Source organism: Brachyistius frenatus, unplaced genomic scaffold (genome assembly GCF_029030835.1).
Source record: "Brachyistius frenatus isolate BFR_SWC_R1_liver_20210118 unplaced genomic scaffold, ASM2903083v1 Contig_5, whole genome shotgun sequence".
Lineage (NCBI taxonomy): Eukaryota > Metazoa > Chordata > Actinopteri > Embiotocidae > Brachyistius > Brachyistius frenatus.
Window position 1 is genome coordinate 4,266,530 of NW_027210604.1, and position 144,179 is coordinate 4,410,708.

General features: G+C 40.5%; 4 protein-coding genes across 6 annotated transcripts; 2 read left to right on the forward strand and 2 right to left on the reverse strand.

Moving 5' to 3' along the window:
- The first annotated feature begins 661 nt into the window (after positions 1–661).
- Positions 662–2,924, forward strand: LOC138635050 (cytokine-like protein 1). The gene is made up of 4 exons (XM_069722360.1): positions 662–873; positions 1,240–1,284; positions 1,563–1,709; positions 2,502–2,924. Exons 1-4 carry the CDS (start codon positions 721–723, stop codon positions 2,544–2,546), a joined length of 390 nt encoding a protein of 129 aa, XP_069578461.1. The 5' UTR covers positions 662–720; the 3' UTR covers positions 2,547–2,924.
- A 2,779-nt stretch (positions 2,925–5,703) lies between these two features.
- stk10 (serine/threonine kinase 10) lies at positions 5,704–44,746 on the forward strand. The gene is made up of 20 exons (XM_069717825.1): positions 5,704–6,022; positions 16,979–17,143; positions 23,513–23,561; positions 24,315–24,464; positions 26,740–26,812; positions 27,787–27,981; positions 28,688–28,769; positions 32,976–33,110; positions 35,704–36,063; positions 36,187–36,609; positions 39,173–39,297; positions 39,993–40,116; positions 40,418–40,597; positions 40,821–40,913; positions 41,107–41,236; positions 41,370–41,494; positions 41,646–41,834; positions 41,924–42,049; positions 42,273–42,386; positions 42,918–44,746. Exons 1-20 carry the CDS (start codon positions 5,864–5,866, stop codon positions 43,056–43,058), a joined length of 3,138 nt encoding a protein of 1,045 aa, XP_069573926.1. The 5' UTR covers positions 5,704–5,863; the 3' UTR covers positions 43,059–44,746.
- Positions 44,747–45,834: 1,088 nt separating this feature from the next.
- Positions 45,835–83,620, reverse strand: sh3pxd2b (SH3 and PX domains 2B). Of its 2 annotated transcripts, XM_069717836.1 has the most exons (14): positions 83,295–83,620; positions 80,378–80,458; positions 72,064–72,139; positions 66,640–66,716; positions 61,156–61,247; positions 56,522–56,547; positions 54,394–54,525; positions 54,087–54,188; positions 52,851–52,934; positions 51,898–52,015; positions 50,000–50,211; positions 49,643–49,689; positions 49,405–49,530; positions 45,835–49,252 (listed from the first exon to the last, which is right to left on the reverse strand). In XM_069717836.1, exons 1-14 carry the CDS (start codon positions 83,364–83,366, stop codon positions 47,708–47,710), a joined length of 2,790 nt encoding a protein of 929 aa, XP_069573937.1. In that variant the 5' UTR covers positions 83,367–83,620; the 3' UTR covers positions 45,835–47,707. The 2 variants fall into 2 exon arrangements, with proteins under 2 accessions (XP_069573937.1, XP_069573943.1); XM_069717842.1 differs by lacking the exon at positions 52,851–52,934 and having other exon boundaries at positions 83,295–83,619.
- A 1,193-nt stretch (positions 83,621–84,813) lies between these two features.
- Positions 84,814–91,297, reverse strand: LOC138635058 (leukocyte cell-derived chemotaxin-2-like). Of its 2 annotated transcripts, XM_069722372.1 has the most exons (6): positions 91,194–91,297; positions 90,887–90,956; positions 88,590–88,895; positions 88,076–88,166; positions 87,537–87,682; positions 84,814–85,649 (listed from the first exon to the last, which is right to left on the reverse strand). In XM_069722372.1, the coding sequence occupies exons 2-6, from the start codon at positions 90,936–90,938 to the stop codon at positions 85,483–85,485; spliced, it is 762 nt and encodes a 253-aa protein (XP_069578473.1). In that variant the 5' UTR covers positions 90,939–90,956; positions 91,194–91,297; the 3' UTR covers positions 84,814–85,482. The 2 variants fall into 2 exon arrangements, with proteins under 2 accessions (XP_069578473.1, XP_069578479.1); XM_069722378.1 differs by lacking the exons at positions 90,887–90,956; positions 91,194–91,297 and adding an exon at positions 89,167–89,627.
- Between the last annotated feature and the right edge of the window lie 52,882 nt (positions 91,298–144,179).

Consider the following 144,179-nt stretch of genomic DNA (forward strand, 5'->3'; position numbering starts at 1 on the left):
ATAAGTTAAAATGAGACAAAATAAGATAAGACCATTGATCCCATGGGGAAATGTACAAATTACCCAGCAGTGAATAAAATCCTCTAGCTGCAAAATTGAACTCATATGTATATGTTATTATATGCATTATTCTAAAGTGGTCAATTGTGCATTGAAGAAGTTTTCCTTTTGGGACTTTAAGTATTTTGGTACTGTCTCTTAACTTGCTTTCTTTTATTTTGAAATTAGGTCTTTTGAATGAGCAGAGTAACTGTAATATGAATGTGACAGATGACCCTCCATACGACACATGACGTTATTTCAAAACCTCCGACTCTGAACTCAAGGTCAATCACAAACAAATGTTCTCTGTGTTCATTTCAGGATTTTATACATTATATTAGTTCTTGCTTTGTCTCGTAATTTTTCTACAATAACTGAGGTTCATGTATGTCTTCACTGTGATATCTCTATATTTAGCCTAAGTTCAAGACCTGAGCACTTCTTCTGCAAATCTGATTTCAGAGATGCTGAGTCTATATCTGTCCTGCTGAGCTGCCCTATGAGGCAAAATAAGTGCTGCCTTATCTTACACAAAGGCTCTTCCCGCCATCCTCCCACTGTTCCATAATTGTTTTGGAGTAAACAAAGGGTGTGTTAAAATCTGTCCACATGCATACGTGGCCACATTTGCTAACAAACAAACGAAGGCTCTGCTCGGGCAGAAGGTGTCAGTGGGTCATGGTGCTCTTTAGCCACTTGTTGCTTGTTTTCTCTTTGGTGCCACTGGTACTGAGCTACCCCTTCTACCCACCAACATGCTACACTAAGGTACTGAAAATGGCCCGAGAGATCACCCAGTGGGCAGCAGACTTGAAGAGGGACCCCGAAACTGTAAGTCAGCTGCTGTGTTGTTTTACTATTGTAGATTTTTGCTGCACGTAAAGTTTATTTTACAGTCACTTTACACTTAAGTTGTCCTTTTAACTTTTCTTGTTGTCTGCTCTCTTTATACACATCCCATGGTAGATATACGTGACATAGTAACTGTCTAAGTCTCTTATTAGCTAGAAATAAATATGTATTGTTAATTTAGTTTAATCCTATGAGATCAAATCACAGCAGGCTACATCTGAACATATTTCAGCTGGGACACCTGTGATTTTGCAGGGCAGGGATTGTTATAAAAAAAAAAAAAAGTACATTAAATCAATCTGACATTTTTGAAATTTAACTGTTCATATTATTCTTTTCATCCAGAGTCACTGCATGGCACACATGCCAGATCTCTACATCGATGTCCATGTAAGTATGACTTCAAATTATTTGTGATTGTAAAAACCTGTTTATTGTGAATCAACTTTACACATATGAAAGGTAACAAAAGTTAAAATCTAAGACATTGTTCATACTGAACTTAAACCTGTAAGTTTTAAGAGGCATTGCAAAAGAAAATTTATTTTTTTAGCTTTTAGTTGATGTTTTGAGTAATTTGGCCGTGACACTAACTTCTGTGGTGTTTTGAGTGCAAACCTCAGTTGCAGTAAATCATGCACAGGGACACTAATTGTTACTCATGACAGAATGCTTGTGTGATGTACAAAATGAGGACCTACATCTCCTTGGTGGAAGGCCTGCGAGAGCGACGCTGTGCTTACACCAGAGACGTGAGGAAGGTGGGCGTCACGCTGAGACAGCTCTTCATCATCATGTCAGAGAAATGTCACGGGGTAAGACAAGACAGGCTCTGAAAATAAGTGTAAATCGTACCACAAGTGTATGTTAGTTAATGCCATCAGATCTGGTGGGACTTACAGTCAAGTGCAGTGCATTTGTGCATGGGAAAGTATACCAGTGTCTTTAGATAAATTACAATTTAAAAAGTCAGTCTTATAGCTCATCTAACTAAAGAGCTATTCATCAAATGATAAGTTAATTAGTATTTACTTTGAAAATAACCTTTTCATTTAGCACGTATCTGAATCCGTTGAGCATAACTGTGAGTCACAGCAGCCTGATGTGAAACAAAAAACAAAAAAAAGGGAAAAACACACTGATGAAATGCATTCAAACTGACTGGGTCACTCAGTGTGTGATTTCACAGGATTAAGCAGGGTTTATCATGCAGATTATGAAAAAAAAAAAAACGTTCCGTGCTCTGGACACATCTGGGTCTGCGATGGGTTTACTCTCACAGACTGCCATGACCTGTCTGTGCAGACCAGGCCGGAAAGTCTCGACAGAACGTCACAGTTAATTCACTTTCATGACGGTCGTTTCAGTGCGCAGAGAAGGGTGTGATTTAGAGTATTTATGCTCAATTGTAGACTGGAAATATACTGTAGTAAATATAATGTGAGTGTACATGTGTCATATGGGTAACCTTCTGTCGTGGCTTACATACAGTGTGTATATTTATCACAGGAAAATGTGTTTAATGTAAAAACAGGTTGCTGCTGCAGAGATGCAGAGAGTCCACACAACACTCACAAATGTCTGTTGGTATCTTTTCCTTTTTATAGGACTTGGTGTTCACAATCTATAACTGTGCTGCACTGGAGCGCTAACATATGGGATGCTGAAAAGACAGTATTTCTGCCAGCTCAAGGAGAGTGGAGAGAGAGAGACAGTCTGAGTAAACATTTCTTCAAGCCTCCGTAATGACAGGACTGTGGTAAATTGGAAGACACAAGACTTAAGTGAGTTAAGCTGATTAAACTGTGTGGTTGTTTTGCATTAATATCAAAAATCATCTTGTCTGTCTCTAATGGGGTTAATTACCATGTAATGTAACAAACACCATTAAAACCTCTTTTGTTCATCTCATTTCCAACAGTGAGGTGGCAAAAACTAGAAGTACACAATCGTCGTAGAGAGAGTTATATTGGTTTATTAGTTTATTTACAAATATCAGATGAATAATTTATAGAAAAAAATAAGTTACAAATAGCATTAAACAATATTGATTGCAACAAATAAGTGCACATGTCAGTGCTAGTCATGCTGTTTTCTTTGTCAGGGATCACCGAAACCAGCTAGAGAAGAGATGTGGAAAAGCATGTCCTTTCATGCGTTCATTGTTTCAGAAGCTATGAGGTAATAGAAGAGAGAAAAAAACAAAACAACTGTTAGTGCTGTCACAAGGATTCAAACCCTGATGAAATAGACTGAAACCAATGTGCAGAGGTTGTTTGGAGTCCAATAAAATTACCTGAGCTTTCTGACTTGATACATCTGATAAAGATAATTTAGATTTATTTCTAGTGACTTTACGGTACACTTTAGCAACCATCCCCTGTAGGTTTGTGTCTCAGTGAGCCTGCCAAATTGCATCCAAACTCACTCTAAAACATTAAGAGCTTTTATAGAGAACTTTAAAGAGCGAGTTGAGGCCCGCTTTCTTTGAGATGAGATTGTTCTGCCTACAGCTGTTTTTAAGGTCAAAAGTGGACTTTGAAGCACGGAATTAGGACATAGGTTTCAGGGTGATCCCCAAATAACCTTTACAACGCCATCCTCATCTCTCTCCTCTTCTTCCCATCTTCATCAAATACAGGATGGACATGGTGTTCAATCTTATGAAACTCACTCAGTTTTTAACATCGGCGAACTTTTGTCTCCATAACCCCTTGGAACAACATAAACGATATCCCATACAAGATATAACACAACATCATAATCAATACTTAATCTTACTATTAGTAATTATTTAGAATAAGTGAGATAAACAGAAAAATGAATGGACCTGGTGAACCCAGGTAACGTCTGCTGTAGTACAATCCATTTGGGACATTTTTACACCTGTGACTTGTCACAATGTGACAAAGATCTGCTTTTGGGTCTTGAGACATTTCCGGGTATTTCATCTCTCATCATCCCTTGTTATGAGAATTGATGACCTAAAGTCAACAGGCACCTTGAACTATTTAGAGTACAGGATCGTGCATCAGGTTATCGGGCAGGAGCTTTCAGTCTGAGTTGGACAGTTTTGTAGTCATAGAAGCTACGTGTACAAACACACGTACACAATGGTGATGAGTCAGAGTGTGTTGAAACTTTGATGGGCTTGCATGGACTTGCATGAGCTTGCCACTTTACTGTAGGTTACATTGTCTTTGGGGGACTTACAGGAGGTTTGATTAACCTCTTAACAACGTATCATGAATGTAAAGTATTAATAGAGAACATCCAACCATGTGGAAGCTGTCAACCAAGATGCCCTTACAGGGCTAAAACAAGATAAGTAAAACAACAGTCCAAAACAGCAGTTTAAATTTAATTTTCCAACCCATTTAAACATCTCAGTGCTTAAACTGATGAGCAGCCAAAGCAGAACATCACCCAATTAACACCAATCTTCATGCCCGTAATTCATATTTCAGCAGTTAATTGTTTGACTAATCTTCACATGGGGAGACAACACAAGGGTAAAATTAGTTGCAGAAACGAGGTTGTAAATGAAGCCCACAGAGGGAAATATTACCTGGAGTTCACTCCCTAATAATTCAAAATTAGTCATAAAATTACTCAAATTGAGATCTGAGATTTATTTTAAGGACAACAATCATTTATACAGTAAACAATCAGTCTTAGTAAAAATTCTCAGAGCAGATCTTACTCTGCCTTTAGTTTTTTTTTTTTTTTTTTTTACTTTATTTATGCACACAATGAAAACATCAGGATAAAAGTTGAATACAATAATATTGCATTAAAGATATTCAGTTAAAACTGATTAGATCTAATCAAATCCTGCCATCTGGAAAGCCATAAGCAGATGTTTACTGACACATGACTTAAAAAAAAAAAAAAAAAAAAAAAGAGTTTCTGATCGGTTATTGACAACTCATATCAGCACATAAGATAATCACCACCCGCAGTACTTCTCCCTCTCACGTTGCTCAATGCGTGTTCCTTTCCAACATTGCTCTACATTTGCCACTAGGGCGCGCTGTAACACTGCCCGTACATGTGGAGGAGTGAGTTAAACCATCACAGCTTTAAGTAAAAGACTAATAAAAAAAAAAAAAAAACTAGTAACAAAAGTGCAGTCCGTCATTTTAAAACGATTTGGTAAATTAATTCGAGATCTTCTCTAAACTTAACTGTAAACGAAGTATAAAAGCAAAGTCTTAATTTTTGTTGCCGTTTAATTCAAACCAAAACCGTATTAAACATTGTAGTTGAGGCGGTAGGTTTAAAGAAAAGAGAACTGCAAATAAGTGTCATAATAACGCCCGAGGCTTGCGCAGCTGCGTTCCGCACAGTTCCCGGAGGTTAAACTGTTTTTTTTTTGGATAATGGCACAGCTTTTTAAGACGCCGCCGCTGTCAGAGGACCCGCCCAGCGACCAACCCGGACATGAAGTCCTTTTTTACCTCGTCAAGCGCTGGAATGACGACGACTTGCTCTGGTCTACGGGACTACATTTCCATAACGGCAGCGATAGGGCTGTTTTAGTAGCAAGGTGGGGCTTTCTCCCGCAGTTTCAATCAACAAGTTGCCCGGACGGACGCGGACGGACGGACGGGCGCAGGCGGCGGACTCCCATCGTCTCTCCGCAGCAGCAGGTGGTCACCGCGCGTCCCGGCACTTAAACCGCAGCTTGTCAATTGGATTTACGGCATGTTTTCACCTGAGAACCCGCAGAGCCTCGAGTTGAAATGGACGGAGTAGAGTAACTTGTTTGGAAGCACCTTAGTTCTCTTTTCTCGAGGACGCAGACTGTTAATTGGTAGATACAAGTTTTGTTTTTTTGTTTTTTAAACGGGCTGCGCGTCTCTGCCTGCGCAATGCTCTCTGTGTAGACATCCAAGCCTGTTGATCGTTTTATTTATTCTTTTACTATTTTTTATTTTTTTAAGTCGAAGTAGCTGCATTTAAAATCATGGCATTCGCTAAATTCAGCAAAATTCTCCGTCTGCCGTCTCTGGAAATTAAAAAGAAGCTCAAACAGTACGAGCACGTCCACCGGGACATCAATCCGAACGATTTATGGGAAATAATTGGCGAGCTGGGCGACGGCGCTTTTGGAAAGGTCTACAAGGTGAGTGGACACGAGGACACCTGCAGACTAACCACACTTTGTGCAGGCTACTTCTTAAATCCTCTACTCAAAGGTCTCGGATCATCTCGAACTCCTCTGATAAGTTGCCCACATGTTCCCTTGTCAGTTCTCCGTCGTTCATGTTACGAGACGTTTCTTGAGTACTAAAATTCAAAGACCCTCCTCTTCTTCCACACAAAAAAAAAAAAAAGATTAGGCCTAATCGTTTTTCAATTCTACTTAATGATGAAAGATCGTATTTTGTATATCGATTTCCGTTTACTTTTTTTTTTTTTTTCTGTGTTTTATTTTGATGTATAAATATTCTCTGGAGATAACCCTCATGCTCGGGGTGTGGTACACCTCTAAATTGCTTGAGGATGCTTCACCTTCCCAACATTGCTGAGATGATGACAAATATCTGAACTGTGTTGTCGGTTCAGAGTTTCACTGTAAAACAAAAACAAACAAAAAAAAAAAAAACATGTCGTGACTCTACTCTTAACTTCGGGTATCACGAAAGAGTTTTGCTCCATCCAACGCAAGTGCACGTTTGTTGGAGTCGAGGAAGGAAAAAAAAAAAAAAAAAAAACTTTCAGTTTAGGCTACTTGTGTTTCGCTATTATTTGCTTCCACTTCCGTTATCCATTTTATCTGCAGTTTTATCCCTTATTCCTGGCTTGTTGATGCAACTCTCTTTTGTTTCCTCGAGCTCGACAGTTATGAGTGATCACAGTTTTGCTGAGGTCCTTGTAAAAAAAAAAAAAAAAAAAAAAAAAAAAAGACAAGACAAGACCGTCCACATCTTGTGTGAGTGTCTTCAGGTATCTGCTGTACAGAGGGGTTTGGGAAAAGTCATTATTCTTCCTCCTGACCCCCCTCCCACCCGGTCCTTGCTGTGAATCCAGTGTGAAGTCGGCCCCGCGGGGGGGCGGGGGGGGGAACAGACGGACGGTGAAAGGACTTTTCATTAGCTCTGCCTGCTCCTCCCAAACCGCAGCAGCAGAACTTTTAGCTCAGAGGAGGTATTTAATCTGGATCTGTTAGCTGGTCAGTCGCCCCCCCCCCCACCCCCACCCCTCCCACCCCCTCTGCATAGCAGTGCACAGGCCCTCTGTGTCTGCACAACCCAGTGGAGCACAGTGAAGGTCTTTGACACATCGGGGCCCTCAGTGGAAGAAGTGATGCTTCAGCAGAATCCTGCACTGAACAGAAAATGCAGTGTTTTTTTGTGTTCTCTCTCTCTCTCTTTCTCTCTCTCTCTCTCTCTCTCTCTCTCTCTCTCTCTCGGACTCCACCTTTTTGGGATATTTAGTTTTTGCTGGACAGTGCACACACGGTAGGGGACGTGGCTGAAAGTTCACCGTTCCGACTTCACGCCTATAATCTTACCTTCACATGTAAAGGTTCAGCGGGGGTGGAGGGGGGGGTTAAATGTCGGTAACTTTGCAGCAGGTCTGAATTAAAGTTATGTAAACGCTCCTACAATGTATGTTTTGAGCAGAGCCAGCATGTGAGATGTTCTGTGGGAAGTCTCTTGATAATACAGATAAAATGGCACAAAACACGAGTGAAGCAACTAGTATACCATGAAAAAAAAAAAAAAAAAATGTACCCAGTTTGCTTTTTAAGAAGCTGAGGGACTGACTGAACATGAGGTGTTTTACGTTTGAAAGAGCCTTTAAAAGTTGAAAGCCTTTCCTGTGCTGAAGCAAACTTGAAGTCAACTTCACATCCAAATATATATATTTTTTTTAAAGAAAACTAAAGGCACAAATGTAGCTGATGCGTTTAGCATGATTTAGTGCCACTTGGATGACTGGCACGCTTTCTGAAATGTAACGTGTCCCCACTATAGTTGCCTTTTTCCTATCCAGATATCAAGCTGGTGCCTTTAGCTTCTGTTTCCTCTCCTTGAGTGGGTTGGAGGAGGACTGCTCCGCACCTGCAGCTGTCAGATTGGAGGGGAGGGACGCAGAGTGGGGGCAAGATGATGGCCAAGAGAGGAAATCGTGGGACTGCATCAGGGGGACGACTTCCTCTCGCGGCTCCCGAACCTCAGAATAAGCGGCTCGTCTGTGGGAGGGAGGGAAGGGGCCTCAGGTGGAGAATCGCACAAGTTTTCCGTTGTTAAAGAAACTTTGGTAGAGCAGGCGTTGGGGGAGTGCTGTCTGTCGCAAGTGAAATCGGCCGCTTATCAGACTGTCGGCGGCAGGAGTCAAATGCAAAAGCTGGTTGTGGATGTGTGACGGGCAACAGGGGGGTAATACAGATTGTCTCGTTTATAAAAAAAAAAGACAGTTTTAATCCTCGTCATCACTGCTTATGCTTCTGAGGCTTCTTCAGTTTATGTCCTGCAGATAAAGCGCAGACCTCCTTCGTGCAGTGTTGGTATAAATACAGACTCGGAGTGCGGCTGTCTCTAAAGGTTAATGTCACCATTAGGAGAATACAACCTCCCTGGCTTCGCGGTAGCGTTAAGGACAAATCAAGCTGTGTGTGTGTGTGTGTGTGTGTGTGTGTGTGTGTGTGTGTGTGTGTGTGTGTGTGTGTGTTTTTATATCACGGGAACAGAACAGTGAGAGAAGGAGCTCATAAAATGCAATATACTTTCTCAGTTATTAAAATATCTTCTGCTGTATTTCTGGAGTCTTAACATGTCAGTGCAACTGTCTATTATTGACAGTCTGCTGCAGCTGAGGCCCCCCCCCCCCCCCAAGATGAGTTTGAGGGGAACATAATGGGAAAGTAGGCTCTAGTTTGTGAATTAGCTCTCTCTTTTTATTATATTTTTGGGGCTATTTTGTAAAATATTGCATAGTTCTGTCTCCTCAGAGTTCTAAAATGTGTTCTTATGAATGTAAAATAACTCGGGTTAAAGTCCTGTATGTTATTTATTTATTTATTTATTTTTTAATGGTCCCTGGCCAAAAAGTGTATGATATTTTCACATCCTAAAGACTTCTAACAGATTGTTTCATAGTTTGAGAATTCACAAGGAATTCAAATGAAACCTTTATTTTATTGATAGTTGATAACAGTGATTTAAAAAATATACTACAAAGATTTTTTTTATTTAACACTTTAGCACATAAAATGACAAGAAAAAAAAAGTTAATGCAGAATATTCATTTTTACCAATGTGTACGTGATCACAGAGGGAAATACAAACCGGCTGTTGCTTACACCTCAAGTTTTGTGTTTCACCGGGTTTAAGTGTCAGTGTCAGCAGGTTAACAGTGCTGTTCAGTAATTAAACAGAAAGACATTAAGCCAGTGTTTGCAGTCTATTTGTATGCTGATGTTTACTAAAGGAAAGGAACTACTTTGAGAAATGTGGCTTCACCTTCACAACCAGTTTAATGAAAATATTTCAAACTCTCGTCATTGATTTTTAGTTCTGACCACAAACAAATGGCCAAACAACTTCTTAACTTTACTATGGCCTGCTGTTGTTTGGCTTATGTATAGAATTGCTTTTGAAGAGCAACCCTAGCCACTTTAAGATTCAGACGACAGCTTGATTTAATTGCTTTTGTCATGTTTAATACCTCATTGGTGCATGTTGTAAATCCCTCACTGCTCAAAGTTGCACCATGCTGTGCGCACACACACTCACAGAGATTTATACCACAATACTGTGACCTTTCTGTCTCCCTGACAGCTTTTCTCCCTCACTATAACCACTCTCTCTGTCTCACCCCGAGCATGTAGTCTCTCATACTTTGAGTCACAACAGCAGAATGTGTCACTTCCTGCAAATCTAGTGTGTCAAAGGGAGTTTTATTCGTGGGTTGTTTTTTTTTTTTCTTTCAATGCATGCTTCCACTTGCTGGAAAGAGTCTGCATGTGTGTGACGGTGTGTGGCTGCAGCTGAAGCATGAAACAAAGGAGTTGTGTGGTTCCTCTCGCTAATTAATGAGGCACGTGGCGCTGGGGGCATTGCCCTGCTGCTGCTGCTGAATTGTTTCCATAGACACGAGCAGGCTGTAAGGTTACGCTCTGTCAAATTCCCATTGTGTGATGAAAGCCACAGTGAATCTTGTCTGAAGTGTAAAACACAGTCTGCTAAACCTGGACGTTAACTGTGATGGACGGAGTTTGGGTAGTTAGCCAGACACAAAAGTTTATTCAGACACAGTGTGGTTTCATGGGAAAACAAAGTTAACCAACATAGTTTCTTTTGATTTTTAAGTATTTGAAGTAAAAGAAAACACATGGCATGTGCTTGTAAAAGGAAAAACCGCTGGGTTAAATAGCAGAGACATTGTACGTCAGTATGTTTAGAGCAAAGTCTTTAATTCTTGTAACAGGTTTTATCATTCATCAGGAGTACTGAATGGGTCTAAACGTCCTCCATCCATTGTCAGAAAAGGTCTCATTGTCCCTGGTTCCATTTTACAGAGGGTGCCTTAGAAACACTTTTTGAAAATATTAGGTTTTAGGTTTGATGAAAGTCTTATCTAAGCATGAGACCTTATGGAAAAATCCCTTCATATATGATCATCTTCTGAAGGCAAGTGAAAGAGAAACACACTGGGTGCGTGGGAGGTGGCATGGGTTGCTGCATCCTCTTTGTGAAGGCAAGCCACAGGGTTTGTGTGAAATGCAATACTCATGGTAAGTTAGAATATGGCAGCACCTCAAAGACGTGCGTTAAAATGCCTTCAGTTGGTCTGCCGTCACTGCTCCTGAAAGTCTGGGTTTCTCTGGGTCTAATCTCAGGCAGCAGCTGGGCTGTCAGTGTCTGATAAGAGCCCAGCTAGATGGGTGGAGGCTAAGCATGGTGGGAGTCCCTGTCGTCCTTGTGATGACACTTTTACTGGCACTCAGTCAGCTTTATGATCAATGCAAGATGTAGGATTGCACACTTAGATCAGCCATGTGCCTCTACTTAATGTCAGAGATGCACCTACAGGATGTTTTTTTTTCTTGTTTGTTTTTTTTTAGTTGTGACACTTTTTTTTCTTTCTTAGATTTCCTCTCCTTTTAATTTTTTTTTTTTTTTTTTTTAACATTAAAGCACATTGTAACTAGTGGACTGTTAAATCAGTTCTAGAAAGAGTTATAATCTGGCATCTTGCACAACCTGTCTGAGCTCAGCTTTAGTTACATGCTTCAATCTGTTGTTACTTGCTTTGTGTAGGCTGCACTCAGGAAGTGTATCTCATCTGTCATAAGATTTATGGTTTTGAAGGCAGCTCTTGTATGTATGATTGATGAAACAAATTAGGGTTATATTCATTTCAGGCTGTCTGTGGTAAATCATAATGTCCTACCTCATTGACCTGCTTTGCTTCTGAAACTTTGTTACTTCAAGGTTGAATTCTTCTTTGACGTTCTTGCAATGCTGATCAAAACTTTCACATCCTGAAAAGACTCATTGCTTCACTGTGTGTGTGTGTGTGTGTGTGTGTGGAAGGTTGAGTGTCACTCTGAAATGTGCTTCACACCCAGTTATAGGCTGTAAATGCATAAATGTAGTGCTTTTATGCAATCAGTGTGTTGAGTAAGAGAGGAAGGACCTTGTTCTGTTGTTAGTAGGAAATCGGCCAAGTCATTTTCATTCCTTGCAGTTGCATTCAGCTGTAAGAGTTTTAAGTTGAAGGCTTTTTCAGAAAGAGCCAATGCATCATGCATGATTTTGTCTTTGTCTCTTTTTAAGGTTGGGTTTAGCTGTAAGATCAGGTGTAAAGTTTGTGTTTCTGCAGCCTTGAAACAACATTTTATTCACGCTCCTTCACAATCGTTTTTTACGTAAACAGAGATCGTTCTCAATCGTGAAAAAACTTAACTTTTTTACTTCCTTGGTATTGACATTTACAACCCTGACCCCTCAATAACAGATCACTGATCAGGCCGTGTGTAAGGATCGAATTAATAGTGATTGCTCAGTCCAAACAACTTTAGGCCGACTCTTCTGACATGGTGCTGCTCCAATCTACCTGCTTATTCCCTTATAATGTGTTGTCAGTAACCTGACACTTAAAGCAGGAGGTATTTTAACATGTTTATCAACTCAAATCTTGTCCAATGTGCATTTTGGTGGACTATAAAGCCAAGTTAAGATGACTTGTTTCAGTAGACATCTACTGAATGACTCAAACTAAAACTGCGTAGGTAAGAGATACAAAAAATAGGACTTTGAAAAGTAAGTTGCCCCATTCCCGGCAGAAATGACACCTTTTAAGTATTAATAATGGAACTTGACAAGCATTTACTCTTAAAAAATAAATGTCTATGGCTTTTTGTTCCCTCAAACGTGAGCCTTGACATTTGACATGAATCGAACAAGACAAAAAGTTTTTTAGAGGCGCTGTGCAGTTTTTGCTATAAAACTAATAAATCACCCAAAGGTAGCTGTTTTGAAAGGCTCTGCTTGTGAACCCTGTTCATCTGAATGAGAGGTCACCACTTCCTCCGACGCCTGCTGTGCTGTCAGAGGATATATAGGAGCTGAGAACAACATTCCTACTCGCAGACACGTGGGGACAGCCCACGGAGGAGTTTATGATGGGCCAGAGGTCTAACGCGCACACATTCCCCTGACTGGAGATGCGTGTGCTTTGTAGATAGTATGACACACTGATCAAGCCGAATATACACGTCAGCTTGTGGCAGGCTCATTCAACCTGGAGGCGACTGACCCGAGAGAAAGTTCTCTGCATTATCGGTCACATGAGGTCATCTGGTCCCCCGACACTATGATTATTTCTCTTTTAATTCTGCTCAAAGTTTAAGTGGAAAAAGATAAGTTAATAAAAGTAAATTACGTTAAAAAAAAGCTGCTGATAAAAGCACTTTGGCTCTCGTGATATTTCAGGTACTCTTGAGGTTTGATGTCTAAACTGGAGCGTGATCCAGCAGTGTGCTACAGAGCCACACACCCACTGTAATCATTAATACCTTAGTCAACAGTGACAAAGACAATATTGAACATTATTATTTCTCCGCTTGATTCATTTTGAAAAGACTGCGCACGCCTGTGTGTGCATCTGAATAGTCAATGGTACGCACACTGGAGACTAGGAGTGTGTGCTTTTGTGCGTGTTTACTTAGTCTATCATCTACAGTATGTTTGTATGCTGACAAATTGGCCAGTAACATCTGCTTTTGCAGCTCTAAAGGTTTTGTTGAGCAGCAGCTTCAGACAGTTGCTGAAAACCGATTGATAAATATACGTCACAAATGGAGAATGTGATATGATGACGTACATTTTTTTGTTTGTTTCCCTCAGCTTAATTTGTCTAAGATAATGAGGAGGGTAGAGGGGTATACTGTACATGTGAAGCAGTAAAAGGATTAAAAATGAGATCCAAGATGTTAAAACTCTTGAATTATACTCGGGAAGATGGATATAAAAGACATTTAGATACAGGACTGACGGGTGATTGACAGAAAGGCATCATGTAAAAGGACAGAAAAAAACAGGAAGCAGACAGAAATATATTTTTGATGGCGAAAGGTTTTGAGTAGCTTCTGGTTTTAGACTGTAGATATGACATTTAAAGATTTTAATAAGACGTTTAATTGAAGGTTTAATAGACCGGAGGATTTAATGATGAAAGTAATTGTTGTAGCCCACTTTTAATCGTCTATAATCTGGGTTGAACTCAGTGTTCAGTGTCAGTCAGCATGGGGTTTTAACAAATATATGCAGAATGAACCACAGGCAGGTTAAAACTGAACACATGCTTGAAATGTACACTATCAATAAAAACCAATTTCAAACAATTTGTTCAAACCGTGATACAGCCCAAGTTTCTCTGTTTATTGCTAATTTGGTCATTTTAGTTTACAGCAAAACACCCAGACAGAGAGACAAGAACCACAAGAAGGAGAAGAAACGAGTCTTTCTGATGGAAACCGTAGAAACCAGACCCAAACACAGCCAGAGACTGTTGTTCTCCTCTGAAGTAAAGTGAAGAGTCGGTGGGTTTGAGACAGTGAAGCGTTGTTTTCTCTCGGGATAGCTGCAGCAGCTACAGTGGTTATTCTGCTCCCTCAGGACTGTGCATGTGTTCTGTCATTATGCAGTGATTTACAGTTTTTCCTATATAAATCTGACATCTGTGTGTTTTTTTCTCTTTTTGTTTTCTTGTCCCTCGGTTTTGTTGCATGTAAACACGTTTACAATGATGTAGGTGGCCAGCTGCTAACAACATGTGCCAATTACTCTATAACTTTAGGAGTTTGGGTTGTTTGGAAGTTTTTCTAAATTAAAGCATTCTGGTAACGGCACAAAATACACATTATCCCTTCCATCTATTGTTAAAATGCGATGTATGTCGGGTGAGGTATCTTATTTAGGTGCAAAAATGTAATGAATTAATTACTTTTAATACCTTTTTTAGTCACCATCAAAGAATTGACCACTTCATACCTCCAAAGTGCAATAAGCTGTGGAGAGTATATTCGGACATGAATTAAGGTCGGCCTCCTGTTGTTATTTAATTGTTTCTCTGCTGTGTACATACCGACGCATGCGCAAACATCCAAATCCACTTGTGCATTAATGTCATGCTAATTTGCAGGAAGTCAGGGGGTCCCATGTGAGAAGCAATGAGGTGTTTCAGTGTTATTTCCTCTCTGTGAAGTGTGTACAGTCGAGAAGGTGCGCGTATAAACAAACACGTGTTTATGTACCCGAGGACCCTCATTGACGTCATGCATTCCCCACCACACACAAAAAAAAGCACCACATGAACTCGTGAGGCCCGGTTTTCTCAGTCTACCCACTTTGACCCCCCTCAACCATCTGAAGGCCAGAGGCACATTCCTCAGCTGTGTTCCCACTGAGATGGAAAGGTGTGTTAGTTTGTGTTTGTGTGTGTGAGAGAGAAAGAGAAGTCCCTTTTGAAGCTGGGTCAGGAGTTTGAAAACTTAAAGACAACACAACCTGGGTTGAAGTCTGAAACCCGAGTTCAATATGTTCAAAAATGAAAAATATCTCAAATTATGTGAGTTAACCAGACCTCAGTAGCTCGTTCTTCATCTCTGCTTGATGCTGCAGAAGTATCTTAAGGTTACATTACAGACTACTGGCATAAGATCCCAATCTCCGACTAAAGTGTTGGCAGTTAAGTTGCATTGTGGTCGATGACGAAGCCACTTTCTGACGAGGAAGAATGCTTGGAAGAAACAAACACGTACGGTTTATCTAGTTTTGGCAATATCACAGATGTGAATCGATAAATTGGTTGGCCCCTCAACAAGTTTGGTTTCTGCTGCATTTTTGCCAAGATGAGCATGTTGGCTGTTCAATGTTTGCTGTGTTAGAATTGGAGATTATTATTTCTCTCGACTTGTGTTTGCGTGGATTAGTTTGTGTTTTTCTGCAACAGCACTTTTAGGGCAAAAAAACAACAAGAATTCGGTTGGTTACTGGTGTTGTGCGTGTTTTTCATGTGGTGCTCTGTGAATTGTAGTCTAAATTGTGTACTTGTCTGAAACCATGTCCTTTTGTAGTTATTGTTAAACATGGCAGTAATGTATACTAAATTGATGCCAGCAGTCAAATAATGTACAGAGCTTGTACAGATGGAGCGGGATGGCAGAACACCAACAATCACAGGACACTATATCCCAGCAAGTCTGGTACTGAAATCACACCCAAGACGATGAGTTTGTTGAGGCTGACGGCGTTGTTGCGGAGAGCCGAGATGTTAGTACAGGAGTGAAAGTGTCTCGGTATTTACTGTCGAGGCTTGTTAGCTGACTGACTGATTGGTTTGATGGCAGGAGGAGACGTCCTGTTGACTCTCACTGTAGGTTACTCTGGGGAAGTTGGCCTCTCAGAGACTGTTTGCCAAACCCCCGCACACACACACGCACGCACGCACACACAATCATGGCAAACTGCCTGACCTGTTTATTCAGATGTTTTCCCACAGCCCCTCTAAAGCGGGGAGGCATCATACCCCACCAGGCTGTTTAGTCTGCCGTGTTTCTGAAGGTCACTGGATGGACACCAAAAATACACACAATGGTCCATTTCTCACCAGGATATTGTTTTCAGGAAAGGGAACAAATTAGAAAATTTACCTCAAAATGACCTAATAGTTTTGTGTCATGTCCAAGGCACAGATTTCTAACACTGCAGCCTCCTTTTCTTTTTTTTTTTTTTTTTTTTTTTTTTAACTCTGAACGGGGCTCATATTAACGTTGCCACAAAATCCTATCGGTCAGCATTCGCAGCATCTTACACAAGGATCAGCATCCTGTGTTCGGTGTCGTCTCAGTCACTTAATGGTTTGGGTGTTTAGTTGTTTACCAGCAAGCATATGTTTACGTTCGCTTCTCCTTTAGAACTACCAGGAATTCTCTGTGTGTCTTAGTTTAGTTATTCAGACACTTCTGTTTTTTGGGTTTTTTTTTGGTTCCTCCCAGATACTCCGGGAGGGCGTGGAGCCTCCTTTCCTGTTTTGCCTTTAAATGTTAGTCAGCATTTTAATTACTGTTTTGTGGATCTTCCCTTTGGTTACAAGTGACACAGAAAACTCCTATACATAGTGCAAGTAGCACAATAAATCTAGCTTTAGGGGAAACTGGATATTTACTAAGCTGAGTCTCATAAAATCTTAGCACTGATCATCGTCTGTATTTTTTGTTTTATTTACGGTCTTTCTTGCATATTGATGTTTTTCATTTGATTTTGATGTTTTTCACCTTTTAATCTGGCACATAATAAAATAAATAATACAAAAGAAATCTTCACACCCCTTTTATATCACACCGACACACCCTGTACCTCCTCGACTGCTGATGTTTTCTGTGTTTAAGTGACAATAATAGCTCTCTTTGGAGAAGTGAAACTGAAAAATAATGTCTTTACATTTACTTTTGTTATGAAAGAGTTTTGGCCTAAAATAGATTAATTCAAATTTAAGAATCCATTCAAAACAACCTGCCGTTACTCATGCATGTTGAATTTACTGTTGCGTTTCTCTCTCTCAGGCCAGGAGCAAAGAGACGGGAGCTCTGGCTGCAGCCAAAGTGATCGAGACAAAATGTGAGGACGAACTGGAGGACTACATTGTGGAGATCGACATCCTGGCTAAATGTGATCACCGCTACATTGTCAAGCTGCTAGATGCATTTTACCATGACAACAAACTCTGGGTAGGTAACACGGGAGTCTGGCTCAGCCAAACCGACATAATTGTAAACCACAACTTGTCACATCTTTTTTGTTTCCGTTTCATTTGCTTCTTTGCTCTCATAAACAAGTTTGCCAAAAATACAGTGTCTGCAAACTTGAGCTCTTTAAACAGACAGATAAATAAAATATAATGCAAAATAATCAAGTAGAAAATCACAAAATCCACAAATTTACTTACTGAGTTTAGGCAGAAGTTATAAATATTGAAACAGATTTTATGCAGCGGTCTCGGTTAATTTAAACAAACAAAGTATGTTTCTGCAAAGGAACACTGTGGTCAGGTTTGATTGCTGCGTAAGAGACCTCATCTGCTCTCTACACTGTTGCCTTTCTCACAAGATATTTTGTTTTCACTATCTTGAAAAGTTCCTGTGTTCCTCAAATGAGTTTTCTTTGCAACCTTTTCAAACGGAGATCAACGCACAAAAACCTGAAGAAAGTAGAAAAACAAACCTTATAACCATGTATGTCGGCAGGCTCGTGAAATGTTCTGTTTCACTCCATCACAGCCTTGTTGTTTTATTGCAACAGTATCTCATCTCGAGTACATTTCTCCTACATGGTAAAGCTCTGTTGAAAAGTAATGATAAGGAAAAGTGGATTGCCTAAATGGGAATGACAGAATATCCCCAGGATGACACGATGCATCAGAAATGACCTCGTCCTCACCCCGATGTTACAGCAAGAATGAAGATCAATTTCAGTTCAGCGATTTTAGCTCATGAGTTATTTTTCCTCTCCACACTCGCACACTGGGTCAAGTGTAAATATCTCAACTCCTTCAGTAATCTCCTGCTCTATCTGGCCAAGACAAATAGTAGTGACTTCATGCTGGGGCAGGACCTCAAATATCTGAGGAGTTACAAAGCAGCGTTAAGGCTAAAGATAGTTGTCCAGTGTTCCTTCTGTCATCAGTTATCAAAGCCATAGAAATTGATTTTGTGTCCTGGTTGATTTGGTTACCGTAGGAACAACCAGTATAATTTTAATACAACACCACACGCTTGTTGAGCAGCTGTTTTGTCAGAAATGCAAGAGAAGAGCAGCCGGTCCATCAGTTCACGCCCAAACAACCTTATGTTGCTTTTAAGAATTCAGTCGGTAATAATTGCAACGACTCGGTTCATGCTGCACATGTTGTAAGTAGATCTCCATAGAAGAGCATAAGAAAGATTCCACCAAAGGTCACCCACACGCCGTTCAGTTATCCTCGTGCAAAATTGTAACTCCACTAACAAATAAATTGCCAGTGTTTTGATTCAAAGGCACATTTTTGATATTCGATCGCAGTCGGGATTTAATCGCAGTGAAAAACACGTTTCTTTTCCTGTTACCGCTTCACAGTACATGCCAGTTTTTATAGTGAATAGGAGGGATCAGGTTAAGCAGCTCCTTAATACAGCTCTGACATCGTACAGAGAGCAAACCGTAAACAGTGAAGCCGTTACAGTGGATTAAAACTGTATTAATTATTCAGTCCGAGTCTAGTCTGGTGGATTCATCCCCAATAAAGACTATTGTGTGATAATTATTAGATGTAAACACACTGACTGACTATTGCAGAAGAAGTTCGGACTTTAAAATGCTGTAAAAAATGGGGTCACAGCTTATAAAACTCCACAATCATTAACAACGAATGGTTAAACCTCTTGAGTACAGCACCAACCACACCTGGAACCGGATAGATAACTAGATATTTCCCCACGTTAGTTTATGCTGATAAGTCAAATTTACAAACATCCCACCCTGTTGCACTCAAACCACATACTTCCTGTGGGTTTGTGTGTGTGCGTGGCTTGGAGTAGCAGCTTTTACTTCACTACACGTCTTCAGGCACTAATGTGTCTCTTCTTTTAGTTCTTATTTACATGGATTCTCTTCATAATCATAATTATCCAGCATGTTTTTTTTTTTTCATTCTGGTTCGGTGTAAAAACTTTCCACCACATGGACCTATGAGCATTTGCCCAGAAGTACAATACATATTTACGACATGACAAAGTGAACAATGCTCTGCACCTCATTGCTCAAGTGTGCGTCTGTTAGCCTCAGGATCTCAACAATTAGCCCAGTGGTTGGTGGTCAGGCCTCGATGACCTCGGTTTGGTGGACTGGGCAGGGTGAGCTAACGCTTTCCGGTGCCGACCCACCCGTTCTGCTTTCTGCTGAGTGCAAGATGAATAGAGGAAGACAGAAGAGAGCAAGAGACAGTGAGAGAAAGACTGTTTGTTCCACTTGAGAAACAATGTGGTCTTGAGGCAGCCAGGCCCTACAATGTGAGAAAAAGAGGCCCTTTAACATGGGGGACAGGACTGCCGACATCAGCACAAGAATGAACAGAGAGAGACAGCGAAAGAGACAAGAGGGGTGGGCAGTTAAACAGATGGGCAACAATGCAATAGACAGAAAAGAAGACATCATATAGTAGCCTATAAGCCTGTCTGTTTAAAGTGCTGCTTCATCCAAATTACATAAAACATGTATTCTCACTTACCAGCAATATCTAGCCATTGAGTTTTTAAAAAAACAAAACATTAACAGATCCCACCCTGAAACGTCGGCTTAATACCACAATATTTTTCCAGTGAAAGTGTTCTTTGAACTTTACAAACAAAATTACATATGCCCCTAATGTATTGGGGAGGAAGTTGAAATCTAAGAGACCTATCATATATCATAATCTGTTAAAAAAAAAAAAACTGTCTGCATGGCGAGGTACTGCATAGAATAATGGAAACAAATTGTTTGAGATTATGAAGGCTGATGAACCTTTTTTTTAAGGGTACCATAAAAGCCTTAAATCAGTGTCTGTGGAACTTATTTGTGTACCCTGAGTCTCTTTATTATTTCTAAGAGCTTTATAGTTTGATAGAGAAGGAAGAAGTGATTGGGCTACCACTGCAAACTTATGTTTATTATTTGAAATTTTACATGCATTAAGACCAATAAAATTTTTTTTAAATTATTATTCTATGGTTGTATTTTTATTCGCCACTATTTACATACAGTGAGGTTGAGATGATGTCACCCTCTCTGGTTGCTAGGAGATTTTTGATGACACTGGTAAGCCTCAATACTAGTTGTTGGGTGAAGTCTTTGTTGGCACCACCTTGTGCACTTTCAGACACCCTTTAAGTACACACTTCGGAGAAGACACAGATCACTGAAACAATTGTCATGTTAATAGAGGTACAACGTGTGTCTGTGTGATTCTGGTTTTAGAACGTACAGTCGTATATCTCTCTTTATTCTTCCTTGCCGTTGTGAAGCGGGTCTTTGTTGGCGAATAGCCTTTTACTCTCCTTTGGCTTCGGACAAAATGAGGTGGCAAATCACTGTGAAAGTACCGAACAGTGAATTGGAGGAACACTGCAGTGTCAGCGAAGCCTGCTCCATTTATTTTAAAGCTTTCTGTCGAGGTAGTCCAGCTTTACTTCAAAGAAAAAAAGGCACACTAATAAATGGTTGTATCTGTTGTAAGACAATGGACAACATCAGCTTGGCTTAGTTTCATATTTCTCCAGAAGAAATATAATAAATCCTTAAAATATAAAAATGATGACACATAACTGTAATCAGGAGATTCGAGCTCCGTTTCTGCTTCTCCAGAAAGGTTGCATGCAAAGCACCACCAGTGTGTTTGGTTGATTTTTAAGTCTTCCTGTGTGTCTTAGACAGCGAAGCTCAAGTCCACATGCGCGCTCAGCCCACTGTGGGTATGCTTTTCATACAGCTCGACTGGTCGGAGCACATTCTTCACCGCAGCGCAACTCGTCACCCAGAATTCCTCCAGGCGGGGAGAACGAATCCCATCTGCAGAGACACCGATGACAACACAAACCGGTTGCCTCTGACACAGTCGAGTAATGTACAGCTGTTTAGGTTGGCCAGTACAGCGTGTTACTACTGAAGTGCAGTTCATTTAATTTAGGAGGGTGTTTTTTTTTTTTAAAAGAACTGAAATGAAAATAAGGTCTGTTTGGTTTGCAGGGAGCAGGAATAAGGAAGTGGTTCGTACGTGTGATTACCCTCCCTCTGTATTGTTAGCAACATATATAAACTGGGTGTGCTTCAAACTACAGTATTATTCTATCTGTATTTACGTAGTTCTGCTTGGAAATATGGTTGAAAAGACATTTTTATCTATGGGACATTTCAACTTTTATCTGTCTGGTTTGTCCATCTTTGTAAGAATCCAAACGATTCTTGGGACCAGGAAATGTTTATTTCAAAGGCCTTGAAACCTGGTTTTCGTAATTAGCTTGTTACTCTGTGCCAGGTGATTTATCCGACTTATAATGGATCTTTGCGCAGATAATTTATCAGCCAGTTTTATTGGATTTTAAACATGAACACACGACATAAACAACCAATTTCCATACAAACCCATTTGATTTTTACATGGACATACCTAGCAGGCATTTTACAATTGAAATATAAACTTGAGTCCTCTTCAGAAAGCCAACTTTGTAATGGTGACACTATAAAGGACCTCAAATTGTGTCAACCATGTGCGTCTCCATCTGCACGACACAGGCCGATGTTTTGGTTTGGCCAATTTTTTAGTTTTTCCTCTTACACTTCCTTTATTTTTTCTCATTTAGACACAAATATCCTCATTTGTGTTTGTGCTTTGATGGGACACAAACAGGTGTAAAAAAATTAGGCGTATGGTAGTATTGAGGTATAAAAGCAGTAGCTTATGTGACACACAGACCAAACCGTCCTCCTGCTGTCCGTCACAGTCTGTTTTAAAAGACAGTTTCATGTCTCCTCTTCTTATGACAAAGTGAATCATCCTTGACAACACATGACAAAACCTTAAACTGATGGGGTTTGTCAAACTAAACCTCACAATAAGTACATTGTTCTGCCTGAAGTTGCATGCCGAAATCGACATTCAGGTTTTCCCGCAAAGTGCGTGTCTTCATGTAACTGCGTGTCCTCGTAAGGTATGCATAGTTTCGCACATTCCGATGAGCCGCGTACGTGTGCACCTTTTGTACTTGTACTTCTCTGTACGTCTTTGTCTAGACTAAAACGCCACGCCTCGTCCAGCGCCCGGCTGATGCTTTGACACGGTTGTCATGGCAAGCATAATTATAATAATTATAATAACTATAAAGAATGAGATCATGTAGCAGGTGTGCTGCACATCATCTGGGCGTTGATGTTTGACTATTGAATCAATAGATAATTAGTAATTAATCAGGTGTGTGTCAGAGTGCTATATTAACACGATGCATGAGCCGCTTCGAACGCGTGTGCACGCAGTTTGGTGAATACAGCTCAACTCACCGCGCAGGGTCATGAAATCCTCTGATCTTTTTGTTTGCTTCCACTTTTCATGGGTATTTAAAGTTTTTATTTGATTTAAAAAAATTTTTTTTTTCTGATATCTGTGTGGGTGTGTCAGTGAGAACCAGACTATGTAAGGAGAGGATATCAAAGGTGATGACTGAAAGTTCAAAATAAAAAGATCATGGTGTGACAGATAATGATTCTTTTTGCGAGCGTCAATCTGCCCGTAAACTGATCCGTGTTCTTTCCTACGAACTTACTTGGCAAACCCGCCAAGGTGCAAGCACACCTGTTTCTTAAAAGTAATGATGGACGACACCTATGATTAGTTTATTTCATGTTGCGCCCAAAACACGGCTATGATGAATTGGAGCGCCAGAACCTCTTTGAACTGTGCGTCTTACTTTGTGCTCCGATTATCCGCTGTTAAATGATCAAAAGTGCATTTGGACATGCCTTAAATGCACGTTGACCATTACAATATAGCCCACTGTATTCTTTTCTCCCTTCACCTTGCGCTGCTTTACTACAAATAAGAGACGAATATAGATTTTACAGTTTCTTTGCTGGATGACAAAATAGTAGTGATTGGGAACCTCACGAGTGAATTGTTGCTTTTACCTTTTTACATTCTTCATCATTGTGTAAACTGTGCTATTAATAAACCTAAGCTCATTTTACTGTCACACTTCATGCTAGGTTTTCCTAAATTACCCTCCAGCTGAACTCCCAAATCCAAATGTTTCATGTCAGAAACTCAAATACAATTCAAATCAGTATTGCATAGCATTAATAACTTCTATGCTAGTGAAAGTAATGCCTTCTGTTATGTGAGAATAGTGAAAATATATAAAAGGTGCACATGTGAAAAATGTATAAATACTGTTTGTGCACGTGCTCCTTGTGAAGTGATCGGTCCTTTCTGTTGATCCGTTCAGACATTTCTGCAGCTGTCAGTTGGGTGTTTCTACTTTATTGTCTCACAGCTGGGTCAAGTTAAAGCTCGCCTCTTCTCTCCTCTCCCACAGATCATGATTGAGTTCTGCCCTGGAGGTGCTGTGGATGCCACAATGCTAGGTATGCCCTTTCACTTCCCTGTAGCTCTCTGTGCATCTTCATCAGCTCTCCACCTTTCTCACCGTCTCGAGAGTCTTGGTTCCACCCCTGCGGCGGTGCTCTGACTGCACCGGCAACTGAGGAAGTGTTGAGATGCGATAAAAGGTCAAAACTGTCCTGTGCTGCTGAGCTCAAGTACATACAATATAGAATCACAATATTACGAGAGAAAAAAAAACAATCTAGAAATCCATCATTTTACTGTTTGTTGCTCTGGCCATTATCGTGTGCTGCAGCTTCACTTATCTGGCCTTGAGTGTCTTGAAGCAGTCAGACATAGTGGAGTCCTCCGGTGTGGGAAATCCCCCTGGTGTGTTTTCACTGGGTAATCCACATCCTCATAACTGCCTGTACCCCTCTGCAGCTAACCAAACACAGACAAAGTAGAATAAAGTCTACAGGGCAGGGCTACCTTGGGTGTGTAAAAGTTTTTTTTCTGATCTCGGATTACTTGTCCAGCCTTACTATCAGATCTGATATCACAGGTTTATCTTGTAGTGTTTCCTCGTATGAAACTCGCACCGTAGTTCAGTTCAGGACTTTGTTCTATGTAGACTAAATGTGCAGTGTGCCATAATACTCTGTGGTCCCTCTTTGCTCGTTTTTTTTTTTTTTTTAACTCCACCTTCATTCTACTCTTGTTCTCGCACCCATTTTTTTTTACTCCACATTAACCCTCTCCATCTCGTCCTCTGCCTCCCCCACCCTTATCAGAGTTGGATCGTGGACTGACAGAGCCGCAGATTAAGGTGGTTTGTCGCCAGATGTTGGAGGCTTTGGAGTACCTGCACAAAATGAAGATCATCCACAGAGACCTGAAGGCCGGGAACATCCTCCTCATGCTGGATGGAGACATCAAACTGGGTGAGTGTTTGGTTTAAGGGGCTGTGGTGAGATTTAAGCATTGACCCCATATTCATTATGTAGGCGTCATGATGGTGCCATTTTGTCCATGCAAACGCATGTAGATATACGCAATGTCAAAAATACTGAGTATCTCTCCTTGCAGAGTTTAATACAACGTAGGTTGTGTTTTGGGGTTTAAACAGACTTCACAATATGTATTTGTAGACCTCTCAAAAAATTCAACAGGTGATGGTGTATAAATTCAGGTCATACTTTTATAAACGCATTGTTTGAAGTTGGTCACGAAAGACATCTCTGTAATGGTGATTTAATGTACGTCAAAGAAGCACTCAAGACCTCCCAAAAGTGTGCACTGAATGAAAACCAAAGGTAATCAATTCTCCTCAAAATGAGGAAAGGCAGATCATTGTAGAACAGACTATGAAGAGGTTAAACGTATTTAATCTTTCACAGAGAAAAACATTTTACTGCCAAAAAGATGCGAGTGGAACTATTTCTGAGATAAACCCCACATTCTCGCAGCACATTGAAGGTTATCTCTGGTTCGTTGTTTCTCTGGGATACATGCATGCCACACATATACACACAGTCAGAGGCCCTGCGCCCCTCCTGTGGCGCTGTCGGAAGATCATAAGGGAACGTTGTGTGGGAAAACAGCATTCGGAGAATGTTGCATATTTTCATTTATTGGATTTTTGGAGACTTCTCCACATTCTTCACATTACACAAGTCTGAAGTCGTGGATCCAACCCAGAGGCCAGTATGTTTTAGGGAGAAAAAAAAAAAGTGTAGCTTTCCAGAAAAGGGGAACTTAACATGTTTTATGTAGGTGTCGGCTAAGGAAGTGTTGAAATTGTTGCCCAACGTTTGGATCCCCTAATTTTGCATGCACTCTGTGAAGCCCTGTTAGTTTGTACTCAGTCATGACCAATAAACCAAAAACACTTATTTACTTTATCAAAAAGTTTACTATTTCATGGTTTTGTTACACTTACTCTCTGTTTTGCTTAGTTGCAAGTGATGCACTTTGCTCACTGAGCATGTCTCGTGCTTCTTATTAAGAATCTTTTCTCCTGCATTTACATTCTTCGCCAACACACAGCAGTTGGATTTAATCACTGGGAGTTGCCTCTTTTAAAGTCAGTGTCATGACACAGACTCATTTACAGTCTTTAAACTTATCTAACTGCATGTTAATTCAAACAAGATGGCAATTAACTGTCTTTGATGTCTGTCAAAAAGCAAAACAAAAATCAATCAATCTGACTATGATAGATGGCGTTAAAAATGTTCCTCAGGCAGAACTCATAATTGCGGTTCTTCAACTTTTTAGGTCCTATTGGTCATTATTGATCTTTATTTAAACCAGTTTCAGGAATTTTAAAGGCAACGACTAACAACAAAAGCAAATCAATACAGAACAGGCAACACTAATGGTGATATTCATGCTGAAGTTTTTGAACATTATTAGTATTTTTCCACTTGAAAAGATAAAAAAAAAAAACAGAAGTCATAACTGTAACTTTATTTCTATTTGTGGAGTCTGTTAGGCTTTTCTGCTGACACACCAAATTCTTGAAGGGAACATTGTTAAACCCAAGTGGTACAGAAAATGTACTGAACTGTATTGGTATGATTTTACCAGAATATGTTTACACACCAATATTGGTTTGTAAACTCCTACTTAATGTAGAACAAAAGCACTAGATCCTTTTATTGTCTCTACAGGATGCAAAAATCCTTTCTGCAAAAGTTTAGTCTACAACAGTTCAAATGATCTGTTTGCCTGAGAAGTCAAAGATATTTGAATTGTTACTCTGCAAAACCAAGAGAGCCATTTAAGTCCCCGTAATGGTACATGCCAGTTTGTAATTGAAGCAGTGAGCCCGCTGGGTTGTGTGCAAAATCTTGGGTCCTCTGCCAAACACGTCTCTACCCCGGCCATGCCACACATAATATTCTTACTTGGAGAAAATGCAAAAACGTGTTGAGCCAAAGTGAAAATAACACCCCTGTAATCTGAGGGTTATGTCAGGGAATTCGGGCGACTTGTTTGGGAAACAGGACTGCTATAAATCCACTGATTCTGGTTTTGTGTCTCCGCCCATCACAAAGTTAGGAAAGCTTTACGAGCTACGAACTACAGTATTTGTCTACTCCAAACCTAAGGGGGAAAAACAGATTGGATTCTTTGAGAAATACTTCGGGAGATATCCTTTCAACTATTTCAAGGCCTTTTTTTTTTTTTTTGTCTCTCTTTGTGTTCTTGCAGCTGATTTCGGCGTGTCTGCGAAAAACACCAAAACCTTACAAAGAAGAGATTCTTTCATTGGAACGCCGTACTGGTGAGTACAATATTGACTGTACACTATGACATGTTTTGGTAATCTAAGAATCCACATTTTTTTCCTCTCTAGATTTTCAATTAAGAAATCATTAGAGATAAAATTGCCAGATGGGAATGTCTGCTTTGATTGATACATTATATACCTGACAAATGACACATTTCATTTCCTTGATGCGACATTCTTTAAATCACATATTACCATATAACAGTCCTGTGACATTGCCTGTATATGTGCTATCTGTATATTGTATCCCAATACAACCTGACCTATATTTTGTTCTTTGGTATTACACAATTTCCTACTCAAAGCACTTTGATAACGCTTGCAAGAGCATGATGTTGCGTATGCGTACACTCAACCCTGCACCTCAACTCAGTGCTTTAAACTGCCATTGTTGTCACAACAGTGCAGTTCTTTCACCATAACTGAACAAACCGGAAAGTTTCTCAGTGAACCTTGTTCCATAGAGTTATCCCCTATATAAACATAGTTGGGGGCAGTTTAACCATTGACTAGAACAGGTTATCATCCATCAGCACCCTCCCAGCACAATGAAAACATGACCGCGACCCCATGTTGCACAATACTGATTAGTTCTGGAAAGTGTATTAACAAGAGTTTTGGTGTTTGCCTTTCCTTTGATGATTGATAGCAAAGTCAACGAGAAAAAAGGGAGTGAATATTAGTTTCTTTGCACTCGAGTATTTATTGGATCTTAATGTTGTAAAATGATTTCAGACTGTCAAGATTATGTTGTGTTCAGTTTTATTTACCTTTCTCGTGCAAAAAAAAAAAAAGAATAATTTTTACACATGGTGATCAGATTTATTGGAAAGCCACATTTTGATACATTCAGTATAAAATAGTTAATTAAATGATAAAAGACACAATGCTTTCATTGAGGACTTTGTGTCCCACACTATGTAATGGTCCCTAAAAATGTGTACCCTTTCGTTATGTCTCCGTCTCAGGATGGCTCCAGAGGTGGTAATGTGTGAGACCATGAAGGATGCGCCGTACGACTACAAAGCGGACATCTGGTCTCTGGGAATCACTCTGATCGAGCTCGCGCAGATTGAACCCCCACACCACGAGCTCAACCCCATGAGGGTGCTGTTGAAGATCGCCAAGTCGGAGCCTCCTGCTCTGGAGCAGCCGCATAAATGGTTAGGATGCCTTCAAAGTCAATCTGAATTCAGCCGTTGCACATCAGCCAACAACTCCGTAGTATAATTTGTGCCCGTTTGGAAGAAAAAGCAGGGACATGATACCCAGGAGTAAGTGGAAATTAAAAGCCTAGTATATGTAACTTCTTTGCTCGATCAATGATTTATTAGTTATAGCATAAAATATGACGGGAGGAGTCAACAGGGTCTTGCGTCTTCCTGTCTAGATTTCACCAGGTCATTTAATGTCAGATTTCTGCACACTCGGAGTAAAATAATTTACTGTAGACACTCCATGTATCCGATTGTCCTCCCCCTCTCCGCTTGTAGTCCATTTTGTAAAATTACAGTAACAACTCAGCAGAGAGGAAAGGAGGGCCAAACTATAGCTTTTCTTCCCCTATCGTTTTATGAGTCTGAATGTTCCATCACAGCAAATTTATTCCCGCAACAGCGAAGTTATCAGGTGCTGAAAGGAGATTCGGGGATGGGGTGCTGACTCATCACTCCTGCCGAAAGCTTTGTTTTATAAAACACAGCTGTGTGCAAAAATGATCCACATGAGCCAGCAACACATATCTCGAAATGTTGATTTATGTTATATTGTAACTTCCTTTATCCCCGTTTCCCACTGTCTTCTTTTTTTTTTTTTTTTTTTTTTTTCCTCTTGTGTTTGTTTAATGCTGTTTTCTTGTATTTACCCAAGGTCGCAGGAGTTTAAAGATTTCCTGAAGAAAGCTTTGGATAAACACCCAGAGCAGCGTCCAACTGCAGTGCAACTCATGGAGGTGATGTAATGTGCGCATTTATAATCTAGAGAACATTATACAATGCTGTACATGGACATATGATGAAGCTCTTTCCTTTCTCCATCTTTATCTTGCACTGGCACACACACACGCACAGGCAGAGCAATTTAATTTTCTATTTTAAGACCTGAACGTAGTGATGTATGCCAGGGAAGGGAGCGGTGCTCTGTGAAGGACACGGGCGTGTGAGTGGGAAAGGAATAGAAGGTGTACAAGAGTGGGCAAGAAATTAAGCACTTTTGAAGTATCGTCTGATCAAAACAATTTGACGAAGGACAGCAGAGATTTTCGTCCGAGAATTAAAAAAAAAAAAAAAAATGTACTTATTGTTTCTGCCCATTAAAATCCACCTAAATTCAGTGTAGTGATAGTGAAGGGCAACTCAAATGTTTACATAGTAGTGCGCCTGGGATATTGCTAGGATGAAGCTGATGACAATTTGTCCGGCAATAAAACACTAACATGTGTGAGGATGAGCTTTGAAAAATGTTCCTTGAACTCAAGAATCCCGAGCATGAAGAATGGGAGAGAAACAGTCAGCGGGGTGTGGAATAAAGAACAAGACCAGCATCTATATCACAATTCAGAGACACGGTTTCCTGTCTGTATCCCACAGCTGAGGGAATGCCAGCTATTTACATTCCCTCCCCCTCAGCCAATCGTGTGCCTGGATCATCCTGAGCTCACCACCTCTGGCCAATTAGATAGAAGCAGAGATGAAAATCCTAGACCCGGGCCCGTTGGGAATTCTGCATGTGCTCTCCAGTGGGGGGAAAGAGACGGGCGCGGTCCATTTTTTGGTGGACGTTTTGGATGTTTATCGTGCCTGCTGCTCCTAAACGGCTGTGGATACTTGTGCGGTGATGGCGTTATAATCTGCTTTGCAGTGGATGTTGAATGATGTCAGTTTCCTAGAAGTAATTATCAGTGTATGTGACAAGTTTTAGGTCAGACTTTGCAATGCAGTCACTTACTGGAGTGAATGGATATGGGAAAATGGATGCATTAAGTGAACGGGGAGATTACGATGATTCATGGATAGGAGTGCCGGGCGTATCGGCTAAACTATGAGGCGTGTGACTGCATCAAAAGAGGAAATGAAAGCAAAAAAGTGTCATCGAGTTGTTGTTGTCATCAAGCTTTTCATAGAAAACAGGAAGTAGTTATTGGCTTCAAGCACCTTTTTTAACCTTGTTCGCTTTGTCTTTCTATCCTGCCTTACGTCCCACATGTGTGCATGTAAGGAATGTATACAAAACAACATGACGCAGTATCAGTTGCTGTGGTTGTGCGGCTGGCGGGAAACCATCTGGATGACTAGTATTCATTATGCTGAATGTAGCTTCTAGCATCTCCTCCCACATAGTTTCTCATGGAAGGGATTTTTATGTTTTCATAGCTTTCATTATGAGTTCCAAAGTATCCCTGTGATGGTCCAAACTAGTTCCCGGGAGGTCTGCAGATTATATGGAGTTAAAGGGCTTTTTGGGCTTTTTTTTTCTGCAAATAAATGAATGTAACTTTCCAATTCTGTGAGCGCCTCCTGTTAGACAGGAATCACACTGTTATTTCAAATTTTTTTGTATATTAAAGTCAAGTTTTTCTTATTTATGTCGACCAAAATTACGACTTGCTCAGCCCACAGTCCTTAAACCAAACCTAATTACAACCTCAACCCTAAAAACTAGACGTAACCTCTGAACCAACCATCAAAGATGTGACAACTGACCAATGTGTCCTCACTTTCTAAAACCCTAATCTATCCTCATAAAGACAGAAACACACACACACACACACACACACACACACACACACACACACACACACACACACACACACACACACACACACACACACACACACACACACACACTCTCTCTCACTCCACAGGTAACTCTGCCCTGATGCAGCGTCCTGCTCTGATAACCCACTGGGCCATGTTGTTCACATTTAACCTTTTCACGCTCAGCCATGCATGCCAGATCTTCAGCTTCTCTGGGTCTAAAGCAACGTGAAACCTAAGAGAGGACGTAATCTCCACTGATCCACATCTTAATCCATAGTGTCAGTAAAAACAACATGGCTAGATTTAGCAAGGCAGCAGTACTGCCAGGTTTGATTTTTTTTTTCTTTTTCCCCCCTCCTCCCTTTTAATAGTTGCCTCAGGGAAGCTGTGTTTAAGGAGCTCCGATTTAATTTGTTACAATAAACACTTTGAAGCAAATGTTCACTTCTGTAGGTATTATGCTGATACCTGAGGGGGAAAGAGAAGAGATGGTATTTTGTTTCAATCCTGTTAATTAAGTTTAACTAACAGTGCAGGTTCAGCTTAGAAGTGATAACTCGCCAAATAATCTTCCTTAATTTGGGAACATTACAGTTATAGGGCTTTTATATTAAATCAAGGATAGGGAGAGAGCTGCAATTATTATCTAATTAGGCAATTAACTGATAATGAATTGCTGACTATGTTATTAATCAATTATTGAAGCCATTTTTTTGTCCAAACATGTCAAACAGAATCTGTGGCTTGTCATTGTCTTAACAAGTAGTGAATTCAATATTTTGGGGGTCTTTAGACTCTCGGTTGGACAAAAGAAAGACATTTCAGGACTTCTCTTTTGGCTCCAGGGACAATTAACCAATAATCAATATATTATTCTATGATGCAAAATCTGAGCTTTGAGAATGTCCAAATGATGTCATTTTCTCATTGAGATAGTTAAAGAATAGACAGCATATGCACAGGAGGTGGATTTTTACTTATTTTTTCCCTTAAATTCTTGTGTCAATCTTTAAGTCCCATCATTTGTTCATCTCACTCACAGTAACACAGGTTTGTAAGGCTTCAACAGCCTGACGACTGATCACTCAGGAAGTGGTAATGTGGCTGCTTAAGTTGCTGAGCAGCTACAGATTGTGTTAATATACTCAAAATGATATAATACCCCTGCTGTATCAGATAAGGAAGGCTGAGCAGGATAAGATAATCTCGTTAACAGTTATAACTGATCATTGATGGCAGTAGTGATTGTGCAAAAATTCAAATCTATGAGTTGAATGGACGAAGAACTTAATCTGATGCCATAAAATAAAATGGGATGGTATGGACAATAACAAGACATCCAAATGTCAACAGAATACCTCAACAAAATGAAGACTTTATATTTTAAGTTATTTTTGTTATAGACAATTGCATGTGGATACAGTATACACCAGTTTAAAACTCTAATATTTTTTTTTATTCTGTTATCCATGCATTCTTTCTTTCCCCCTGTGGTCTCACACATAGTTAAATGGCACTCAGCATATACATTACTCATTAGGCAATAGCTGGCTGTTGTTTGTCACTGGAGAAGCTAAATACTTATGCAGTTCTCAAGGACAAGCCCCTGCATGTAAAACAAATATGATCTCTCACACACACACACACACACACACTCTTCATGGTCCAGCACCACTTGCAGCCTTTTCCCTTTGTCAGCTGTTCCAATTAAATTACACAGTAGTGCAAAGCATCTGAATAATAGATGATCAGCCTTTTATCCCCGGAGCACTCAACTTTTAATGTAGCTTTTTATTTCCCTTGCACTCACTCAACCTATTATTGCCTCGTTTGCACTGTGGCTAAACACACATTTTCTCTTTGGATGCTGCAAAGCTAAATATGGCAGGTTTACTTTAAGAGTATGATGCTATATTTAACAATTACATCTGGTGGGGAGGGGGTGGGGGGGTTTGTATTGTGAAGTTGCCATTGTTGTAGCGCTGCAGGAACTGGCAGGGAAAGTTTCTTAACTCTTGTTTCTTGCAGCCCTGTAGGAAAAAAAAATATGGTGTAATGAAATGCAATTAATATATTTTTTGTTTGTGTTTACAGCTCATGCTCTAACTTTTTCATGGACAGCCTTTACAGCGTCCCTCAATAGTCTCATGGTACTACTCAGACCCAGGGATAATTTGTTGCGTTGCTTATAAGGTTTCTCTTCCTTTTTTATGGCCATTAACCGAATGCTGTGTGGTGTTTAAAAGCTTATGTACGCTCAGAAAATGAAGTGTAGAATTAAAAAGTTTGTCTTTTTTTTTTGTTGAGAAACCTGTCTTGGTTTTTGACCACCAGTCATTTTGCAAATACTGTTTGAATGATAATAATAATAATCTCTTTTCTGTCTCTTGTGCCTGCAGCACCCTTTTGTGAAATCGGTGACGTCCAACCGTCCGCTGAGAGAGCTGGTGGCCGAGGCCAAGGCTGAGGTCATGGAGGAAATAGAAGACAATAGAGAGGAAGGAGAGGAGGACGATGCCTTGGAGCTCACTGTGGTACCTGCACATTTCTTTTTTTCCTTTTTTTCTGTTTTTTTAATTTTTGTCATTGTTTGTTTCTAAAAAAAAGAAAAAGAAAAAAAAGAGTCCATGTTCTTCCAACAGATTTTCTGAAAAGTCTGGTGGCTTTAATGCGTTGGGTTGTTAGACTAAACAGGATTTGAATTCACAACATGATAGTTGGACAATAAATGCTGTGATTTAAGGACTGATGAAACCCACTGAGACACAACTGACGTTTTCTTTACTAACACATGTGGATGTACTTTTCCCTCTCACTGTGTGGCCCAAAGAAGAAACGGTAGAAATAAGTATCCATTTTAGTGTCACCAGAATGTGTAATTAAATTGGAACTCGCACACATAATCACACAAAGGCATGCACTTACCTACGCATGTACCCATTCCCCCCCAAAAAAGCACACGGGCTCTGCCTATAACCATGTACACTTCCCTCACATATGTAATCCTCGCTAGTTGACCCCGCCGAACAGCATTTTTTTTTTTTGTGTGTGTTAAACATAGCCTTCCTGTCGAAGGATTGATGGTCCTTTCTGCGGAGGCCATTCACAAATCCACAGAGGACACCAGATTAGAAAGTAACATGGTATGAGAGTGAAGTTTGACAACAAGAACAAAGAAACAGAAACCGGAATACTGGCATTCACCCACACCCACACCGGGATAAATATAGGAGCTGCTTTCGGGCTTGTTCCTGTATAGGGACGACTGCTGCCTCACAACCTTTGATGGAGTCAATTATTTAAGGTCTCTCATTGTTCTGCTGCTCCATACTCGGACCCTTAAATAAAAACAGATGTTTTATGAACAGCTATAGAGGATCTGTAAAGGATCCTTCAAAACAAAGTTGCTAACGGGAAAACTGGAATGAGACAAATGTGTTGATCATGGATGGTTTTCTCCATGAAGATGAAGGTTTGCTCGCTTATCTCTTTTCTCTTCTAATGTCAAGAGTTAGCGCGACGACTTCCATATTTAGTGAGGTGAATGACTTCACTCCAGTATGAAGTTCATACATCCTCAAATCTTGGCCACATCTTAAGTGCTAAGTGGCCACTGCTGTTGTCATCTTGTTAAGGATGGATTGTAAGTCTTTAAATCATGTTTCTGTGGGTGCTGCTCTTTTTTCCATATATAGTACTCTGTAAAAAAAAAAAAAAAAAAAAGTTAAAGGCACTAAAAGCAAAGCCAGGCTGGCTTAAGAAGTAGTGTCATTAATTGCTTTTATTTATTCATTTACTTAATTAAAGTTTAGTACTTTGTAGTTAGGTTGTTCCAAGCATGTTAGGAGAACTTGTCACAGTTCTTTTGAATTTGGAGTTAGTCTCCAAATGCTTTTGTCTCTTCATGTAACTTGCTGACTCTAATGTTGAGTGCAGGGGTGGGGGGGGGGGGGGGGGGGCATACTATACTATAGGACTCCTTGTTCAATGAAGATAGTTCTTTATGAGTCTGTATGCTTGGGGTCTTTGTCATGCTGCAGGGGGAATGTGGTATTGCAAAATGAATAAGACTCTACACATTTAAACATCTAAAACCTTTGTAGAGCACTGGACCGTGTGTGTCCAATTTGCAAAGAAGAAGGCTCCGTTGCTGCTTTAAGAAGACTTTAAACTCATAATGTTAAAAATTTTTTTTTTTTTTTTTCACGAACTGTGTTAATATGCTGCTTTAGAAAGGATGTAAGGGTGGCAACATGTTAAATGAATGTAAATACCTCGCATTCTCTACAGTAATGGTTTGTTTAAAAAAAAAAAAAAAAAACGTCAACGGCCAAACAGATCAGATTTCTCTGCTAACTATGATTTCACTCCGGTTGTTTTCTCGTCTCTTTCGGCCTGGGTGCCCTCGCTTCCACAAACATAAACTCCCGCTTGTTCGGCACACGGCAACATTTTTGACACATACGGTTACAAAGTACTGAAAGCCAGCCAAGCAGTTGGCCGAATGTTTATCTCTTCCTGTACATCATGCACAGCCAGACGGAAAGTGTTTGCAGAGACATTAGAGAGGCTGAGCCTGATTGTAAAGATGCCTGATGGCATTGTTTACCTCCAGTGGAAGTGGTATTTCAAGATATAGAGTTGTGGGACAGATAAGCTGTGAATCTAATTAACAAATGGCATCTTGAGTGTTTTTTTTTTTTTTTTTTTTTATAATTACAGACCATCAGATTCTAGATTACACACGCGATTAGATTCAAAGTTGTAAAAAAAAAAAAAAAACTTCTGTTTTGTACTGTGCACTGCTTCATTTGTTAGGTGTTCATCAATAACCACACACATTGGTGGGTAATTGTGCCATTTAGAGCTCTGATCAACACGGGCTTTTCGCCTCTGTAATCATTAACGTACTTATTTCAGTCTAAAGCAGGAATGGCTGCATTCCTACCAAACCGAAGGTTAAAATAACTTCACTGAAGGTGGGAGGGCCTGAGTGACTTTATCCGTTAGCATTTGGACTAAAAGCAAAGGTTGAAAACATTACCATTTGGGAGTGCACCAACGTCTTTACAGCCTCTGATGTTTTTGTCACTTCAGTGCATAACAACACCTCTCTGTTCTTTTAAGCCTCCAGAGTCTCCGGGTAAGGAGCTGTGCCAGATGAGTCAGACCAGTTTGGAAAGGGACCCGTCTCCGGACACCCCGAGCCCCACCACACCCCCTCCGACCGCACTGGTACCTTTACCAAGCAAGGAGGCCGAGCCGGAGGTACCAACAGAGGAGCAGCCGGGCCCCGTCAAGGTGGTCCCTGTTCCCCTGCCGCGGCAGCATCGCCCTCCAAAGGATCCAGAGGAGGTGGGAGACAAACTGGCTGATGAGGTCATTCTTGAGTCTGAGAAATCTGAGAGCGAGGCCTCAACCAAGACTTCCAGCTCAGACTCTGGCATTGAGGATGGGAAGAGCTCTCCCACTCTGGAGGAGGATAAGGTGCTCTTTTGAAATTTTAGACTTACGAAATATTACCGCGTCTGCTGATAGATATTCTTAAAGCTTTTAACTGTGGCGTATTTAAAGATGTTTTTAGTGATGATACTGAAATTCCTTTTTAAGGTTGTTGTGGAGACCCCCGAAGCAGCGCAGCCACCGTCTCACCCCCAACCCGAGGCCTCTGAGGAACAAATAGACATCATCATGGACTCGGCAGAGCCAGAGGTGCCAAAGATCCAGGTGACGGAGAAAGAGAGCAACACTGTCGCTAACGGAGACTTGCCAAGCCCCAGTCCTACCGTCACCCCTACACCCGCCCCCGCGCCCTCTCTGGCTCCCACCCCAGTGCCTGCACCCCATTCTGGCCCAAACGGCAGCCTAACCGAGGGCACTGCAGAGCGGACATCGATAGGAGGAAGCGCCGAGACCGTCTCGCCCTATATCAACGGAGGGATTATCAACAAACGGTACTCTTTTTCAGGCAGCATGGCGTCCGAGAGCATGGACCTATCGTTCCACAAGGAGAACATCTCCATGGGTGCCAGGGTGAGTAAACACAAAGCCAACTTGTATCTCCTTGAAGAACTGTATGTCACCCTCTTTTTTGTTTTGATCAACTTGATCTGTTTTGTATTAATATTTCATCAGTCTTCTTATTTAAATGCCAAGTAGGAGCCTCATAACGGTTTGTTGAGGCATAAAAGATGAATGACCTCAGACATATCCCTCATTCACTAAAGTGTTTCAGTAGGACATGTTTTTACAGTGAAACGGGCCGGTTTATAGGCGTTTAAAGACGTACACGGGCAGCTCCCTGCCTCTGCAGAAAAACCCCTCCTTGGAAAAACTATTTTTCTGCAGCCATAGAGGAACTGAACGTGCATTGTGTTGTGTTTTGGGGTGTGGGCGTTAAGCATCAGAAACAGACGGGCCGCCTGTCTCCCGTTTGGCCGCACATCGCGTTTGCAGAGAATGCACAGAATGATGCAAATTATTGTTCTTAAATACCGATTTTTTTTATTTTTTTAACCGATTACTATTTGTTGTGTGTGTGTGTGTGTGTGTGGATTATTTTTGTAAGTCTGGGCTGAATTTGGGAGTAAATGGAAATGTGTTTTTAAATTCTATCAGCCTAAAAAAAATTCAAAGTGTTTTTTTTCTGAACCCACAAAGGGCAGTTTATCTCAACTTAACAATCGTGAAATTTGTGCTGACAGTCCTAGTGATGGAGGGATTTTGGAAAGCTAGACGCTGGAGAGGAGAAGCCAAACATGCAACACTTTCCATTCATCAGGACTAGCGGTGCCCTTTTGTGTGGGCACAGTTTAGCATTCACTATTGTGAATGGAAGTTTCTATGCAGCTCCATTGTCACCGAGTCGCTTCTGGAGCCTTATGGACTGAAATCCCACTGACTGTGCGCACGGAGCCGTGTCTGTTCGTGGCATGTTAAGTTTTTCCAGAACCGATTATTCAGCGGGCGAGTCCTGCCTGCAGCCGGCGGTGACGGAGAATGGACCGTCTTTGTTTTAGGGTGGGAGAAGAGGGTCCGTTTGTGCACAAGGGCGAACGATTGAGAACATCAGTGTGTGCGTGTGCTCGCGAATTCGTGTGACCGAAGAGTTGACGTATTGCCTCGGAACGCAGCGAATATGTCGACCGTCCTTTCGGTCACCTGACGATAGGGCCGGTGTGTAGCTACTAACTTATCGCGCAAGTGCGAAGATTGATTGCTGCTGTAAATGTGCAAGTTTAGTAGAAAGTGAATCGGCGCAAAAGAAGCGTCCAGTAGCTGTCGTCCGTGACTGGAGCCTCATACGGACTGAGTGTATTTGCTCAGCTGGGCTGACTTCGTGAGGAAGTTTTATTAGAGAGGGCAGCAACTCTCTCAAACCAAAATGACTCCCTCTCCGCATGGAGAGAAGCTTCCTTGGTTCTTTCTTTCTGTCCTTGCTCACTTACTTTGATAATCCCTTTCCTTTCCCCTTTAGTCATTTACTCCCTCCAGTATTCTCCTCTCCTCTCCTCTCCTCTCCTTATATATATAAACTATTTATAAAACAGGAAATGACGACATCCTGGACTTCAACTGCCCAGTGTTTGCCGAGTAAACTCCACCATATCAGTTTAGTAAATAGTGTCGGCGGAGGCCGATTTTAGATTGGGAACACTGGAAATGTAACAACACATACATTCTCAGTTAATCATGACATTTGTTTTTGCCTGATCAATTACAAGGTTAAGCGACGCATGTTTTACCATTTGTTATGATTTAAAGGTCAGAAAGATATCGCTAGACATGGTTTTATTTACCTGTAGTGCATCTCTAATAGAGCTTTTAAAACTTTGAAGAGGCCCATGACCAGAAAGAACCTTGAAACCATTCCAGGTACTGGCATAATCTTTTTAGATCGGACATTTCACAATGTGAAAAGCTCCCAGTTCAGATAAATACGCCTTCTGCCCTGTATTGTTGTAAAGAGTTGAGGAAGGTTGTAGCCAAGTCACATTGTCATTCTTGGCAGATCATACCATGTTGTTGTGATTTACTTCCTGCTTGGCGCTCCCCTTTGCAGTAGAACCTGATGGACAGGAATAGTATTGCATTCGTCAACACAAACACACATTTGCCTTTCCCACCACCAGATAAAAACGATACAGATACTTAAAAGGAAAGTTGTTTCAGATGGAGCTGTGTGAAATCTGTTTATCTCCGCGTCATTAGGTTTGAAGATTGAAAAAAATGATCTGGGGGTTTGGAGCCTTATCAGACCTCTGGAGGCATCTCCGTAACTGCTTGAGGCTAGCATAGCTTGAAGCCTCAAGCCAGAACAAACTTTTCAGCGGATAGTTTGCATTGTGGGTAATGTAGGTGGCAGATTTGATCAATGAAGAAAAATGATCTCTACTTGAGTTCGGCATTTCTTTTGAAAACTCACTAATGTCTGATGACTTCAGTCTAAATTGGTGGAACTTTTGAACTATTATCCAAACTACAAAAAAAAAATAACCTGCATGTGCACAAGTATTACACTTCCTGTTCAAATCAGTCAAATGTGATTCTTTTTTTCTTTTTTTTTAATCTTTGACACACTCTGTGTGCCCATCAGGACTTTTCGAGTAAAACTCTAAAGCGAACCAGGAAGTTTCTTGTTGACGGTGTGGAGGTGAGCGTGACCACCTCCAAGATCATCAGGGACGATGAGAAGAAAGACGAGGAGATGAGATTCTTGAGGTATGTGGAGGACTCGGCACAAAACACGCAGTCAGTACACGAACCTAAATATATATATATCTAGTACTAACCATTTAGATGAACAGTGTTTCCATCTAGTTTTTTTTATTCATCTTGAAATGAGAACCATCCTCTGTAAATGAAGGCTGTGGACTCTTGAGTCTGTTCATTCCTCAGCACAGAGTCTGTACTGTGATAAAGGGCCTGTCGGATGTTACTTTTATTCCGCCTCCTATTTAAGGCATCCTGCTCTTTTTTTTTTTTTTTTTTTACCTCTTGAGATTTGAGAAGACAAATAAACAAACTGTTGTGGGAAAAAAAAAGTCTAATTTAAACTCCCGAGTTTAGAGAAAACTAAACTGTCTGGCGTTAACTATAGGTCAGGGTTAAGATTAGGTTTTCTGTATTTGGTGGAGAGATCCCAGATGCTCCAGCTGAAGAATACATGCAGTTTTGTGACTGTTATCCAGTGACAGAAGTTACTTCATAGAGTACGTAAAAGCGCTCCACATTGTCTCTGAAGCCCTAGAGAGTTTGTGTGTATTACTCCTGCCATCTAGTGGTACGAATATGACACTACAGCGAGGTAGATTACAGGAGTGTGATGTGAATTTGAACTTAAGTTCACGGTATTAACTTTGCATGTTTTAAGAAGTTGATATGCTGACGTGTTTTTTTTTTTTATCCTTTTTTAGACGTCAGGAGCTGCGTGAGCTCCGTTTGATGCAGAAGGAGGAGCACCGCGCTCAGGCTGTTCTGAACGACAAACTGGAAACACAGAGGGAACAAATGCAGAGACGTTTCGACCAGGAGATGCATGTCAGTCATAGCTACATGCTAAGTTGCCACTTAAGTACACCTTGTGACATATAATGCTATCCAAAAAATATACATATATATATATATATATATGTTTTTGAGACTTTGTCAGAAAGTTTTTGTTTGCGGTGCAGTCAAATTAGTTATTCAAGTGGATGACTGACAGGATCATGATGTATTTGTGGTAGATTTTTTTTTTTTTTTTTTTTTCATATGTAACTTAAAAAAAAGGAGTAGAATGGGGCTTGTTTTATTTGGACCTAGAACGATTGCATGCTTGTTTCCTATTGGTTTGTCCCAGGCCAAGAAGAAGCACTACGATGTGGAACTAGAGAATCTGGAGAAACAGCAGAAGCAGATGATTGAAAAAATGGAAGGAGACCACAATGTTAAACTCAAAGAAGAGACCAAACGCATCAAAGCAGAGCAGGAACGGGACCACTACAGGTTCCAGGATCAGCTAAAACACAAGAAAAAAGAGGTACATTTGAAAGTAATGTGCGCGTGAAATCGCCAACCAGTTTAACCTTCTTGCTTTCATTTGTCAAGTCTGGTTAAATCATTGAAAGTATAGAAGGGTCAAACAAAGCTTTTAGTCTTTTCCCTTAAGAGACTGCACGGTCATATAGGTTTATGTCCAGAGTCACATGTTGCTTGAGGTCTGATGTGTCCGAGTTTGAAGCCCTGACATATGCCGTCTTTAGGTAAAACATTCTGTTGAGAAGCTGCCCAGAAGTCAGCGTAAAGAATCCCTAAAACAGAGGATGAATTCCTTCCAAGAAATAAAGATAAAAGAGGTAAGTTGTTTTTTTTTTTTCTTCAGCGTCTTGGTTGGGCTCATGGTATTTTCTTGCCTACTTTACCTGACCCAGAACTGCCCAATAAGTTCCGCTCTGCACCATAACCCTCGTGGGAATATGTTGCATCTTGTTGTAACCATTCACACACACACTCTCTGTGGTCTCATCTTTCACTTTGGTGTGGGTTCAGGAGGAAACATTTTTGACAACTCAGAAGAACTACCTGGACACCACGCTGAAGAGAATCATCACCAATAACAAGAGAGAGATTGCAGAGATGGAGAGGGAGTGCCTGAACAAGAAGCAAAACCTAATCAGAGGTACGATGTCTTTTTAAACCAACACTAGACTTGATCACAATGATGACCCCGAAGACTTGCTGTTCTTAGCCCCGCTCTCGTGCGGCGGGAGATTACATTTATATTGTGAACCCATTGTGCTTGATGACTTCAGAGCGCGAGGCTACCATATGGGACATGGAGGAGAAGAATCTTTACGAGAAACACCAGTTAATGAAGCAGCAGTTGAAAGATCAGTACTTCCTCCAGAGGCATCAGCTTCTCAAGAAACACGAGAAGGTAATTCACACATTTTTTTTTTTTTTTTTTGCGTCTTCCTTCTCACTGGATTTTCCAGGTGCGGCTAAAACGTGTTTGTTCCGCAATTCAACCTTTTATACCTTGTGTGTTTTTTTTTTGTTTTTTTTTTCTTTCTCCCATGACACCGCAGGAGCAGGAGCAGTTCCAGTGCTACAATCAGCGAATGATCGAGATTCTGAAAGCTCGGCAGCAGCAGGAGAAGAGCCGGCTGCCCAAGATTCAGCGCAGCGAGGCGAAGACTCGTATGGCCATGTTCAAGAAGAGCCTCCGCATCAACTCGACAGGCAGCGCCTCAGAGGACAGAGAGAAGATCAAACAGGTGGGGCAGGAGAGGTGTCACGCACTCCATATTTAAGCACCGGGTTCATTTATTGAGCAACTCGCCCTCCCTCTCTGCGGCTCTTTTAGTTTTCTCAGCAGGAGGAGAAGCGGCAGAAGGCGGAGAGGCTGCATCAGCAGCAGAAGCACGAGACCCAGATGAGAGAGATGATCGGTCTGTGTGAAAGCAACATCAGAGAGCTGCAGCAGCTACAGGTACATTTCTTATCTTTTACACAATACATTTTTTTTTTTTTTTTTATTTAGCTCTTGTGGTTTGTTACACAACTCCCAAGATGCATTTCTCCATTGGAGTTTTAAATTTTTTTATTTTTTTTTAATTATTATTATTATTATTTTTTTTTTATAGGACACACTAGTGCGCCGAATTGGCACAATAACCAGCCGCAGTTGCTAATAAGTTTGTTTTGGGTTCCAGAATGAGAAATGTCACCTGCTCATCGAGAATGAAACTCAGAGGCTCAAGTATTTGGACGAGCAAAACAACCAGCTGTTGAAGGATTGGAGGGATCAGCTCAAGCCCAGAAAGAAGGTACAGTTCTCCTGTCACAATTTGTTACACAAAAAACAATTTCAATATCTACACCCAAAAAAAAAAAAAACACGACACGCGTTATATTCACGTTTTACATAATGAAATTACAAAAGTGTGCAAGAAGGCTGACCAGGAATCCGCATTAAAAGCGCCACTGAAATGTTAATCGGTGTGGATTGATACAAGAGAGAGCTGCCCTGGCTCCTTTCGACATATATACATATATATTTATTATTGGCTATGTCTGTGTTGCATACATTTTTTTGTTTTGTTTTTACCGTAAATGTTCATCTTTAAAATAAGTAAAGAATGCAAAACATATTGAGGAATACAATATAAACAGTCCCCCCCCCCCCCCCCCATCTTGGTACTAAAATATTCAACCTTTAGATGTATGTAAAATTGGATAAATCAAATGATTCATAACGCCTTACCAATCGCTGTTGGTGTTTATGTCTTTGCACATCAACAAGGTTTTCATCTTGGTGCTGTAATTTATTATACATATTTTGGTTTCCACCCTCACAGGCCCTAGAGGATGACCTGAACATAAAGAAAAGAGAGCAGGAGGCTTTCTTCAGGATGGGCGAGAGTTCCGATTGCCCAAACCCCAGTTCCCCCAATAAACTCTCCAAATTCGTGCCTTACCAAGACTCCTCTACCACATAATAACAAGATGCTGTGACATTGCACACACCATCATCTCCTGCCCACTTTTAGAACCAACACACAACCCAATCGTCTGCCGCCTCAGTTTAAATTTGCTTTGCCAGTAATGGCAGCGAGTCTATCCCTCCGTTAGGTTTCTTTATTCTTTTTAGTGAATATTTATGTTTTAAATCATGTTTTGAGATTTTTTTTTTTTTTTTTCCCTTCGGAAAAAGGTTTTGTATTGTGTTCGTGTGCTTCACTTGACTCGCACTTAATATCCCAAACGGGGTCTTTATTTCCTTTTGAGTCCCCTTCCGATTGCTCACCAGTGAAATATGAGAATAATATGATACAGTGGCTGTTAATTTTAGTCAGTTGAAGATACCAAAGTAAATAATCTGTTTAATAAGTAAATATTAAAGAAAATACTTTTCATTGTTTATTGTCCAAAACCCTGGGCCAGGGATTTTTGTTTTAACTGACAAAAAGGCTAAAATATGAGTACTGGTGAGGCAGTAATTATGCACTTTTCAAATCTCAATCTCAAATTATCAGTGCTGTCTTCCAAATATGACCAAAATGTAATGATTTCCTGACCTTTATTTCCCCATTTCTCAATGCCATGGTCAGTTAACCTATTTGTCAACATGGCTGCCAAAATCTGTTTTTATTTATTTCTGACTAATAAAGAACCGCATTGATTTATCACTGTAAATGTTAATTTAGACATTTTCTTTCTCTCTTTAACCAATGCCCATGGTATGATGGCCTATAATTTTGCATCTTTTTAAAAAAAAAAAAAATGGGGTGAGGCTGAATCCAAAGTTATTAGAATTTATTGATTTCTCTTAAATGATTATTTAGGAATTTGATTTTAACAAACAAGGGAAGACTACTTGCTTTTCACATTGCTACTGGTTATTTTCTGTTGTATTTTTTTTTTTTTTTTACTGTAAAATCAGTAACACTGGATGGGAACTGACAAAGCCAAAGCACATTACTGTTGTTTTTTGAAGGATGTTATATAGGTGATTTAAAAATATATTAAGTGACAATTGCTATACCGTGTGCAGTAAATGAACTGCCTGCTAACCAATGTGCAATATTACATGTATGTCTTTGCTAAGCTTAAAGAGGTTTATATTTATTAAACTTTGCCTTCCTTTGCACTGAGAGGGAGAATAACACGAAGACTGTAACTCCACAACCAGATCTATCAAAGTTATTGAAAGAAACATATTTGGCTAAAAAATGATTCAATTCTTTATATATTTTTGTATTATTTCAGAAGCAATAATTGAGTGGTTTAATTTCTCAAACGATCTTTTGGGACATAACGCTGTATATACTTTTTAAGGCGGTGCAAAAATTCAGTCTGCTGTAAGATGCCTCTCGATGTAACCTGTTGCCTTGTTAATTGAGACAAAGTCTTCTTTTTTTTTTTTATAGAGCAGTTTGCCCTTAATATTTACACTGAATAAGGTCAGAAATCAGGTACAGCTTTAATTATTTTCTCTTCATCTCCATCTCAGAAGTATTTTAATTTATTGTAAAATGTTTCTGTCCTAATGGCTCCATCTATGTCTTCCTCTCTGCCTCAGTTTACTTAACATTATTTGTGTGGAGGGATTGCGAGTGTGAATGAAACTGTATCAGAAGGAACACTGTTGTAAATAACTCCTAATAAATGCAGATTTTCAAATTCATGGATCAAGGTGGACACTCTTTGCAATAGAAGCAGCAGTTCGGTGTCGTTATGAACACATTTAGGCCATTTTTTTTTTTTTTTAATAGTTCATTGAATAGAACGATTTGGGGGGGGAAAAGCAGGGAGAAAATATTATATTTATGTAATATATATTTATATTTTGGATGACATTATGGTTTGACTTTTTGATATTTTTTACGTCATAATATAGTATGACTTTTTTTAAAAAATATTTTGGATGACATACCATACTATGATATTTTTGGGATATTTTGGACGACATACTATTCCAACTTTTTTTAATATATATATATTGAGCAACATACCTATAGTAATTTCTTTATTATTTTGGGCAACATACTGTAGTATGACTTTCTTTATATGTTAGAAGAGATACTATAGTATGAAGTTTTTTTTGAGATTTTGAATGACATATACTCAGGGTTTTCAAAAATATTTTGGATAACATACTATACTGACATTTTTTTTAAAATATTTTGACTACATACTGAACTATAATGTTTTTTTTTTTTTTTAATATTTTGGATGACATACTATAGTATGGCTTTTATTTTATATTTTGGACGGCACACTGTACCATGACATTTGTTTGATATTTTGGAAGACATAATATAACATGACTTTTTTTATATTTTGGACGACATGATATACTACGACTTTTTATATTTTGGACAACATTACTTCTAGGTATTGTTTTTAATATTTTGGACGACATGCTAAACTATGAAATTTCTTTGACATTTACTAGCCTCAACATGCTGTAGTATGATTTTTTTTTTTAAATATATTGGACGAGATATTACAGCATTACATTTTGTTTGATATTTTCTTTAAATCTGGCACAAATGTTCACTTAGATGCAAGGATGACATATACACATTTTGGAAGTCAAAGGTCAATATGAGCTCACATCCGTCCTCATCTTGCCAGTTCATTCTCTAGAACTCACTATTTCAGGAATGTCTTGAGAGAATTTCTTGCGATCTGGCACATTCACTTTAATTCAAGAAGGATAATATGTTGGTTTTTGATTGGTTCTTTTCTTGATTAAAACAGTATGACATCTGAAGTGAAAAATCAAAACCTTTATTGACTTAAAGCAAAAGCTGACTCATTTTTAATGAAAAATACATAATAAACAAGTAAATAGTTTACAATACTGAAATAATACCATCAATCCATACATTTGCTTTGTGCTATACCTTCCTGCCTTTGTCCACATAAAATACACCTGAACCATGTAATTTCAGCTACATCTAAAATTAACATATCTTTTAGTTGTTGACATACTGTCATTTCAAATATAGCTAGACGGTGGTGTAACATTATAGCAACTAGAAGCAGAACAGAATCAGTGTTACAGCTTGTAGCGTTGTCTAATTATCTCCAAAACCATGGACCACCACGGGCACTTGATGGAAAATTAGTGGCCAGTTGTTTCACATATACCTTTTTTTTTTTTTAAATTGACATACTTTTCATTAATCTGTTGACGGCAAAAAAAAACAAAAGTTTTTCCACTCATAAATCAACTAATCAAATTCCTTCTTAGACCTTTCGTCTTCCAACCCCTTTATCAGTACAGAGAAAAAAAAAAGACTACTAGATGGACCATCAAAGAAAAGTGACACCAGTTAAGATATGACTCTCATTATACTGTACAATAAAAAATAATTTGCATTCTGACCATGCTTGAGACCAGTCAAGCATCCATCTAAAACATTATTTTTATACAATGGTCATACTTTGTTGTTATTTGAGCACCAAACTTCGGTTAAGAACAGACTGTACACTTACAATACTGTAAAGCATTGCACAAATCACTGTAGATCTTCAATTGTTCGTGGTCAGACATGCAGATGTGCTCTGCATTTCACATTCTACAAATCTCAAATTTTGGGTGCGAGATAACGTAATTATGTTCAAATGCTTTGACGTGGAGCCTCCTCTCACCCTCCTCAGTTTGGATACTCTAGCCTCATCTTTACAGATTGTGGATTCAAGTGGATGTTTTGACTAATAGAATGGCTAGTAAAAACTAAGAATTTAAAATGGAGAGTGGCAAATTGTCCCCTTCCCTCAGTGTGTGCAAACCTTAAACATACCTGAACTGAACAAAAGTGCACATCCGTTACAAATCGCCGCAACATTAATTATGCAGTCAATGAAGAAAAGCATTACAATGGCAGAAAAAAACAACATCTCTAGTATAACAAACAGCACATCTACTTGGCAACGATATATCTTCTATTAATTGCTAATAGCACTTGTAACCTAGATGTAGTCAATGAACTCCCCCAGAGAGTCCATGTGCAGTCTTTATTGAAGTAATTTATGATTTTTTTTTTTTTTTTTTTTTTTTGTCTCCTGCTGGGGAAACACCGACTAGATTTAAACATCTGGTCTAACCTCCTGCGATGTGGATTCTTGATTTTTAGTCTAATGATATCAAGATTCCACCTAGGACTATGTCTACAGTTGCATACAGTTTATTAAGCACTGAAGCACTTTGCATATAATATTGAGGCACCGTATCATAAAAGGCAAAGGTGTCGATACATATACTGCTGTTCTTGTGTCTAGCCGGAGTAATGGCAAGACTGACACAGGCTGTGACATATGGCAACAAAAGCAAGTAATGTTTTTTTTTTTTTTTTTAGCAAAGATTTGATATAATATCGAGATTAAAAACAAAAATGAGTAAACGTCACAAAACCTTTTAAGGTCACGTGTTATTGCTGGTTCAGTTGGTAGGTAGAATATCTTTATCAAAATGAAACCTAACAAAATGTGTCAATAAAAAAAGGTACGTATAAATAAAATAAAAAAAAAATGCTAGGTAGCAAGAAACTAGTGATAAGTTTGTTCATCTAAATCCTTAGTTTACTTATTTTTTTTATTTTTTTTGGACGGTGATATTTGACGGCACATTTACTGCCTAAGGTTTCTTGCTCAGGTAATTCGAGGGGATCCAGCTCTCGACTTCTTCTCCTACATTTTTACAGAACCACCAGCCATTGCTGTTTTTCTCCAGAACCTCAAACACTGTACCCACCTTGAAGTTGGATGTTTGCTCATCCCCTTCAAAGTCTGCCACAGCTAGATACAGTTCGTCCTTACTGGGCTCCTTTAGTAAAGGCGGAAGCTTGTCCTTGGGCGGCCCGGGCTTCTCGCTCTTCAACGGTGGCTTGGGAGGAATCGGGACTTTATTCACCTTGGACTCTTCTTTCTCTTTGTTGGGAGGTGCCTGAACAAACCCTTTGGGTTTCGGGGGAGGGGGTCTGCTAAGGAGTGGTGGTGCAACCTTGGGAGCATCCTGGGTCTCCTTCAGAGCGGGTGGAGATTTGAATTCGGTTGGGCTTGACGGATCGGTTTTCTTTGGAGGAGGGGGTCTCCTTGGAGCCATGGCAGGAGGTCTCTGAGGGGGTTCCTTGTGGGGAGGCACCGCTGGTTTTGCAGGGGGTGAAGAGGTGTTCTGGCTGTGACCATTCATGTGTTTCGGAGGGAGTTTGGGCTCATCAGAGTACTTACTGTTGTTGAGAGTTGGGATGTGGATCGGAGGAGAGCTGGGGGGTGAACTCGGGTGGGAGCTGTTTATTGCTGGTGACGTGTCATTCTGGTGGTTCACCTCAGCTGACGCAGAACCAAGATCTGCAGGTTTTGATGGCCTCAACTTGCTTCTCAGGTTGGTGATATCTAGTTTGTTCTCTGCTGGGGGTTCTGGCTTGGCTGCGGGAACAGGTTTAGGTCGAATCACCGGCTTGGGCTTCATGAACACTGCTGGGCAGGGCGCCTCTGGTTTCTCCTCCTGTACTTCCGACTTGGGTTTTGGTGGCTGCTTAGGTACAGGTTTCAGATTAAATTTCTTCACCTCTTTGGCAGAGACCTTGTGGCCACATTCAAGACCCATCTCATTTCGAAGGTGAAGAGCTTTGCTCTTATCCTCTTTCTTGGTCTCCGGTGGTTTGTCTGGTTTGAAAGGGGCTGCCTTGGGTGGAACCAGTGGCATGATGACCCCAGGAGTTGGGGGTTTTGGGGGCAGAGGCTTGGAATTATCCAATCTTGGTTTCTCCGATACCTCCAATTCAAAGCTCTTGTTGATGGACTCCCTTCGAGGTGGCAGAGCTGGCTTTTCCTCAAGTGGAGGGGCGGCCGGGGCGGGGGGCAAAGGCCCGGAGAAAGCAGTGGCGCCCTTGCTGGCACCGGACTTCCAATCTCTAAGCTTAGGCCGAGCACAGGACTCGGGGTCTGTGGAGGGCTCGTCTGGTAACGGCTTGGACCAGCTGTCATCTGTGCCCGAAACATTTGAAGAACCACCGTCTTCCAGCCTGAGCTTCTCCATCTCATTGGGCAGCGGAGCAAGGAAATTTGGTCGCAAGGCGTTACTGGTCTTCTTGTACTTGTCAATAAAGTTGGCAGGTGCCCAGCCCTCTTTGTCATCTATCTGGATGTACCACCAACCACCTGAATTCTTCTCGATCACCTAGTAGGAAAAAAGTGACGAAAAACTTTTTTAATTATTTACAAAAGTAAATGAATATACAAAAATAACATGCTTTCATTCAAACCAAATGTTTCACTGAAAACGTTTTCCATACTTTATTGTTACACAACTTTAGGCAGTGCCTGACCCACCTCGACTTTAACTCCAGCTTGGAAGCTAATACCATCAGGGATGGTGGTCTGGAAGTCGGCTATGGTGTAGCACTCTTCCTCAACTTGAGGAGGAATGGGCGGCTTCGGAAGGTTCGAACCACGCGGCTGCGGGATGGGAGAGAGATACGTAATGGTTAAATTGATGAAGAACTTTTTCCTCAGAAATACCGAAAGCTATTTTCAGGATGCCCAGAATCACCCCTGTGTAAAATCTTACAATGGTAAGATCTCTGCGTGGAGGAGGTCTGTGTCTTGATCCCACTTCTGTGGAGGAAAAAAAAAAAAAAAAAAAGACGAGTACACAACGAGTTAATGTTTGCAAAGAAGAAACACACACGGCCCATCTGAAATCCTGCAATGTGTACTAAATAGTTCTTGCGTATTAAGCATTTAGGCTGTAATGCGCATTCTGGGTATTCTGACTATTCTGTGACTGGACAATACGCCTAAAGCAAATCATGGCCATAAAAATGTGTCACTTGTGTGCCAGCTTCCTTGCATCCTTTTTACAGTGTATATATATATACTTAAGTGAGAAAAGTGTTTTTTTTTTTTTTTAGGTAAATTCACTTACTTTTGTTGATATCAGAGAAAAGCGAGAGCCTGTTTTCTTTCTGGCTGTTGTCTCGGTTCTCCTTGGCTGCGTTGTTTTGCTGGTTTTGTTTAGAAAACCCGTCGAGGTCGTTTGTACTGGCATGGGCAGCAGCGCCTGCTGACTGCTTCTGGCTCTGAATTTCAGTCTTCTTCAGGTAGGATGCTGGGGCCCAGCCCTCCTGGCCCTGGTACCTGAATGAAGGGGAGATGTGCATTCAGTGGCTTCAGTCGAGCTACTCCGATTAACCGAGTAGACTTAACAGCAGTTTGTACAATGATATCCATTAGTTAAGTATGTTTTTCTGCAATTATTATCGAAGATACTCGGGGCCCAAAAAGCACTTGGAAACTTAAAAATGTTATAAATTACCTTGGATTATTAAATTATATATATCTTTTTTTTTAATTTTAAAGGCAGATAGCAAAAGCGCATTTTCCAAGCACACATCCCACAAAAGGAAGTTTCTTAGGTTTTAAACAATAGACAATAGTTCACTTCATCTAAACTGGTCTCGAGAAGCTGACTATGGTATTTAGGTCAGAGCACCGGGAACACCATTCTAAAGCCGTGAAGAAATCATAAACGGTTTCAGACATCCGTCCCAGACGTGTCTGATGCTCTTAATTTAAATCAGTCCAGCAGACCGGTGACGTAACAGCTGACATTTCACCCGCTGTATTTACCGTAAACGCAAGCCAAAACATATTTTAACACGTTAAGTCTATTTTCCTGGATTTTAAATGTGCTCCGGGCTCGTGAGCGCTGCCAAAACGTGGGTGACGTACAGCTAAATACGGTGCCTGAACACATCCCATTTGGACTCGGACGGAGCACCAGAACTGTGTGGGACTTTTATTTTCTCCCGGGCTAAATATTCCTTCAACATGCATCATACGCTTTGAATCATCATCCCTCCGAAAGATCCACTTCTGTTGTCTGAATCATTTAAAAAATTTTTTTTTTTTTTTAGCGCATGTCTTTGAAGTGTGCAAAGGTATTTTGGATGCAAACTTAAGAGTTCATGATTCTTTCAATAGATACAGCTGCACGTACACCATTGCACTTCTACAGCTGCCAATGCACCGATCTCTATTCTGGTTATTATCAGCTGCCGCCATAACGCAAAGAAATACCGGGCAAGTCTTCACAAAAGTTCAGTCTCGCAGAGTAATGTCAGTCCAATCCCTCCGGTCAGAAAACGCAATCCGGCGACAAGTCCGTCTGACACAGACGGAGCCGGTGAAGATCAAACCCGAGCCGATAAAGTCAGCGCTTCTGGACATGAGGTCCCTCTCCAGCGAGACATCTTATATTCATCATTTTATTTCTGAAAATGGTCTTAACTTTCTATTTTTATCTGAAACCTGGCTCACTTCTACTGCCTCAGCTTATTTGATGGAATCTTCTCCTGATTTTACCTTTCTATACTCAAATACAGAAAACAAAACAAAAAAAAGGGGTGGGATAGTTTTGTTTTTTTTCTCTGGTAATTTTACGTGTACTCGCTACCGTTTCGGTGATTTTCTAACATTTAAATACTTGGCAATGGCTGTCAAATCGCAACAGCCTGTACTCATCGTGACTGTCTGTCGCCTTCAACTATCAACTTCTTATCTTGAATTTTATGAGTTTATTTCTATTGTTCTTACCAATCACGATAAGATTATTTTAACAGGTGATTCCCTACGTCAGTGATCTTGGGTCATTTTATGTTCCTGCCAGATCGCTGCAGTCATCCTATGCTTTTCTTTTTCATATTCCACAATAGGTCTGGTGAGAGCGCCTTCTCTTTTTATGCCCCTATGATGGCAGATTAACTGCCCAAATGCTTTTTGGTGCCACTTTCAAAATAACTAATGTCACGGATTTAAACCTACCTGATCTTCCACCAGCCTTCCAAATTCTTCTGAATAATCTCGACAATCATGCCTCGCTCCAGGTCAATCTCATCCTGGTCCCTGGCTGAGTACGGGTAAATCACAGAATACTTTTCTTCTGGATTTGGGAAAAAGAAAAATATTATTAAATGTAAGAACACAGTGTTTTGAAGATCACTGTGTAAAGGTTCACAAATAGGGTAACACAAATGGATGCTAATGTAGGGAAATAGCTGGGGGAGGCAAAGAACACAGCGAGACAGTGTGTAGCGTTTCAAAATTAAAGTTGCAATCTGTAACTTTCTTTAAATTCAAACTGAAGGAAATATATCAATATTTAAGTTGTTTTTTTTTAAATTTATTTTTATTGTTAAGCACTTGAAATGTCAACAACCCTTCTAATGAAAAGGTTCAAAAACCTCTCCCAATCCTTCATGTGATTTAGGATGAGCTGCTGAAGTTGCGACAGATATACACAAGTTCTACTTTGTGTAACTTAATCAAATGAGGCAAGGCTTGAGCAGCATCTTGTGGAGCGAGAAGACGTAAGATTCAAATTTGCAACACACAAAACACACATTCATCCTCCACAAATACTGACCACAAACAGGACAAAGTTGTTACTGCACAAGAAACGTAGGAATTTCTACCATTTGTATTACTATCTATATATTATAGACAATGTATGTTACACTACTGATAGTGAATAATCAAGTGTTTATTAATGCTGGTTAACTGAAATGACACAGTTTTCTTATGTATCTATTTTCTTTAAAAATTTCTAACAACATAAACACGATGCACTTTTCATGCAAGGATTTAATCTACATGCTTGGGTCACTCATGCAACATCCACTTCATGCATACACATGGACAGACATGCACACAGTATGCATGTGTATGAACACAGGCACACATTCAGTATAGGGGGGAAAGAAAGGCGTGCGCTCCACCTTGCCCAAAGCCTGTGCTGAATAGATCCCCTAAAGTTCTGCGGCGACCCACGTGCCTTGGCAGTGACCAGAATCTCCGAGGCACTGACATCCCAGCACAATAAGTGGGGCAAAATAGGAAGTGAACATTACATAGGCCATCAGGGGGATTTTTTTTTTTTTTTTTTTTTTAATCATCCTAAACGAAAGCATTTGAAGTACTGATGGACCTCGTAGACCTATATGGTGCTTTCCCTTGAGGTGTGTGCAAATTTGATGTTTTCTAATCATTGCATTACAGCTTTTATCCATGCTAGTTTGGACTATTTTTTTTTTTTTTTTTTGGGGGGGACCCCTTACCAGTATGTTGGTGATACAACTATACCATACTTCTGCACCAGAAATAGTACAAATGGCGACATACTCTTTTAATATCACAATACATATATAAAAACATTTATCATTAGAGGGAAACTTGAAAAACTGATGCCGATTGGCTTTATTATTATTATTATTATTTATGCTCTAGCTCAACAACTGCAAACTTGTTGTTTTTGTATTATATTTCTATAATGTCAGCGAATGTAGATGTTAGATGTGGTTGACTTGCCCAACAAAGACAGCGCAGCGTCTATTCTTAAACCACATACTTCTTAGGCTCGCCAAAACCTGAAACTGCTCTGTAATTTGTACAGTGGCTCCTAGAGTGTGCTGTACAGTATCATACGATAGTGTTCTTTCAACATGTTCACGGGGCTTTTTAAACAGAATGTCAATTTATGCTTCAGATGGCAAATTAGTTTCACCTTAATTTATTACTTGCACATATTTATATTGATGAGTGTTCTATAATTCAAGTGTTTGAACATATTTGGATTGCTGTTCTTCAGTCTAACACACACTCCCAGAGTCTTGGTGTCAATGCACATCTCCACACTCACAGAAAAAAGTAGAAACTTTCTCACATTTACTTCCTGCACATCATCAATCAACTGACTACTGTGTGTGCTACAGCTGTCGGCGTAACAAATGATGTGGTGCTCATGGTGTGTGTTGCACTTTAGAAGGCAATGAAAGGACAACAGCACAAATTTGTCAAAATGACGTACAAGGACAGTCTAACTCCTAAATACTCTCATTATTCCAAATGGTCAGAAATGACTTGCACAGATTTTTCACAATTTCTTTTTTGTAAGAATATTAAATCTGAACATAAATAAATAAATAAATAGGAGCCATAGGGGAGGCTTTATGTACCTTCTTCCCCTGGAATAGTGAAGTCATCGGGGTCATCCTGTGCTTCGAGGCAGGTGGCAGGGACCCAGCCCTGGGCATCCTCCGAGCTCACAAACCACCACCCTGAATGAGAAGAATACAAACACACGATATACAAAATATCTTCATGGAATTCTAATCAGTGATAATTCGTGGTTGAAATGCATGTCTGAGAGTTATGTTTGCCTACTCCGTGTAACAGGTATGCAGAACAATGAAATTGGCAATCTTGGCACTATCAAAACTTGTGAAAACATTGACGGTATACAGGATACTTTATGGAACTCGCCTGACTCATTTTTCTCAATGACCTCCACCACCTGGCCCACATGCAGGCTAATCTCAGAGCTCTCCTGCTTCTCGTAGTCCGTTACTGCCACATACTGGTCGAGGAGGAGAGGGTCTGCTGAGGTGGAATCTCCTGTTAACAAGGGAATAAAATCACAACAGAAGTTCATTTGACTTCTTCTTTCTGCTCACTTCTTAAGTGAGTCAAGAATGAAATCTCAATATTGTGAAAAAAAAAAAAAAAGAGCCTCCACTCAATATCTTCTAACATTCACCGAAGACCTTTGGTAATATTTGCTAATCAAGGAATGTCTATAGACTTGGAACCATGAGGTTGCATCTGTGTGGTTTTGAGGTACTGACCTTTAAAGGTTTTGTATCTCATTGACCAAATGTAATATGACCTTTTGAAATGCCAGATTTCGTATGTTCTTAAAAGAACTTCACAAATAACCCAATTTAAGCCTGATCTTTACACAACGGGCAAAATCACGAGGGAGCTACAGTAAGTGAACAACTCATATTTCCAAGGTTACAATTTGTGCAAAAGCTATTAACAAGTGATTGGAAAGACGGCGTGAGGGGAAACAAGAAGCTGACAGAGAAATGGAGGGAGATTTGGGAGAGCGTCGGGTACGGATTGAAAAAAGTTTAGATTGTTAATATATTCACCAACATAGCTGTGACTTCACCATAGAGACAAATTACCAGTAAGACCCACCACCAAAGTCAGCACCAAATCAGCATGAGCTCTATCTACGTTAACACACGAGGGCTCACAATACAACCACTGGAAATTACTCGTCTCACGGTGACTCTACTATGTAGAAATAACCAGAATAAAAGCTGACAAGTCAAGCTAATTCTAGTTTTTAAATGTGCAAACAAAATTACCTTTTGGTTGACACAAAGTTTTTAACATTTAAACTTTTGCAGCAAGGTGAGGAATGGTGAAGGGACATTAATATCCAGGACAGCGTGCCGATCACTGAAGGTGCTGTTGGACACATTTTCAACAAATGTGAGTTTGTAACGCACGGACAGAAAATGAGTCTGACCAAACTAGCATTAAGCATGTAATATGAAAATAAATAAAAAAGTACACGCATGGAAAATTCCAAACGTTTGGTTTTTTTTCCCCTTACACCATCACAGCACAATGTCTTTTAATGCACATCCTTCAGTGAGCAGCAGCAAGCCAAGAAAAATGGGTTGGACCAACAGCAACAAAAAATGCATCTCTTAATTTGCAATAGAGTCACAATTTTTGTCAATTTGAATATTAGTAATGCAAATATTTCTTAAAAGCAAGACTGGGAGGAAAACTCGCTAAACTTGTGAACGTTAGCTAAAGATAGCCTAAAAACAATGTGGATATGAAATTTGGAACATTCAGACAAATATTGGCAACCAACACGACTAACATAAATCCAGCCAAGACAGGAGCCCAGTGGGTTCTAAAATTCACCAGCTATATTGTGACGCAACCAATGTGAGCCCCGAGCCTTCAACAGAGCCACACCCCACCAGCGCCGGGCCGGGGGGGCCGCGTTACACACACAGCACGACCGAGCATGACAGCGTGTTTACTACCTCGGTTTAGGAAAGTAGTCGCTCTCTCCACAAACCCTGATGGAAAGGAAAATGAATGGAGAAGAAAACTGAAGAAAAAAAAATTACGTGAATGCAAACGTAAGAATAATAGATGAACCGAGAGGATATCAGTTCATCTAGGAAGGGAAATAGAAAGACAATGTTTAAGGTCGTTTCCTTGCTCGTTAATGGTCAACTGTAGAAAAAAACAAAACATTCAAGACATTGAAGTAGAGACAAAATGGGATTTTGTTGAAGGAAAAAAATTGGTCTAGTAAAATAAATGTTCTTGTGATTGTGTGTAAAACTGTGACCACTAGATGGAGATAATGTTATATTATATACTACAGAGGAATTACAGAAGACTTCTTTTTTTTTTATATATAAAAAAAAGAAATAAAAGCAATGACGCAACAAAGTGCTGGATTATTTTTCTTCTTTGCACTTGTATTCCCCCCCCAAAAAAGACAAGATAAAACACGAGTCCCACCTAATCCTATTTCCATGTCAAATACAGAATTAAAGTTGCGTCTTACCTGACTTCTTTTTTCCGATGGGGTCCCTGTCAAGGAGAGAAAACCAACACATAAATTCTGGAAAAACTTAAAAAACAAAAAACCTCAGAGTTATTTAGTGAATCCGACTCCGTATTTTTTTAATCATTACTTTGCTTCAGAGAAACTAATTTAGTCTTATGTTTCCAGAAGATGTTTGGTTAATGCACTTATGCACTGTTGTATTTGTACTACTACTGTCGTTACGAGTTCTATCTTTGTTACTGGTGATGTTTTAGGTTATTGGAATTCACTTGGCAAACCAGCACTAACGATGCTTTTTAAATAAAGTTCAGTTGATTAGATTTTGAATTGTACACATGCACATACACCGATCACTACACCTTCTCCCAAGAATAAATACTAATTAATAACATTGTCTTTTCCCGTTCGATCTATTAATATGCAACAGACATATAGGAGAAAAGCATCTGTCTGCTTCCGTCTCTGAGACCCATTGTGAATACAGAGCCTCCAGATAGCCGATCTCTAAAATGATGTAAAATACAATACAGCATCTGCTGTTTCTGGTTTAGACATTAACCAGATAAATAGACCATCGCTCCGCAGCAGCAGTCAGAAACTGATTCAACGTCCAGATGCCTCAAAGTCTTTGGTGGCTAATGCTCAGCAGTTTACTCTCTCCCTCCCGCCGTCTCTCCCTCTTTGTTGTCTAAAGATTTCTCCTTTACTTTATGTCCTTCCATTGCCTTCCTTTTTCCACCTCACATCCTCCACATCTATTAACTCACTGATTCATCTCCCTCGATCATTTTCCTTGGCAGCTGCTCCGTGTTCGTTTCCCTGCATTAACATGAACGCTCTCAGCCACATAAAGCGTTATTCGATCGGTAGAACTGTTAATTGTAGAGACTTAAGTCTCAATAAATCTTCACCCGTGAGCGTGGCCATTAATGTACTATAAAAGGAGATACCCAGGCTGGCTAACCAAAGCAGTGCCTATGATTCTGATCATTAGAAAAGAACGTTTGTGTACCATATGTCTGTCCTTTGCTTGCTTCTTTTTCTACTAAGGTGAAACCAGGGTCATGCAACGCAGCGGGCGCATGCACTGACCTGGATCCTTGGCCTGATGTGGTTATTTTAACTAGTTTAGTAAAGAAATGAAATAACTCCTCCCACATACATGTCTTCATGTTACTCCGAGGCTGGTTATCGGTAGGGCCCATTTCAATTCCACCTTTCATGGGAACATTAACCCCAGCTAACTATGACGCATAACATGACAAATGGGAGAACAAACTATGACTGCAGAGGAACCGTGAGAACATGCAAACACCGGGTTTGCTTTTACAGAAAAAAAAGAAAGAAAATGAGGTGGCATTTATCAAAGCCTCTGCAGAGGAGGAGAGCTGCTCTGGGTTCTGATTCCAGGAGACCCATTAAAATAAAAACTATCAAGTTTCTACACCTGAAGCCAAACTTTACAGTAAACAGGTGCTGTATCACAGAGGACTCTGATTTTAATGATTCATGAAATCTCTATCCCCCACCCGGCCTCCCTATTGATCCACCATGTATTTCTGTTTTCTTCATTATGATCTCCTTTACTTTTCCTCGCCTCAGTCTTGCTGCAACACTTCCTCTTTTCGACACTTTTCTTCCTCCCTCTTTTCGTGACCATCGACTTCCTCTTTACGATCAAGTTCTCCTGTTCCTCTCCTCTTCGGCTGCTCCTCCCTTTTCCTCTCGTCTTTGCTGCTCTTAAGGAGAAAGTCTAACATGTCTCTCTCGGCGCGGTAGATTTATAGACCACGATAAATCTTCTCCCACAGTGGCTGCTGTATCTGTACACCAGCCTGTTGTCAGCCAGCCAAACAACAGGCTGCACTAGCAGAAAGCAGTAATCCAATTTCAATAAAGACAAACCAAGGTCTTTCCTATATTTGTCCGCCTCAACTAAATGCGCCCTCTCTTTTTCCTGCCTCGACCCAACACATGCTTGGGGTTTTGTATGAGGAGTAAAGAGCTATCTGTCCTTGGCAACCTCCGCCAAGGGAGGACGTGAAGTCCTCCCTTGGCTCACACGAAGTATGCGAGCAAAAGAGTGCAGCAGACAGAAAGAGAGGCAGAGGTGAAAGAAACTACGTAAACAGATCAGCAGTCCGCTGACAGGCTTTCAGATATGTTTCTCATTTGGTATCGGACATTTACCGCTGCGATTTAAGAGATCTATGTCCGATTTTAATCATAAAACTGAAAGACAGCTGGCTGTGAAAAGTTTCCCCACATCAAAGAGGAGACAAATATGAACTCTTCTTGGCTGTGCATATTGACTGCATGTGCAAATAATACTGTCATAAGAATTTCCTCGCTCTGGTTTACAATACCAGTGGTGTAAGGAGTAGTCACATCTTTTACCAAAATAAAAGTAGCACAAGATATAATTTAAAACCACTGCATTGTAAATACAGAAGTAATATCCACTAAATGACCCTGTAAGGTAAATATATTCAATTATAGCAAGCTTTTATCGTTTCACCATTCTATATACTCACTTATATTTACAATATTATAATACATCGTCTCTTTAAGCTCATTCCAGCTTTTCTTTATCTTACTGTGCAAACTTACTAATAACAATCGTCATTCAAACATATACTGTTATAAAGCTGTTATTATTCAAAGTATGGGTAGGGTAAAATTGATATACTCCAGTAGGGCAAAAACACCAGAATTGTAACAGAATGCAGTACTTGAGTAAATTACATACCACCGCTTTATAAAGTCATAATTTAGAGTGCAAAACATAGAGTCTTCTTTTATATCAGTCATTGGAGTTGTTCAAAATGTATTTTTCTTCAACAATTAACCCATGTCACAATATTATGATATCCAAAGTCTAAGACTGTTTCTAGTCTTATATCATGATATCATATAATATCAATATATTTCTCAGCCCGAATCACAGGTCCTGAGCAATGGAGTAAGCTCAGTAAAGTATCTTACTGCATCACACGGCACACTTTAAAGTGACATTAAATCCATTCACGTTATAGATGACAATATGGCAGGCTGTTGGAATTACCCAATTCACATTCAATCCCCATAGCAGCTATATGTCCTGTTAATTGTCCTTGAGCAAGAACCCCCAGCTGCTCGCTCAGTGTAAGTCACTCCTGATAGGCATGATGATATTAAGTGGAAAATATTGTGCTGGTTTTGTGTTAATAATTACATTATAGTGTGTTTTTCTCTAGACTTTACAAGAGATAAAGTATTATAATGAGAAGTAAAGCCATAAGATGTAGAATTAGAAAATTATCACGTCTCAAAACATTGTAGCAGACAGCAGATGCACACTGTCCCAGATACACAGTGATTCACAGTGAATGTAATGTTTATTTCATTATCTAATTAAAAAAAACAAATTAAAGATGCTACAATCCCAAAATGTTACACACCGTGGCTTCCGGGCCAAATAAAATATGAGCTCGTGTTGTAAATGACTGGAAAAGAAAGCAATTTCACCGCATCAGCAGTTATATGAAATGTCAAGGGGACTGGGAGGACGATTAATACACGAAAAGGACACACTGACACCTGCTTGCTATATCCTGAATACGCAAATATTTCTCATTTGAAAAGTCCCGACCGGTCCAGGGTGTACCCCGCCTTCGCCCGACGTGAGCTGCGAAAGGCTCGAGGTTTGGATTGAGACGCAGTGCTGGTCTCTCTTGTCTGTGACCCAGATTTGCAAATTAAAAAAAAAAAAACACTCTCTTTTTTTATGTGCTATTTTACTGCTGCCCCAACATGCACTCCCAGGCCCTACGTCACAGGTCTTATCATATCAATTTCTTGCCTACCGAGGCAACTTCCCAACAGCACACATGAGTATGTGATGACAAAGAGGTTAAAACTATTGCGGCAGCTGACAGCAGTTGGTGAAAAGAAAACATCTTATATGGTAAAAAAAAAAAAAAAAAAAAAAAACGTAAGTCCCACTGCGAAGCCATAACCTCGGCTGCCCTGAAGGTGTTAGTAACTCTAACAACAACACATTTTTAACCATGGCATGCGAGGGAAGTTAAGTGCGTGTCAGCACACGGTGTGTGCTGGATGCTGCCGTCCGTTGCCCGCTGATGTCTTCGTCTTGGCACATAGTTACCGTCAGCGCTGTGTATGACGCTAATGTGTCGAGTGAGATTTACAAGTGACAAGAAAGCAGGTCTCCGCGCCTTCAGAAGAACCATGCAGCCTCAGCTGTCTGGAGCCCGGTGGTTAAACTGAGCTGCAGCTACATGCTCAAATGCAAACTCAGCATCCAAAAATGGACCCATTAACATGTGTTGGGAAAAACCCAACAGGAACTAGTGCAACGGTATGAAATCCCATCCATTAGAGTGTAATGAATGCTCATTGGTGGTACGTAATTAGCAGCAGAATGGAGGGTAAATGCTGACAGCATGTGACGTGACGTGACATGAGTCAGAGGAGCTATGATTTGCGATTGTGAGTGAGCCCGAGGGTTTCTTGAGGATATGCGCGTGTGTGTGTGTGTGTGTGTGTGTGTGTGTGTGTGTGTGTGTGTGTGTGTGTGTGTGTGTGTGTGTGTGTGTGTGTGTTTGTTTGTGTCTATATGTGGTACTTACTCCTTGGGTGGGTTGAGGTCTTCAGGTCTGGTTTCAAAAAACACTCTGACCTCCTCGCACTGGGAAATGTAGACGGGCAGCTGAATGAGGGCCTGCATGCACAAAAGAAAGCAGGAAATTTGAGTTCATCACACAAAGTGACAAGTACAATCACCTCAGTACACGCAGAAGTCAACCAGAAGATAAACACAGTGCTCACTGGTTCTGGCCTGCATAATGTCACAGAGCAAGAAATTACAACACAAGAGTATTTAGGGCATTTACAGATTGCCCTCCTGTTCAGGGATAAATGTTGCATGGTGCGACTTATTTTATCAAACGTTCTTCTGTTGTAAGTTTTTCAATGCAGTTTGTCCAACCTCAAAGGTCCGGCGTGGGATAACTCCCACGCAGTGTACAGTAACTGTCTTCCCCTCAATCACAGAGACATTATACTTTTGGTCTTGTATTTTCTGTTCGTTAGATAGTTCATATTATTTCTTGCTAACGAGTAAACAGATTTCAAATTTCACATGCGTTAAAGCTTTTTTTGTTGTTCCTGTATCAGCAGGTAACCACTAGTTTCTAATATTATTTCTAGTTTTGCATAGTTAGTTATCGTTACTTATAGTATCTCCACAGGCGTTTGATTTTTTAAAGTAGAGAGCAAAAGTAAAACAATATTCAGAATAAAAGTGCATCGATAGTAATAAGTATATCACTAATAATCAGACACACCAGTTGGTTCTGTTCTCTCCTCTGTTCTCAAGCTCAACTGATTGATCCATCTCGCCTTCCTACCTCATCTTATGTTTCTGTCGAGGCTCACGAGCAGCAGAGAGATGAGCCTTGACATAACGGCTGCAGATAAAACGACAAACAGCCACATTTAGTTTTCTCTTTGCTGATGCCATCCATCTCTCTCGCTCTCTCTCAACTAGCCATGTTCTCGCTTTTTTGTGTTCTCTCCAGAGTCTGTCTTTTAACTGCTCGTCCTCCTCTGTCTTTCACTGTCTCTCAATCAAACCACTAAAGCGCAGCAACGAAACGGAATACAAAATAACTGACACGGACGAGCCAGTGAAGACCGTCTCCGACTTCTGACAGGGCTTAACCACACCTCCTCCATTTGCTGGCAAGCGAAGCTCACTGCTATCCATCAAGCCTCGTCTGCTGGCCTCTACCTCTGATTTTAATACTACTAAGTGTTTCAGTTTTGTCCTTTGAGGGAGCAGAGTCCACCTCTTGCACTCTCTGACACACACACACACACACACACACACACACACACACACACACACACACACACACACACACACACACACACACACACACACACACACACACACACACCGACATAACGTCAGGGCTGACGGATATGGAAATGAAGCCAAAGACCCAACCCAAGTGTCCTTGTCCCATACGCCATGTTTGCCTCGTCATACTTACGACCATAAGTCCATGCCTGCAGCTTGTGTTGAAGGAGGGGAGTGGCACTACTACAAAAGAAAATGTGCACGCGTGTCCATTGCTGGTTCACGGTAGAAACAAGATTGTTACGCTTTAACAAATTCTCCTGTTTTGCTGAGTAGCTGATTTAAGAGATTTTACTGGTTCTCGCCAGAAGATGACCAGAATGGTAAACCAGGATGTTGCACCGTGGCTGAGGTCAGAGTGCATCCTCAACTAGCTATCGTCTCTTTAGATTTATTTCTCTCCTCGCGTCAGCCCGTCCACTCATTACAATTCTCTCCAGGGAGGAGACAGGAGCTCAGGGTACATTACAGCAAATGGACTTTATGGGTGTTCTTTACAGGAGGCCACATTAAGATAATTGTGTGCGTGTTTGTGCAAGTGCGCATGCGTGCATGCGTGGGTATTCTCCAAGGAAAAACATGTCATGGAAATGAAAGAGCTCTCTTCATAAGGTACAGGACATTGTGACTGTATCTGCACACAGTAGCTTTTCACATGTAGACACATATATTGAAAAGGGCCTCAGCAACGACAAGGGAGGTTTAAGATGTTGTGTTTTGCGTCCGTTACGTCTCAAAAGGGCATCATTAACTTAAATAATGTCCATTTTTTTTGTTAAACAAAAAAGGGCTGTGTGTAAATATATTCTCAATATTCAATATTTGGAACATCAACTCTTAAAAAAAAAAAAAAAAACTGTCTGCTCTCTAGATTGTAGGATATTTGCGATATTATGTTTCAAAAATAAATACTGTGGGTCGTGTAGAAATGTATTTATCCTTTAATAGATGTTTTGATGTGATGCATTACTTCAAGCTGTGTGACCCGGCTCATGGTCCTGGCTCAGCAGTTTTGGTTTAAGTAAACAATCCCTGATTCCATGTTTTCCCTCCCACTCCTTTCTTTCTTTTATCCGAGTTGTGTTTCCCGACATGGATAAAAACATAAGGCTTCACAACTGGGGAAATTCCATACGAGTCAGGTCAAAAACCTCAGCTGTACAACAGAAGGGCTGACGCAGCACTTCCATTAGAAAAACATGAAGTTTCACCTTGCCAACCTGACTACATGAATGAAGGAGTAGATGATTCTGTTCTTACAGTGAATTTCTGATTTGTTCCTGCAGTTGATGTAACAACTTTTATTCACCGCCAAAGCTGAATTCTGAGATCTGACCTACGAGATGCTATCAAAGGGTTCAAGTAATGCTGAGTGTGTAATACACAGTGTTGAAGTCTGAATTCTTTCCATGGCTCAAATTTAAAGGCATTATTACAGGACTGTATTTATTTCTATCCAAAACAGCAACCAACAGTGAGGTCACCAATTGGTTTGCGAACGGCCGTTAAGAGGGCTAAAGTTCGGGTTTTGGCTGTCGCCATCTTGCTAGCTCGTAAGGGTTTGGAGTTAGAAGTAACCATATTCGGATGATCTCGGGAGGAACGAGCAGTAGATGTGACTCAATCTGATTAAACACCCCAGGACCTCCCACTTGTGATGGAAACTTGACTGGCCCACAGGTCTGTCAATCAAAATGACACGCCCCCAAAAAACACCACTTTTTGAGGCTCAAATTTAATTAATGACAGGATTATTTTCAGATTGACCACCGGTAAACTAATAAGAAAGATGGACTTTAGCTAACAACACCATGATGACTCGCGGAAAAAAATTGATTGACTTTGTATTTCATGAGAGAAGTTGAATGGGAGTCTGTGGAGCCGGAGACTTCTTGGAGGCACACACTAGTGGCACACACAACTTTCGCATCGTTCTCCTTCTTCAGACGCGGAACCTGCGTCCACTTTTATATACAAGCTGTTTCCACTCGACTTAATGCTCCAACATTCTCTGTCCTAAAATAATGCTTTAAAAAAGTTATTGCCCACCAAGACATCTTTGAAGACAGGTGCTTACGACCGAAAATTAGCAGGGATTCTTAAATCCTAAACTCTTGGTCTCTTTATTTTCTATATTTTATTTATATTTCTTGTCAAGTCAAAATGTGAAAATATGAACATTACTCAGCCCTAATATGGAACCAATCCAAGACCATTAAACTCTTCCACTAAACAATCTTCAACATGGACATTTTTATAGCTTTTCATGCAGTCCCACGATAACAACTTTGACTGCAGCAGCGCCACCAACGTAAAGTTGGCCCAGCTCAGCTATTCCCATAAACATCCACACTCACAGACATGAACACGCAAATCTACCCATTCCTCCCCCAAACTCTTATTCTTTACATAAGTGGTTAAAGCTGTGGCCTACACCAGCTGTACATTCCTTTAACCCCAGATGACACGGAGCCCCCCCCAGTCCTCAACATTGTTTATCATACTTAAAAGTTTTTCTCATCAGTCTAAGGCCTTATGAATTGTTGTGTTTATCAAGGAAGAAGTTGTCCATTATTTCCATATTAGAAACTAACTGGTAATTGTGATGGCTTCTTGAAGGTCTTGATTGAGAAAAGAAGTGACCCAATGATAGAACAGTTGAAAATGCATGAGTAAGGGCTAAGTCAGAGGTACATTTTCCTTCTCAAACAGACAAAGGGAGGAGTGTATGGTTAGGAGCCCTGAGGCAAGCCTGTGAATATTTTGCAAAAACACAGCCTAAGGGTTGTGGATATGCTGACTGGAACAAGCTCAGCAACAGCAGACTCGTAGCCTCTGGCACATCTCAGCTGGTAGTAACCACCACAACATGATATTACAACAAGAGCTCCCTGCCATTTCTGAAAGAGCACGGTTTCGCACCTAAATCACGTGACTTTGTGGTCAAGCTATCCACTCTGTAGATGAATAAAAAAAGAAAACAGACAAGCATCTTGGTTGCTGCAGACAAAGAGTTGACAACTCATTTAGAAAAACTAAAAATCCTTAAACTACCGTTTGAATTTACTTCAGAGGCTAAAAAAACAAAACTGTACGTCAATCATAATGTAATTTAAGCTGCGGTGGTTACAGTTCAATAAAATGGAAGAAATTAGTTGCTAGCTAATGGCACTTTTACGGCCATACTTCTGCTACAGTGCAGCTAGAGATTACACACTTGCATTTTTGAGGTCAAGTGATTAATCTTGTTCTTAAAAAGCAATATAATGAGCTGGATAATGCATGTTTTGCATTATCTTTTTCTTTTTAAACTGTTGGAATGAGCTGTGGTATTTCAGATAGTTAAACAGACACGTCTATGTTGTACTGAAAGGGTCTACCGTTGCCGAGGGGGATCATACAAGGTTTACCCAAAATTTGGGTGGTGCAATGACATCCTTTTTTCCTTTAGCGACAAAGAAACTTTTTTTCTTATACAGAACCCTTGAGAAAAATTCTCATTTACTGTGTTTCCTTTTGCAGGGAGGTCATGAGTCTGCAACAGAGCACCTGGGGAGCTTTTAGGACACCTGCACAGGGTGGGTGCCTGCTGTCACAAAGGCTTGCTGCAGGGACTTTTGCACGGCAAACACCACACAGTGCCAATTTAGAAGGTAAGGGCGATTGCATTATTCATACAGCTGTTCTTGGAACAATGCAAACGTATGAATCTTGTTATGCAAATCTTGCAGAATGGCTATGATCTTATTCTTAGCCAATATAACCTTGTGTTTGAGAGATTCAGGTGAATGTAATTGGGTACAAATTTGTCAAATTTAGGCCTTTTGTTTGAGTTATCACAAGAAAAAGCACAAACAAACACATGTTCAAACATAAATGAGTTCTCAGAGACAAAATGGTCTGGTCGCTCGATGTAATCCTGAATGTGCTGAAAGAAACAGGCAAGTGTTGCTCATATAAACACAGGACATAAAAAGACTATTTTCCATGTTCCAGTTTAAGGCTATGTTGATACAACGTGGGTGGGATACTTCATTTTCTTTTCTTTTGACCACTGTGCTTTCTACCTTGATTTTAGCACTTAGCAAGGATAAACTTATTCTATGTAGGTGTTGCTTTCATGCACTACAAGAAATATGACAGAATAATAGATGATTCACAGGCTTCAGTCGCAGGTCAGTACACTCACCCTGCAGTACTCGTTGATGGGCCTTAGCCTTTTCATTGCCACATCTCTGATATGGCTCCTCCTAAACAGGATCTTCCCTGAAACAAAGTTAAGATAAAAACAGATTTAAGATGTTGACAGCGGAGACAAGTCATATTTAAACACTTTTAGTCATCATTAAAAACTGGTAAAAGGTTTATGTTAATGGTGATTATTTCTGTTCCTTAATTACCTTAGGATATATATGGTCGCAATAACAACAACAAAAACTCATCACTTTTTCAAACTGAATAGTGCTCCTTTCGAGGGCAACAACAAAAAAAGTTGGAGGTATATTGAAGGTCATTAGGACACAGTGGCTTTAACAACACATGGTAAGTCAAATTAGCATGCAGACACAATATAGACACATCATCAATAACATGGACATCACAAAGAGGTGGGGAAGGAGCCAGGTGAAAAGCTGCCCTTTCTGAGTCATGAATAAGTGATTTTGGGAGAGCAAATTATGTCTGCACGACAGTCCCCCATTCTTATCTCCAACCACACATAACCACAGGCACAGACAAGCCAGGCCGCCAGAACAATAACAAGAAATGGCTACAAATAGGCCTCTTAAAACAGTTTTCTAACTTAAAGGTATGCAGGAAATTTGAGAGCCAGAACCTATTTTCTCCTCGATCGAGCTGCTGAAGTTTCACCGACAAATTCACTGAGACAGCTCTAATGAAAACATAAAGGCTGGTCAGGAAGTCAAGTGTGTAATACGACCCTCAATGCAAAAAGGGACATGCTTTGAAAAGTTACCTTATCACCTCCATCAAGAAGCTTCTACTTTTGAAGCAGACTTGCTGAAACATGAATCTACTTCACAAGGGAAGGCCGCTGAGCAATCAGTTCCCAACAGCTCCACCCTTGTTCCTAATGTTGGCTCTTCTGCTTCCTTAACCTATGCAGCTCAAAACCACAAATGTTTGTTTTGTCACAGTGAGACAGCTAATGATAGTCACAGTGTCTCATTATGAATATTTATGCTCGTATGTTTCTCTTCGTCTTGTGAATCTGAGGGCAGATTAAAGGAAGACCTAGTTCAGAAAAAAGAGAAACTGCATAAAGAAGTCTGATCTGCTGAGCGGCTTGGATAAATGTGTGGTGACTTCCTCAAGAAAAAAAAAAAAAAGAAAAAAACGCAGATCTTGCATATTTTACTCAATAACCACAACCGTCAACTTCCAACGACCTCCCCCTCCTTGACTCAGGTGGTTGACCAAAACAGAGGCAAAACCACAGGAAATCTTGTCAATGTGAAGCTGAAGTGTAAAAGAGCGTAGCCTAATATAATACCAAAGAGCAAGACTGTAGATGGTGTCAGTTAAAAGGAAACTTGATGGTATGGATGTAAATATAACTTTCAGCAAATAATATGGCAAGCTACTCATCTGAACTAATTAGGCGTCATTCCAAGTCAAAATCTTTTTTTATTTAGAGTGAAATTCCTCAACACTTATTGGAAAGATTTCATTCATGCTCACATGAAAAATCAAAACATTGGACTTCAACTTTTACACATTTCAGTTTAGTTCAATCACCATTACAGCCTCCATAAAGCTGTTAGCACAGCCAAGGACGATTATGTTCCTAAATGAATGTAAATGCGCAAGGTCTGACCAGTCTACTTTCTCACCACATTCATGCAAAGGAGGCCAGTATAGTACTACATGAGGGAGACTATTATAGAGGAGATTAACTAGATGAAGGATGAGAGGAGACATTCCAAATCTCTAAAGTATTGGCAACATCTTGCCAGAGCAGCCGAAAGGACTCGTACAACTCTCGAAAAAGGAAAGAGATTTGAAAGTCAACCCTCAGACGCTTACTTCTCCTCCTCTATTTATGTCTCTTTCTTCCTCTCCTCTTCTCGTCACTCCCCAAACAGAAAGCGTTCTTGAGGATTTTCCAAAGCTCTCTGGGGTCAGCAGAGAAGCACTGACTCAACACTGCCCACTTTGTATGCACGGTGGCTCACGGATGCGGCCGATGAAAAGAGCTTGTTTGGGGAGGAAGGAGGGAAGGAAAGAGGGCCGCTTTGCCTTGGAGCCATGGCTCAGGCGGGGGAGACATTATGGCAAATCTCAGAGCCGAAGGTATTAAACAACTTTGGTTTCCCGGGAGTGAGAAAAGTAGACGAGACAGATAGAGATGGGAACACGCAGAAAGTCATTGTTACTCACCTAACACACAGAAAGCTGTGCTCACAATTCACCTCTAAATCTCTAGATTCACTGCAAAGAATTCCTCCTTCCTGCACCCTTCTTTGCCTCTTTAGAGAGTTTTTGTAGCTAATACTTTCACATAACACCAAAGTTGTTGAATTGGACTCTGGTGACACAATGGATGAATTGGGTTATATTGGGCCTTGACTTCAGGCATTCAAATCTTTTAGACCTAGTAAAACTGGATTTTGACCTTGTAAATTCATGATAAAATAATAATAATGTATGTGGTGAAAGGACTTGAGCTCATTTATTAAAATAATAACAATTTGCAGTTTTGAAAGGAAAATGTTTAAATACTGTTGTCGTTATGGTCCAAATTCACTCTGCATTAGCTTGCAATTTGCTGAACTTGGCTTGTATGACTTGAAACATGAGACTAAACCAGAAAATTTCTATTACAAATAATTACAAATTATTTGAGTCTCGATTTTCGACTCTACAATTCGACTTGTTTCTGGGTTTGTCTAAAACGACTTGACCAAAAACCCTCAAAATAACACTGCAATAAAGCAGTTTCTGAGATAAAGTGTAAAATAATGTGTGTGTATTGTAATTACTGTGTTCTTAGGCGGGTTGCTGACTAAGGGCAGCCAACTTTATAAATTATAATTAAAGGCAGGTCTGCTACTTGTACGCCACATCAAAGTAGATAGAGACAGTGATGGCCGTCCCCTGCAGACAAGAGATGAATGTGATATGAATGAAGCGTAACCAGCAAGGCCATTGCAACTTTTCCTCTTTTTGTTTTGTTTTTCTGCCCTTCATAGAAGACTGACTAGGGAATGCGAGTTATTAAGCTCCACAGAATCGAACTTGACCTGTCCGACACACTGTGCCTCCGACTGTGGCGGGCGGCGAGATCCCCTATCAGTCAGAGTAGCAGAAAAAACTATGTACTGCAGTTCTACCATTGGGAGGAAAAAAAAGAAGAAAAAAGAAAATGGGTGGGGGGGGTGGGTGGTCAAACAAAAATACAAATTCAAAGTCTACCTTTGAGGCTATATCAGGGGCCCTGAAAAAACAGACCCACATCTTGTGGTTTTTTTTTTTCTTTTCTAAGGCTGATCTGCTGACACTGCCTTAAAAAGCAACTCTCAGGCCTCTGACATAAACGGATCAAATTGATCATTTATTTGAATGTCATGTATAAGCCCATCTAAAGAACCTAGCACCATGAGTGGTAGTCCTGTGATGGCCTATAGATACTCGGCACATACTGTGCAAAATTGCCCTTTTTTGGTTCGGGTGTGAGTTCTACTGGACCTCTAAGAAATTCCACTTAAAAGTTGAAGGATGGACTCAGGGAAAAATGGAGCTTAGCTTTTAGGGGGGCACACCTGACAATATGAGCCTAAGCAGAAATTCTGCACTGTGTACACATACAGACAAACCTACTTGCTGATGTGGAGATACTAAAGAAGGAAAAACAGCTCGGGGCCTTGCACAAACCAAACCGAGAAGAGAAAACCACGTCCGTGCCTTGTTAGGTTGGCCTCGGTTCATGCTCCAGACTTTTGCTTCGTAAGTAAATGCTTTTCTTGGCTGTCAGGAAACTTCAGCAATTCAGATAAATGCTACCTTCGAATCCTTCTCCGAGAGGTGTCTGATCTGATCTGAGATCTGAGACTAGTAATGGTCATTCAGGTGCTTGTCATACATCGCTATGACCAACATCCTGCCTACAATGCAGAGACTTCTACAGTAGCATGTCTAGAGGGAACCATGTAAAGTCCAATTTTAGCACCTCCACAGGAGCACTTGGAGACTTTCACTATTCCTCAATGGCACTTTTTCTACCAGAAAATAGAAGTGAAAGATGACCAAAATGCTGTGTTTTACTGGAGGACAGAAGGGAAAGCAAATACTCTTCATGGGAAGTAGAATCGAAGCATACACAAAATCTTGACTTTCAAGCGTTAACACCAAAAGCAGGAAGTCGACAGAGTTTAATGTAGATGAGAATGTGTAACGGTATTCATGGTCAGCATGGTCTGTCTGGCTGTACAAGGGGATAGTATGAAAAGCAGTGTTTTTCTATCTCTCTTCCCCTCCTCCTACTCAGAGTTCATCAAACACTGTGAGTGTGTGTGTGTTTTTGTGTGTCTGTACTCTCAATGAGTTCCAGACCTCCATGCGAATAAAAAAAAAAATAAAAGAAATCCTATCCCCCACCCATCCCAAGCCTGGTGGGGGGAGACGTGGGTGGGGTCTATGGGTGAGGCTTTTCTTCCTCTCATAAAGGATTACTTTCAGCACGATCTCAAAAGCTATTCAAGCACACCCAAAGTCCTTACTCCAAACAAACGTCACTGCCAGTTGTACTTGTAGGAAAGTAATGAAAACTAAAATGTTATGACCAATCAGATCTCGCACACAATGAGGATTCAGCTAGGACAATGGTGCAACCAAGTCATAATGAATGTTATACACAGTAACCTTCTGGATTTGTTTACTAGAGGAAACAAACATTCAATGTTTCCCTGTAAGGCTCCAGCCCCAGTCTAAATGCCAAGTCAAGATGTTTTTTTGGCCTATATGCTGACAGATCAGCTGGGTCAGCTCAATGTTTGAAGAGTATGTGGATGAACATACTTGGTTCACAGAAACAGTAAGGTTATGACCAATTATGGCTGCTTCATGTTCTCGTTGCTTTCGTTGTGTGCAGTATATGCAATTGCAATAAAATTCTGCTTTCTTCTAGTTCATTCAAAGGTTTCCAGTGAGTCATTGTTGTCCAATGGAAAGTACACAACTGTCTCTGATGGAGAGTTCAAAGGGTGTAGAAATGAGACACAACAGTAAAGCCATAGGGAAATACACGAGTTCTCCGTCTGTATTAGGAGGACTTTTCTCAGATTAATTGATTCAAAATTCCGCCATAAAATACTATGGGGGAAAATGACAAATGTCCATCACAATTCCTTAAATAAAAGAGGATGTTGTGGGTATAGGGTAGCTTGTTTTGTCCAAAGAGAAGTTAAAAACTAAAACTATATTAAAAAAAATAGAGTGATTTAAATAGGAAAAAGCAGCAAACTTGTGTCTGGAGTTGTATTATTATGATTATCAAAGTAAGCTATCCTTTCTTTATGCTAGACAATATACAGTTGTGTGTTATATGTGTGTGGATAATGGGGCCTTAAAGGGAAACTGTGTGTTTAACTCTTACCCGGTAGGAACGGAATGATCCTGCGCTTCGGGTCTTTCTGTCCTCCCTCCACTGGGAATTTATCCAGCAATTCCATCTGAAAACCCCACAATTAATTAAAACTTATTAGTACGCAAAGTATTTACACTCACACATGCAATACAAACACATATACAGTAAATAAACAGCATAGCCGAGGGTGGTTAGGAAGCAACTGCTGATTTTGACAAATCAGCAGTTCCTTGAAGGAATTCGGCCAATAAAGGCCGGTCTGCCAATGATTAGGAATGCTCTAAGCAGATGGTATGGTTTTCCTCTTTACTTCATATGGTGCTGTAGCTAAGGGGCTGTCAGCAGCAAGGCACCACTGACATAGTGGAAAATTTCTCTTTCCATAATTTTCAAAAGGCCAGTAATCTCTTGATTTTCCTTTATTTTTTATTATCATTATTATTATTATTCTGTCTGAAGAGTCTTTTTTTTTTTTTTTTTTTTTTTTAAATTTCTGTTTCAGGACATGTTGTTGTTTAAAAATTCACAATTATAAGGATATGTTTGTTTATGCATCTGAGGCCAATAAAACGACACCTGGCCATATTGACCCCATGAACTCTAAGTACACGCTCACTTTCTCCAATCCTCTTGTTGTTGTTTTTACAGTGGCACTGCATCGTGGATGTTTGTAATTTTGAATTAGGAAAAAAAAAAATACATGAAACCTCCAAAAAGAGATAAAAACTAAAATACTTAATTCAATTTAATGTTTGATAGAAGAATGTTTGGAAATTTCTTTGATATCACACCCCAAGACTTGAATTCCAAAAACAATTTTGAGCAGATTGCAAGCAAGCGGCTGATTAAGAAATACACCATTTCTTGAATTACTTGCCAGTTCATTCAACCACTGTTCTCACAGATTGCCAAACAATGCTCGATGAGGGTGCAGAGTCTTAGCCTGGTATCACCTGACCCACATTTTTGGGCAACAAAAAGAAGTTGCAGGGAGACAAATCCAGCGACTATGGAGTGTCAGTGGAAACTATTGTTGAAGTTGAAGAACGCAATTGCCATCGTGCCACAGTTCAGGTCATTTGTGTTGAATATTTCCCGTCAGATGCCGCAGAACATCACCATACAATAGTCGAGCTCGATGTTAACAATTTAAACTATTAAGGAGCTTGCTGAACATTTGAATGAGGCCAACAAACTTCGAAGCACTTCAACCTACGCTCGCACCTCAAAGGGAGTTTGGTAATTTTTGCTTTCTTTAGAACTTAGGTGTACAGGTCAACAATAATCAGTGTGGCATGATAAATGCAACAAAGATGTAAAACATTTATAAAATAAATACTTTCATGTTTGACAGACAAGAGCTTTGTTGTTAGTTGTATCTCAAAGTCGTAAAGAATAATACAAAAAAAAAAAAGACTATGAGGAAGGTATATTTTTATGAGGCTGATGATCCGCCCTTCAGGCAAGAATATCAAGCCAGATACAATAGCGCTTAAATGACTTTTTACTGGCTCTGGTGGTGAGATCTCATATTGAGCTAAAACTCCAATTGCCCCTGTTAAACAAATAACAATGAAAAAAAAAAAAAAAAGCGAGCAAAACAGTGAGCCATAAACCCTCTTTGACTACAAAACAACACAAGCAAAAGAGATGAGTCAGTCTGTTTTCCTGAGTCTACATAAGGGAAAGGGGAAAAAAAAAAAAAAAAAAAAAACTTAACTCAAAAAGTGCCAGTCTACTTCAATAAAGACTCAGATTCTTCTTCAATGACACAGGACCACCTTAAGAAGGTCAGTATAAACACAGAGAAGGCTCGACAAAGAGACAGGGAGACAAACACAGAAGAGCCAATACCCCACATACTGTAATTGTTCCCATGTGTTTGACTGAGTGCAGACACACCCCAGTCTCTGTGTCTACTCTGAACCTTGTATCCACTCTGTAATCAAAGCCACTCAAACAAGAAAAGGCATATGGCGAGAGTAAAGTCGTCTCTTCAAAAGAACAGATACATCAAATATTCATGCTCGACAGGGAGGAGGATGACAGAGTACAGTCAAGCTCCACATGTTTTTCCATGCTATGTCGCTTTAATTCATATGCTGCCGAGTTTATCTCGGTTACAAGGGAAAACACGTCTTTGTATTATATGGTACGGCTGCCCCATGTAAGTCCAGTGTTGGGTACTTGGGGGACGGGGGGGACCAGGGCGAGGCCGCTGCACTATGCTGAGGTTAAGGTTCTGAGTGACAAGCCAGGACAGGGTGTCACCGGACAAGGACTCAACACTAGTTTTAGCAAACGCGCTTAAAGTCAAGTTCGTAAGTTGTCGGAACAGGCTGCCGTGAGCGTGTCCCTTAGGTGGAGGCGCTGACGGACACCGGGTCATCCAGTCAGGAGCAAGGTCCAGACCAGGAGGTGTTTTGAGTACACCGGCCGCAACCTCCGCCAGGGGAGGAGGCAGGAGTGGCAGGAACGATGAGAGGTTCAGGTGATGGAAAACCCAAATGCCTTGGTAAAACTGCAGAGAAACCATGGCGAAGGTGGACCATATATGAAAAAAAAAAATTAACCAAAAGAATAAATCTTCATCTTCCTCTTGAGCAGCCAAATCCGATTTTACTAGACCGATGCTAGTATAATGACAGGGGCTATCAATTCCAAAGAACTCCAAAATTTGACACGTGCACTGTTTCTCTTAACTTGTGCCACTGCAGTAAGAATATCTCAATATTTGAACTCGTCAAAGGCTCAAATCAAACCTTGATGTGCATTGACACAAAAACCACTGTCTCGTTTGTACACTGTACAGCATTCAAAACTCCAGCAACATTTGGAGTATTTAAAAGAACTTAAACGTCAGACCAACGTGTTTCAGCTTGTGGTCTTCATCAGGGTTGCGCTCTCTCATTCACCAAAGCTAGATCAGGAGATATTGTTCTTCTAAACAATGTTTGGGGGATATCTTGGTTCTCCAAAATAAAAAAAAAAAAAGGAAAATTATGCAAAGCTTTAATCTGCTAGGAAGTTAAATAAGTGAAAGACTAAAAACACTTTGAGCATAAACTGTTTCCAATCATTTAACAACACAAAGTTTATTAATTGGGGGAATTTGACTCAAATGTTTCAGTTACTGTTTAAATACATTTTGACCAACAAACCTAGAACAGGGATGGTAAGTCAACCCATTCATTAGTGCCACAGGTTTTCTCAGATCTCAGTTGAGCATCACAAAAAGAACAACATTTTCAGCTTTAACATGTAACGTTATGAGTTTGTTAATACGCTTGAGATGCTGTAGACAGACACAGTTATTTCATGTAACATGTTCTCGCTAATCACCTAATCGTCCAAGGGGATTTAATTTGTCTAGTCTATATCTGCTTTAACCACACCATCAGCATTCAAGTAAAGACCTAATAAAGATGATCCAAGAAGCACCAGACTGTTGAATGAGAGCATAAAAGGTCCGAGAACAATGGTGGCTCTCTCTGGAACATGCCTATCTCAATAGTCCTGTGACTCTTTAACTCAGTTCACTGTATATTCATGTCTGAGGTCATTTTAACCCTTTGCAGATGCCATACTGTCACACATTTGTGGCTGAGCTATTGGTGCTCTTATTAAGTAGTGAGAAAAAGAAACAATCTGTGGGCTCTGGCTCTCACCGTTAACCACTAACATAGTATGATTCAAAAGGACTGGTTATCAACTGCACTAACTCCCAACAGTATACAGTATTCTTTACAGAAATGTTGTAAAATCTTCACAACATATGCAACTGAAGTAACTTGGAAAATGAAGGATGCTCAATTGTGGAATATGTAATATTATATTTTAGTATTGACAAATTATGTGATTTACTATTGTAAATATGATGAAAATAATAATGAAACAATCAAATAACGTCTCATTCACAAGATCTTACTAATCACTTTTTTTTTTTTTTTTATCCTGTACAGTGACATCAGCAGATATAGAGGCTCCATCAATTTCTGTTTCTTAAGGAATCACAATCAAGGTTCGACAGACAACTACAGATCTTGCTGCCCAATCCTAATCAACACAGCTCAATTTCAGCAGGTGGATAGGAAGCCTGAGGGTGAAAAATATAAACGGCTCCCATTTCACACTGGCCATGCTGTTAAGAAACCACTTCCACTCTTAAAAAATGATGAACAAACACATCTAAACAATAAAACGATGAAACTAATATGGCGATGTACAACTTTGTATTCATTTCAATGATTGTGAACAATACAATCTTGGCAATAGTTCATCGTCAACCATCCAAGATAATTACAGTATAATCAGTGCAACAGTTTGGAAACACTTTTTTGCTGACTTCAAACAAATGATTAATTTAGAATATTGTTGTTTTTCATCCACAGTTTTAAGAAGTAAATTGACTTCACAGCATGGAGCATTGATCCATCTTTCAGCATTCTGCAAGTAGAATAAATGTTTTGGGTTATGGTTCCATGAACAAAATGCACTGCTTTAGGATACATCAAATTATTTTATTGTAGAAGTTGCAAAAATGTCACTATTTTGTGAAATAACTGCAAGAGGAACCTCACTGCTCTAATTAAAATAACCAAACCACTTTTTAAAAGTTCTATTACTTGAATATCTGCAGATCACCTCTGTAACTCTAAATAAACAGTAACATTGTGTTGTTTTTTTTCCAACAGCTTTAAAGTAGAAGTGCATCCTGTATCCAAAGTAACTGGTAATACTGGCAGTCTAAGCTTGTGAGGTTGACACGTGTTCAGTATGGAAACTGCTTTTTGTGACATGGAAATAAAATTCCAAAGCTGCCGAGATGACCCCATGGCAAAACATCTCTGCACTTTCCACACATTTTCCATCTTTCTGAGGGCAGTATAATTGTGTTGACAGTTTAACAAACTGAAACGGGGGGGGGGGGGGGAGCTCCCCAGGTTTTATGTTAAAACGCTGATTTCTCTGTTTTAAAAAAAAAAAAAAAAACTCCCTTAGGCTATTTAGAGGAGGCAGCGACGTAAAGACTCTGGTTTGGATGTGACAGAAAAAGGGTGGCATCATGTATTAGAAATATCTTGGGTGACAAGGATGTCTGACTCAGGAATTAAATGTTGTTGGACATGCATCAGTAACTAGAGAGACGATTGTGCCACAATGTACACCTTGTTGCAAAATAAGACTATGCATTTGATTTTTTTTGATTTTTTTTAAATCACCTCCATTAACAGGTCAATTTTATTATCTGGCAGATCCTTGCTAGCCAATTTAATGCAACACAGATACTCTTCAGAAGACATCTTGCAAGCAGTACTATTTAGTTAGGGTGGCGCTGCTGCTCCTAGGAGTTTTCTTTGATTGCTTACAATATGTGAAAGGAAAATATTACTAGTGGGACTTTTCTTGTATTGGCATTGCACATACATCCCTAGTTATTGGGGGAAGATGTATTAAGAGAGCTACTTTTGAATCATGTTTTAAAAATAGAACTCCTACGACAAGTCATTAAACACCACGGTCTGTGCCAGTGGTCACACAAAAAAAATAAGCACATGTTGGTGTGGTTAAACTAACACATCAGCTGCCTGTGCCAGCTGTGTTGACAGGATATAGTGAATAACACTTCCTGTGTAGCTCTGAGGCTCTGGACACCTTATGTGCCAAATATTTCAGTATAATTTTTACTCCGTTAACAGAAACTTCTCTTGAATCACAAGACAACAGCATGAAGCCACAGAATGAGAGATGACCAGAGCAGCAGATGGGGGAAACAGCGGTAGATGATGGCGAAAAGCAAAACAAAAAGCAAAAGAGAAGAATGACGGGAAATGAAGAAGCGGTAAATTCAATGATTCAGCTCTATGTCACTCTACTGGCCAGACACCTGGGATGATGCCTGACGATGTCAATCCAATGCCTTATTACTCATAATAGGTCACAGTGGAAATGGTCAAAGTGGAAAAACAACCTCTTCAAAAGATTAGAAAAATAACTTCAATTAAATTCCACAAACAATACCGGCACAAAACACATTGTTTAATCCCTTTATCACAGGTAAGCTGATGAGATTTCAAGCATTCCAACTGCCACTTTTCTGTAAGAAAGGCCACAGCTTCAAGGTGGTTTATAATATATTAATGCCAAACCTTACAGGAGATAAGGGACTCATTTGTAATCTCTCCAATTAGGTTTATCTACATCTCGCTCACCACTGACAGCCCACCCACAGGCTGTCAACAATGCAGGAAGCAGTGGGGGTGAATACCAGCCAGGAAGGCCTCTGCTGAAAATAGCTCATACATCAGATTATGTACTACTGATCTGACACTATATGTCTCAGTAACTAGTGATGTATGTGTGTGTGTGTGTGTGTGTGTGTGTGTGTGTGCTGAAGTATAGATGAAGTGAGCATGGAATGATACTGCTGAGTGTTAACTGTGTCCTTATTTGTGGCTATTTTAAAGATGAAGTGGGAGAATTTGTTGAATTGCTTTTGGAACCCCCTTTCTAACCCATATTATAAAAAGAAAAACTCCCATTTAGATCTAAAGATCTTCTAAAATCTGACTGGACCATAGTCACACCAATCACAATGCCAAAGCCAGATGATCTGATGAAGTCCAAACCAAACATCAGAATGTAACAAAGGTGTTTTAAGTGACTTTGAACGTGGCATGGTTGTTGGTGCGAGAGGGGCTGGTTTGAATATCACATTGCTGCTGATCTACTCGGTTATTCAATCATCTCTTGGGATGACAGTGGACCGAACAAGAAAAAACATCCAGTGAGATGTGGTACTCTTGTCGAAAGGTCAAGGTCAGAGAAGAATGACCAGACCGGTTCAAGCTGATTGAAAGGTAACAGTAAGTCAAGCACAGCACGTCGAACCTAAAAGCTAATGGGGAACAGCAGCAGAAGATCACGGTGTGTGTGCCACTACCAGCAAAGAAAAGGGAACTGAGGCATCGGGTCAACAAAATTGGACAGTGGAATATTGGAAAGACGCTGCCTGATCTGATGAGCCTCGATTTCTGCTGCGACCTTCAAATGGTAGGGTCAGAATTTGGCGTAATGAGCATGAAAGCATGGACCCATCCTGCATTGTATCAACGATTCAGGCTGTTGGTGACGGTGTAATGGTGTGGGGGTAAATTTACCTGGCACAATTCGAGCCCCTCAGTACCCTTAGTAACAATTCAACATCACAGTATACCTTTGAATTCTGTCTGACCATGTCCATCCCTTTATGACCTCAGTATATCCATCTTCTAAAGGCTGATTCCAGTCAGATGAAGTGTCATGTCACAAACACAATATCATCTAAGGCAATGACAGCAGTGCACTCCAATGGACTCCACGGTCACCACATCTCATCCAATAGAGCAATTGTTTGTGTTTGTGTCACAACTGTGAGCAGATGACTTTACTACAATGTAAATATTTTCAGTAAACATCAGACAACAGCCCTTACCCATTGTTTTTTGCCAATCCATGTTCATTACACTACAAATATCACTGTTCATAGCTTTACATGCTATTTTACTTTGGTAAGGCGTCACCAACAGAATGGTGCAATGGTTAAAAAGCAATTATGAGTTTGATATGATCGGATTTAAGTGTTCTGTTGGCAGCCTATATAGGCTCAAGTCAAATGAATAAAATTAGTAATGAAATAATTTGTAGTTCTTTTGCTTAACGTGACATTTGCAGACTCAGGAAACCTTAGTGGGGCATCCTATTTCTGTATTTCATTGCTCATGCTTTAACCATCCTAATCAATTAAAATGAATTTAATCCAATTAGGGTTGACAGTTTGCTTTACCTAAATTGACTACATGCTCATTAAAAGCTATTGCCTTTCTGGACTCCATGCTCTTTAAGCTCAGATATGGCCAGAGCCCCAGATCTATTACCTTCAGAAGAGGAAGGGAAACTAGGGTACTGATGAGATTCCCTCCTTGTGCAATACACACAAGCAGCGTGACGTTGGAGAATGATTCAGACATTTCTGTGGTCGTCGGTGCGGTCATTGCATTCATCACTGTCCTCTATTAACTTCATTGGGACATTTTCCGACTCCTCTCGCACAATATAATTACCAGTGTCATACGGGTGGAGCAGGAAGAGGCTGCCAACTAGAACCAAGTCTGCAAGGGAATAGTCTTGTGTGATGGAGACAGTTCCTGGCCTGCGCTCATCTTTGCTGCTGATAATGTTGTAACATGTCATAGCTCCTCGCCCTGAAAACATTTAACTGCACACACGCAGTTTAACAACAAAATCCCAGACATACAACACACACATAAGCACGGTTATTTACCTGCAGGTCGAAGAACTTGCTGTAGCGTCTGTAAATGATTTCTGTGCTGCCATCGCTCCAGGACACTTTGATGATGTAAACCTGGGAAAGGATGAGAGAAATATAATTTAAACCTGTAACTTAACAAACAGCCATTATCGGGAACCATTAGATCATCGAAACCCCCTCTGGGCTTCACTCCTGACTCATAGTGCCATTAATTGTCGGCGCTGTGAATCCCACTGAGGGCTGCATGAGGAAAGGCAGACAGGCAACCAGCAAACTTGTCTGGCAACATCAGGCAGCAGTCAATGCCATCATCCGTTCACATGAGTGCAACAGGGATATCCGATTAGTTCACTTCCCACAGTGCGTCTCCATCACATCCTGCTAAAGAGGGCATCATTATCCTGTACAGATGCAGCAGACTGACAATGCTCGCTTTTAAAAATGGAAGCACCTAAAGAATTACTGCCATGGCAATATTGCTCCAAATAAATAAATATCAGCATTAAGATTTGTTCAGAAAAACTTACTGTACATGTGCAACTTACAAGTTCAATCATTCTCAAATACAGAACAGTAAAATGTCACGATGCAGCTAACAACTGCAGTCTGGAGGCAACAGACATTTTTTTTTTTTCAAAAGAAAAGGAGAGAAGAGGCGACTGGAAACCTCCTGACGGCTCACTGTGTCTGGCTAAAAGGTGCTGGCCCCCCTCGTAGACCTTCTCTGGCCTCACTCTAACTTTCAGGGCACTAGAGGCAGATATGGCCAAGAATGGACCAACTACAGCAGCTATATATACAAGCAGGGTTATGATCTTTATAAAGTCAAAGGAGTATCAATCCAAAGCAGAATATATTTATTGCATATTCAGTGTATGTGCGGGCAATGAAGGGCAACCTTTACATCAAGAAAAGCTCAGGACTATTTCAGGTTATAGTCTCTGGCTAACTGCAAGAACATTATCCACAATTACGAGGGGGAACTTTTCGGTGGCAAAGGCTAAAGAATAAGCGTTTTGTGTTTGCAACAGTCAAATATAATGCCCTCAAAACTAAAATGACAACAAGTGCGATGATAAATTAGGGAGATGACATAAAAAAAAAAATAGCTCTGCAGAAGAAAAAGCTATAAACTTTACCTATCAAAGGTCCACTGGTCAATTAAACACTATTACGATTAATAAAATGCTCCCATGTAGCCGTGAATATCTCTTAAGAGTGGGATTTTTCCGATACTTTTTTTTTACTTTCTACAGGATATGTTGAGCTTTGCCGAGCAGATGAGCTTGAAGCTGCTTTTTGTCCCCTTAACCACACCTCAGGGTTCTGGAAAATTTAAGGTGTCGGGCCTGCATGTGTGGAGAGAATTACCGAAAGCACAAAACAACATGGTTTCCACAAGAGAGCAAACAGACAGATGGAGAAGACACAGGACCACATAAACTCCGTGTCCTTGACCGCTAACACTCACAGCGGTATAAGGTCTGTTGGTCCTTCAACCTGGGTTTAATTTTCACACATAATGTACATGGATGCAAACCAACAAATGCATGCGAGCGCACACAGGCGCACACCACGTCTACGGATCTAACAAAAAACACCTGCTACGGCCTTGGCGGAGGCTCCTGGTTGGCTTTCAAGAACATATGATGTCATGGGTGTTACTTCTTCTGACTGTACATGTTTGCGGGCCAATTTCACCCACATTTAGCTCCCACTGCTCACTTTCAGACAAAAGTCATACAAACTGCATTGTTTATGAATTTTAGAAAAGACAGAAACGATGCTTTGTCTTTTTGGCACGCTCGTCACCCACACAGGCTCTCCAGTGATTGTTAAGAAAGGGAAAATATTCCCGTATTCTTCATCTTTTTCAACCCCTCCCTTTCTTCAACCTCCTACACTGGAAAAGAAATGCGGTAACACAATACAGATCCTTCAATTGGCACAGACACTAAAACCCAATAGAGGGACACGGTTGATGAGATAATTATGGCCCACAAATCATCTCCTACACATCAGGACAATATATCTTTTTTTTGTTTTTGTTTTGTAGAAAAAGGAAAATCAACCACAAAAACTGTGTGAAATGAGAACTGTACGACTGTAACTGCAAAACTTAACTCCTATAACTACAAATACTCGATGACATGTGGCAATATTTAGGCCCATTCCATTTTCCAACATTGCCTTCACTGCAATAACCTTAGAAAATCTGTTAGCTTTACTTCCTGGTTACCAGTGCCTGCTGCTGCTGCTGTGTTTTTCCGAATAAATTGGGAGAGCCTGAGGCATGACAAATCTGTGGTGCTCAATTTGAACTCCAGCCGTGCAGGGATTAGTCTGGATGGTTTGCGGACTGGACTGATTTGCCTATTATGCCGTTTTCTGGGACCTTCACCTATGATGGCACAGCTGGAAGAGAGTAAAATGTCTACATTCCCATATATACACGTGTGACACCGAGACACTTGAAAATATGCAGACATATGGGAAGGTCATAGGTCAGGTGAGCCAGATCCAGTTGTGTGTTGCATAAAAGTGCCCACAACTACAATGACCATATATTCACTGGAAAGACACAGTTGTTACTTAAATCTCAGACTCGGCATGAAAACACAAAGGTACAACCTAAGCTTATTATCTTCTTGACCGTGTTAATGATATTGAAAAGCCTAATTTCTCTGTTAATTGTGGTCTTCGCAATCAAATCCCAATTAATGTACATAATCTGACCTAAAGTTTTCAGAGAATCATCTTCTGTGAAAGTCTACTTGTCCATTTCGGCTGACTACTGTAATTTGACACTCTCTTTGTTTTTACTTTTCCCGACAGGAAAAGGGGAATAAGTGCAGTATAACCTCAATCTGTTGCTCACTTCACTGCAGCAAAACGCTGTTAGTGGTGATTTTTTAAAAGAAAGGCTTACGTAGTGCTTGTTTGGATTCCTCCGCTTCTGGACATCTTGCACGGTTACTTCTAGCACGGTGCGCCGTGGCATGATGTCCTCTTCTTTACGGCTCCGTTAAAGAGAAAAAGCAGAATTCCCGTTTTGGGTTTTGACGAGCGATCACACCCGGGTTTGAAAAGTTTGCAACGCGACGCTCCTTTGTCATCCGCGCCGCTCAGATCCGTGACCTCTGATTGCAACAAATGCCGTTTTCCGTAAAGCCTTTCTTGTCCAACATTCAGCCGCGAAGAAGCCAAGAAGTTAATAGTCGGTCGGTTCTTCGTCTCTCCCCCCCCCCCCCTCTCTCTCCTCCTCTCCCCACCTTTCTCGTGCCTTGCATCGACCCGCTGACGGCTCCAACCAAACTCCCAGCCTATCCCAGCTCGCCCACTCGCATTTCAGCGACTGGGACGCTCCATTCTGCTCCCTGGACCAGCCCTCCAAGCGTCACAGCAAACCCGCAGTCTCTCAGCGCGATCACTCAGCAAAGGGGCTCACTCCGTGCTCTTAAAGCGGTATCTCTGGGTGGGTGCGAGCATTGTGGATCCGTGTCAAACAATATCACACAAAGGAGAGTGAAAGAAATCAATCTGACCATCTTTAGTTGAAACAGCACGTCGAGACAACATGTCCAAGGGCACTTAATCAGGTCAATGTGTTTGGACTCTTCTTAACCAATATTGCCACTCTATTACTCCAATTTCACTGTTGTGTCAACTTTTAAGTAACATTATTATTATTATTTTTAAGAGGGCATGTAAACTACCCTCCATCCGCTGGGCCATATCGTAAGTGTCTTTTATGATTATAATAAACCTGTGACTGTGTAGCTATATTTATAAAACTGTGGCTGCCCACATGAACCCCCAACAACCCTATCTGTACTTTTAAAAAGTACTTTTTATCCTGATTTTTTTTTAATTTTTTTTTAATCACATAACGTGTCACATTGGATTTGCAGGTTGTGTATATTTCCAAAAAAGAAAAGAAAAAAATACACTTTACAAATCTTTACCTACTTTAAATTGTGGTTGGGTCCCACAGCAGGTGTGTCTGTTGACAACTCATGAGGGGAGTGTGAGAGAGAGTGTGTGTTGTGGTGGTGGTGGGGTATTATATTGTTATTTCATACTTTTTTTCTTCTTCTTTTTTTGATTACGTTGCATTTGCCCATATTGCTGATAGATACCATGCGAGGGGAAAACTTGTGCTATTTTGACTTTCTTTGTTTCGAATGTAGCCGTTATAATTTTAAACTCAAATTATTTACAATTGTACTTACATGTGTCATTACTTATGAAGACTGTGACCAAGGTTGAGATTTCGCTGACATTTTTGTGGCAAAATAGCTCCATCTTTTGGTGTTTTATACTCATTACATCAATACTGTATATGTGGCAGTTCTGTCAGCAGTCCTTATGGTACAATTTCAGTAGATAAATATAAAATAATAGGTGCATTGGGGAGAAGAGAACAATAATGCCTGAGCAAGAAAGCATTGAATAAATGAGGCAAATTTATTTGAATGGCAAGTGATGAAAACATGTGACTCCCCCCTTTAAACTAGTCATATCCTAGATTTGACTTAGAACTGTGTTATGGGGAATAGAATCCACTTTTAACCAAATAAATGAAACTATACATTTCTTATATCATTCAAATATGAACAGGTTGCATAAAATGGTTATATGAATCCATATTGTGGGAAAGAACATTTTTCACAGAAGAGAAGCAAAACATCTAAGAGTACATTTATTTTTGTTTTCTCAGTTTCTTTTATATGGCATTTAGTGGAAATGATAATAATGATCATACAAAAATATAAAAAATACTCCAAAAACAAAGAAAATAGACATGAAGGATTAGTTGGCCATCACAGCTTGTAAGAATGATGTACTTTCATGAAGTGAGACATTAGTTGTAAAATGCTGGAGATGTCATAATTCGTAAAATTTTGTCTGGCTATATTACAGAAGAAGAATTGAAACTGTGATAAAAAAAAAAATATTAAAAAAATGGGGTATCGGAGTGCTCCTTTTTTTTTTTTTTTATTAGAGATTATATCCACAGGGTTGTGGCTCAAAGATGATAGGTCGAGAGTAATTTGAATAAGATAATGTCACAAAAGTAAAGACTCAGCAGTAATACAGCAGATGAAAATCAGAGGTCATATGAAAGGTGAAGGGTCAGTACCGTCACACATCTGCAGCTCCAGGTGTGAGGTGATGCCGGAGAAGCGGTCCTGCAGCGGCAACAGATAGCCCAAGGCTTCTCCCTGAGCCACCGGGCCTAAGTAACGGTATGGACGGATGTTGAAGATCTTCACACAGAACACTGAAAGAGACGGATATGAAAAAAAAAAATGCTTTTGAAGATATTAAGATCTTAATATCACTCTCAATTTTGTATGGTACTGCTGAAGAGGTTTTTTTTGTTTCTTTAACATCTTTCTTTCAATAATTTGAGGATATCAAATATGAATTTAAAATAACAGTTTTCACAGAACGAGGTGCTGCTAATATAAACAATGACTCAGTTCAGTTCACTGACACAGCAGAGTAATTTAGGGGAAATCTCCACCCAAAAAGGTATTCACAATATTTTACTTTAATGGGAAATATTCATAAGAAATTGGATGACATTTCTACAACTCCAATAACGGGAAGGAGTGGATGCAGTTGAGTTAAAAATAAATGTCAGGTATAGCTGTCTTACAGGTCAATTTATGTGCAAGTCCTTGTGTTCATTGGAGAAAAGCAAAAATGTGAGGCAACTTACTTTTGAAAAATACTTCTTGAAAGCAGTTTAAGAATTTGTACAAATACATACCTCCTATGTAGATGAAAACAATCCTTTGCCTTGCAAAACCTATGAAATGTAGCAATAGATGACTTATAGTTGCTCTAAAAACAGGCTCCACATGCAAAATAAAAACGATCTCAATGTCTCTTTCACCAGTCTGCAGACAAAAACAAGCAAGCTGCCAACTTAAGAGACAAACAAGCTAAAAGTAGGCTCGTCTACAGCAAACTCCACACCATCATTAAATCCTACAAGCTCCTAATGATCAATGTCTCAGCATTAATGTGGGCATCATGGTGAGGTAATGTGTCTCTGTGATGCCTAATCATGTCTGCGCTTTACTCAGAGATGAAAGGAGCTGACACTACATGTGTTCTTCTGATAATACAGTTCAATTACGGGTGGAGGCAGAATGAGACCTAATGATGTTTACTCATCATTCCGCCGCCTTATCAACTCAGGATGGTCTCAGGACACATCCACTAACATGAGCACGTACGCACACAAATATACATCGCAAAAGCATGCATGGGCATTTTTTTTTTTGCCACAAACACGGATGTGTTGCTTTGTTCTGTAAGGATGGCCCTTAGTGGGGGTCATTACGCATGAAGAGGTCCTTGATGGGGTTTCGCATGAAGATGGGTCCCAGCAGTGTTAGAGGCAAGCAGGAGTTCACCGGAGTCTCAGCCCACGCTTCGAACACCTTGACTAATCCCTTTAAATCGCTGCTTTTCATCCCCATGCAATGCCTCCACTGTAATAAGATAGCCTCGCCTATGCTCTAGCCATGGCCCTTATACACTGTAGATTACAGTAATTTACCAGCAGAAGTAACAGGACAAGGTTACAGTGGTTTAATGAAACCTCTTTTTCCATTACTTTCTGTTGGATGGAATTTCCAAGAAAACAGAGCAAACATGTACAGTGATTTTTAGCCACATTAGCAACATGGCTCAAAGGTGGTAATGTTAGTGGGTCAGTTGGTTGGTTCACCACTTTGGACCCAACTGAAATATTTCAACAACTGCTAGATGATCTGTGATGCTATTTGGTATGGACAGCCATGCTTCCCACAAGGATGAATCCCATCCAATCAACCAATGACTTTGGCACCATCAGCGGGTAAAATTGTTCACCTATGTACTGAAATACCTTGAAATCTTCAACATGATTTGGTTCATACAAGTAGACTTTCATGTGGATATTACTCCTGTTATCTTGTGAAGACAGTTTTCTTTTATTTAGTTACCAAATGCCCTCAAAGTCTTGATTTTAACATACATTTCTAAGTTACTGTTTGTTGATATATTCAAGACTTGATCCTATCATTTTAGACCGTGATTAATAATCTTCAGAAGTTCATTTCACTTGCGGCACTCTCTTTGAAGAACTGTGCTAACATCTTGTCCTTCTTACCATCAGAGAGGAGTTTGACCCCATCATACTGATTACCAGCTGGGTCCTGCCGACTCACTGGACCCGCCAGGGAGCCTGAGAATGGAGAGCTGATGATTCCATAGTCATCGCACACCACGTCCACTGCTTTATGGAGGCCATTAACTCTGCAAGAAGAGTGACAGAAAAGACAGATATTATATTGCCACCTTAAAAAGGTCTGTTTCAATTAGTTATGGTTCACAGAAGTTGTCAGACAGAAAATGTAATGTCTGGCTTCGGATACAGTATAATTCCGCCTCCAGAAAACCTCCCTTTCACCCAAGCAAAAATTGACTTGCCATCAGTGCAACTCTAGTATTGACTGATTATGGATTTGGTTGGTAAAAATGTGCTGTGAAATGGTATCACCTCAAATGGTTGCAGTTAAAATGCTTTTTTCACTTTCTCTTCGATGTGAATCGACCGCGATCCCAAATGCTGCATTATCAACATCTGCATGTTGCTGCATAAGTAATCTTCTGAAGCAGAAGCATCAACATCTGATCAGGAGGAATCACCTTTCGGAGTTAAAAGCTCCACAGCCGTACGCATCACAGGCCCTCACTCTGTTGTTGTGGTGACCAGTACAAAGGACACTCCAGGCTCCAACTACAGAGAGGGAAATGTAATATGTCACTGCTTTTCAGCCCATTAATACACCATATTAAAAGCTGTGGCTTTGCATCCCAAAGGGCGAGCGGATGATATTTTTAAATCTACGTTTTAACATCGACTGAGTCACTGCATGTTCTTTTCATGTGCAAATAAGGCTAATTACAGCAGAAAGGCACTTATCAAATGTCATTTACTGATGTCTTTTCAACCAGTGGTGTGTCAGAAACGGATAATGCCGCACACCCACAAAAATGATGAGTCAGACAGGAAAAAAATGATAGATAAAGCTTTTTAATCGCTACTTGGCTATCTGTGTCTGAAGAAGTTTATTGAAGGTCTATTTAGGGTTAGCCTTCGTAAGATTTGCATATATGCAGGTATGTATTTTTATTCACATGTATGATCGTGTCACTGTACCTTGCACGCAACACTGCCGCGTCTTGGACCCTAAACACTTGTCTTTTAGGTACCGGCCCTGGCAGATGAATCGGTTTGGCTGGCAGATGCCTCCTAGTCTAGTGCAGCCGATGTCACTTCTCGGTCCCACCGAAACTCTTCCCGTCTTTTTCACCTTCTTTCTCGGAGTCAACGTCTTGGGTCTCTTGTCATTAGCGGTTGTGTGATTTCTCTTCACCTTGATGTGGCTGTCAGCTCTCTTGTCAGGCTTTTGAAATTCTTGTCTTTCCCCCTTTTCATGTTCTGAGGCACAACTTAACAGCATATCTTGGGGCGAGATGAAAGGTACAAAGAGTTAGACTTAAAAGACACTTAAGGAGGAAGGATTAAAAATGAGCATAGCTTGAAACAACTTCCTAGGTTTAAGGATTTAATCAAAATTTCACGAGATTGATATTTAGGATTATCTCCAATTTTGGATTTAGTTACTTTTTTCTCTCCAAATAACCACATATTGAACAATAATTATCAAAGAGAACACAAATCTACAGTATATATCTCTTATACCACACATTCATCTGGCTAGTAGCCTGCTTACTGATTTACGAGGCACAGTCGAAAAAATCCGCAACTGTTGTGTGCAAACGTAGTGCAGCACTGTGATGTACACACAGAACTCCAACTCTTTCCCTCTGAACGTCACAGCTGAACTCGGTGTTGATGGTTTGACTCTGGGGGACAAATCCACGAGGCACGACCCCTTTTTCCGTCTTGGGCGTAGGCTTTCTGAAACATTTCAATGGCCCCTGCTGCCGACTTTGACAGAAAATGTCATGTGTGCACTCTGCTCATGTCCATGGTGAAAGCGCAAATGCAGACGGACCACTGCTCACATTAAACGTGTGTAACTCAGGTGCTGAAGTTGATGAAGCTATAAAACTTGCAGAGTTACCTATGAAGGTCGTGACTTCCTCCTCCTCTGCGCATGTCACACTGATGTGCGTCTTCATGGAAAAACTTTAAGGACTTCATGAAAACTTCTTTTGATTATGTCTATGATTAATTATATTTGGTAGATATGGCAACTCATGATATTTTCTACTTAACTACTTAACAAAGTCAACCTGTAAGTCTCAGCCCACTGCCTGAGCACACTAGTCGAGAACTATGTTTCTTGTCCATGTAGACAGACGGAGTCATAGTTCAGTTATTCATAGTGTGTTTAATTCTGACAGCAAACTAATTCTCCTGCCCAGACACGAGTCTCTGATCTTCATTAACCTCAGAAGCACAGAAAATATTTCAATCACGCTGCCCTGGCTCGGGAACACACACTGGGCTCGGTGATTGAAAGAGGCTGCTTATCACTACAAGGCCTAAATGAGTAGGAGACAGTCAGGCACAATGTAAGGATGTGGTGCAGAAAAGCAATTTTTCTTCGAACTAAAATGATAAAGGACACATTTTTGTGACGAAAAAGTGTGCTTTTGCCTTGGCAATACCAGCTGGGACAAGGGTTCTGCAGGTGTTTTGATGAATGGTTGTTAATGTAGTGATTGTCGGTATATTATTTTGGGGGTGCAGTCAAGGTTTTAACAGTTAACCTTAACAGATTACTTCAAACAGAGACACTGACGGTCTGGCATGTGTCCATTAACTCCACTTGACTGCGTGCCTCTCATGCAGCTGCAGAGTCGTGTCCACTGTCTGGCATGAATCATTTTATCTCAGTAACAAGATGGCTGTCTCATTTTCATGTCGCTCAACAATCCCCCAGTGTCAGAGTGAGCCTTAAGCTTTTCAGTTAGCTGCAATGATGTGATGTTGCATTAAGCACTCAGTCATGCTTTAAATGTGTCATCCACTTGCACCAACACAGTGTCTCTCCGGCAATAGGCCCCAAACCCCCCAAGGGTTGTGTTTACAGGAGTTTACAGTCTTTTAATAGGGCTCAGTTCATGGTAATTTGAAGGGGCAGGCATACATTTATACACCATTTATTGTTTCCAGGATAGGAATCTTATTAGTGTACACTGCTGAATGGAAAGTTGTGTGTGTGTGTGTGTGTGTGTGTGTGTGTGTGTGTGTGTGTGTGTGTGTGTGTGTGTGTGTGTGTGTGTGTGTGTGTGTGTGTGTGTGTGCCTTTATGTTCCTATAAATGCATGACTATATGTGTTTGTGAGTAGGCATTTTGTGCACGCGTCTGTTTTTGTGTTAATGCAGTTACATGAAATACTCTTAATTATACTGTACATCAATTATGATGCATGCTGGTATAGTGTACATTTCGAAGTAGTACAGTACAGAAGACTACTTACAGCATAGTAGAAGCGCTGCTATGAGACTGACCCTCCACAGCATTGTCATCATCAGATGATCAAGTCAGACCTAAAAGAAATTCAGAATAAGAATAAAAACAGAAAAGGTATTTAGTCCACTAAGGTATGTTTGAGTCACTTTAATATATACACTATATACAAATGTCACCTGAATAATCAAATCAAGTGTATTCTTTGCAGATTGGCTGTCTAAAATCTAAAGGGCCAAACAGAAGCAGACTAAACACCTACTGCTGATTAAATACTACTCACAATTTCTAGCAAGAGAAAATGGAACCATACGCACCAGTCATATGGAGAAGTTGCAGTGAGGCCGCCGGCACAGTGGGTAGAAACACAGAGCAGGGACTGTTGGAAAACCAGCCTGCCGCGAAGGCTACAGACACGGACCGCGGGACGTTCTCCCCACTGTCAATATTGATATTGGCCTTTAGAAAACACACCCATTCACAGGCTGGGAAAGGCAAACTTTATTGACTTTTTGTTGCTACACTGAAAGTAACAGAGAGCTAGTTATTGGACTCTAAAAAAGAAAAAAAAAAAAGAAAAAGCAACTGGAAGAGTTACTTGAACAAATTCCAGCTACAGTGTATGATTTACTTTGCTTCGGTAAATATAAAGGTTCCATCATACATCTCTAACAAAATATAAATGTCTGAGAGCGTATGTGATAACTCAGGAAGTGTATTGACTCTTCATATTACACAGTTATGAATATCTTATACAGAAGAATCACCAGGTGATTTCAGAATGTAATATTTACAATATGAACAGGGATTTTCTTTATCATGACATTTTTTCTCTCTTAGTGATACATTGTATTTCAATTTTTTTTTTTTTTTTATATTGTCTCCAACAAATTACATTTATAGTCTATAGTCCTAATTTGTTTGTGCACAGTTGCAGTGAACGTGCGGGACTCTTGACTCCTTGCATGGCTCCAATTACACCCCCCATATAAACCCCATTAGTATGTGCAGTGCAGTCAGCAGGCACAGGACTGTTGTGTCAAGCTTAATGAGACAATAACGATGGAAAAAAAAAAAAAAAGAGAAAGAAACATCTTTATACTCAACACATGAGCCCGGCATTTATTATGAGATAATTAGCTTTAAGGCCTCACACGAGGCAGTGAAAGTCAATCAATGGTATGAATTTCCTCCTCTCCCGGTTGGAGAGTGAACAATGGGTGCATGGATGAACACATGTGGATGGAGTGTATTACAGAGTTTGCTTTCGTGTGGTGTGCAAGTTGTGAAAGTCAAAGAGTGCAAATCAGATTTCCACAAGGTTACATGAATCGTAATCCAGTCCGAACTTGATGAATGTAATTTCTCTTGACTATTTGGGTATGGTTTGACTATTTGTCTTCATTTCAGAGATGCTGCACCGCCACTTAAAAAGCAATTTTCAAAACACAAAATTTAAAAAACAACAATGTGTAACTCAAGTATTGAAACTTCTTTTTTTTTTTTTTTAAATGAGTAAGATATAGAGTGTTGTTCCTTCACCACAGCAACACAGACATGAATTCCAGAAATGAAAAGACTGTTTCAATTTAGCTTCCACGTTTACATTTCTCCCCATCTGTATGTCCAATTGACTTTACTCCCCTGATGTATTGTGTTGCAGATGAGGTCACTGTAGAATTGTAATGCTTTTATTTTAATTTTGAGCTGGTTGCTCTCTCTGAATTACAATTTACTGAGTGTAAGGGAAGGGACTCAATAGCAGGCAGCGGAGAGTTGAGCCTCTTGCAGCCAGACAGCTTTGATAATCAAATATCTGGGCAGCGGATTACGCTGATGGACCATATGGCCTGGAATTTGAAAAGGAGAGAGGGAATTAGGGAGAGTAATAAAAGACAAAGAAAAGGGGAGAATAATGAAAGACGGAGGAAAAGCACTCAACTGAGAGTGAGTGAGTGAGTGAGTGAGTGAGTGGGTGGGTGAGTGAGAGAGTGAGTGAAGGAGAAAGTGAGAAAAAAAAAAGATCTTGAAAGAGAATGAGAGAGGGAATTAGGAGACAGAGCAACCAGACAAACAGAAGATGAGAAGGCAGCGGTGGACGCTCCAGCCTGCCTGTCCGCATCCTAAACACTCCCAGCTCAGAAAGAAAGGCTGCTGTTGACTCTGAGAACCCTTTGATAAACATTGCTACTTAAATAGAAACATGCACCACATTCTTCAAACTCCTGGGAGGATAGAAGTGACATTTCACTCCTGCTTCTCCGTCAGTTAGTTCTGGCATTTCAAGGAGAGGGAGAGGAGATGCCACAAGTGTTTCCTAGCAACAGTTTGCTGCAAAAACCTCCCCCTCCTCCTCCTCCTCCTCCCACCTGCTCTCCTCCACACACACACACACACACACACACACACACACACACACACACACACACACACACACACACACACACACACACACACACACACACACACACACACACACACACACACACACACACACACACACACACACAAACTCCCTCCTTCCCTAAGATAGAGTTGCAGCAATGCACCACTTGCTTTAGACCTGAAATACATTCTAATTCTCCTGACTCTCCCTCCCTCCCCCTCCTGTTCCCCTCAGCAGACTGCCAGGCCAGCATCAAATGACATTCAGGCCCCTGTCATCTGTAAAGAAAAAGCACACTGCCAGGCTATTCCCTGTGAAGGTTGAAGGCATTGCAACTGAGGAATGTTGGCAGACGAAATATCGAAATAATGCAGCCATATTTCACCTTTTACGAGCCGAGTGATTACTAGGCAGGAGCCCCACTTTTACTCTTTCATTTCATTATTTCCAGCTCCTCTTTGCTGCTCAGGTGACAGGAACACCTTACAAAAACCGGCTTGTAAAAGGGCTCTGTGGTCTGTTCATGGACTGGAACTGCTCCGAGGGTCTAAATCATCTTTCGCAACACACCGGCCCAGTCACACCCACTTGGCTCTGTCGATTGGTAAACATATTCGTGGCGCTTGGGGAGCTTGGGAGTGTGCCGTAGGGTACGAGACAAAGATGGTAATGATGGTCGCAGCAGACAGGGGGCACCAAAGTCTAAATAATGTGTTCTATTAAAAGCATTTCCATGTCTGCCATTGGAGGGCTTTCAACAGGCATTAAGGGATGGACTGAAGTCTGGCTACATATGTCTGTCTCTGTCACGGTCTGTAAGGAACAAAACAACAACATTTAGACAGAGCATATCCTTCAACATACACAAACATCAATACATGCTTTTTCATGTCTCTTGTGAATTCCCATGAACGCACAACACGAGTTAAAAGCAACAAGCAGTGAGGCAACAAAGCAGGAGACTGAAAGAAACCGTAATCTTAAAGCCCAGCAGCCTCAGAGGCATCAGATGGGTTGCAATGTTATTCCAGAGCTATAAATAATCTCATGTCCTACAACGGATGTGTGCATTTGACACAGCTTGAAGTCCAGAACACTTGACGCTCTCCCTACAAGTACAAAAATACTTCTATAAAAAAGTAAAGAGCTTTATCTTGAAGCTGCTTGCAGATATAAAAGTTGGCATTTGGTGCATATTAAGTGCCCTGTTCAAACAAATGGCCCCATTTGACACTTGTAACATTTCCTGTATGTTGCCACACAACCTTCATTCTTAGGAGAAGTAACCGAAACCGCGACACAACAAGTTCAGACGTGAAGAAGAGAAAACTTGAAGCCACAGATGACCGAGGATGTAACGGTGGTGAATGTGGTAGGCCAAGACGATGAATGCCTCACACCCCATCATGTATGGATCAAAGCGCGGTGTCCTGATTGATAGATCAGTGAGGAGGGGAGTCAGAATATCAAACGCAGCGAGGAGGATGACTAAATCACATCCATTCGCTTTGATGAGGAAGAAGGCAGAGGTAGGTAGCAAAAGACGAGGTGGAGTAGAGGAAAAAAGATGAATTAGGAGACGGCAAAGTCACTCCTGAAAAACACGACTGTCAGCCGCATCACCTTCGCTAGCATCTGATCGCAGCTGGGGGGCAAAAAAAAAAAAGAAGTCAGAGCAGCTACCACGAAACCTTCATAAATTTCATCCACCGGAGTGTAGAATTATGTTTCGCTCTTCGTCATTTTCAGGATTTATCTGCAGAGGGTGAAATGAGAACGATATTCCGATCATCACGAAGCACATCCCAGGTGTTAAATGTGGCGAGCGCAGACACAGCAGCCGCAGGATCGATTAGCCGGCACTGTGAGGTTGCATTGATGAGCGAAACAACACAGATGACCCCCATTGTCACTTCCGATATTGTTGTTCCAAACTCATATAGGCGAAATGCACTGTAAGTGAGGACAATAGATTACAAGTAAGTTCTAGCTCATGTTCTCATCTGAGCAACATCTTATTTAAAGTCTGTTCATTAAGAAGTACCTAATTACACCCACATTATCTATAATTACAGTATCTTTACATCAAGCTTCCCAGATAAAACTCCTTTAATGCAGCTTCGCTGTATAATTAGCAAGCTCCTACTACACACCATTAAAAAAAGAAGAAAGAATTGATAGTAATACACCTGTCTACCTTGCAGAGCAAAAAAGTACTACAGTATCTTTAAAGTTACAAATTAAACCATTTCTGAGATATGCTGAACTAAATACAAGTTGAAACCCTGCTGGGATAATCCTCTGCTGAACAGACAGGTGTGACAATAAGAAACTGTCCCCATTATATATCAGTGGAATGACAATAGCCAAAAAAAAGTATGCCACCTTTTATGGATGACCAAGGCCAAGAGCTGTTTGGGCCCCAAACAGTTAAAGGGCCTCCCATGGAATAATAGATTTGACTGTGTGGTACCGACAGCTGCAGTAATATTTCAAGCCTTCCTAAAGCCGCTGCCGCAGCAATGACAAGCAATCCTCTCTGATGGGACCCTGATCCATATTGGTCCATTTGCCCACTTCAATTTGTTTTGAAGCAGAATTGCTGTCCTTCCAGCAGACACAAGAGCGAAGAGGAAAGAGGAAGAATTGAAAGAAGGACAAACAGGACAATGATAAGTGACTGAACGGCAACCTAAAGAAAGGAAGTTTGCTGACTCACAAAGTTTTTTTTTGTTCTTTTATGATTTAAAAATAGTTATAGAATGTATTTCAACTAACATGTTCATGGACTGTAGCTCACTAATGTGTTGTTTTTAGACAACTAAACTTTATAGCACAGAGGAATAAGATGCATCAGGCTAGCAGTACATCGTCAGCGATCAGTTCATGAGATTTCTTGACAAATTGACTATCTCCAGCCATATCTTTGGATGATAATGTAGCATAAGTCAATTTCATGATATTTGGAGAACCAGCCTGTGCTGTCAACCCAATGTAGTTATTTAAATGGAGGTGCATCTAAATTAATTGCAATGAGTCATAGCTTACAACTATTTTTTTTCTCTTTTGCAGCTATATCAAGATATCATTAGACTTGCTTCTTTCTTTTTTTGTTATTTAAATTTTACTCATATTATTTATCTTTGAATTTGCCCCCCATCATATTTTCCTTCACAGGCCCTGATTGCTTCTCAAAAGACGCAAGACAGAGAGAGAAGCTGCATTTTGCATGGTCACCTGTTGATGACTCTTGACGGGGCTGCAATCCATCATCTCAGGAAAACTTGGATGTGAAAATGTCAACCCCCCCCCCCCCCTTCCTCTGCCACACCTTTCTCCTCAGTGGGGAGACTCAGATTTATGTTTGGCCAGAAGATGGCAGTAATAATCCACCAGAGGAGGCCAACGAGGCAGGCGGGAGGCACGTTGCAACAGCAGGAATCTCATAGGTTAATTACATAGCACTCTCATGCCAGGGAACGTGATCATTCAAACAGTAGCTAACTGGATGGAAGCACACAGAGAGATGGGGAAAGAGAGATAAATAGAAAATGTGGGAGAGAGAAGGCAGGTGGAGAAAAAAAAAGAAGAGAAAACTTTTGTTTTGCTCGCTAATAATTGTGCCACTGTGTTTGCTTGCTAATAATCACCTCCACTCAATTTGTTGTCAGTTTTCGGTGCCTCTTTTTCTAGCACTGTCCACATAATTACAAATGAGACTTGCGGAAGCTGGTGGGCCAATTTACACAGAACGCACTGACCTGTGCTGAACGAGATTAAGCGCCAAGTAAGATCAAATCGTCGAAATATTTTCTTCCCACACAAACACATTCGTACACCTCTGAATACGAGGTTATTTACTGTGGAACACCATATGAGGTTGAGGATTGTGTGCCTTGCTCATAGAGCGTGTGACTTAAAGATGTCAAATAAGGTGAGTGCACTTTAATGAAAGGGATTGAACGAGAAACCTGGCTAATTAATGGTTAGTCATTGTAACTAAAAGTATTTTGTTCAACATTATCAAACAAAAATATATATATAATAGGATAATTTAAGATCAGAGTGCAAGCATATATGTGATTGACTTGGAAGATGTGCACAAAAATTATACATTTTTCACATTGCAATTTGGTTCAACTGATGCACAGCGCATCTTTTCAAATTTGTCCTAAAAGAATACTAAACTGCCCATTGAACAATCTGTAATATTTCTTTGAACAATCTACAATGTTTTCTGTCCCGAAAGCGATGCCTTCACTTCAGTGTAGGTGAAGTGGGCTCAAAATTCACAATCCTAATTCTGTGAAAACATAAATTCTTAAATTCTGCTGTATTTGTTATTTTATAGGCAGCTTTAGAAGTTGGAGGGGCCTGTGCGGAAACGATTACACTACATATAGTTGCGAAAATTTGCACCCACCCTGTAATTGGAGCGAATAAAAGAGGTTTAGTTTAATCAGGGGAGACTTGTTTACATACTAAATTAGTGGTGGAGACTCAATCTGGTGTCAATGCCCTTTTATGAGCCGTTTTGGTGGTGGGAAAGGTTTCTGCTGATGGTTGGTATTACACACAGGTGCTAGTGCAGTTAACCGAGTGAATAATGATACGGTGATTAGTGACCATCACTTAGAGGTCAGCCAGATAAGTGGCACATACAAGGTTGCCTGCTTAGACGAAATGTACTATAGCCAATGACAGCCAAATTTAACCGTGTAGCAGTTGAGGAATAGATCTGTACATGAACAGGTTCTTGTTAGAATTTTGTTTCACTACTAAAGTGACAACATGCAGTTTACCTATCTGATTAACCTATTTACACAAAATGCAGAGGGGATTTTTTTTTCATGGTTTTTTAAATTATTTTTCCCAAGTCACAAATTTTGCCAGCCGTGTCTCTTGCCTCTTTCTTTCAGTCAGTAATGCCATCAAGATTTGCAGTAATACGTCAATGGAAAGAGGCCCCCACAGAGCTAGTCATATTCAGGGGAGATAACAGAGTAATAGTGGTAAACAGGAATACGACATTTCAGCTTCAGCTAACTAGGCAGGGATTTGGAAACAAGTTTAACCAAAACAGTTTTAAAAGTTGGAAAATATTGTAAAAGGGTACCATTTTGTTTTTAATTACCCTGTGACATTTAGTGCCCCCACACCGTTTTTCAGTCTCAACCTACCACCCGTTTCTCTCATCACTGCTTAACCTTCCAGTTTAAACCGATTTCACTGTAAGATGGTGACTTCGTGTTCACTTCTGCTGGTGAATGGATACCAATGTAATGAGTTATCAAACTCTTGATGTTTTTAATGCTGTTGACTAAAACTTTACTTAAACTAACAATAATCAAACGACTAAAATCTTACTTAAACAAATAAGAATTTAGTCTGAAAACTAAGACAAAAATCAGGTGATTTGAGTTATTTTACAGATTATTTTGCAACCCTCTCTTAAAGGACAAGATGGAACAGAAAACGGTACAAAAATATTTAAAAAAGCTCGCAATTTGACACTCGTGTACAAAGTTATAGATATTAGATTGCGCTTGTTTCTGTGCAGACATACGCACATGACCATGACTGCATATATATATATATACACGTATCTAGAATGAAAGGTCTAATGAGATAGATAGCTAGGAAGAGAGAGCGCTACAATGTGTGCTAATGGACCAACAATCATTGGCTAGAAGAATGGCCATTGTCAACCGAGGTCATTAGTGTCACCGGAGCCAGACACAAATAATGTAAAGAATGCACAGGGGTACCTTTTTCGCCCATTTAGCACTGAAAGCATTGACCAGCTTGGTGAAGAAGCTCAGTGTGTGTGAATGCATCTCAATTATGCTGGCCACCCATGGTGGCAATATTCTTTTTTTATCTAAATTTCATTTAGGAACATTTCATTTTGTCAATGGACTCAAGTGCTTTGAATATTTTCCAGGATGATACAGAAGGGTTGAAAAACCAATCTCTGTGATGATACACAAATATAGCGTACACATGAGCTCAATGCAAGAATTCACACAGGAACAAAGGCTGTTTATTAGACACTTGCAGCCAGACAGTTTTTTACTCAGGGGAAAGTTAAAGGACAATGCTGTTTTTATTAAGTGCTATAAGATTATAATGTCTGTATTTCAAAGGGTCACAATTTAACCGGTATTAGACATCATTGTGCTTCTTTACATTTCAGATTGGTTTCAGGAGTCAAACCACAAAATTAAATACTATCTTTGTGGTATAACAGACATGCTTCACAGGAAGACATGAATGCTACTGATGGTGACTTGCCTAACTTCCTGAATGTGTCATTTAATTGACACTTAGAAAAATGGCTCAAAATCACAAAAACAGATGAAAGGTAAGGTTCTGTCGGTGATTAGTGCCGTCGTTCCCACGCGACCTTTAGCCTGAGCCATTCTGTGGTTACAAGAAAGGCAGTCATTACTGTAAAGTGTTTGAGATTTTATTTATTTATTTTTTAAATATAATCACAGGTGTAGTGCTGCCAGAGCACACTAAAAACACTCTCCAAAAGATTTTTTTTTTCCAAGTGAGGAAATAAAATATTCAAATGTTGATTTGAAATTCACTTAAATTTTTTAAGTGTGTCAGATCTAATCATCTCTAAAGCTTATGTCATTCAAGAGGCCTAATGGAAACAAATGAGATGGTCAAAGTTGTCATATTGACCTTTTAAGTGTATTGATGGATTTACGACATCATCTCGGAGCCTCGTTTTGATCCGTTACTATTTGCCCAACTAAGGTTACTGTATTACAAGGCTGAAACATTTCCAGGAGCCTGTTGTGACTGAAAACGCAGAATTCTGTCTTTGACTTTATTAGGCTTATTTAAAGTGATGAAGATCCAGCCACAAAATAGTAGCAATGTCGTGGTTAGCAAGTTGGGATTTGGGATCCCTCTTAAAATACACCTCTTTTTCTTTCTCGGTTTTCGCCTTGTGATTGTCACAGAGTGATTGAATGTTAAAGAAAGTGGATAAAACTTGTAGTATTGTTTCTGAAGGGAGGTTGGGGTGAGGTGTGTGTGTGTGTGTGTGTGTGTGGGGGGGGTGAAACGAGATACAGAAGAAAGTTTTGTGACAGAAAAGTCAAGAAGATCCGAGTCTTGAAAGAAAAGTCCAAAAAGAGAAAGACCCTTCAGTGAAATAACAAAATGCGAAGGGGCAGGAGTCGCTGTGTGCTGTGCAGGCTGATCCTCCTCAGTTAGGAGTGTGCCGGTGGATGGGTGGACAGGGCTACGGAGACACCCAATGAGGAGTGACATACATCACCCAACACTACTCTCGTCTGCAGTGATGTCTCCAGTCCTAGTCTCCAAAACTTTTACCGCTAGCACCGACATTTCCAAAGATTCACTTTTCCCAAATCTGAAGAGCACACTTTCTGATTGAAATGCGACCTAAACCGACATGACCCAATAAAATCCACCACAACGCCACAAAGAACCCAAAGTCTCTGACTTCCAAGTTTAAGGTATCACTTTTAATTTAAACACAAGAGCCCTTCCCCATGCTCCCTGAGATTTGATCTTATGGTTTTTAACAAGAATTATCATTTATGCATAACTGTTTTTAGCACTAGATGTTCTTTTCATTTCAGTAGCAATTATAAGAAAACATCAGCTACTTGTAGTTTGTGCTTTTCATAATTATATCACAAGCACTGTAAGTTGTCACTTCTCATGGCGACAAGTGTTTTTTTTTTTTTTAAAGTTTGCTAAAGATGTTATGTTTGCAAGTAAGATATCTAGACTATTAAATGCACTTGTGTTTGAGAAATGGCATGAAAAATGGCCAAAAAAAAGGAATTAATTTGTTGATTTACATAATTTTCAACCTGCTCTAAAACCGACAAACACCGACGTTTGGATGGCGTAGACTCCTAGATCGGTAGGGCCAAGAGGGGCGTTTAATGTCAGCTGTGAACACAGCTGTAAACACAACACTGGCATATGCACATATTATCACCTTATAAATCTGATATGGTAAAAACGTTAGCAAAAACGTGCTTATTTACAATGAGGACACAACTTTAGCATAGATTCGGATTACTGTATGTGTCCACCTGATGAGGTTAGTCCAATATTCTGTCTTCTTTTAGCTCTGCTGTTCTCTTCAGGAACTACTGTGGGAGCTATCTGTCTGTTCAGCTGCTAAATATGTTAGTCATAAACTCTGTCTGAGTCATTTTGTAATGGCCTGGTAGAGTGTCAGAAAGAGGCCTCAACTGATTTTTGTTTTTTTATCCAGGAACTATTGTTATCCGTGTCATCCTTTTGTAATTGTTGGACAGCATGGTGGAATAAATGCTGATGCCTAAAGAAGGTGGAGCTTGTTTGAGGGCAAATAAATTGAAGTTGGCAACTGACCCATATAAAATGACAAAGTTAGCAGTAATGCACTGTCTAATGATCCTTTACACGCTAATAAGAAAGGACAGATGGAAAAGCCATACTTCATTAATGTTATCTCAGCAAGCATCAGACAGACAGTACGGAAAATTAAAAAGGCCTTTCCAGAGTTTGCTCCAGTTGTGCTGCATAAGTGAAGGTTTAATGTATTTTCCATATTTAGAATAAACATACATGGTTTCTGTTTTTACACCATAGGTTGTCTGGAGGATTATGTTGGTATCCCAGCTACACACACGCACACGCACACACACACACACACACACACACACACACACACACACACACACACACACACACACACACACACACAGGAGTGTGTGCAGTTTATCGGTAACCTCACGAGTACGAATTCAATTTAAAATGCAAGCAAAAGGAGAAAAGTCTGATAAGGATGACACTTACAATTCCTTTTACTTACATTTTGTTTTTCAGTCATAGAAAAATATGTTAAAGGTATAATATGGATTTCATGCAGTGCCCTGGGTGAAAAGTAGGAAAACATTCTGCAAAATGCATGCTGGGATAGAACTCGGGTCCTGTGGCTGTGAAAAGGATTAAGTTAGTAGGAAAAAGATGAATGAATGAAAGACTAAAATGAACAAGAAAATGGATTTCAGGTACCATAGGATATCAAATCCCTCACTGGCAGTCCACATGGGGAAGAGTGAAGTTTGAAATATTAAGTCATCGAAAACCGTATGCATGCATGTACGCACGCATCACTCAGACATGCATGTGTATGGTGCGCATGACAGTATCATTCTATGATGTGTTTGTTCTCTCTCACACAAACACTGAATCAAACACACACTCTTGCACATTCACACATAGAAGCATCATATCTCTGGTGTTCACCTTGACTTAGCAGAGGGCTGCCTTCATAAATCCCTCCTTATCGCAGGTCTCAAATGCACCCAGATATATGACCGTGGAATCTGACTGAAATATGTAACACTATCAACACCGTTGATAGGCAAACTCTTCCAAACACACACACACACACACACACACACACACACACACACACACACACACACACACACACACACACACACACACACACACACAGAAAATTATGGCTGGGTGGACCATCCTTCAGGGACTGTAGACACACACACACACACACACACACACACACACACACACACACACACACACACACACACACACACACACACACACACACACACACACAGTTGTGTTTCCATCACTTCAGAGGATATTATATTGACATAACCATAACTGCTTATGGCTTAACCGTAAGTCTTCAAACTAAAATGTAATCATTTACATTATGGGGACTTGCTTTTTGTCCCTAAAAGGGTTGCAGGTCTTCACAATGTGTAAACATGATGTCCCCACACCATACGCAACACAAGCACAGACAGACAGACACACAGTGCTATCAATTACTGACTAATTATCACCCATTAAAAGTGTAACTGGATTATTTTACTGCAAAAGTAATTTGTTGCATTAATTGTTGCTTTAATTTTGTTACTCCACGCCCCATCAAAGGTGCCTTTTAACTCCAAATCCCAGATCCCACACAACACATCCTCTGTATTTAACTCAATTAGATAAGGAAAAGAATGTGTTATGGTTTAACAAGCAGCCAATGTTGGCTTGTTTGAAAGCATTCCCTGACCATCTGGTGGACTGTACGTGGTATCTTATGCTATCACTTATGATATATACTGTTAATGTATGTGTTAGAGCAAACCGTTTTTTAGAACATCGACTAATTTAGTGAATGTAGAATAAATGTAGAGATTTACTTTTATTTGAGCCATATCTCACAATATGTCATGTTCCTGCAGGCCTCAGCGTAAAGACGACCTGATCAAATCAAACAGACACTTAAACCGGCATCTCCCTTTAACATCCTTCTCCCATTAGGCCTGTACAAAAAACTGTCTACACACAGAGAGGCGGATGGAAAGAAGAAACAGGTGTGTGAGTAAAACAAAGCCGGTCAAGACACCTGAAAACCCAAAGCTTTGAGTGCTAACTGGCCGATTGCTGATGCAGGTCTACCCGAGTATCTTCAAAACCAGCGCTGTCGTTTGGGGATAAGAGAGCGAGAGAGAGAGAAAAGGTAGAAGCAGACCGATAGAAGAACAGATACAAACTGAAGAAAAGACAGTGAGATAGAAAAAAAAACAAAAAAACAAAGGTGTTTTAAACTTTGAGAAAGGCAAAAAGTTAACCTTTTGAGAGGAAGGTCAGAGTTTTACTTAAATTGTGTGAAATGTTGCACAGGCGGTGAAAGGGTGAGAAAGAGGTGAGAGTCAGATGAGCACAGAGGGCGTGCAAGGAGAGCCATTTCAGAGCACCTTGGGACAAGAAGAGGAGGAAAGTAGGGAGAACACAGGCGGAACACTGAGGTTGGCGCCCTGGCATCCAGTGGGACAAACCACCTGCAGAGCAAAGCCATTGGGCATTGACACTGCCCCTTTCATGATTAATAGGGCTGTCACTTATGACAAATGCTGCACTGTGTACGTGGCCTACTTCAAGATAGCAGAAACACAAACTTCTTCCTTCCGTTTCCCCCTTCTCTCTCCCTAAGTAAAAGGAAGGCCAACTACTCCCCTACAACTCCTGCTTTCTTGTGACTGGAGTTCTGCCAATGTCCTGTCTTTATCTGGGGCTATAAAGATCCTCTGCTCCGACAGTGGGAGCCTACCTTTTCCGTGGGCCTGGAGAAGGACCTTCGCGGGTAGGACATTAATGAGTCCCCGTACGAGTGCATTCAGGACTGACATCAGTGGGGGGAGGTGGGAAACCAGGACAGATGTGCTTTGCCAGAGTCCTGCGCCTCGTGTAGGGATAACATGCAGAAAGTGCATGAAAATACATGGAGTGGAACAAACAAACCGAACGTAATAGTAATGACAAAATTGGTGCATGCTCTGGATGAAAACAATTTACATTAGATTAGAAACACAGTTTGCAGATGACTTCTTGCATTCTGCCAGGGGCGAAGTCTTTTGTTCCCAACCCCTGGAAGAAATAAATGAGTGTCCATGCTGTTGTTCCACCTCTTTCTGCACAGTTTTAATATTCATCTAAATAAACTTAAAACGATTCAATACATAAGCACAGTACTGAAAGAAAAAGGGTCATGCCATGTCAGTTGTGCTTTATATATTCCCAAACAAACTTTTAATGATGTTGGCACAGACCATTTTAAACACAGTAAACCTATAACTTTCAGCTACCTGGAGTCCCTTGATTTCTTAGCAGTTGCCCATTTTGACCTTTTGGTAAACCAACCTTGCATTTTAACAACTGTAAAGAATGAACCATTAATCTAACACAGTAAAGACTAACTCTGTCCTAAGTGCAATTAAAGTTATATGAAGCAATGGCCTTGGTACTGATTGTATTTGGCTTACGTACACTCCCTTTGCCAACATCTGGCTCTGAGCCTATACACACTGTATAAAATAATGTCTAAGTTGGGTGGAATTGATTCAAAGATCATTGTGGATAATGGACATTCTGCTACAGAGATTTACTGGACCATTAATGGAGTTCCACAGATGAGGCAGATCTTTTCATGAGTCCTAAGTAGGGCCCAGAACTTTTACGTTTTGTCCCAAGAGGTGGAACTATATGCCGCAGTTCTGCATCTACGTCTCACTTTGATACGTCTCTGGTTACGGGGAGTCCTTCTGAGATCAGCCTCCATCAGGATCTGTCAGCCTGCATGGAACAAACAGTATCAGAGGTTGTTAGTTGCTCGTACACCATTTAGTTTAAGTAGGTAGGTAGGTAGGTATATACTTTATTAATCCCTGAGGGGAAATTTTTTTTAATCATAAAGTAAGTAAGTAATCATAAACTATGGAAAGCTTACGTGCAATGTACGTGGATCGAGTTTGCGTTTCGTGTTTTACCCTCGTCATGCTTACATAAGTTTAGAAAATAGAAGGCAGAGAAAAGACAGCCCGTTCTATTTAAAGTTGTAAAGTTTTATAGAGTGAATACATTCTCTGTGAACTTGGCAACCTTGCAGAAAATATAGACAGCCACAATAAAACAAGCTGCTCAATAGGTGAGCGCATCAAATGTATCCCAGGGTAGAGCAGAAACATGATAAAAAAGGTGAAAAGGAGAGGACACTGAAAGGTGAGGGCTTTATTTTTGTTCTTATTTAACCTGTTGTACGCTATTTACTTTCTCGACTCTAGAGAGTTGCTACATCAAAGGTTAGGTGTATGTAAATTGTTATTTTTCAAATGAATTGCTCATAATGGCAGCAAGCACTTTGTAAGACTGCAATCTCTCCAATCACAGATGTTAGATGGAAATGATTTGGCCCTGAAAGCCTTGACACCGAATAAAAGGGGTCAAATGTGGTTCCATGCACTAGACACAAGACGGGCAATTTCCTTCAATAATAACTGAAATAATTGTGCGATACTGTTAAAATAAACAGCCAAATATTGTGTTGAGTCCTGCATTGTGCTATACCGTGTTCCTAGAGTGTAGAATTGGACGTCATGTGATTGCTAATAACCAAATTGTTCTCATTAGTAAGGATGGAACTTAAATTTGAGACCCTAAGTTTTTTCTCAAAAGAATAATCTGACAAAATTCAACTTTAAAGTTTGTAACAAATGAACAGTAAAAGTTAAATCTGACAAAAGTCCCTTCATAACTATGTTAAATGGATAGGATACAAGACACCGCAATGCTAATACATTTTAAGTTAGGCCATCAACCTCCCTCTGAGCCTTGTTGAACTCATTACTGGCGAGACAAGATGGACTCTGTTGAGTCAGACCAGTGGAATTCAATTAAAATGGGGTTAACATGCATGAGTTGCTCACAGAATTGAGGATTTTCCATGAAGATCTGATTCGGCTGTTCACTGGCATGTGGCGCTTCTCATTAAGGAGAAAAACAAACTGACGTACCGCAGTCATTACACTAAAAATGGTACTACATTTGATGGACGTCCTCTGTACTAGCAAGGGTGGTCAAGATGCTGCTCCTTCACAGGGAGACGTGGTAAGGAAGATTCAGACTAGAGTTCAGTAACCTAACCTGGGTCCCGGCAGTGGTTTGGATTTTGGGTTTAGGATTCTTTGCCGAGTGAACATTTGGCCCTAGGTTGGATTATTTTCAAGTAAGAAAAGCTTCTATGACTTTTAACAAACAGCATCGCGTTTATGCCCCCGTAAAGTGCTGTTCTGGATTTATCTATAAAGGTGTGATCAAAAACTGCAGAGACGGCTTGTGTTTGAACAGAGCACTGCACAGGAATCTTGTGAGCAGGGGGAATGAGGAATGACAATTGTGCTGTTGTCGGCAGGAAACTCCCACGTCTCCCACGCTCAGAGAGCGTACTGTCATGTAGGAGAACCCAATCTGCCATTGCGCCACACGGATAGTCTGACTCTGGGGGATGAATTCAAGGTGCATGACCGTACCAATGTGAAAGAAAACCTACATGGTTGCACTTCCTGACCTGATTGCACCTTCTTTGGTCTTGATGAGGGACTTTTTGCCCTTCCTGAAATGCAAATGGACCTGAAAACACCTCGCCCGGCCAATTGCCCCAAGATTTTCTGAAGCATTTCAAAGGCCTCCATTGTCCAAACACAAAATTTGATGTGTGCTCTCTGCTCAAGTCCATGGTGAAATTGCAAATGTGCACGTACCAGGAATGCATACTCATGAAAGTTATTGCCCCCTGCTCATTATTGTGCTATGCTCTGTTCAGCCACAACAGACAGCAAATAATGTATTATTTTGAGATTAAATAAAGGAGTTTTTCTAAATGCTGGTAATTGGCTGAATGGATGTATTACTGAACCTATGGTTTATCAGTAAACAGAAAACTGCTATGCCATGTTTGTCTGTTGTTGTTGGCTATTTTCTTTTGTACAAGAAAGCCTTTCCAAAGAAAACACAGCTTAGTCTTTGAAGATGAAGTAACAAAATTAAGAAGAGAAAAAATTGCTGTCAAGTTCTGCAAATGTGACTCTGAAAGGCATGGCAATTTGCCCGTCTCAGTTTTAGGCCTGTACAGAACTCGACCCCAGATTCCTCCAATTGGACACAGAATGGACGGGTACACCAAAAACACGCCGGACGTTGAATCACTCAGGACACAACATCTTGATTAAGTTTTCTTAATCTATCTTTTAGATGAGGCTGTTGCTTTTGAAACGAAATGGATGTTTGGTTGGATGACTGCAGCTTTAAAAGTCTTTTCCAGTAACACCCTGTTTACATTCATCATATACCATGTGAGTGAATATGCCACAGATGTTCACCAGTCAAAACAAGCATTAGTGTGAGTTCCACGAAGGTCTTGAATGGTGCCAGCTGCCAGCTAGACAACCTGTCAGTCAGCAACCTCGCTGCCTACCTTTAAGACTGTTCTAATGTTGTCCCGTGCAGGCACACGTGGCCCCATTGGTTTGTACGCATGCGTCTTTGTGTGTTGACGTCCATACGCACCCTAACACATAACTCCTGCCAGTGTGTCTCCTTGCATTGCTTCAAGTGTGAATGTTACTTCTGTATATACAAATGTGCAGCCTTGTGTTGCGAGTATGATCCTCTGTGTGACTCGGTGATCCATGAGATGTGAGTGAGCTATTCTGGAAGTGTGTGTGCAGCGAGGGAAAAGCGAGTGACAGCTCACGCCACCCCTTTCACCAGACACGGGGGCAGATCAGAGGCAAAAAAAAACCAAACAAAAAAAAGATGAGGGAGACCCTTGCCCTACCTTGCTCTCTTGAGGCTGCAGAGAACATGACAAGTCCATTCACACCTTCTTGAAATAAATACATAAAACACACACGCATAGAAATACACTGGTTGACAAGCAGTTATACAGGCACAGATAGAGAGACATTCTAAGGTTGAACTAAGGCTTTTAAAACAGACATTTCACATTTATCGACTGCATTTATCTTCTAACTCCTAACACCAGAACATATATTCCACTGGGGATGAGGAAACATGTTAAACTAAACTTACCCCAAAGAAGTATCAACTGGATTTTTTTTTTTTTTTTTTTTTTGTCATTGACGAGAGCCTGTTGGAACTGCTCTACAATCGAAGAGGAAGATCTGCAGAAACTACTTAGGACTACAGTTGGAAATATTCAATTACTATACTCTCAGAATATGTGATATTTGAATATAATACAAAGTTAAGGTGGTAAAAACATATATAACTTTGCTGCCTAAATCCAAAAAGGTCTCTTTATTATAAGAATATTTGCCAACTATTCTTGCTTTGAGGGATTTTTTTTGTTTTTTTAGGAGAACACTTCTTTTAAATGTGGTAACCCAACCCAACCCAACCCCAACCAGTCGAGGCAGATGGCCGCACAACTCTGAACTTGGTTCTGTTGGAGTTTTTCCTTCCCTCTTTTGGAGTTTTTCCCTCCTAGCTTACTTGGGAATTGTTGAATTGTTGGGGTCCTCCGGTTAATGCTGTAAAGTTCTGTTGTAAGGAGCATTGAAATAACTTGTGTTGTGATTTGGTGCTATAAAAATACAATTGAATTGAATTAAATTGAATTGAATAGCAACGCCGATGAAAAATAGTAAACACGAATAAATGCATTGTGCATTCCTACAGGAGCACAGTGATGGTCACAAATTGGTACAGCATATATTTAAAAACTCCAAGGTCGGTCGCAGACTGTTAATGGTTTACATTCACGCATAACCATGTAATTGTGCATCTGTGCAAGCATTGATTGATTTCACATTGGACACTGGGTGACATGTCGTCATGGCTGTAAAACTGAAATGACTTTCATCACTTGCTGAGGGACACAGAGCGAAGGGATCTCATAGTCTCTCTTTGGTCAGCCACACCTCTGTCTTGACATATCATTCTCCTGATGTCCTTGACTTTCCCTCTCCCCCTTTTCCCCGTTAATACTCTGTCATGTGCCGTTGGTCCCTTTATTTTTCTCTTACTTGCCATTTGTGCTATTTTCTCCTTCTTATCCTTTCTGCTTACAAATCCTTATTTCTCTTCTCTCTCCTACTTTCCCTGTCCCTTTTCCTCTTTACCCCATAATCCCATGTTTATAAATCTGCCCTACAGCTCCCATTTAATCTTATGTATCCTGTAATCCAGTATTTATCATCCACAATGTCCGTCATAGTGCTCAGCTTTGACCTTTTCTCGAGTGAGGTTCGCATTGTTGCTCCACTTGCGAGAAGATATGTAACCAAAAACTACGAGGGAGATAGTGCCGGCGTGATTATCTATGTTGGTGCTGTATGAGGGGGAAACAAGAAAAGCAGTGTAATGTTCATCAATAGTGTAATATCTCTTAACAAATTCACACAGTTTTTATTAATGAGCTAACAATAAAAACCGTGCAATGTTGTGCCTTTATGCAACATTTACACCATGTCAAAGTTAGACTGCTCAATATTTCAGTAGTCGATTTTAGTAGGCTGTTGTGTCAGGTGAGGCAATCACAGATTCTTCGTTGTCTTCCACTATGACAAACTGCACAGGACAAATTAAGCGTGACAATGACTTTCTTTGCCTGTAAGGTTGGGCCACCACTCCATCAATGCCTGTATTTGGCCAAAGAGGGATAATAACAATTTGTTGCACTTATTGTCACTTCAATTTAAAATTGTATTAATTTAAAAAAAAAAATGGGACTGTGTCTTGGTCATCATGCCTGTAAGTTGTGCGCTCATGTTCTCGCTTTTACGTGATTTATTCCTAAGGCAGCGTGAGACTTGTTTGTGTATTTTTGTCACTTGTGAGAGTGAGAAGCTGAAAGAAAGCAAAGTGAGATTGATGTCATGATGTCAATACCTCACCAATTCTCTCAAATGAAACCACAGTGAAACACAAGACCATAACTATCTTCTAGGTAGAGAGAAAGGTAAAGAAAAATGTTCCTTCGCCCAAATACCTCTTGGGTGTAATGTCCTGGACATTCCCCTCCTAAAACACGTATGTATATGAAGGCGGGTCAATGGAGACTGCTCCTGTTTTGTGCGCCCTCTGGTCATGTCCACAGAGAAATCACAGACACGCAGGACCAGCGCTCACAAAAAAACAAAAACGTAATTTTGATCAAGCGGCGAAATTTGTAACCCTCCTGTTCCGTGTACGTCGCGGTGCCGCACATCATTTGTGGGCAACTGGAGCAGTCTCAGAACTTATTGATCCACCCTCGCACTTGTAGGTCGTCTCAGCGGGCATCAAGTTCATAGTGAGCATGTACTTTTCATAAAACAAAAACAAAACAAACAGGTTAAACATTTGGCAGGTTGTCTTTGGCCTATTTTCAATTAAAATGGGTTTACATGATTTGCAAATCATCCCATTTTGTTTTTATGCACATTTTACACAGCGTCGCATCTTTTTTTGGAAACGGGGTTGTGTGCTTAGTTTACATCATGTGAGTAATGTGAATGTAAATCACGTAACTAACGTATTTACTTTAACCCAAACCATGATTGTTTTTCAAAACCTAACCAAGTAGTTTTGGCACCTAACCCTGATTGTTACCATGGTGACTAAATTGCATTTGCATACATACTTGTCATACATGTTTTGGAAAATGAACTCTTCTTTTGTTTTGGTACAAGGAGGTGTTGGCCCTATAGAGCACGCTGAAAATGCTAATTTCAATTGTTTTTGGGAGTCATTAAAAATAGACCTATTTTTTTGTGTCGGTTTGAGGTGTTGTGATGTTAACCATTTTTCACTCTTCCAATGTTTTTATTTGATCAGATAGAGGACTAAAAATTCACAAAACCCATCTCTGTCAGTGCTGTCTCACATTATCTCTCTCCCTACTCCTTTTACCCTAGCACCTCTCCACCTCCTTCACTCTCACATCACAGAGAACATTGTCCAGAGCAGACAGGAGAAGCCGTCATGATGCATCTTGAGAGACAGATTGCGATGAGCGCTGCCTCTGACATAGTAAGTGGATATAACAAAGGCCCGAGGAGAGTCTCTTGAGCCATTGTAGCTGCCTAGCAGCTGAAATGTGACTGTGTGTCTGTGTGCATGCAGTGCAGCAGGGGATGGGAGCTTAGTCGAGGGCTAACTTTGGTTGTCGGCTGACACCGTGATTCTGTCTATGGCCTTACTTCCTGTAATTTAGGTGTGTTTGCGTATATCAAATGAACAAATCTAAAGCAAAGTGAACAAAGTCATTTGGATAGGCCAAAAACGAACACCGTAAACTCAAATTAAAAATGAAGGATCACATGACAGGCAAGCACTATCGAAAACCAAATGTTGACAGACTTTGGTTTTGGATAAACTGAAGTTGAATGCTCAGCATGACAATCTGTTTCTAAAAAGGCACAGCACTTTGAGACTGCACTCCTTGGTTGCTATGGATACAGCTGGTGGGAAATCTCACAAACAGACATCAAACGTGCACTTTTACCACAACCACATTGAAGCCATTGTGCTTTTAATACACATCTACAGCTTTACTGATAAAACATCCGATTCGGTGGCAGAAATCTGGGAATGACTGCGGATTAATTTGTCTCAGTTTAGCACAAGGCAGCGCTTTGATCAGTACAAGTTAATTGAGTTTAGAAAATAGGTGACTACAACCAAAGATTATTTTGAATATTGATTAATCTATATGGTTTTCACAATTCATCTTTTGTACAGTTACGCCGACGACATTCAACTTTAAACCTCCAATAAACTTGATAAAACTGATAAATTGCATTGCATTGCACTGTTGAACGATTGCCATTAAGGACTGGATTGTTAACAACTTTTTACAGTGAAATGCAGATAAGCCTGAGGTCCTTCCTATTGCTTCAGACAGTACAGCTTCCAAGGCTGCTCGATATATAGGCTCCCTCTCTTGAACAGTACAGTCTAATCTTAGAAATCTCGGTGTGATATTTGATCATTGAATGTACTTTGATAAAAAAAAAAAAAAAAAAATCATTTCTGAAACATTGTCAGACTCAGGTCTGTTGTAGCACAACCTGATGATCAACAACCCTTTTATATCATATGATATAATAATAGGGAATAATGCAATTAGTGACAAGTAATATTTGAATGCATGGTTGCAAGTAGTGTAAACAAAGTCTTCATGACAACCATCCATATTAGAGCTGCAGTCCCTGAACATTTTGATGTTGAAAAGAAGTGAATTGAAAATAATAATCCACATTTGCACACACTTGGATAATCACTTAAATGCACCACTGTTGCCTGCTCCATGTCATTCACACATTACATAACTGCAATTGTTCAATAGATTCTGCAGTGAATACTCTTCTGCTGTGTCTGAGTGTTAAGAACATGGACTGAGGAAGAGTATTACAAACACAGTTGAAGGATTTGGAGAGGATTTATTCCAGAGTTGTATTCAATGTAAAGGAAGACCGATGTTAGATTTGCTGCGACGTATCAGAGAGTATCACCTGCTTTGTCAGCAAAGGGTTTGTCTGAAAGCTGTGCAACGATGAAGTGAAAACACTGCTCCGAGCAACATGACATTCAACTGTCCCGCCTCGAAAAACAAGTTATGCCAAAATTCAATTCACAGGTCTCATTCCCTCATCTGACCGCCAAAGCAAGTTAAGCGATAGTTTGAGAGCATCCTCTGGAAGATTAAATTCCCCTCGAGCTAAATCTCCTTGCGTCCTATTTGATTCCTGAAGCAGAAAAGAGAGAGACATAATCACCATCTCAAATATTGTGCTACAGATACCAAAGACCTGGCAGGTCTTGGTCCTGGGTATCTGTTTACAGTACAAGCTGTAGGCAGATCTCAAAGTAGGACTAATTCTATTTGATCATCTAAAGCATTAACTATGTATTTCTGACTGTCGTCAAGATTTAAGAATCGACCGTTTTAGAGACCCATTAACTTTCAAAGTGGTCATTGTTCTGCCTGAGCGCTGTGCACTCCGGGAACCAGAGGAAATACTGCAATTAAGTACAAAGAGAGAGACAGCAGATCTCACATGGCTCCTTGAAATAAATCAACAATATTAATGCTAACACCATCTCTCAGATCTGTTTAGTCCATCTTAAAGCACTCGTACACCAAGACATCAAGACAAAAACAATATAGGACTGTGTACTGTCCGCACAGATTTCTGAACTTAATATATTTTCTACAGATAATATCATATTCCGGGAATACGAGACCGGTTTCTTTGTAGTTTCACTAAAAGTGAAAAACTGTACATCTATTGTTTTGTGCTTTTTATTCTGCTGCAGCCCAGCTTATATTCACTGCTGGCCCTGTGTAACTTTTCAGGAGCCAAAAGACAATGGCATCTGACAATGCCCATGCAAAGTTCTGTGTACAATAGTGATTCATGTCACCTCAGAGGCAATTTGCCTCCAGCGTCCTTCATGTCCAGAGCAACATCAGACATTAACTAGACTCAGGGATATATCAGAACTGCTCTACATAATATATTCTGGTTGCCTTGCCCTAAGTTACACTTGACATTGGGCCTCTGCAGTGTAACAGCCCGCAGCCACAAGCCTCCCCAGTAATCAGCCAACAAAAGAGCTGAATCGGAGGATCAATGTGAGTTAGTATCTCCCTTGGTGCCTGCAGCATGTTGCACAGGAAGGAAACGTCCGTGAGGTAAACTGATTCAAATTTAGTGTTGGATCATGGCTGTAAGTTGTAGCGTCTACAGTGCAAGCAGTCCAGGGAAGGAGTCAGTGCTGATACTGTGAAGGTTCAACCAGTCGTTCATGTCGATAATGTCAGGTTTAAGCAAAGTAACCCAGACGTCCTTTACCACAGCGACACATCCCAGCTCATTTTGTATAATAAGGCATCCCACACATCGGAGGTACCACACATCTAATCCCTCCAGAGGGCTGCGGACCTACGCATCCAGAATATCCCCCAAAAAAACTGCATTGCTGGAGGTTTTTTGCAGAGTTCACCAGACTCATCAGTTTTTATGCCTTAGCAAAAACATTCACTTTATACCAAGGATGAACTGATTATATTTTTGGGGGCAAGGGTCAAAGGTCAAGGTCACTATGACCTCAATATCTATATGGGTTTGGACAGATATACATGTAAAATATAGCTGCAAGTGGCAATAGCAAGTCACAAGCAGTAGAATACAAGAATCATTTAGTTCATTTTAATTAAGCTATCAATTTATGCCTTACTTAATAGTTACTAAGGGTGCTATTGGCATTAGTAAATACAGTAAGAAGCATTAACTACCAGTTAATTAACAGTTAGTTCATAGTTAAATAATCACGTTAATTAGGGTATCAATTTATGCCTTACTTAATAGTTACTAAGGGTGCTATTGGCATTAGTAAATACAGTAAGAAGCATTAACTACCAGTTAATTAACAGTTAGTTCGTAGTTAAATAATCACGTTAATTAGGGTATCAATTTATGCCTTTAAGTAAAGTGTTTTTTAGAGGAACAACTCGCACTTATTTAGTTTCGTCCAGTCTCACCACTATCATATCAAACATATTTTTAGCCACAGTGGGAGTAATTCTATTCAACAAGTTCTGATAAATCTACTGTATACTACTTGGAGCACTAAGCAGTCAGGCAAAATTTGTGGCAAGCCGGTGGACGTAGTTGAACATTAATCAGATGTTTTTTCAGGGAATACTGGATTTAAATTGACTCCGAGTGACTGAGCACGCAGCCGGATGCGTGCAGAATGAATAATAGAGACCATTTTCCACAGCAACTTTAAACAATGCTGCATTTACAATTGGTTCTGCTCCCAATAATGTTTATATTCAAAAGCAGGCAGTGGTAAACTGTATAGTATTTGAAAATCATGGCTTGGACTAGTGCAGCATGGATTTCATGAAAGCCCATCCCCCATCAGGCACCCATTAAAAATATATGACTGGTCCTGGGGCAGACTGATTTCTGTTGCATGAAATGATTATTGTCTGTAAATTCATTTTTAGCCTGAACAGCTCTGCTTTCTTTTAGATTACAGAGTGCCCTTACCACACTCTTCATAGTTCCTCAGTAATTACAATTTATACAATTCCTAAAAAATGGATACCACACAGCGCGACCACTCTAAATATATCTTCCATACAACAGTGAATTCTTTTGCCGTTGCTCAAATTTATCCTCTGGTGAGACCGGAGCGTCTGTTCCTTAATGACTTCCCACCTGCTTGACTAATTACCAGCCCACTACACACAAACTGAGCATGCATGGAAGACAAAGATGTGTAATGTGTTTTTACACGTGTGTGCATCTACAAAATGTAGCTTATTGACGTTAAATTGTGGGGGAATTAAAAGAAAATCCTATGCACACCGAGGCAGCTGCTTGCTAAAAACACAGCAACCCTTGATTCAAATAGACTGCTGAAGCACAGAATGGTGGGAGTCTCTGTGACTTTGTGGACCCATGTAAAGGTAGCCAGTGTTGATGGCCTACACGGGGCACATATTCAAGCAACGTATTACAGAGGTCCTCGTGTGCATACAAGAGATCAGAAGAATCTGTAAATAAAAATACTAGATGGATGTGTGCAAAATACACCGCGAGCATCATCCTTGTTCTGTTGTAAAAAAAAAATATGCCATTAACACAGAGTTCTCTTTCTAGAAGAGGAAACACTTGAGCCGAATGAATCAAGCTGAGTTTAATAACTTTTCCCTCGTCCGTGGCCTCCTTTCAGATCCCATCTTCTGACACAACTAGGGCCTGAATACTTTGTATTCTTGAGAGCTCTTGACCTTTTATTAAGTACGATGTAAACATCAATACATAAAAAAGAAACAGCTTATGAATAAGTTGCACCTCAAGTCACTCGTTTAAAAACAGTTGCAATGGCACTTAAAAATGGCAACTGGTTCATGGCTGGTGCTTCTGTATGTACCTTTCCGTGCCTGTATACGTGTTTGTGAGCACGTGTGCTATTGTGCATGTGTAGAAAGTAAGCAACTCCCCCACCGCTACCACCTCCCAAGTTTGGCCTGTTACATGCTGGCAAGCCAACGTATGGCTCTGAGCATCCCCAAGGCTTCCATCTAATTGGTTCACCACAGGGAACGTTGATGCTTCCATGGATCCCATATTGCCATCACTTACTATATCAAAGCATGCCAGTTAACTTTAATCACACACACAAACTAACACACACACACACCGAACCAGATACATACGTGCAAGAGTAAAGCATGTTGTAATGCATTTTAAGCGGCGCTGAAGTTAAACTGGGCTCATTGACATTTAAATGAAGTCTCTGCTTTGCGAGTCCCAACAGTGACAGCATCCTCTGCAAGGAAAGTCTGGATCACACAGGTATTGTAGGAGCGTACACCAGCTGTCAAGCCCAGGGAGTTTTTTGAGGCCCATTTTCTGACTTCTCCATAATTAGATTAATAAAATGAAATCATTGCTGACTTTTGCTGCTTTTATTTTGATAAGCTCATGCATTTGTTGACTGCACATTAATGAACTTCACAACATCAACACTTTGTGGGTTAGCTAACTAGCTGATTCTTCCACTAATGTCATCCACGACTGTTTACATAATCTGGAAACTAATTTACTTTCAATCAGTTAATGGATCTGCCAAACAGTACCAGGTGCACTGCATCTGCAGTCTCTAATTTTGAATACGGGTGATCTTCTGACATCAGGATTTCACAGTATCTTGTGCTCTGACTGTACGTATGTCTAGGCTATTCCAAACGGATCTAAAAATATGCACTGAGATTATTTCCAAAATAGCCGCTGACTTTTTTTTTACTTCTGAAAAATCCCTAAACCCCATTCCCTGCACAAAATCCAGAGAGGTTTATTGTGCATGAAGGATTATTACAGAAAGTTCTCAATAAATGTGCCATGGACACGATATGACTTTCACATATGATTCATGCTGTAAATGTTTCAGAACATGACTGAATGAATTCTCCCTATTTAATTGATAAGATCATTTCATTTAAAAAGAAAAATGGGGTTCCTGGATTCTACTTTTGTCTCATTAAGCTGAGGTTTATTAAAGGTGGAAGTGGTGATGCGATGTGACTGGAGTTTATCTTTACTGTCTGGTTGAAGTGCATTATCTGTCAAGGGTTCCAAAAAAAAATCCTTTGATGTGCATTATTCTGGTTAATTTGCATATGATGAAATAACAAATGTGTGAAATGTTAAACTAGAGGCCTGAGAACACACACACGCACGCACGCGCACACACACACACACACACACACACACACACACACACAATATATAAAGCTGTCAATAGAAGTTGCATAACTGAATCATTATTTGAATAAACAACACAATACAAGGACACAATCATGTAAGACATTCATTATAAAAATCATGATTGTCATGTAAGAATGGTACACTACGTCATACTTTGAAATGTAAATTCAGGATATAAGGGAGCGCTGTGTGGAGGACCTGTTCCGTGCACTCGTGTACCCCAAATAAGTCCCAACACAACAACATAATGAACCAAACGAGATTTTAACGTAGTCACAGCCTCAACCCTGCCGTAACTGCATGACCCATTTCTTCAAAGTACCTACATTTCCTAAGAATTAAGACATGTGACAATAAATTGGAAACCCTGTCAAATCTCGGAGCAGGTTTGACAGGTGGATATATGTGGGCTGAGTTACAGAGCTGAGACGCAGCAGATGGTGAGGCATCCATATGGGGACTCGGAGACATTGAGACTGTCAAAATTAAAGCAAAGTAATCTGTGGAGGTATAAAAGAGCACTTTGTTAATGAATTATCAAGGAACTCTCAAAACAAGTTACATGTTATAAAAAATGCACTTTCCTGGGCCTTAAGGATTCTTAATGCTATTATACAAGTATGAATAATTTCTTAACTGTTCCAACTGAATCTGTTGCGGACTCTTGTATATCAATTGCACAAAGTCACACTTTCTTCGAAGAGGCTGATCATGTACACAGAAAAGATGGTATATGGATTTATCTGTTCACCATTTAATTTCATTCACTTAATGACAAACTGACCTGTGGTTCATGTTTCGGAGCATTACGAATCGTCAGATGGTTGGATTTTAAAGACATATTAAGCCCTCATTAGGAAAGTTAAGAGAGAATTGCATGAACAACAAAGCGTGGCTGCAACAGCTGTATCTGTGTCTGGCTGGCGTACTACCTCCCCGTATATAGGCAAACCTGTGATGAGAGAATAGGAGATCGATCCGTTACCAACCTTCTCCCTTCCGACAGTGATTAAGTTGGGTTGGTATGCTCCTCTTCCACTTGTAAGACAAATACATTATAGTTGATTCGAATCAGACAAGTGTGATTGAACAAAGGCCAGAACACATGGAGAGCGCGGGCAGGCGATCGATCCCCAGCGGTGCCAACATGCTAATGTGAAAGGTGATTAAGGCCGACAGACTAACGGGGCTGCTGACCTTAAAACCAAGGATGTGTCCTTCGGCGCAGAGCCACATCTGCTGCCTGCGGAGACAGCAACTGGAGCAGCAGTACTTTATACATTAGTATATTCATTAATTAGTTATAGTTTCGAACATTGTCAGGGCTGGGCACCTGAAACTCTGAACAACCACTGGAAGCCAACAAACACAGAAACCTGATGTAAATACCACAGCTCACAAACAGCTTGGTTGTTTTTTTAGGACAAAAGTTTGCTAAAATAGTTTGGCTTAGAGCAATAACTTACTGTTACACACATTTTTCACCGTCTGACTGAGCAATCCAGTGTAACAATACGCACACAGAAAAGCGCGACGGTGAAAAAAAAAAATTAAGAATAGATTAATTAATAAATGAAAAATGAAGCTTCTCTTGTTTATATTCTTCATGAAATCTCTGTGACAACTATCCAACTAGCCATCTGTTATCCTGTTAGGACAGTATTGATTGATCTCGATGATAATGTTTTGGAATACTTGGGATCTACAGTGCTGCCTAACTCGGAAACACATGGATTTCATGTAAATGAGACTCAATCGCTAATTAAAACGTAGCTACATGTTAAAAAAAAAGACTAACTGAAAAAAAATGTATGTATCATCTTGTCCTTACTGTCTCTGCGTAGCATGCAGCTGCTGTTGATGTACCAAATCTGTATTTTTAAATGGACTTTGGTGAGTGGAGAAAATCGTGACTCGGTTAAACCAGCGTTAGTATGAGAACGGAAACTGGAAGCAACAGTTTCAGTTTGGCAAGTCTCATTATCTGGGCTTTTAGCCTACTAACTAACTAACTAACACTCCAAATTCATGATTTCAAATGATCTATACATGATGCTGTAACCATTTTAAGGCATGTTGACTTTACTTGTAAAACTGCCTCGCTTTGGGAAAATTCTGAAAATTCCGTTCTTATTTGGTTGTAAAGCTTCTTGACACATTAACACAACATGTCGAGTACAGATGGCAGACGGAAGCCCAATCCATTTATCGTGTCGAGAAAACCCACTGCAGAGGGGAAATAGATTGATTTGGTCCACACATCATTAGACGTTCTCCCATATAACCTTCATCCCTGGGCTGCCTTTGAAGAAGAACAATGCGGAAAACAGAAATTAGATTGACTATGTTGTATTTGTCAGCGGAACGACTCGTAACATGCAGACCTGTCGGCAGGTGGCCTTCTTATCATTTAATAGGAAAACCTGAACCATCTGATTACTCCCACTTCTCATTTATCCCGGATCCATACAACTGAGCAAAGTGGAGATCGAGGTTGAAAGTGTGGGCAGGGATAACACGTGCGCTCGGTCGGAGTTCATTCAACCGTCACATATACATTACAAAACGACGCATCGTAAGAGGGTGACCGAATATCTCACCCCGTCTTTATTTGATTTGATCAAAAAAGGGCACGTCACTTTTCTTTATCTTTACTTGCAGCAGCCACGAAAAATAAAAGAAGAGTGCAATTTATTAAAATATGTAGAAATATACATAAGCGCCATAGAGCTAGAAGTAAGATGCCAGCGTGAATCAGTGGGATAATGATCAATTTAGCTGTGATTAATTACCAAATGAGGAAGTACTATTGACTGGTTTTCTTTAGCAGTGGAAACATGGGAGACGATGGGTTGATTAGATGTCTAACTGAACTTTAACTCAACAGTTACAGTTAATTTCCTAAAAACCTTTGTAAGATTCTTACACAAGTTTAACGCCTATTTTTTCCCCCTAATTTAAAGAACATTATGAGGTCTTTATTTATATCTGCGAAATACATAATCTGTGTCAAGGAATCTAGTTTGTTTAGCTGGTATGTGCCCTTCAAGCAAGTGCATTTGGCAACAATATCTTATCCAGGGGATTAGTTCCTGTTTACACAACTTTATTTTGACAAAAATAACGTTTTCAGGAGGCCTTGGTTGCTTGATTAAATATGTTGCGTTGCCTCAGTTTGTGTTTCGTGACTCTTGAAAGAATGTCCCCTGGATTGCTATGATATTTTGTTTTGACATTCATGCTCCTCGGAGGATGAATCCTACTAATTTTGGACTTTTACTCTGAAATCAAACACCAAGAGCTGGTTGCTTGAAAAATTGCCAGAAATTTGGTATAATCACTTTTCTTGTCTGCACAAAGTTCTCAGCGTGTCGTGTTGTGTTGTTTTCTTTATAATGAGTATGAAGCAAAAAGCAATAATGCCATTATCTACGGAGAATGCCAATGAATTGTGTAGGCTGATTTGTTGCTCAAGGCCAAAACACTGGCACTGTTTTCTAAAGTTCCTACAGGTTGCATAATCGTGGAGCAGTTGAGTAAACAAGTGACGCAAAATGGGGTAAATTCTCATGAATGCCGTCTCGTCTTCGCCCTCTGCATCCTTAATCCCTTACGTACACTTGGGCTGAATACCAATGGGAAACATGCAACAACGAATGATCTTAAATGAAACTCAAACTCGCTTGCAGTCACCATAAATTAAACCACTAAACCTGGCCATTACGATTAAACCACTGAATCTCAGGATAGAAGCATCTTGGCAAGCATCATTTCTGTAAACGACAGCACATCAATGAATATCATTAAAGTACACTGTGTGTATCGTTTGATTGAAATCAGTCATCTAGTTAACAGAGCTTTGATTGAAGCTGGTCTTGGAGAGGAAAGACTGTCTGTGCAGGGACTTTTCCTTCACTGTGAAAATTTGAACTACATCTACCTGACAGAAGATCCTAAGTGATGGAGAGGGTAACGAGAGGCGGTGTCAGCTTTTGATTAAGGAAAGAAAAAAGCATCAGTGCAACTGGATCAACAGAAATGAAGCGACACTAAAACACAAAAAAAGTTAAAGCCATGAGCAAAATTCGCACTGTTTGTTTCGCACTGTTTGTTTTCCTCAACCAATCATAACGCGTGCCGACACCGAACACTAGGGGGTTGATGGGTGATTTGGAAATGTGTATTGCAGCTTGCAAGTGTTGCAGGATTACTTTTTCACTCAAGTGGAAAACGGGGTTGTACGAGAATAGAAGAGAGGCAGATGTCAAGCGGAGAAAATTTTAAGTGCTCCTCAAGTAATCATAATTAGTGTGTTCGGAAAGTTCGTGCCGTCTTGAGTTTTTGGGTTTGTGTGGCAGTTTGGTGAAAAACTCCCCTACAGTACACCGCCAAGATAACGGAAAAATAAAACGGTGAAAATTAAATTCAAAATACAACAACCAGCTACTGATGTGTCCAACTGTTGTATGTATCAACGCAAGTTCATGTACTGGACATCCTACACAAATAGCCCTGACTGCTTCTTATCTAGCTAACGTAGTACTGGAAAACACAACCACTAACAACACATACGATAGCAAAGGTCGTTTTTTCTGACCCTCAAATACAACCCACCTCAGTATTTCCTAAATAATTGTTTCTCATTAGGTTGGAGCCAAAAAAAAAAAAAAAAAAAAGATAATGGTTTGTGGCTTCAATTGTGGTGTGTATTAAAGTTACTTAAAGTTTTGCAACTTTTGTCATCATGACAACAGTAAACATTTGTAAATGTCCCTGACTTAACTCTAGCCTCCTGCACCCAAGTCCACAATCCTATCAAACCATTCAGCCAAGTGTCTTCCTTCTAACAAAATCTCACATTAAATATATGTCATCTGAACAGCGTCAATTCTCCAGGGCACCAGGCGGTCGTTATCTGTACAACCACTAAAGGTCGCTTAACTTTCAAATGTAATCGTGGGTTGTAATAAGCTGCTTGCACAAAAGACTAAGGAGTCATTTTTGGCGGAACGACCTTCTCAATACTTTATGCTTCACTACGGCAGGTTTTTGACATTTAAACACAACCCCAATTCCAATAGTCACTCCGGACTTCCCATTCACATGCCGTTTGGTTCCGTTAAGAAGTTGTGATTGATCAAATAATGAGAGCGCTTTTCAAACTTTAGCGTAAAAACTGCGAGTCTGGGGCTGCTTTTACTGATGTAGAATGAAACTGTCAGAATTGACTGTTCAGCAAAAACCACAAGAAAAGTTCAATTCTCTAGTCTTCCTCTAAACATCTGTTAAATGACATTAAACTGGCAGCCTCATGCACTGACATCAGGAAGAAGAGTGACATCTCCAGTCAGGAGAGGAACATTAGCATGCTGGTGGCTGCTACGGATCACAGCGTTCTCAGCCACTGATGAATTGCCTGGTGTCCCACTCTCAGGTGCTCGCCTTCCCCAAGGGCCAGTCTCTCAGAGGTTTAGCCCCCCCCCCCCCAACCATATGACTATTTTGCTTTTAAACGCCTTCGTCAAACTTTAATTTGTATGGAAATAGACATTCTGTGCGCCCAGATAAAGTCTGCATTTTGCTGAAAAGTTGGAGGAGGCAAAGAAATAAACAATTTCAAAGTAAACTGACCATGTAAAGAGGAGACTGTTTTGGTCTTGGTGAGCCAGTGAGCAAAATTAGAGTGCGGTGATTGAATATGAACTAAAAAGCTAGAGAAGGTGCGGGCTGGGATCATGATTTTTTTTTTTTTTTTTTTCTGGGGGGGATGTGCAGGTTTAAATATGTCTGCAGTGCCAAAGTCATCACCTGCAGATACAAATGCAATGCTTTCCTTTAATATCCAGTCCCCTCCACTCCAAATCCACTTTAATAGGCATTTGAAGCAAAGGACCTGCCTCACAACTTTGTCTGAGCACAGAAATAAGCTCAGCCCTCAGCTTTTTTTTTTTTTTTTTATCCTTCAATGGGCCTCCATATGACACAATTCAAAAGATTCACTTTATGTCTCACACATGCACACGGAAACAAAACCATTTTGAGAAGGATAACAAACGAGATCACCTTGACATGGTTGTACTCAGAGGACCACAGATAAACTACTTAAGTGCACAAGGGGAAGACCGTACATGTTTTTCAATGTGAAACTTTCCTGAAATCGTTTAAGTCCACTTGGCAAAAATATCAGCAAGTGTACTGCTCACTCCAGATAACAGAATGATGTATTCATTATCTCTGTACGCCCTTGGGGAAGATAATATAGAAATACAAGTGAATGCCTTTCCTTTCTGGCTCATCCCACTGTGAGCTGTGGGATTTGGATACAGCTATTCCAAAATACTGGAGGGATGATACAGGAGAGAGGACACACATTCAGGCATGCAAATTCACACGCACACGCACGCGCACGCACACACACACACACACACACACACACACACACACACACACACACACACACACACACACACACGTTCAACATCTACCGGGTCTGGCGTGATAATAAGCATTCTTGTTTTGTTTATCTCTTGGAGCGCCTTCCTTCTTAGGGGAGAGCTCCCCGGCCTCGGTGTGCGCAGCTGAGCCAGAAGACTGGTGTCTGAGCGCTGAGGCACGACAATGATATGACACGAGGCATCGCCGCGTCCCCTGAAACGGGGACACGCAGAGAGACAGCTGCCACCAGACACTGGAGCCGGTGTACCGGGGGCCTGCCGAGACAGAGGCCGGGCTCCTCCCACACATGCACGTATGCGTGTCATTTCCAACACGCTCGCATGTGCTCACACGTGGTACACTACAACACGGTAAGACATGTTCGATCAGGTATGCGCTCAGTCGGACAGATACAGCCATATCACAGACGGTTACACGCGGTAGGCAGGGAGGCTTTGCTAATGCAGCAGGGTGTAGAGTACGAGCACCATGAACAGAACAATTAGGGAAAGTTATGTTGAAGAAATAGAAAATAAAGTCACAGAATAAAGTCGAATTGCACAGTTGTATCGAATGCATTTATGCAACGACTGGTAAAACGAGGCGACAGACTTTTCTTGATTGTGGTTACATTTTTTTCGTTAAAATAAAATCCCATCTATACAAAGGCGTTTTAGAGGCTGTAACTAAAGGACACTGATGAAGGCACGTCGGGCTCATTTCAATTTATCAGTCCAGCTTAGTTACTTTTGCACAAAAAAAAGAACTTGTACTGCAAGCAGCAGCAAAAGTGCTCTTCAAAGTCGGCGAAATTGTCAAACTTTTACAATAAAGAGCAAATCGCAGTCACATTGGTTAATCAACATAACCATGGTTCATCCATGAATCACAGGATTAGCGCACAACAGAAGCAGTTTTGGAACTTTTTGATCCACTTTTGTACACATTGGACATTGGACTGCTTTTTCTCTCCTAAATTCAATAGAGAATGAAATTGTTTAGGACACTTAAATAGTCAAGTGAGGTACATTAATCACTGATACGAATTGATTAAATGTAAGATGTACTTGTAGTAAAAGGACAATTACATTTTTAACCACCTACACCCTGTTAATAAAGCATTATGGGTTAAAAGGTTGAGCTTTAACATGACTGAACGGCATCGGAACATTTTCACCTGATAATAAAGATGGAAAATGAGAACCAAATCACGACACATAAACTCATTTGTGCCATGCAAATCATCATCTGAACCCATAATATTGCGGAAGTGCCATTAAATCTCAAGCTAGAGTGTTTCTGAATAACACAGATGCATAGCAGCCAATGAAAAAAAAAAAGCGACATTCAAGCTGACAGCTATCAATTAAAAGGCAATTAGTTTTGCGCTCCGAGGGAATACAAAGTTGCTCAGGTTCCTCCTATTCATCAAAGTCTTGTGATGGCTTATTAGCATCAAAATTCATTCAAATCAATGTTGATTTAAAAGAAAAAGGCATGGCACTGAAAAATGAGGGCAAAGTTAAGCCAGACAATAAATGAGCAGAGCTGACAGACAAGAGAGCAATAACAGACCTATTTTTAATAAAGGTGAGCAAGGCACTGAGTAAGAAGGAGGAACACTTCTTACATGCATTTTTATGTGAATGAATTTTAATCTTTTCAACTTCCTCCTTGAAGGACAAAGGTTTTCCACTACTTCTTCCTTATATTCTCATTAGCAGTTGGAAGACGGGGAAGCTGTAAAACCACTCATTACAATGAAAGAGAATAAATTTAAATCAAGATGACACCCATCCCAAGTTTGTGCAAAGTCTGGGACCCACATCCTTTAAAATGAGATTTCTGCTGCAGGAGCGGCTGCGGAGACCTCTTCAGTGTAAGTACAGCATATTGCCTGAAATGGAATTGACAGATTGACTTCAGTGGCCACGTACACTTTATCAGCATGAGGCCGATGATTAAAAAGCTTGTCCCACTGGATCAATATGCTCAGGCTCCATATAATTAGCTGGGCCCTTACTTGTTTCATTCAAAGGACCTACAGCAGTAATTATTGCCACTGATGGCATGCTTTAGGACATCATCAAAATGGACGCTCGCTTATATGCTGTCACAAGCTCTACGTAATGATGATGGCATACTGTCTGCTGAACATGGTAATTAAACCCCGACTCATGCTGAGATGGATAAATGAACAGGTTGGACTCCACTGATAATGTTGACCTTTGTGGCGTAACCTCCTGTCACCAGTGAACCCGCAGATGTGATTGGCCCTGCATGGCAGTCGATACGAGTCAACCGCTGAGGCGAATGTAGGTTATAAATACAATATTGCCATTAAACACTTATTATTCTTAGTATAAACGATATTCGTGGGATCATTAATCCTCCCCTCCCCCCCCAATTCAAATTCTTTCCGACAATGTTTTCATTTGGCCGAAAAAAAAAAAAAAAAAATCTCTCTCAGTGTTCAATCTAAAATGATCTTGTCGAGCAAAGTCAATTTGTGCTGTGGTAATGGCTTGGCCTTTTGCTGCTTGCCTATTCTTCATGGAGGTGATGCCTGGCCATGGGCCATTGCTAAGCTTGTAGCTCATTTTCACAGGCCAGGCCAGGGGGAAAATTATATGCCAACTAATAAAGACTCTAGGTGCCGCAGCAGAATCAATAAAACTGGACAAATGAGTGCATTTGGACATGCATTACTCGGGGACAGAGTGACCTAAACCACGTTTTACAAGTGTACTGATGGATTTGCATACATATGATGCTGAATTTCCCATAACAGATGTACTTTTTCAATATGCTAAGATATAAAATCTGTATAGCAGATTTCAATTCTTTATGGTGGAGGTTCAATATGGAGGCCGATTCACGGCACTTTTCTATTTTTTTTTTTGCCTCTTACTTTTCAGTTTTCTATTGAGCAAACAGACTGGGGACGTAAAAGACAGAAATTAGAAGTTGAATGAGTTTACAGTGAGTGGGAGATGATGCGTAGTTTTACGTATGGAGGACAGTTCTCAAAATGTCATATGAGTTTTAATGAGATTTTTTTTTTTAAGCTCCTGCTTCTCAGTACTCCAGGTTTCCAGGATTTTTCCTCACACATTTACATAATATTAATGTGGTGCACAGTGACGACACACAAACTGTAAAACTGCAAAAATAAATAGTCATTTTAATACCATATTGTGAATTGTATGTAAGAAAGATGAATAAGATATTGAACAGGGATCCACATAAAAACAATTTACAACTTCTTCCATCATATTTTGTCATCACAAAAAGGTAAAGAAGCATTGGTTCCATACCAATATTAATAATATCTATACGTTTTTGATTTACAACCCTTTTACATTTACCCTTTAAAACGTACTGAATTAATACACGACTCACGACTCTTTGCCACCTGCCACATTTTCTGAAAACGGGCTCTGTCCTATAAAAGGGATAAATGGCCAGTCCACAACGTCCTTCACTTTACTGTAATCATTAATAATGTGCCAGATAGCTTATTGTCCTATTCAAACAAGCGTGCACTCAGCCACTCTCCGTGAGATCTTGACTTTTCCTCCCTAGCATGAACTTCTACACGCATACGTGGATCGTTTACCTCACATGACACTGATATTCAGGTGTTGTTGAAGAGGTTTGCTCTATTAAAAACAAATTTCACTGATTTAATACAATGTGACACTCAAACGACCAGCCGTTGAAAAATCGTCAGACTGTGAAGAGACTGTTTTGGTTTTAAAGAGCAGAACTTAAAACACAAAGAAGAGGAATCATTGTGTTTCTTAGTGTCATCTGAAAACTGCCCACTGTGTCTTCTTTTTCTTTTGTCATGGAAGGTTTTTTTGTGTGTGTAAAATTAGAATTAATACTCTTCAGTGTCATTTTCAGATTGTAGTCAAACTCTAAAGGGTCTTGCTCTGATAAACAGTGAAAACTATCATTTTTTTGGCCCCTAAGTATCAGTCCACATTCTACAAATTCTAATTAAAACAAAGTCTGGATGATGGAGAGGTCATTTTTGGAGAACCTTGCAAAACAAGTGGTCTGACAGTTGTAATTAAAGTTACATTTTATTAAGTGGTGAAATAGAAGTTAGAGTCAAAGAGATTCCAATCTTTTCTCTGTCCTTGTTTTAACTTCTATTATCTGGTCTGCTCTTTCGACCTTGAACTTTAAAAGCAATTTTTGGTCAATCCATCCGAAGATGATCTTCTCTACCTGGCGGCTTTCTGTCAAAAGAACAACAACGCTGATATTTTTCCTGTTTTATCTCCTACTGAAATTTTAATCAACGGCTTCCTGTAGAGCAGCAACAGGATTTCAGGCAGACGGTGCTGCTTTAATGTTTCAGATAAATTTGACAATCTGTATTTAATGTTTTATTGATGTTTTCCTTTACATTAAACAGATAAAAAGTATTATTTCAGTGTGTTGGATGTAGTATTTTATTATCTTATTAATATGGTGGGAGGGTGCTAAAAACGAACCTCAACTAAAACAATGTATTTTCTTTCCTTTAAATGTAGATTTAAAACCCTTTTTTTTTTTTATAGCCTGTGTTATGAGCGTATGTGGACAGGACTGCTTGGCATCTCCCTGCAGGAGCCTAGTGGGTAAATTTGGTTCATCGGGGAGATTCAACTCAACTGGACTGAATGAGAACTCGCTGTATAAGCTGGTGGCGGCCGGCCACTTGCTCCATCTACCCTTTTCTCTTTCAAAAAGTTGTGTAAAATTACCCCGAATGGTATTTCAGGTTGTGATCCCTGGATTTTGCTTATACTGTTCTACGGCCATGGTTTGACATTGGCATTTTTTTGTTTGTTTGTTGACCTCTATTCATTTTACGGGTTTTATCAGTTTCGTTTAAAATTTGCATTCACACGTGGGTCAAAACATTATTTGTCTCCTGAAGTGTTTCATATTTGTCACACTAGTTTGTCCGTCATCTGTAAAATACCCAACCAATGGAATGGACGTAAGGTTGACGGAATGATTTCCTTGTTCTCTCACAGTAGGGATACCATATAGTGCTTCTGGAAGTACGTGTTATTTTGAACATGACCCACATTCAGTAAGGTTTGAAGCACATGTTTCCCCCAGACTTCAAAGGCGGATCCCCAGATGAATAAACTCTTTAATTTCCTGCCTGGCTGAAGTCTCACCGGACAGCTAGAAAGGTGAAACGGAGGCCAGCCGCTCCACCAACATGCTTGGCTAGTTTTCACACAAAAGCAACAGAGAGCTGTTCTCATTGCAATCAAATTGATTATGAAAAAGATCCATTTAAGGGTGATTTCAAATTTTGTACAGAATTAAGGTGTATTATTCAGTGTAATAATTCACTTTTGTGAATCTTTTGAAATTGTTTTTCTTGTATAGTCGTTCCGTCTGTACGGATTCGTTGACAGATGATCAATCCCCAAATTGATGTTTGAGGCGATTGTAAGATCTAATTTATGACAAGACTTATGAAAAGACTAAGACAAATGATGGTAATATTAGCATGCCAATAAAAAATACTTTTCAAACATGTGTCTGTTTTCATTTATTGATATTTAAAAGAGGGGGATTGTTTTTAAAAAAATTTCAAATCAAGGTACATTCTTAGGTCAATGGATGCTGGTGGTAAACAACTGTAGATCTACCAGATGTGTGTGCTTGGAAGTGAAAATGTTTGAACAAAGTTGTTCAAAGCATCTTAAATGGAGCGGACGATTCACCCACTGTATGTTATCTAAAAGCCAGAACACTTTGAATAACCAATTTGAACAGCTGTGAGGGAAAATTTCCAGTTTATGGGACGACAAATCTGAATTTACAAGACACTTAAACCATTTGAAATGCTCCTGGAAAATTAACACAAAAAAAATATCTGTGGAGATGTGCTGACTGCCCCTCCTCCCCCCCTACACACACACACACACACACCTCAGTGCATGAATGAGCAGATGAATAGGCTCCATGCCTAATTTACAGATGATTTCTCCCATTAATCTGCAGTCTGCAGATGTTAATTTATTTTACTCCTCTAACCTCCTGTTGTCGCAGCTGTTGGAGGTTGAGAAGGGGGGAACTTTGTGTGTGTAAATGTGTGCGTGAGCAGATGTAGGTGTTTGCTTGTGCACGCGTGTCATTGTGTGGATGTATATGCGGATCCTGTGCCAGCGTCGCGTGGTGTTAGGGCAAAGAAACAGGTGGAGCACAAAGTGAAACATGCACAGCAAGCACGGCCAGTTACATCTCTTTGTACTGCAGCCACTACAGGACGTGACCAGACTCCATCTCTGCCAAAGTCTACACAGACAACTACATGAGAACGTACGTGTGTGTGTGTGTGTGTGTGTGTGTGTGTGTGTGTGTGTGTGTGTGTGTGTGTGTGTGTGTGTGTGTGTGTGTGTGTGTGTGTGTGTGTGTGCGCACAGGCAGTGTGGACCAGGGTCAGGGTGATTTTTGACACCAGTCAGACTCAGGTCACAAATCTGATGAGGTGCAACTGGACTTTCTCTTTAGTCCCAAGGACCTATGACCCTTTTAGCCTTTTGACTTGATGTCCTCCCCAAGTCCCCATCATGTTTTTTCCAAAGATGAAAAAAAACAAAAACACGATGCCTCTATTATTTGTTGCTCGTTTCTGAGCCACTCTTCTGAGCACGACGCAGTACTGCTTTTAGACAATTTTTGTGGTCGTGTTTGGAACAAGGTGAGCACATAAACAGCTAAGAGGTATTATGTGGAAGGAGAGGTTTGGGAAGTTTCAAGATATGTTTGATCATTTTTCAGCTGCAAAAACATGTTGTGGGTTGCAACTAACGCAAACCAAACCAAAGCTGCCATCAGCCATATCGTTAGCTTCCTGTCAGTGATCAGTGTTGAGATATAACTTACTGCCGTTCCTGTATTATGATGACATATCTTCCTTCCTCCTATTGTCATAGTTAAAAGTATTCAAATTATATTTAATTTGAGTCACGTGGATTGTTTTAGGACTTCTATTGTGTCCAATGTCAATATTCTTTGGTCCTGTTGGATTTCTATTTTAATGTACCACATGACAATACTATCAAAAAAAAAAAAAAACCTGTTCTGTGTCTGAAGGCGTCGTGGTGGAGGCGAAGGCGTGTGGCAGTGGTTAGGTGTACAGAGTAACTAAAGATTATTGACAGATAACTAGTTTAACCAGAGAACCTGGTTTGTTTTTGTGTGTTTGCATACAATATTTTGTGTACTTTCTTGAAATGAATACAGATGAAGAGAGTAAAAAAATAAACTGCAATGATCTCAACAAAGTTTTTCAGAAATTGGTAATATGTAACAACAACAACAACTCAAATTCTGATAATCACTTTTACGAGGGTCGATCCAAAAGTTCAGAGACTGCTGTTGTGCATGAACGGTAAGACACAACACAACTCATCTCAAAGTACCTAACACAGTAAAGTCCTTACAACCGAACTGTACAAATCTAAACACGTGATTTCATTTAGTGGACCGTGTTACAAGTTTTGGCATGATTTTGGGTTGCTAGGACACAAAAACCCCAACTCTGGCAATGCAATGAGCCAGTAGCACCATTCATTCAACCGAAACACACTCTTCCCTTCGTATCTCGCTAATTTCTACATACATGACTGCGCCATGTTCACTGAGCAATCCACAAAGGTGCTGTGTCTATACCGGGCGACATATTCAGCAAAAAACAGCAAAGTCAAATTTGCTTGTCTGGGCATGTGTTGGCAAACTCAAAAAGGATGAAATAAACTGAAAGAATGTGCTGCATTTGATTGTAAAAAGATAAAAACCCACATGCCCACATAAACAGACCTCACAAACGAGCTATCATCGAGCCTTCTCTAAGTCCTCCCAGCCTCTAAGCTGAAAGGTTAAGCGCTAATCATATTGATAACTCATTGGCTCCATTGATCCTGCTCAGGAGTTAATTGTGTATTATTTGTGAAAGTTTACACTAATTAACTGTATTAGAAGCATTCGAAGCCTCAGCCGTGGCACAGACAGTGCCTGTTATTATATACTCACTAATTGGCTTTGGTAAAGCTTCCTCATTACTCCACAAACATCCGCAGAAAGTCTGGCAAGGTGTGCGCTAGCTCGGCAGAGAGCAGGGCACCGACGGGTCAAGTCTCTTTTATCATCACAATCAGCGCTGGCTGTTTGTTATCAAAAGGCACAGCGTGGGCTCAGCAAAAGTATGTCAGGACATCCTCTAAATATCCGCTAATTAGAAGCAATGACTGACAGAAGGAGAACAGCTTGAGGCCTCATCTCACAGCATGTTCTCATTTTATTGATAGCTATTTTACCTGAGGTTTCTTCTCTCTATATACAGTGTGTGCTTTAACTTGGCCACATGTGTGCATGGCTGTGCTGACCTCGCTGACATTTCTGTCACTGATCCGTGACAATATTTTAATGAGCAGAGTCCCTGGGGAGTCGGAGTACGAACATCATCATACTTGTATGCATAAAAATGACATCAAAAACACGTAGCATTTGGTTTTAGGACATTCATGCTATTTTTAGCAGATGCTTCATATCACATGAATCTGCCAAAAATGTAAACAACACATTCATTTAATTTTAATTTAAAAAAAAATATATATATATTAAAGGTCGGGGGGACAGACACGAGTGAACAAAATGTGTTCCCGCAATTGATTGTTATATATTAATGGAATAAAGGAGACAGGGAGAATTACTATTTTTAGCACTTGACTGACTCATTAACTCTACGAAGCGGTTACACAATAGACTACGGGCCATACCAGCCACGTCTAGTATACTTCATGTGCGAGAGACTTCAGATTGCTGAAGCCAGCAGAGGAATTTTGTTCAGGTTTGATACACAACCGAGCAAATAATGAAAACAGCGTCGGTGGTTACATGCCTGTTCTCAAAAAACTTGATAGCAGAATGACTTGGCCTGAGAAGTTCGCCGATGCTCACGTCGCGATCGTACGGTGTGTCACACGGTGTGTCTCCGTCACACGGTGTTTCACACCAATCGCACAACCTGCTGGGGGGCTGACGCCCGAGGCAAATAAACGAAAACATGACAGAAGCGGCATGAGCCAAAACTGACGAAAAACAACAAACCTCGCAGACTTCGCTGATGGGAGCGTCTGTGGGTGGGTGTTACCTGGCCGTGATCTGGATGGCAGCAGTGGCTGGTGCATCATCTGCGCCCAGTGGAGCCAGTGAGGCCATATGCCCAGACTGAGAGGGGGCTGAGCCACGCAGTCCTTGTCCTGTGGTCAACTGCTTGGTCCAAACTGCCGCACCATATGGAGATGAGTAATGCGTGTGTTTTGAAATAAACTCCCATCGCATGGTGCGGTGGCATGTTAACAAGAACCGATAACTTGTCGTTGAATTCTGCTGTTGAGGACAGTAATTGTGATCTCACCTCTTCAGGAGGCAACACTGGCGCTTTGCGAAGCTAGAAGAGGTGTGGCATGATACATTCTCACTAAACTGAAATATATATGTATATCAATATTTTTTAAAACCAATTTCTTATGCAAATCTTCTTATTTATACCAAGTAAAACATACAGTCATTTCACTGACCTGGCTGGAAAGAAGTTAAATAAGACATGTTGATGCTTATAGTAACATGATACCCTGTGACATAATTTGTAAGGACAAGAAAGAGTGCTACTCATGTTGCTTGAGGTGACAGGGAGGTCTTGATTCATTAAAACGAATCATTTAAAAATGGGTATAAAGATGTATTGTTTTCAGACAGTCTCTCCTGAAAGGCATTTCTAATGTAGTTGCCATGAAAACCGAACAGATATAGCTGTGTGAAGAACGCAGCGTGTTAGTTAGCCCTCAAATTGGCAAGAAGCTTCTTCGATTCTTCTGGAGATCTTCTTGGTGCTGTCCAGCTCACGTCGACGCCTCCATTGTAGCCATGAAGTGCAGCAAAGGCTGAAGTTTAGGAGCAGCGTCATGCCGAGCCAGTCATGGCTACAACGAAATGTGACAATCATCACACACACACATATACTGTAACAAGTGTTCTCTCAACATTTATTTGTGCAACAAACCCCCAAAGACCTGTCACAGGCTCAAGCAGCTCTGTTAAGGTCTGACATCCGAAGAACTGGCAGCTGAAAAGAATTGTGTCCCGAGCTATCCTGTCAGATAATCATATATGAAATATGAGCTAAAAGTAGACCTGATTAAAAAGATTCGCCGGTGAATAATAAAGTGTCATCTATCTGTTCAGTTTTCTGAACAAGACATAGTTCATAAATGAGAGGCGAAGTTCTCTCGTCAAACACAAAAAATGCACCGTTACGCCGCCCGTCGACCTCTTCACTGCGTCCCGCGTCATAACTACCCATCTAGCAAAAGAAAAAAACAACAACAACAGCGAAAGAGAAAGGACCGACTTTGTCATTCTGTGCAACAAAGCACAGCAATCATCTTTGCAGTAGGGACCTGGCCAGTTGAACTGGTGGTAGAATACTGCACGATAATAAGTGGCCCATTAGGAACAGTGGCGAAAGGTACCACGCTGTGCTGCTGTAATAGACTGAATAATCAAGATGCCCGCTCTGGCAGTAATAGAAGCTTTGCTGCTCCGGCAAAACAGTCCATTCTGAATGAGATGCTCATCTGTGTGTTCAAATGTGCATGTACGTGTGTGGCTGAATATAAATAAATTGCTATTCCCCGACTGGGGCCCCATTTGGGCCTCATACCTCCAGAAAAGATTAGATTCTAGGCAATATCTATATTTTATTACTTCTATTAACGTGTTTGACTTTTACACACCCTACAGAGCATGAACCGGTTGTATTTTTAGCATCAGGTGTTGAGGTTAATATGAAAGTGGAGGAGCCAAATGCACGGACACAGTAAGTTAAAGCAAACGAGCTTTAGCCTCTTCGTTGAAAAAGGCTGGTTTCACGAGAAATAACTAAAACGGCATGCGGGCAGCAGCAGAATCCAAAAATAGTCAATATCCGAAAACAAAATTGAACAGGCAGATAAAAAAAATAAAACAAAATCCATCATACCAGGATAGCAAACGGGAAGTTGGGCTATATACACTGTATACAGACACAACTACCCAATGGGAAAACAAGACAGTTGGCTACTGAAACCAGCAGAAAACTAAAAAAAAAAGTGGCAGGAAACGCAGCCAACATGGACACCAAGGGTGAACGATTCCAAAGAAAGTGCGTGCGTGTGCGTGTCTTAGAGTTATCTTGAGTCTTGATAAGCATTTTAGTAGAAGTCAACAGTTCGAGACACATTTAAACAATCAACAACCTCATAAAAAGAAGTGACTTTTACTCCTTCCACAGATCCTTACAATTAAGAGAGAAAACATGTTTTCTATATCTTAGAAATCACATTTTGACATGATGTGAAAGAGGGCTGAGTGAGGCAAGCTTATAACCATCGACTGAAACACCGTGAGGTCAAACACAAAGCACTAGAAATAGAAAGACGGGAGTCTGAATGCTTCAGTTGAAGCCAGAAAAGGAAGTCAACATGAATACTTTAAGCTTTGATTTGATTTGATTTCAAAGAGAACAGTCAAATGTCACAACATCTCAATAAAATGTAATTAAAGCTATTAAAGTGTAAACGCGAGTTGATATAAGTGTGTATTTTTGTTGTACTGTCAGAGCTTAATTATCTGGGGAAAATAAACCAGAGCTGCCATTTCCGGGGGCGATTGCAAGGCACCTATTTCAAACTCACAGCCCGACAGTATTCTGCCTTGGGCTTGGCAGTATCTCATTACCTGCCCATTTTCTGACAAGAATTTTCAGCAGACATGGCTCATTTAAGATGGAAGTGAGGCTATCCAAGATAAATCTGCAGCTGACCCTGGCCTGGCCTCCCCGGAAAGGTGAGAAAACCGGAGTAGAAGGCTCTTGCAGGAATCAATAAAGTAATATAATTTTATTGGCATTTATTTAAGAAGTGCCCGCTCTACGGCCACCATTCTGCAGTCGTATAACTAATATGAGCGGAGTCAAAGAACATGATGTTAAAGCGGTTTAATGGGATTTGCTGACAGCGTTCGTCTCACTTCACATTACTTTCTTTGTGAACTACAGCTCCGGCTTCAGCAGATGCAATGAAAGTAACACGCTTCCCGTCACAGGTTTCCTTTTGACCCACTCGGGGTGTTATTTTTCACTACATAAACAACTCTGACATTCATAAATAACACCCCTACGTCAGTAAAGGAGACGGGTAGACATGAGACTGCCTGGCAGGTGCCAGCATTTTCAGCTGGCACGCCGCGAGTGGAGGTGTTCCAGCTCTTTCTCTGACACTTCCTGCAGCCATCCATTTGCCTGCGAGGGGTTGTAAACTTCCTTCTCCTGCAATCATTGCTTCATCATTGAAATGTTCTTTTTCTGCACATTTCTAGTTGATTTACTGTATCTCACAACGCTTTGGCACATTAATACCTTTGTGTTTGTGGCCTGCAAAGAGACAGCACAATTGCATTCACTGAAAAGTTGCAAGCAAGGATTCCTGAATGCGGGGAGGAGTGTCGGACTTCATCTTCCTCTTCTTTATCTTCTCCTGCTGGGTTTTGTCTCCTCATCATTGCTCACCACCATAAGAGCTCCTTGGCAGAGTCAATCAACGACAACCCAAAACGCTGCATTGTTCCATCTCGGTGGAGAGGAAAAACTAAACACCATCACTGGTCATAAGTGAGACGCGTTTGTCACAGGAACACGGAGATTTGTGGAAATCATTTTTCTCCCGTCCATTACCAGCCGCTTTGTCATTGTCACATCCGCACATCTCGCTCTTCGCGAGGCTTCCCTCAGGTTTGTATTACCGTGCTCCGCGAGGCTCTTTCATCCACATGCATGCCTTGTTCAAGGTAATAAGGTGCGACACTGCCGAGTCTCCTGTGCGTCAGTGTGTAGGCCCGGCAGTTATGTGTGGGAATTACAATCAATGGAAATTTGTAACGGTTGAGGTAGTCAAGGTTTGCTGTAATCTTTATTGAATAGTGCACTGAGCTTGTCAAAGTGGAGCGGGCCAGGTGAAAATAATTTAATTCATTTTGGGCAGTCCGTATTGCGCCGCTGTTGGAAGAGACCAATAACAGCCGTATGACAATTTTGACAATTGGTTATTCCTTTGTGTAAGTCACGTATCAGCTTCTGCAAGGTGTGGATTTGCTGTTGTGTCACTTTTATATCCTTGTAAATTGAGTAACTTTGGGTTTAGGGCCGTTTGTTGAACAAAGCAAGCGATTTGTCATTTTGGACTCTGGTACTTTGTGATGGACCGTTTTTCTGTAATTTTTTTTTTTTTTTTTTTTTTTAGCATTTCACAGACTAAACAATTAATCAATCAATAAGAAAAAAAAAATAGCAAATGCTATGGGAGCAAGATGCCCTAAAGTTTTTCATTTCTGGCAGGCCAGAAGCGCCATTCTTTAACCTTTGTTCCGGCGTCGCAATGCAGAGATGATTACAGTCGAGAAAGGCAGGAGAATCTGGCACATCTATGATAGCTGCTTCTATACTCGGTAAAGTCTGAAGGTCAAATTCCGTCATGATGTACTCCTGGTGTGACCTCCTCTGGCTCACACTTGCCAGACCAGGCTGCCGAGTGAGAGACCCATCCCGTATTCCTCATAAAAGGTCATGTCGAGGTGTGCATGAGAGATACGAAAGGTCAGCATGACTTACCACTGAGATTAAAGTGACCCGTCTACACCCCGGGGGAGAATCATCACGAACAAGCCACCAGCTGCAAGGCCTGAGCTGCTAAAAAGTGGTCCCTGATAGGCAGTGTGTGTGTGTGCGTGTGTGCGTGCGTGTGTGTGTGCGTGTGTGTGTGTGTGTGTGTGTGTGTGTGTGTGTGTGTGTGTGTGCGTGCGCGCGCGTGTGCTTGCATGCTGTCGTTGACACCCCTCTTGATGGTCAGAAGTGTGAATTAGCACCACCTAAACAAGGGCACGGCCCACTTTTCGACTTTTGCATCCACTGGCTGGGTCAATCTCACTGACAGCCTGAAGAGGAGAAAGAAGGAAATATTTTTTTTTTTTTTTTTTTTTTTAAATGTGTCTTTTCTGAAAATGCGTCTATTGGTTCAGTAACAAAGTGAACTCAAGGAGGAAAATGCCAGAAAAAAAAAAAAAAAAGGAAGAAGAAGAAGTCTAAACATTAAGTTCCTCCAGTAAACACCCAAGAAGCATGTCTCTCACTTTTTTAAGTCCAGGTTTTGTTTTTTGGGGGGTTTTTTTGGGGGGGGGGTTTTTTGGGGGGGGGTTGGGCAGGAAACATCTAAAACTACGAAAATAGAGAATATTGTACAAATAGCCTCCGACTCGTTTTTACAAACACAGTCACATGAGCGCAGACCACAAAATCAATCTATTCACAAGCCTGTGTGTGAACAGTAGTTCAGTATTTACCACAAGCTAGAAATTAGTGTTTGCCAGAGATTAGTATGATGCTAACACAACACTAAAAAAAAAATAAAAAAAGAATTAACATGCTAATGTGAGAGCGTTGTAACTACGGGTGGGAACGTTTGCAGGTGTTGATGAACGAGCGCTCAAATTGTGTTACGATGCGTTTTTTTGTTTTTTAGTTTTTTTTCTATATGGTATTACTGGAGCCTCGATGAATCAAACTGCACCAAACAAAAGACTAATAAAATGGATCAAACAGTAGAAGATCTGTCGACCATAAATCGCATCTACCTTTGGGTACAAATAAACCTGCCAAAAGTAGTAGAATAAAAGTAAAGTCATGCCTTACTCCCAACACCGATGGTCACAATATACAAATGATTGCACGCCGACTCAGTAGACGAATAAACAGCTACGGGTTTGTTCATTCGTGATTGATGCATCAAATTAAGAGCCATTGATAAGCGTGTCAGACATTTTCCCCGTCTGCCGTTACCATCATCACCATTTGCTGTGTTATTGACAATGTGTCACGAGCTCTGCCACCATTCGTGATTGACAACTGCATGCTTTGTGTGAGCTTGGTGGCTGGGAATAAACAGCACGTTCACAAAACAGTCAGTTGAAGGGGGGAAAAAAAAGAAACAAACATGGTTTTCTCTGAAAAATACAAATGTTTGATCAGCATGCTCATTTCACCTCTTGCACTGCCGTACAAATCCTGCGTCACGAGCGCTCATACGATAGCCTTAGCTGCTTTTCTTTACCACTGAACGGAAGATTGGATTTTCGGACGAGCGTGTAAACACACCACGTGTCCGCAGGTCGGAGGAATGCTCACAGCCAGGGGTCATCTCAAAAACAACGGGCAACTGATGTCATTTGTAAACTTCGATTTTTCAAGTTGCCTTCAATTTATTTTGAGTATCGTTCCAAGGAGACTATGAAAATAAACAGGCTATGTTGACGTGCAAACCTTACGCACGGGTTAACGAAGATTCTTTTACTTCCTTGTTGGCCCTCCACCCACGTGATGCCATTTGAGGTTTCTCGTGCGGTCTCGTGAGACCATGTGCTCACATCCGAAGGAGTTTGACTCCGTGATCGTCTAAATCTAAATGTCACTTTCCTGCCATTTCAGGAACGTCAGGAGGTCCACTCTGATTTGCTTTGTCAGTCCGTGGCTGCTTGCCAACCACCGAGTCGGAGTGTCCCGAGGTTTGATGGCTGAAGAGTGAGACGGGTCGTTCTGCATTCTGAACACACTCACATCGTGTTTGTGCTGCAGACGTTTCCATTACCTGACAGGAGACCGAGAGAGCTTGGCTATGATCTCCATGGCAACGTGACACATGAAGAAGATTAGACCAGATAGGATGATGATGTGAAATAATATGACATGGAACGTTCTTTTTCCTCTGCAGTGTCTCTGCTTTTTACAGGACAGGAAAAAAAAAAAAAAAGCCTTTTCAAATATTTGCTTGGCACAAACATTATATTTTGCGCCGTTTAAATGAAATACTGCCCATTTTTGAATAGCAAGCCATGTGGACACATTTCTGCTATTTTAAATAGAATCAAAAACATAAATCGACCTACCTGCGATACTGTAAAGTGCATTTGAGCTCTTTGGGTGCTGCAATGCTGGAGTCACGTAATTAATTTCCCATTAGGCATATTTGCCTTTAGTCTGCATGCATGTTATATATTACAGCTCTCCTCCGTCTGTTCATAGTGTAAATATTGTTGTAATTATATTAACCGCAGGGTCTTCATGGTCTGTAAAACACATTCGCTTTAGATATGCCCGGTGCTGATTGAAGTTTATGGCTTCAAATATGTAAGCATGGGATGAAAGAATATAATGAAAAAGGAATGTATAAAAGGAAAAGTTGAAAATCCAGGTACTTAACTCTGCAATTTGCATTTTCATGTTCCAAAAGCAGCTTATCATATATTTAAATGTGTAAGAATACCATTTTAAACTTTCAGTAGCCTTTCTGAAGAATGACAAATGAGAGCTACAAAGCAGTGGTATCACTGCCTTTTCACATGCAATATCATTTATGGAATTCAAATAAGTATGTCCCTATTTGTATCATTGTAGTGCAAATATTGAAGGCTCTATCGGAAATGATCTGCCTTGTATAAAATACATACCTTTCCATATGTCAATCACAGTTTCCCACCACCATCATTCATCGGGCATGAATAGCAGCGGAGCGGGAAATGAAGCATGAAACCGACTCAGCTGAAAAACGAGTGAGTTGTGTTTAGTTACTAAATGGAGACACAAGAAGTGCAGGGTGAACAGAAGAACAAATACAATGGGGGCGGGGAATACATAACAGGCATCATCAAGGTCTCAGCGTTTCATTTAGAGAGAGACGGATCATAATGTAAATGCAGAAACAATTAAAATGCAGATCACAGGATGGGGAGGCTTTTGTAAAATGAGGCGTTTTGCCAAGACACATTCTAATAAATTCTATGTACAACCTCATTGCAGCCTGCTGCCTCCCTGCAAACTCAAGCAGCTTCTGTGGGCTCAAAGCAGAGTTCATCCATGGTAAGTGCACAGACGGTCCATTAGTCCGCTTTAACATTAATCTCCATCACGGCACTCACCGTGTTCTTCTCCTCCCTCCCTCGAGCCATTGTTCCCAAAATTAAACTACTCACAACATTTTTGTGGATTGATTGGTGCTCACTACCGCCATCTAAAAAAACTGAGGTTGGACCTAGAAAAGATCCATCTCTGCTAATGGAAAATGAACCCAAATATAAAGTAGCCTCATAGACGGTATCGCTCCCTCATTCTGCCTTGCTCTCTCTTACCCCGCCCTCTCTCTACGTTTTACTTACTCACTCCAGGTCCAATTAATGGACTGTCCCTGTGCATGTCAAAACCCAAGCAAGCATCAGCCCATAAATTTCTGCTACATAATCCAGATTTTTTTATTGTAAAACTACATCCAGACTCCAATAAGCACAGTGAAAAACAGAATTATTTTTCTTAGTAATTTTCTTCTTTCTGAGCCACCTCATCTCCCTGCTATGGAAGACTTCCTCCAAGTATATTACCTATTTTTATTTTATTTTTTTAGCAACTGGTATTGTCTTAAGATCCCGCAGTTTTCCTTTCGACTTCTCTTCTGTACTTCAATCCAACAGCTCACGGTTGCGAACGTGACATAAAAAAAATAAAAATAAAATCGACCAAAATTGCAACCCATCGGCTGACCCATCACTCTTCCAACGATGTAGTTGGTCAATGGCCAAAATTGTGAAGGTTTTGACGTAACCAGGGGATATTCACACCAAGACTTCATCTTCCATGCGCTGGTCCTCGTTTCCAGTCGGATTAACGACTCGAGACATAAGAATGGAGCCGGAGTCGAGAGGTGACCTCTACGAGCGTATCATTTCCCAAATAGCCAGTTTACACTCTGTTAACGGATTCAAACCCGCAACTGATTTGATCTGCCTCCTTTGCGCTCACCATGGCCTGTAAACCAGAGCCTGCTCACATGTGTCACTACTCGGACTACAAATGGACACCAGAATTCCACCGCTACCAGAATCTCGTCCTGTTGCTCACAGAAGCTGCATTCAAATGCTGATATCTGTTTATAGAGACTTTGAACTCTAAAGACCAAAACATTCTATTGCCAGGCAACAAAAGAGACTGATTGATTAAAGAAATGAACAATCATCTCAACCTAAGTAGCAAAGTGCAGCAGTATTAAAGAGCACTGTCTGTAACAGACACCACAGACACACCTACCATTAATACCTGATTTCTGTACAGATATTTACTCTTCCGATTTGATTGTCTTTAACCTTGTAAAATGAAATTATTATGATTTAATTTTCTGCTGAACACAACACTTAATTGATTGGTATAACGTAACAGATGCAACAACACTTGACAGACTTGTGGCTACAGTGTTTCTCTGACTACTTTTAAGGGTGATTTTGAGTGATTTAATAACTATCCATCAATGCATCTCCAGAGCTTTTCTATTAACATTTATATGCAGTTAAGCACAGCTGGATAGCAATCTCACCCCCCCCCCCCCGCCCCAGGAGGCCTGTTCATTTCCAATATAAACACAGTAGAAACTACTTCATCTCGCATTCGGCTGTATGGTACTGAAAATTAAGAACAAAAAAACAAACTGCTCCCCAAATACTTGAGAGCACGCACCGAGGGAAATGTGGTTCCTGGCAACTTGTAGTCATAAAACAACAGCAAATTGCAGCTCCAAATACATAGAAATACAAATGTCAATGGCTGTCTCGTGTTTACTTTCAACTGTCATTATACATTAGCTTCACTGGGCAATGCACGCCTCCCATGCGCCCACTCACTCATTAAGCAGCTGAAATCGGCTGACTTCCCTCCCATTTGTGAACATAATAGCACCCCCCCCATATTTACATAACGTTACTGACCATCATTGTGGAGTCGGTGACACCGTCTCCATGCTGATTGCAGTGCTGTGAGGCATGTTGCATTGTGACCTCTCACATGCGCTACTAAAAAGAGGCAATCATCTGTCTCTGGAAGCCATCCTGCTCTACCGAAATCTTATTTACTGAAGGCTTTACCTGAAACCGTACCACGTGTCTTTTGCAGTTGCACAACCAGAAAATACAACATTGGAATTTCTTTGTATTTAGCTGCTGATCATACTCATCAATTTCCCATTAATGAAACAAGAGGAGCCAAGCAGGGAAGACTCTTGAATTTGAACCACTACAGAAGGGCCCGGGGGGGGGGGGGAATACAGCCGTCAGTCCACTCGATGATACTTCATCAGTGTCACGTTTTGCCTCAACTAGGTATGAAAAGAAAGGTTCCTTTGGTTTAGGCACCGAAAACCACGTGGTAAGGTTTAGGATAGGATTGTTGTTTGGGGTAAATGTGAACATGGTTCAGATTTAGTTTAGTTAGTCGAGGCAACAAAAATCCTTTTTTAGGGTGATGGTTTGGGTAACTGTCACACGCCCACGAGCAAAGCTAGCGGTCCGAGACCTTTTGCACTAGAGAACCATTTTATCATCTCCATTTGCCAACTGAAGGCCTTTATTTTCCACCAGACACAATATTCTCCTGTTTTTCCACATCTGGCAACAAGCTGAGACGGTCCTTTAGCTTATGCAAAAAGCAACAATAAGAAGGACCAATGAAGCAACACAGTCCATGCTGTGAAATGCAATGAGGTACAGCCCTATGCATATAAATGAGACCGCCACACAGCCGCGGCCACAGCGGTCTGCCTCTATTTTGTCTTACCTATCTGCACCATCTCATGTGCCGGGGTCTGAAGGCACGTAATCTAAATAGCAAACACAAGAAATCTGGA

Bases quoted from the DNA above. Each gene is read 5' to 3' on its own strand.
- LOC138635050 (XM_069722360.1), top strand. From the start codon at position 721: ATGGTGCTCTTTAGCCACTTGTTGCTTGTTTTCTCTTTGGTGCCACTG. The intron at 874-1,239 runs GTAAGTCAGCTG...CTTTTCATCCAG, and splicing joins TGAAGAGGGACCCCGAAACT to AGTCACTGCATGGCACACAT. The intron at 1,710-2,501 runs GTAAGACAAGAC...TCCTTTTTATAG, and splicing joins TGTCAGAGAAATGTCACGGG to GACTTGGTGTTCACAATCTA.
- stk10 (XM_069717825.1), top strand. From the start codon at position 5,864: ATGGCATTCGCTAAATTCAGCAAAATTCTCCGTCTGCCGTCTCTGGAA. The intron at 36,610-39,172 runs GTGAGTAAACAC...TGTGCCCATCAG, and splicing joins ACATCTCCATGGGTGCCAGG to GACTTTTCGAGTAAAACTCT. The intron at 40,117-40,417 runs GTCAGTCATAGC...GGTTTGTCCCAG, and splicing joins GTTTCGACCAGGAGATGCAT to GCCAAGAAGAAGCACTACGA.
- sh3pxd2b (XM_069717836.1), bottom strand. From the start codon at position 83,366: ATGCCACGGCGCACCGTGCTAGAAGTAACCGTGCAAGATGTCCAGAAG. The intron at 80,459-83,294 runs GTAAGCCTTTCT...ATCCTTTCCCAG, and splicing joins GGAATCCAAACAAGCACTAC to GTTTACATCATCAAAGTGTC. The intron at 50,212-51,897 runs GTAGGTTTAAAT...CCCTTCATTCAG, and splicing joins GAAGGCTGGTGGAAGATCAG to GTACCAGGGCCAGGAGGGCT.
- LOC138635058 (XM_069722372.1), bottom strand. From the start codon at position 90,938: ATGATGACAATGCTGTGGAGGGTCAGTCTCATAGCAGCGCTTCTACTA. The intron at 88,896-90,886 runs GTAAGTAGTCTT...TCTCGCCCCAAG, and splicing joins AGCAGCGCTTCTACTATGCT to ATATGCTGTTAAGTTGTGCC. The intron at 88,167-88,589 runs GTACAGTGACAC...CCCTCTCTGTAG, and splicing joins GCGGCAGTGTTGCGTGCAAG to TTGGAGCCTGGAGTGTCCTT.